At 44.6% G+C, this 142863-nt stretch overlaps 7 protein-coding genes and 1 long non-coding RNA gene across 16 annotated transcripts; 6 read left to right on the top strand and 2 right to left on the bottom strand.

The window, feature by feature from the left end:
• The first annotated feature begins 18707 nt into the window (after positions 1-18707).
• LOC105020980 lies at positions 18708-22038 on the top strand. Of its 2 annotated transcripts, none has more exons than XR_002196136.2 (3): positions 18708-18810; positions 19560-19657; positions 19855-22038. It is a non-coding gene; the product is annotated as an uncharacterized LOC105020980 (long non-coding RNA). The 2 variants fall into 2 exon arrangements; XR_002196137.2 differs by lacking the exon at positions 18708-18810 and adding an exon at positions 19041-19293.
• A 22977-nt stretch (positions 22039-45015) lies between these two features.
• On the top strand, positions 45016-62321 carry psip1a (PC4 and SFRS1 interacting protein 1a). Of its 5 annotated transcripts, none has more exons than XM_020043986.3 (18): positions 45016-45530; positions 52691-52793; positions 53160-53236; positions 53374-53512; positions 53841-53936; positions 54424-54561; positions 55745-55762; positions 55835-55891; positions 55988-56051; positions 56253-56358; positions 56613-56805; positions 57140-57240; positions 57509-57564; positions 57666-57736; positions 58527-58628; positions 60260-60461; positions 61160-61253; positions 61700-62321. In XM_020043986.3, the coding sequence occupies exons 1-18, from the start codon at positions 45514-45516 to the stop codon at positions 61746-61748; spliced, it is 1683 nt and encodes a 560-aa protein (XP_019899545.3). In that variant the 5' UTR covers positions 45016-45513; the 3' UTR covers positions 61749-62321. The 5 variants fall into 5 exon arrangements, with proteins under 5 accessions (XP_019899545.3, XP_019899546.3, XP_019899548.1 ...); XM_020043988.3 differs by having other exon boundaries at positions 45515-45534; XM_010888389.5 differs by lacking the exon at positions 45016-45530 and adding an exon at positions 52064-52170.
• A 1273-nt stretch (positions 62322-63594) lies between these two features.
• On the bottom strand, positions 63595-70996 carry snapc3 (small nuclear RNA activating complex, polypeptide 3). 2 transcript variants are annotated; one of them, XM_010888393.5, is made up of 9 exons: positions 70637-70996; positions 70227-70310; positions 70019-70100; positions 67340-67444; positions 66995-67144; positions 66122-66204; positions 64915-65073; positions 64045-64152; positions 63595-63846 (listed from the first exon to the last, which is right to left on the bottom strand). In XM_010888393.5, the coding sequence occupies exons 1-9, from the start codon at positions 70864-70866 to the stop codon at positions 63699-63701; spliced, it is 1149 nt and encodes a 382-aa protein (XP_010886695.1). In that variant the 5' UTR covers positions 70867-70996; the 3' UTR covers positions 63595-63698. The 2 variants fall into 2 exon arrangements, with proteins under 2 accessions (XP_010886695.1, XP_010886696.1); XM_010888394.4 differs by having other exon boundaries at positions 70227-70375; positions 70637-70724.
• Positions 70997-71165: 169 nt separating this feature from the next.
• Positions 71166-80670, top strand: LOC105020983 (tetratricopeptide repeat protein 39B). Of its 2 annotated transcripts, none has more exons than XM_010888395.5 (18): positions 71166-71900; positions 72594-72634; positions 73317-73421; positions 73716-73847; positions 74413-74489; positions 74875-75004; positions 75313-75418; positions 75643-75708; positions 76016-76124; positions 76461-76528; positions 76603-76662; positions 77186-77347; positions 77522-77613; positions 77998-78118; positions 78207-78318; positions 78846-78963; positions 79420-79536; positions 79624-80670. In XM_010888395.5, the coding sequence occupies exons 1-18, from the start codon at positions 71868-71870 to the stop codon at positions 79736-79738; spliced, it is 1764 nt and encodes a 587-aa protein (XP_010886697.2). In that variant the 5' UTR covers positions 71166-71867; the 3' UTR covers positions 79739-80670. The 2 variants fall into 2 exon arrangements, with proteins under 2 accessions (XP_010886697.2, XP_010886698.2); XM_010888396.5 differs by lacking the exon at positions 71166-71900 and adding an exon at positions 72337-72400.
• Positions 80671-81448: 778 nt separating this feature from the next.
• dnajb14 (DnaJ heat shock protein family (Hsp40) member B14) lies at positions 81449-91362 on the top strand. 2 transcript variants are annotated; one of them, XM_010888397.4, is made up of 8 exons: positions 81449-81581; positions 85513-85696; positions 88082-88227; positions 88417-88605; positions 88867-88952; positions 89314-89423; positions 89948-90120; positions 90360-91362. In XM_010888397.4, the coding sequence occupies exons 1-8, from the start codon at positions 81449-81451 to the stop codon at positions 90482-90484; spliced, it is 1146 nt and encodes a 381-aa protein (XP_010886699.1). In that variant the 3' UTR covers positions 90485-91362. The 2 variants fall into 2 exon arrangements, with proteins under 2 accessions (XP_010886699.1, XP_034147134.1); XM_034291243.1 differs by lacking the exon at positions 81449-81581 and adding an exon at positions 81655-81962 and having other exon boundaries at positions 90360-90484.
• A 799-nt stretch (positions 91363-92161) lies between these two features.
• Positions 92162-94498, top strand: pla2g12a (phospholipase A2, group XIIA). The gene is made up of 4 exons (XM_010888398.5): positions 92162-92594; positions 92858-92934; positions 93144-93309; positions 93677-94498. Exons 1-4 carry the CDS (start codon positions 92318-92320, stop codon positions 93793-93795), a joined length of 639 nt encoding a protein of 212 aa, XP_010886700.2. The 5' UTR covers positions 92162-92317; the 3' UTR covers positions 93796-94498.
• Positions 94499-98197: 3699 nt separating this feature from the next.
• Positions 98198-104449, top strand: LOC105020987 (caspase-6). The gene is made up of 8 exons (XM_010888399.3): positions 98198-98304; positions 98716-98751; positions 99377-99416; positions 100369-100521; positions 101051-101127; positions 101206-101381; positions 101536-101686; positions 102096-104449. The coding sequence occupies exons 1-8, from the start codon at positions 98274-98276 to the stop codon at positions 102332-102334; spliced, it is 903 nt and encodes a 300-aa protein (XP_010886701.1). The 5' UTR covers positions 98198-98273; the 3' UTR covers positions 102335-104449.
• Positions 104450-104583: 134 nt separating this feature from the next.
• Positions 104584-131971, bottom strand: LOC105020988 (mitochondrial calcium uniporter dominant negative subunit beta). Its single transcript, XM_029118380.2, has 8 exons — positions 131590-131971; positions 110327-110399; positions 109903-110073; positions 108483-108587; positions 106651-106808; positions 106217-106420; positions 105069-105185; positions 104584-104869 (listed from the first exon to the last, which is right to left on the bottom strand). The coding sequence occupies exons 1-8, from the start codon at positions 131683-131685 to the stop codon at positions 104792-104794; spliced, it is 1002 nt and encodes a 333-aa protein (XP_028974213.2). The 5' UTR covers positions 131686-131971; the 3' UTR covers positions 104584-104791.
• Positions 131972-142863: the final 10892 nt, after the last annotated feature.

Below are 142863 nucleotides of genomic sequence, written 5' to 3'. Positions count from 1 at the left end.
ATTCCAACTGAAACACATATAAATCTGTTGAGTTCCCGTCCAAGTCCCGGGCTCGGAGCCCTTTCCAGACCCAGACCGCTGCTCCCTCCGGGCAGGGGCCAAACGGTACAGCGCGGTGTAATGTGAACACACCGGGGACAGCAGGAGCCGGGACCCTCGTCTATATTAGCCCGGGCTGGTCCATAGTAGAGAGAGTGAGGGAGTACAACCAGTAGGCTCTGTGGTTGCAATGGGACCGGGGCCTGCCGGGCGAGGTGTCAGAGCTCCGCTCGGCTGGGTTTTCCACGGTGCCCGAGAACACTGAGTTCTCCGCGACTAGCGTTGCCTCTACGCGGTCACTTCAAATAGTTTTAGAGCATTATAGGCATTTCGCCTACTCTGCAATGGGGTCATTTCTAAAAAGAGCGAACGGCGGAGGTCTCCAAGCACTTTACGGCCTGGTTTCACACGCTGGTTTATACACGGACGACCGTGCCACTTGCCAGGCAATCCCTCGGTTATTGTTTAGGCCTGCACTAACAAAGTGCATTCCAAACCACAACGTGATTTGTTTTTAGTTTGCGTTCTGTTCACACAGCCTGGGTTCTCTCTCCATTTTTCATCTCGTTATTCTGTGTAAGCAAGAGGACGGGTGTGTGTGGACTGGTCGGTTCTGTTTGTTTGTGTCGGTGAACCGCATGTTGGAAAGCTAAGCAGGAACCGGCCATTGTATATAAACACCTAAGAAACACTTGAGTCTGAGGGGAGAGGAGAACCAACGAGAGAGAACGGGGTCGGAGAGAAAAGGGAAGAGGAGAACGGTTCTCCTGTATCTCCTGTCAGAACGGTACGGCCTCCCATTTCCCACCCGGAGCTCAACGACATTAATCAAACGCAGGCGCTAAATTCTGAACAGGCCCAGCGGGGTGAGGGAAGGGGTGAGGGAAGACTGCCACCGCAGAAGGAAACACCCCCCCCCCCCTCTTCATGTTAAAGCCTAGTTTGTTTGCCACCTTACATTAAAATCTTCGCCTGGAGCCTCTCCCTTTCTCACACCGCCAAACACAACTGGGCCAGCACCTAAGCTCTCACAGCCTCCCGGGCCGCCCCAGACGAAGGCTGGGCCTGACCTGTCCCCACGCGGTGGCCTCTGGCCCCACGCCCCCCCTACCTCCCCTCCTGATTAAATCAAGCTGGACATTTTTGTGGAGGTGGGAAGGGCTGAGGGACCCATTCCTAAACAAGGGAGCAGCGACGACACACTGTTCCAGTCACACGAACGCGTCGCACCTCCTCTTCAGTGCAAAGAAACATTTTATTATGTAAGCCGAGTATCATCAGCGGAGCTGTGGGAGGTGGGAGGTGGGAGGAGCGGAAGGCACACTGGTGGAGGAAAAGACAACTCTAAAGTAGGCCAAAAAGACACGGCGAGAGGATCCTGGGCCTGCTGACACGTCAACGCTCACCTTGGCACTGCCGGGCACCGGGACTGTGACACGCCAACCGCCAACCGCCTACACGTTGCCACGGTAACAAATCTTGTTCCACTGACAAACGAACCAGAAACAAACCCAACCCGACAAATCCACTGACGTTATGACAACGCTGTCCAAGCGTTGGGGCGGCAACGTTTCCACATCTCACAGGTTTTTCAGGACTTTTGTTACTGGGTCTTCTGATAAACCTGGGCTTCTGAACTTGGCAGACCTACAAGAGCATCTATTGATTTAGGCTAGGTGAAAAACAATACCACGCAAATGTGGATTGCTTGTGATAAATATATACCGCCGCCTACATGGTTTCACAAACCTAAAACTGAAATGACCATCTATGGATGTAACCACACAATCAACAAAAACAACCCGACTGGCTACGCCACAACATAACCAGGAAATAACTAGCAGACTACACATAATGAGCGGTGAAGATACAGTGAGACGGATAGAGACAACAAGATATAAACCCAGAGAAACAGACAAAGAGACAACAGAGACTAAGAGAGACAAAGAGACAGAGCCATGTTCAGCAGTGGTGGCTGGAGTGCGGGGACATTTCGGAAAAAGCAACATACTCTGCGTCCCGACCAGAGTCAGCAGAGGAGAGGAGGGGCAATAATTCAAACCAATCAAGAGGCCAATCTCTGAGCAGTACTGTGATTATTATTACAGGGAGTTGATCGTCTAACCCACCTTCTGACTAACATAGAGACCCAACCGCGCTTGGGAACAAACAGCTGGGAAACAGATTTAACCAACAAATACACATACAAACACGCAAACACAAATATGCATGGGCAATTGTGCTTACACACACACACACACACACACACACACACACAGTATAATGTCTTCTGATACACTGCCCATAAAGGCATACGTCCAAAATATATAGTCAGATGCAAACAAACGGATACTGTTTTCAAATAAACACTGTGAACGCACACACTCACACGCCGTTTTTCTCTTTCCAGACAGTGACCTCCTGTACATCGTGCTGTCCAAGTGCCTGTGTTAAAGAGCAGACCAGTGGGAGATAGCTAAACAGGTCCCATTGTCTGGCCCTCAGGAGGCCTTAAACCAATTTGCACACCAACTCCTTCCACCTCCTCACCCAGTCCATGATGTTTAAATTAAAGAGGGCGGGGGTTGGAGAGAGAGAGAGGGATGTAGAGAGAGGGATGGGGAGGGCGGTGGCAGTGGGGGGGGGGGGGGGTTTCCTGAACATAGTAGAAAATTATTTTCTCTGGACAGCTTTAAGAGTCTACATCCTGTGCTGGAGTTCTCTAATCATCACCAGTGCAATTTACAATCAGAACACACAGCGAGACAGCCAGTTCAGACCAGCTCATCTGTTGACTCTGGCCCCAGTCCCTGGTCCGTCTCGCTGGGCTGCGCCGGTCTGCGGTGCAGCTGCCATTTGAGACAGGGTGACCCGGCAGAGGGCCCCCGACGAGGGCCGGGCCCCCGCCTTTCTGAGGCGACCACATGCTCGTGATCGAAGCCTGCGCAAACACGCCTGGCAGAGTGGAGCACACGCGAGGATCGGCGCGGACATGCATGCGGCCATGCGTACAGTACGCAATGGCGCGGTTGATGAACACGCACGCACGCGCACACACAAACGCACGCACGCAAAGTGTTAGACACTGGGGTCACACACTGAGGGCTGGTTGCCCTACAATATGGCCTGTGTGTGTGCGTGTGTGTTACAGTCAGGATGCTCTCCCACCCACAGTTCCCTGCTGGCCTCCACCCCAGTGCTGCTGCACGGAAAGGCCAAACACAGCTCTGTGTGCGCGCGCGTCTGCCCCTTTGCAGCCCCAGACTGTCCCGACCAATGTGCTTCTGATTAGGTGGCTTAATTACAGCTGTAAAAACAATGTTGATATAAGCCTCAAAATTGCACAGTGTGTCAGATACTATTAGCCAACCTTGGACAGCAGCCATTGTTATCCAAGTCTTCCAACTAACGCCCCCTCCCCCAAACACGCCTCCACCCAGGCACCCTCCTCCCCCTCATCTCCTTCCCCTCGCAAGTCGCAAGATGCTGGACAGATTTATTTTAAGAGGCCAAATATCCCACAAATAAACCGTGTAGGCATGCAGTGAGAAAAAACTAAAAGATTTAAAAGAAAAGGTATTTGGGCGATGGGGCGGGGGGGGTCATCTCTATCTCGCCTGGTGGCACTTTCGTATGGCAGAGATGAGGATGAGGGGTGGATTGAAAGTGGGGCAGTGGAAGAAGGACCAACCCCCCCCCCCCCCCCCCCCCCCACCCGCACACAGACACAAAAACGCAGAGCAGGTGTGAATTACACTTCATTAGGCAACATGGCTGTTTGCATGTCTTTCTTTGTGGGGCCGGTGGCGGGGCGGGTGGGAAGCTGATACTCTATTAGCAAACACACAGAGAGAGGAGAGAGTTCCAGGTCTGGAAACCTGGGAGGTCAGGCTGTGTGTGTGTGTGGGCGGCACCACCAGCCAGGGGCCTTTGTGAGTCAGTGACAGTGACTTAAGTGTGGAGGGGAAGGTGTGCCAGAGGTCTATTCATCGACAAACCCAAAAGGCCAATGCGGCGGTTCAAAAGGAGAAGGAAAAAGAACCACTGAAAACCTCAGGCACGCCAATCCTGGGTGGTCCCTAGTACTGACGGTCCCGTCCAAAAAAGTACCGGTCCCCTCCCCCCACCCGCTCCCCCCCCCCGGTATCCTTGAGGTTACTGCAGCCCCCGTATTTCAGGGGAACCAGGTGTCACGGGTGAACGGGGACATTCATCAAGCTCACTTACAGCTCGTCAGCCCGGCTCAAACGACCAACGGGGCCCGCTGGAAAGAGCGAGGGAGACAAACAGAGAGGGCGGATTTCAATTTTGAAAAAGCCGAGCTGGGACTGGGACGCATTCGGGCACGTTTCCAAAGCTCTGCCGGGCCTACACGGTGGCCTCCGCAGACCCGGCAAAACGCCTCCGCTCAGGGCCCTCCGAGGCCTCTGCTCATGGCTGCCACAGTCCCACGCAAAGACGGGGCCCCCCCACAACCAATCATATGGAGGGAGAAAGAGAAAAAGTGACAAGAAAGGAAAGAAAGAGCGAGAAAGGGAGAAACAGAGTGGGAAACAGACAGTCTCTCCGCCCGTATCGATTCCTGAGGCCTAGTCAGACCGAGTCTCACTCACTCCACTTCTCCTTCTGAAAGCCCCTTTTGCAGTGTCTCGCTGAAGGTGGATGCAATATGCCATCGTTTGAATAATTGATGGCTGATTCAAGGCAATCAGGTCCTCACAAGACAATGCACTCCTCCCCTGGCGAGAGAGAGAGGAGGTAGAGCTTGGCCTCTTTTCGTCCCGGACAATGCCTTAAAGATACGGGTAAAAGCTTTTTACGGAGTCCGGGGAAGACACCGATGCAGCGCCAAGTGCAGCAACGGCTCTGGTGGAAGGGAAAGGCTCCCCTCGGACCTCTCGGTGCGTCTCGTTGCATAAGGGGCCTGTCAGATAGGCCTTCCAGTAAAGGGAGAGAGAGAAAGAAAGAGAGAGAGAGAGAGAAGCCTGTGGTGTTTGAAGCGTGTCAGAGAAAGACAGAGATTCTAGTATACGTGCGCACGTGCTCTGGAATGTGAGACCCCTTGTGCCAAACAGGAAGCGCGGACGGTTATTAGCATCACCAGCCTTTCCATTGGACAGCACGGCGTGGCAGCGGCCAAAAGAAAAATCATTCGGCGCTAGCGCTTCCCAACATTGGGGTGGTGGCCCTGGGTGGGGTCACCGGGTTTCCGAAAATGGAAATTGCCAGAGGAACTGGGTTAAAGCCGTTCCTGGTACACTGAACCAGGGTCAAACGGACAGAACCAGGCTGTAGATTAGACTGTGGGGGTTATAATCAAACTGCCTTCAACACGGAAGTTCCCTCCCTCCACCGGCCAGAGAAGACTTAGCTATACAGTTACATTATGGAGTTGCTGCAGGACGGCTGGGCTGTCAAGCGCGGAGCTTCTGTCAGCAGTGGAGGTCCTCGGAGACGAGGAACAAGCAGTACTGTTATCACTTCCTCAGTGGCCGCAGAGTGTGAGCTAAGGACCACCAACATGGTGTCTATGTCTGGAACGTGCAGACTGCACTCTACTACAAAGAGGTGGATGGCTGGCTGTCACACACACACACACACACACACACACACACACACGAGCCACCACTGTGCTTGCTAACTGAATCCATCATCACATCGGAATCTAACGACAGTTGAGACAAGAGGCGTAGGTCTGGGCCTTCAGCAAGTACGGGGTTGTTCAATGACAAAGAGAAGATTGAGGGAAAATAGGGCTTTGTCACTGTAATTTAAGCTTTTCTCAAATAAACAAAAAAACACAGGGAAAAAAAAGAAACAAGGTTTGACAAATCCCAAAGCCTTTCTGACGCTAAAGCCCTCACGGTAATTGAATTAGATTCAAAGTGCACTGAGATACGTACTGTGTAGCCTACTAGTGTTAGCAGAAGAGTGTTGGGCTAATCTCAATATCAAAGACACATGTTTAGTTAATTTGCATTATACAGGGTGGGGGGGGGGGGCCCGAAATGCATCAAACTGAAACCGGGTCTCGATCATGCTCAATCAAAATATAAATGCATTTTAACACATTCATATAAAGTGTACACACACACACACACACACACACACAAACAATCTTTGATACCATAAATGCTACCTAGATGAAAATAAATTGATCCAATTCATATTTCTTTCATTAAGTCTGAAAATAATAATCTGAATTATTTTAGTGACATAAAAGGTGATGAATGGTTTAACGTGTTGTGATATAACATGCTAGAAAAGCTGCCTGTTCCACTGGTTCATCCTAGAAGGGTTCAAATTAAACAACCATGAGATTCAAAAAGAAATATGCAAAAACTGGCAACATCACAAACCTAAGATGGCAAAATTGCTTATTTTCCTGTTCCGACGCATCAAGCCGCTTCTCTTTGTTCTGACGTTGCAGAGCGGTAGCTGGATAACCTTGCATATTCATGGCCCGCCTGTTCTGAGGGCTTGTCACTGAGATTGCCGTCTCCGACCCTACCTACCTAGCGCTCAGGACGGAGTCGGCGTCAAACGCTGCCTTCCGACTGAACACAACTCAACTGGCATAACGGAGCACTTAAACTGACAGCAAATGCAGTCCGCCCCTCAGCCGCCCGTGTATCAACGGGACACGACACGTCACAGACAGAGGTCACCGTCACCTTCTGAGAGAGCCTTAGTCGCTAGGAAGGAGCAGGCAACACACACTCCTTCACGTGTACACACGCACACGTGCACACACACACGCGCTCACATGCGCGCACACACGCACTCTCCTCACGTCCACCCTTCTGCTGGGTTAAATCCATGAAAACCCAAACGCCTGGCATTTGACCTGCCTCCCACCTCCATTGTTAAAGGGAGAACAGAGGGGGTGGAAGGGTGAGGAGGAGTTGGCAGAGGGAAGGGGGGGGCGAGTCAGGGAGCCCGGGCCACCCCTGTCTCAGGCAGTATGGATTTACGACTTAAACTCGGGTAGTTATGAGGTCGATGCGATACCGAAATGCATGGGAATAAGTCCCTTTTCACCACGGCCAGGTAGCCACGCCCACCAGAAGGATTAACAAAACAACTAGAGAAACTAGAGGTTCTTGCCGAGTCCGCCGCTCGGTGGCACCGAACCGGAGCTCCATGTCAGGCCGATAGACGCGGTCACAGCGCTGGCTGGAGGCACGGTCAGGGCTGGCGGAGGGCGGCGTCCTGTTTGTGGCAGTCATAAAGCCGCCCACATCACAACCTGAGCCGGGACGACGTGGCTCGTCCCACAGCCAGCCCAGTGTTCCGCAGGCGTCGGCTCGTCCTCCCCGTGGGACCCCCGGCGTCGGGAAGCTGAGTCGCCAACCACCGGGACCCTGATAAATGTTACATACATGCAATACAAACACAACCAAGAACAAAGCATGCTGGGGGAAAAGGAGGGGGGGGGTTTATGTAAGGAGGAAAAAAATCTAAACATTTGTAATATATCAGAGTCAGTCATATGGAATAATTACTCTGTATTGAAGGGAACAAAGAACCTGTTTGATAAGGATGTGACCAGAGAACATTATCTGCCCGGAACTTAAATCACGGATTCCAAAACACAGTACATCATATCAGTATATTCAGTATTAACTACTAAGTATTAACAATATAGCCTAATACTAAGTAATCCATGCCTTTTCTATGAACAAAGTACATGCCAGGTAATTATGTGCATAGGCACGAATATATATATATTTTTTTTTTAATGGACACTTAATACCTCAGTGTTTATTAAATGCTAAATCTTTGTTTTCACATTTGCGCCTCAAATAAACGGTGTTTGTGTCAATCTTGTGTTTGTGTGGGTGCTGGTAGTTCAGAGTGTTCAAGAGAGTGGGAGTACGCTGTAATCTACTAGAAACAAGAAGGTATCAGAAACCATGGAGATTCAGCGTGATGATAACGCCAGGGTCAGGCTTTCACACTGCCTTTTTCATGCAATAAATAAAGAAATACACAGAGAGATTTGGCTGTTTTCGGTGCAGTAAAGTGGCAGCAGAAATGTTAGTAAAGGGAATTATTTACTCAAATTTATTTTTCTGAATAAAAAAAAAAAATACAAATATTGGCTTGGCGGTTAATCGATTCTCCCCATCTATATTTAAGTTGTAGAAGAGTGAGGTCCCTGGTTACTTGAAAATAAACACTTTCTCTTAGATCTGGATTCAGACTGCCACGAACAGACAGCAGTCAATGAAAATGAAAATAAATGGACTGAAGTGAGTTTGTCTGTGTGTGTGTGTGTATGTGTGTGTTTACACAGAGAACACAGAGACACTAATGAGAGTGATTCCAGATGCTGAGAGACCAAACAGTCTAAAACAGAAAGAACGCTGTTCTCTCTGAATAGAGGAGCCTTTAAGAATATTATCTTTAAAGACAGAAAAAACAACACAGTCACAGTTAAGAATAATGAATTACCCTATATTACCTTTTAATTTAGAAAAACCCTAAACTACAGTGGATAAATCCCAATTTAGCTAATAGTGTTAAATTACAACCACTCTCCCTTTTCCTAAATAATTAGCCTATTTTTACTGTAAAGTAACAACACTATCGTTTCTCTTTATACCTTTTACAGATCATCATTTAACTGCGGTATATTAATAATTATAAATGATAGCAAGAAAAAGTACACGTAATTTTTTTTAAACAGATATTCATAATTAATTATTAGCAGGAATTAAGGACCGTAATTACAAAAAAACGAGGTGGGCGCTATAGTTACAACCAGTACAATAAATAGTATATATGGAACATCAGCGGTGTGTGTGTGTGTGTGTGTGTGTGTGTGTGTGTAATAGTTGAATACGTGGGCAGTCAGTGCAAACTATCTCAGAGGTGCAGACAGTCTCTAAGGTACAATCTTTTTTAAGGTGCAGGCCTGTGCAATACGCAGTCAGATATTGTCTATCTTATCTACAGTAGAGAATGTGTGATGAAAAGTCTGAGTAGGTTTTGAACGTTCCGTACAGTAAATTACACGGATGTTCACCATTTACTGTAGATAAGCGAGTGAGAGACACAGCGTGAGAGAGAAAACTCCTAGTTGGTCTACTTAAACTCTTACCCCGCAGGGTTGCGTATTTACAAGGAAACTGTTATCATTTGGTCTCTGTTGCGGATCAAGATGTCAAGCTCCACAGAGAATCCTCCCAGAGCTGCGAGGGGCAAAAGTGCATTTTAAGAGCCTCAGGATCTGAAGGGAAAAAATGATTTGCAAATGTCCAAATATCTCTAATTGACCTGGAATATAGCCTGCGTTCAGGAAATGTTTGAAATCGATAGCGAGCACGTTAATGCACATTTTATTTGAAGACAACACTTCAGAGGATCCCACCGAACAACAGAAAAACATCGTTATTGCAACGCACGGTTCGTCCGCTCAAAACAGAGGACAGAACAAGACCGAATCTCCTTTAAGTATCGTCTATAGCAACTGGGATCCTTTTTCTCCCTGTCAATCGGACAGGTGGTTTACAGTGTTACCGACTAGAGAGGAATCATGGCCGTATGGTGCAAACTGTTAGTCATGGTGCATGTCACAGAGAGAGCGTCCCCCAATAAATTAACAGCGGACTACCTCAGATTCAAGTGCATTTGTTTACTTGTGTGTTCAGTGAGATAAATCAATGCACCGTATTCCCATGGATGACCGGATTCACAATTAGCCCCGGCACAGCCAAGCCCCCCCCCCCCCCGTGTCCGTGGGCGGTGCGAGTGTGTGTCGGATAATGACTTACGGCCAAGCTGACACTCTTCCTGTCTCCGGCCCCTGCGGGTCCCTCTCCTGTCCAGGTGCCTTGTGGGTAACGGCGAACTAGGCGGCGCGGGCGTAGGATGGCCCCTCCCCGGTGGCGCTGGTGCGTGACAGCTCGACGCGCTCTTTGACCTGCAAGGAAGGGAAAACAACATCAATGGTAATTCCCCTTCAAACACATTAACTGGGATGAACCGGGCTCTACCGAGCCACTCAGGGTGGACTGGCATTGATCGCCCAGACTCCAGAAACCATGAATAAATTTACCACTAATAGATTTCTTTTTTTTTTTTCCTCAACTGAAAATAAATCTAACTAATTCTGAGCAGGGGCGATGATGGGAAAACTGGCTTTCCGTTACTTCAGGGCTAAATACCATTAAAAAATAATAATAATCTGGAAATTAGTGTCCAGGTGTCCAGGCCTCGAATTAGTTCATTTCTACTAGAGCTGATACCTGAGAGTTCGATCATATTGAGACTTGACAAGGGTCAATAGAAAGTCCACCTTGAGCTTCGGTTGCCAAGCAAACAAACAAAGAGAATTCATTGTATCGGGCTGCCGAGCAACAACCCCAGAAATTAACCCATTAGGTCCAAGGGATTTCAGCTACCTTTTAATTGCTTTCAGTGGGGATTGGAGTAATGGTTGGAAGGAAAACGGTGTCACATCTGCATTACAAGGGCTTTCCACCCCCTTGCCACAGCGAGTTGGAGTGATATTGTCAATATTGGAAGACGAAAACATTAAAAAAAGATCCCCAAGCTCTTGAGTGTATGATTTTATATTCTGGCACCAAAGGGGGAGTCGAGTATGTTCAGAATCTTCAGATGAAGTTTGGACTCCAGCAAAAAGTATGTTCAGACTTGATAAACAAGCCATTGATAAAGAGAGCAATGCGTTCTGTGACAATTGACTTCACAAACAAAAATCGCTGTCCTTTAATGTCACTTCTCAAGCGCGAGTTTGTATTACAACAACAAAAACTGACACTACAATTGTCGCTGAACTGAGGATTGCACTCCAAGAACAGAACAATAATAATAAATATAATGGTCCACAAACAGGGCAATAACATTCTACTGTAAATCAACTTTTGACATAATTTCTCTGCCTATTCTGAGGCTGTGAAATTAGGTCAAAGGTTGATTTACAGTATGTTCATTTGAGTATTTCCTGGTCCTAAGAAACTTTGACCCAGACAAATGAGGCACCTCCCCTTGGGCCAATAACTGTGATTTAACCACGGGGTCTCTACCCCAGGCCACCGCTCACATGCGTTTGGTCACAACAATGGCGGTAGTGCCCAGGTTGTCACATAGGTTAACGTGACTCTGACCAGGACAAACGAAGAGTATGCGGACCATAACAACGCCACTGTTTGGTCAATATGCATTAGGTACGTTAAAACACCTGGGGCAAAATGTTACAAAAGAAATATCTCAGACTGATTGTTAGAATAGATTCATTTGCCTGGCCTGGATTTATGAAGTATTTATTACTAATCTGAAAAATATTTAGTTGAGCGACCTTTGTCCATAAATGCTGCCTTCCAAGTTTTGCATAGATTTTCTTTTACGTTTTAAAAATATATATCAAAATGGCCAGAAATCAATTTTAGCGGGCGTAAAATGTTCTTGAGTCAAATTTGTTCCTTGTGAAGAGAAAAGACCTACGCACCAAAATGTAATGATTTCAGATCAAAGGTGAGGCGCGAGGGAAATATTAATCAGTTGTTGGAGCACCAACATCTCGCCAATAAATGTAGTTTCAACGCAAGATCAACAAGGTTTAGTCAAAATATGTGCAGCAGTGTCTGAGATCTCATGCAAGGTAGACACATGAAGGACTGAGAACCATCCACAGTCCTCAACATGATTTCATTGTGGCGGAGAACTAACCCTTCATAAAAACTGCTCCACCCTGATACAACAAGCCCTTTAATGCCTTGTTCCAAGACCCACAAATGTACACTAAAACAAGCATCAGTAAAAATGAATAACTAGAGTGAAGGACAACTTAAAAGAGGCTGAATGTTTAACGTGTTTAACACACATACCCTCTGAAAAAAAAAAAACACCCTTATTTATTCTGACCCATTTTGGTATTCAGTGGGTGAGGTGAACACCTTATACTTGATTGGGCCAGTGGAATATACAGTACTTAGCAATCAGAAAATCAAAGAGACTGCTTCTTGTAACAAACTGTTCTAGAGACAGTAGGACTAACGGAGATGAGCTGCAATACTTGCCGGATTTAGGTGTCATACTGCCACCTATTGGTGACGAGAAATATCGCTGGCATATCAAACATGGTCCTCTAAAGAGAAATATAGATATTTGGAATGTAGAAAATTATAGAAATAATATACAGAATGCTAAATATAATTGGGATACAGAAATGACTAAACTGAGAAAAGTTTTAGTGCCGGAGATTAAACTAGACAAACCACCATACAAATGTATTGCGGAAAATGGCATCCTCACTCAAAAGGAGTGCAGAGTGCCCTGGGTCCTTGTCCCACTTAATGAAACACACACATGCTTTCAAAATTGTTCCTTGTTCCATACATAATGCATGATCCATAGTGAAAAGTAGGGGGCTTTAACAGGGTACATGCCATTTTGCATGGGCAAATGTAGAAATTAGTGTGGTTGTGGTGTATCAAGCCAAGCAACCGCAAACACAGACCCAATCTGGTGTCTCGATATGAAGTACCCCCCCCCAAAAAAAACATCTCGCCATTCCTTCCTTTATGTGTGATGGATGAGTTGCGGATATAATGACCAGGAATTAGCTCCGTAAATAAACGGCTTCGACATCACAATGCCCCGACCGGTACTTGAACATCTGGGGGGAGCCTCGGGGACAGGATCAAAGGGCTTGACGAACGCGGCGCCCTCCCCACACGCGAGCAGCCGGACCTATCCGGCTGTGTCAAACACGCAGGGTGAGCTCATTCCCTTGAGCGGACGGCTAGCATAGAACGATCCAACTTCAGGTCATCGGGACATGTACATCATGCAAGTTTGTTAGTCATCGACTTTGCGATTCGCTGGGTTGGCAGTGCTACCACACTACGTTGTCCAACTGTTTGGGAGTTCAACATTCCAACACTTGAAGACACATTCCCTCACCCTTTGAGAGACACTTCAGTACACAGAGGCAGATGTCTGACATGTTGACTTTTCAAATCCCTGGCAGAAAATGGCTGGGATAGAAACAATAATAAGAAATAATAGTCGATGACTCTCGCAACTCTAAGATAACTCACAAATTAAGCTACAGCGATACAAGACGACATAACATGAGGGGAATATGTTTACAAAAAAAATTCACCTGTGAAATACAGTCACATTTCAACAAGAGCACATATTGAGCACGGTCTTTCCCGGGCGCTTTCTAACTGTCAAAAGCAACTGAAAAATCTGACCACATAGCAAGCTGACATTCATCTGTGCTGTAACAACGCGGGCCACAGCATCACACCATGTACAGCACATCACTCCGGGTTTGTTTAGCACAAGTCGGCCAACTCTACTAAAACTTAATCATTCAAGCTGTATTCACTCAAGTGATTGCAAAATGAGCATCTGCCACTCCGGCTGAAATCATTTCCTAGATGTAGTCCACGTTCGTACACGTCTGTACACTGGGAGGTTGGATAACATCAATAGTTCCCTAATGGAGAACAAATAAAGTCATTATCTGGAAAGTGACTGTAACTACACAACACTTCAATCTAGACATATACAAATGATACAAGCATCCTGCGACGGTAGAAATGTGTTTAATCTGTATTTCTTGGCAATTAAAGCAATAAATAATCTTTCAAAGATCCTTTCGGATCAAACATAAACAACATGCATTTACAAGTTGAGCACTCATAAATCACATTTTCATAGTTGGGGGGGGGGGGGATTTTGAATTACAGCAATTTAAACGTGCGGTGGGGGGGAGGACAGAATAAACCTTCTTCTGGGAGAAACCAGGCGCCGGTTGCCAGGTTCTTGAGTTTCATCGTGTTTGCCATCTCTAAATCTCCCCAAGGCTACGCATCTGCCGTTGGCCTGCTCCACACAAACCAGGCAAAAAAAAAAAAAAAAAGAAACAAAAAAAGAGGATGTCACTTCGCTGAACTAACCACGCGGGTGAGAAGGGGAAAACGACGGCATGGTCGGAGACGCGGCTTGCGTGGCGTGGCAAAGGAAGCCCGGGCTAATGAGGGGCAGGCTGGATGAGGGAGGGAGGGAGGGATGAGGGGAGTGCCCGCGTCGTGTTTCGGCAGATGGGTCTCAGTGTCACTCCGCATCCTGAGTCGAATGAATCACCCAACAGATGTTTAACTTCAAGGCCGGAGAGTCACGCCAGCCGAACACAGACAGACAGACAGACACACACACACACACACACACACACACACACCCTTAGAAGAATCCAGACAGCGGTGGAAACGGGTCGACACACAACAACGTATTTTGCCAGAGTGGGGCTCGGTAGGGGGGGGGCCAGGTTAGGTCAGGAAAACTAACCTTCGGGTGACCTTGACCTGGATATGAGGCAACTAACAGTGAGCATGCGGCGAACCTATCGACCACTCAAGGGAGGAGGGAGTTCTTGGGTAAGACGAGATACAGTAGCCAGCCTAACAAACAAACATCGGTCTGTCCGTGTCTGAGGCTTGGCTTGACTACAGAACCATTCAGACGGCTTATTATTAGCAAACATATCTGGAGCAGAGCAACAATGTAATCACAAGGAGAAAGTCTTCTTGATCTTTCGCTTGTACGGTGTCATCTTGGCAACAACAAAAAAAAAATAAATCAATATAACGGTCTTTGATAAACCCGCCCCCCCCCCCCCCCGCCCCAAAACAACTTTTAATAATCTTGCGTCTTTGGTCTCATCCTTTTTTCTTTTTCCGTTGTGGGACGTTTCATGTCAGGAGGCGTAATGATATTTCTGTCAATACCTATGGCCAACAAACTTCTGTAGCCTCTTTCCCCGTGTGATGTAATTTTTATCACCTCACCCGTGTGTTCTGTTCTGGGGTTGTTTTTATTGTTGAGGGCATTGCTTCGGCATTGCCACTGCTTCACAATTAGAAAAATACACCCAGAGAAAAGACGCTAGAGGGAGTGCACCATGGTAAGGTAAGGCACGAGCGTTTAAAAAGAGTTGCTGCGTGTCTGAGAGAACATTCTTGAGGCCCTTTGCCCCTTTTTGGAGAAACCCAGGCAGATAAAAGAAAACACTCGGGTGGATTAAAGTGCTCAGAATGTATCAACATCAAACCACCAGAGTTTTTGCCCTCTACATTTTTCAACCCCAGTCAATAGATCTAAATATTTCACTGTGCCCTGGCCGATTTATTGTTTGATGTTTTAAAAACTTGCGCGGAATGAAAGAAAATTCATTAAAGCGGAGGGGGCCCCCGAATGAGGCCCTATGCGATTGGCTTTGAAAGTCGAGTTTAACTGGGGATATTGATCATTCTCTTTCTTCTGTGACAAAGGCCACCAGGGAGGCCGCCAGTGTCAGAGGATGAAGGCAGCTCTTCCAATAACCGCCAGACAACAATGCGAACACAACGTGCAGGTGAGGCTGGGAATAACCAATCCCACCGCTGACCCCCAGACGCACAACGGGAGCCCAATACGAAGGGGGAGGCCCGGGGAGAAGAACTGACCAAATGCGCTGTGACACTCACACACGTCGGACTCTTGATTGTGTGTTCAAATCCAGATCCAGTACGCGTACTAGCTGAGATGCAGTCACGTACTCTGGGGTTGGTGTTTGAAACACACCTGAGGTGTGTTGAGACTTCCTCGTTACTTATTACACAGGTGCTGGAAGCTTCTATGCCAGAAAGAATGACATCTGGTGGATTGCATATTCAGTCTGTGTAATGTTTTGTCTTACATTACTATTACTGTTATTCTACAGGAATGTTTATTTAATTAACCCAACATAACTAACAAGATTTTTTATGTTACAAGCAGCTATTTTAATCTACTATCGCTGGGAATTATTTGTATCTCGAAAACCCCAAGTTTCTTGAAAACCCGAAGAAAGTCTCAAGCTATATTTTACATGTGGAATGAGACCTTATGACTAGAGATATGACATATTTACAGTCCACAAGAGATTCCATTCTTCAAAAGTAGATAACTAGAAATGTGTGTGTAAAGTAAACCGGACTCCTTTATGGACACGGTCATGGCTTAGCGTTCTTACAAGTCTCTAACACAAAGAAATTAATAACTGTTTTCATACATTCACAACCAACTTATATATTTTCTTGTATATATAGCACTATGATGAAACTGGCTCTCATGTGGTCCGCCACAGAAAAGGAAGACTCAGAGTTAACTCGGCTACAGAGGATAAGTTCATTCAAGCCTCAGAAATCAGCAAATAATTGCAACTCAGAATGCAGCCAAAATAAATGCATCACAGAGAAACAGACATCTCAACATATACTGTCCTGAGGAGAGAGCATGAATCAAGCCTTTATGGTCAAATTGCTGAAATGAAACTTCTACTGAAGCACACAAATAAGAAGAGACTTGCTTGGGCCAATGGACATTACACCAGCGGAAATCTGTTCTTTGGTCAGGTCAGGCCAAATTTGAGATATTCGGTTCAAACCGCCATTCCTTGTGAGACGCAGAGTGGGTGGATAGATAACCTCTGCATGTAAGGTAGCCCACCATGAAGCATGAGGGTGTGATAGTGTGGGGGTGCTTTGCTGGTGACACCGTCCGTGATTAAGAATTCAAAGCACAAGCAACCAGCACGGCTATCACAGCATTCTGAAGGCGAAACACCATCCCGACACCATCCCGGTTTGCACTTAGTGCAGCTATAATGTGTTTTGCTACAGGACAATGAATCAAAACGTTGGAATGTTGGGTAACAGAATCATGGAGAAATCGCCCTCTGTTTATTTTACATGACCAATCTGAATAAAAAAAAGACGTCTGCAGATATTGTCAGGGGTCAGCTATGAAGTGGCACATTTGGGTCTTATAAAATCGATTTTGGTTATTGAACTACAGTAAATTAAGTGAACCTACTCCCAGTAACAAAACTACTGCAACAGAATTATTGCACATCACGGGTCCGTGATCTACACAGAAAATTCTAATTATTGTTATTCTTGATGGTGATGAATACTAAATACGTGCAGAAAGACAGAAATATGGAGCTAGTAACATAATGAGGTCCACACCCAGACAAGAGTACATTTGATTGATCCAGACTCGTTCAAATCTGTACCAATCATTGACATGGATGTAATAGAAGTTAGCAGATAATGTTGCATTACAGGCATTTATTTATTTCATGACCGCAGACATTTTTTATTTCTCTTTCCCTCTTTTACACGATTCCATTACTCAATAATGCATAAACTAAATTGTTTTCAGTAAAAGCCTTTACTTCCTACTTCTGTGAATTTTCACTATCCTCCGCCCTCACAAGGAGGAAAAGATATAAAAGCCTTTTATGTTGACTTCAGGGGCAGCGCGTTATTTGGGATCAAACAAAGAACCAGATACATTCTACTAATGATAAATAATCAAACTATTAGAGTTACATTAAGTCCATTAGGGTTACACTGAATTTTCATGAGAAATACCATATAATCTATAATAAAAATGCACGAATAGCATGCCTGATTAATAATATTTCTTAAAAAACTGAATATGTACAATACCATAATTAAGGTATAAAGAGCTTTAATTGGCATTAACCAAAATAATTAGATTAATTTAAAGAAAAACTCAGTCATCTATTGTCAGTTATCCATTATTAGAGAGTAGGCTTATTCAGTCGATGGACTTCAAACATGCTGTTTGTTTCAAACTCCTATGCATTCCCCTATACACCCACTGACAATTGTCTTCCCATATTTAAAATATCAGCCTACATAAAGCATACCAGAAAAAACACCTACAATTTTAATTGTGATGTGGTGTTAAGAGTGTTCATCATGGTTTCTTTCGCTTAAAAAACATACACAAACATTTTCTTGTCATTGCATTGACCGAATTGGCCAAGGAGACAAAAGGACTAACCCTCTTCTAGTACTGAGTCAAAGACGCCTAACTTCTTGCTCCTTGGCAATACCTAATATGCCATCTACCCGGGCCAGACCTTATTACAACCACTGACTGCCTCAGCCGCCTGGCGACCAGCCCCTCGCGGCCTGGGGGGCTGATGGCCCACTTGATGGCTAGATTGGCCCGTCTCTGATCCACACACCAATTACCTCACCGGGCTCTAGCCCATATCTCTCTCTCTACTCTATCTATACATCCCCCCTCTCACTCTGCTCTCTTTCTTACCTGCCCGTCTCAGCTCCCACAAGGTTATCAAGGGGGGGGGGGGGGGATTACCATTCAGCAAGACTGACGATCGGTCACTCAGTCGGCAAGGATGAGGAACAGGGAGGAGGAACAGGGAGGAGGAGCCTCTAGCTGGCCAGAGGTGTGATGCACTTCCATCGATGGATGCCCAGACCAGCAGACCAGGCAGACCTGCTGGGCCACCAATTCCCCCATCCCAAATCAAACCTCCCACCATAGGCAGACTAGTGCTGGCTGGCTGGCTTCTTTTAGCTCGGCTACTGTCAGTTCATCCATGGCAGGTCTGGCGAGAACAGAGGAGTGGAATTAAAGAGGGCATGTGGGTGGATCCAGGTAGTGGAGTGTGGGCAAGCAGTGCTCCCAAGGCCATTCTAGTCTGCTCAGAAACGACCCACTGACTGCACACCTCTCTAGCTAGCAGCACATTGGTACCGTGTGCGAGGCAGACTACATGAAATGTAGTGTTGTGATTCACTAACGGAAGACCTATCAAAGTAAGTGGGTAGAGGTCTGGAGTGGGTCAGGGGTGGTGTCTAAGGCTACACATGAACAATCAATGCTAGAAAACATCGAGTCTTTATCCGGAATTGGATGGTTCAAGGCGTGAGTTAATCACGTTTCCTCTGCTTGGACCAGGGCAAATATAACATGCTATAGTCCATTGTAGCAAACATTTAATGTTTATAATAATACATATTAGCCAAACGTTTCAATGAAGACAAATGCGGCTGGCCGGTCAAGACACAGAAAGGGGTCAAATCAAAATGTGTGACATTGTAGAAAACTAGGCCTACTTGCGAAAAAAAGCTAATAGCTTGCTAGTAACTTTCGATGCCAGTTGATACTTCGTAAACATGTTTGTGTGAATAATTATTTGAGCCGCTTAAAACAATAACCATACAACAATAACATGGTTAATTTTTACCTAATTTCCACCGGAGGAGGCAGGACTTTGAAGTTTCTTGCTAGTGAGCTGTTTTTTGGTAACTTTCGAGATAAGTACAGCAGGCAAGTGTCATCAGCATTTACCGTTCCTGCCAACTGGCGCTAATCCAGATCAATCACTAGCTGCTTTGGGAAAAATATGTTAAGTATTATTAATGGGAAAATATATAATGTATTAGGTATTGCAGGCCCATCAAAAATGTTTAATTGATTATAATTTTGAAAGCATTTAATTTAAAATAGCATTTGTACTGCTGTTAATTTTATGTATGCCTCATTATATGAAATTGTTTATTTATTTTTCAGGTTTCACTTGGACCAGAAAAATAAATTAATGGAAATTGACATCATTGACAATGTAATGTAGTCTGAATTTTCAACACACCTTTTTTCCATGCTTGTTCCAGTGAGGCACAGTGACTGCATTCATATTCTCCCTATTTCCAAGACCCCTCCAACATGCATTCACCTCTCCTTTGAAAAGACAAACAGGACACAGCGGGAGGTAAGTTGAGTTGTGTTATTTCGTTATTGACCGACATGGCTGACGAGACGCCTGTCCTGGTCTCAGGCACAAAAGAGGGAGGAGAGAGAACATCTCAGCCGCTGAAGTGGCTCCCGGCTGGATGCGATGGGGGGGGGGATGATGCCACACCACCATGTCTGTCCTTCATAGATATTCTGAACGTGTCTTCACCCCAGGTTGCCCTGTCAAGGTCTCCGCTTCCACACTCCCCTCCAACGGCGGCTGTGAGACAGGGTCACGGATGACACCGATCGGCCCGCCTGCCAGACGTGACAGCACAGCTGGTCGCCTAATGACAGAGGGGCCCTGCCCGGCGCACACCTGCCCATCGTGGGCAGGGCAGGCGACCTTGTGAGCCGCGATGCAACGCTGGACGGGCAGATGTTCCGGCAGAGAGGAGGAGAACGAGACGGACTCACTACAGGGACCCCTGTCTCCGGTTCTCTCCTCAGCTGTAATTGAAAATCGTGTAAAAGGTCAGCTGTGTTCTGAGAACGCTCGGCTGTCCCTGCCTGGTCGTGCCTTTCAAGCGGAAACGCGACAACAAAAGCTCGGCGCGTGACAGCTTTTGCCTCAGCTACTGCGCGTTAAAAATATGTAAGAACATATGCCATAATGGCCATATAATGACAATATCTGTAAACATTTGCGCCAGCATAAATCTGCATAGTCAAGTGGGTGTGGCCCATCTGTCAGAGGCCTTGCCTAGGGGTCCCGGAGAAAGCCCTAATCATTGGGTCCATTACTGAGACATTGTTATGACATTGGGTCTCTGAGTTGAGGATGACTGCATGCGGTTGGGGCCTGGAAGTGATAAACGTTACGGGTGATTTAAAATGTGGGGGAATTCTGGACCAATACAATAGTAACCCTATCCATGCTGCTGCTGTGTAGTGGGAACCATTGCCTTGCTGTCCTGAATACTTTAGTCAGTCAGAGTGACCTTTGGGCCCAAGTCTCTCCCTGATGAGGGGTGGCTGAGTTCTAGGTTCTAACCCCCCCCCCCACACCCAAATACATTTTCTCTGTTCATGGTTCCTTTAAACGGAACCAGCATCGGACCTGTCAGACACCATCAGCTTCCCCGAGGAAGGAGAGACTGGCTGGGCCTTCAGTCGGAACAGGAAGATCCAAACAGACTATAAAATCGTCCTGGAATACCAAGTCTGGTGATCTGAGGTAAACATTTGATTGGAGGCCACTTCGTGGTCCATTCGAAATATGAACGTGTACTTTGAGAAATATAGGAATTCTGACAGTGCGTTCCAATAGGTTCTTTCTTTATTTCGCTCGGGTTAAAAGGTAATGTTTCTGGGGAGTTGGTTTTGCTGGGGGAAAAAAGTATCAGAGGAGATATGGTTTCGGGACAACGCAGTCAGAACTAAATTGAAGACATACACTGTCGACGGTGACATCTCATTTTGGTTTCATTTCAATAATGCATGAGGTTTGAAAAGACATTAGGCTAAATGAGGAACACATGACGCTAACACTCAGACATGTGGTTCGGGAGTGTGGGTGGGGGGGGGGTTTGTTCGTAATAAAAACAAGTGCTGTGACTCGAGCGCAGAGCGCAAACAGGAAGGAAACAATCCCGTCCATAAACTCTCCCCAAATGAGTCTGTTATCAATAACACTTGTGTCTAGTGGAGAAACAGAATGTTGCCGGATTTCACAATGTGTGTTTTTGGTTTGACTGCCGTAGACTTTGCCAATAACAATGTTACCCACAATCACTATCCAAACCACACAGCCTTGGCATCGTAGTCTGTCACAAATTATGTTTTGGTTCTGACCGAATGCAACAGCTTCCTGTCTCGTTCTGGTTTCTCTTACAGTCTCGGCCAAAGACAAAGCAAAGGACAGCAGGTTTTTTTTCACTGTAGCAGTGAAGGAAATGCACATTAGAAACAGTTGGAGTGATGACAATTGTGAAACGCAGGGTTATATATCTTTTTTCATGTTTTATAAAAATGTAAATAAAGCCATTGCCATATCTGACAATGGACATCCCGGGTTTATCATTACACATTGACCCAAGAACCACTAATGTACCAACCTTCTGATAAAAACTGGTGTTGTCTATGGCTATGGTATCACTTATGTTTGCTGGAGCCCTCTTTTACTGTGTTTGTGACTTCTTCTGTGTGTGGAGAAAGGCAGAGGGTTGGTACCCGCTGGTGAGTGTGTTCGCACGGCTCAGATTGCACATTACAAAGGGAAGACAGCTTCTGGGCTTGCTGAACTTTTGCTTGTTATCAGGAGCTGGGAGAGAGATGGAGAGAATTGATCTTTTGTCTGCTGGAGGTGCACTCCCCTGGGCCGGACCAGCCCCCCCCCCTCCCTCCTTCCCTCCCTCTCTGCCTCCCTCTTTCTCATTCTCTCCATCCTCCCTGCTCCCTCTTTTTCTCTTCTTCATTCTTCTCTTTTATTTTCTCCTCTTTCCATCCCTCTCTCCTTCCGCCCCACTCCTTCTATCTCATTCCCCCGCGCCCAGTCTCCGTCTCTCCATCCCTCCATCTTCTCTCTCCGCGTGGCGGCTACCTCCCCTCCGACTGACACTCGTCCTGCCGCTGCTGAGAGGAGAGACGTGCGCCGAGCGCCTGACACCGGGATTGATCTGATCTCGCTGTCTTCCCATAAGCTCCATCTCATCCCTTGCTCCCAAAGATACTATAGGAGAGCTGCAAATGGGGGATGAAAAAGGAAGGTGCAGTGCAGTTCTGGGCGAAGAGGAGAAGATATTGTCAACACCTATTCTCACGTGTCAAACAAGGAATGTACTGCGGCCAAATGGTGAGGACTCAGGAACTCTGGGAACTTAATGACATAAGAGAGGTTGCTCCATATAGCTCTCGGGACTGGGTATCGAGAGATGAGTGACCTTCAGACGACTCAAACCGATGATTACCAGGAAATCCTAAACATCAATTTAAATAAGTGTCTCGGCATCTTTAGTTTTTTTCCCCCCTAAAAGTTCCCTCCATCCATTCAGAAAGTATATTTTGCTTCTCCCAACCAGCATTCTGTTTCAGTTAGACAGTTGAGTGAACCGCAGACCTGTTTTATTCAAGTGAGCTGCAAATGGTATGTTAAAGCTAATGACTCTCATGGATACGGCTGCCCGCAGAAAAATAAAAAATCCCTGACATTTTCCTGCCTGGGCAAGAATACCAGCTATGTGTTTTTTTTTTTTTCTGGGAGAAAAACTCCACGTTACAGTGTGCTGGCCAGATGTTGGTGGGAGTCAGAATGTTATACCGAAGCCCACAAAATGTTCAAGCCCACACATACACAGAGAGAAATCAAATCAAGCCATCACTTCGGGCCAGAAAACGCACAAGTAAATGGTGTTCATCTGATAAACTTTTTTTTTTTCTTGGATTTGTATTGGAATCAACCTTATTTCTTTTGATGGAATAGAAAACACCAGGGAGACTGGTGGTGAGAAAAAAAAACCCCCACCTCTAAATAAATCTGAAATAATGTTGAAGGGCTGGATAGCTGAAGTGAGCGCGGGGCCAGGCTCCTGCCCAGTCTTATTATCACTGTTGTTCTGGGTCTTCTATCTTTGTCTGTGATTTCACTCGAGCACTCGCATATTTTTACTTATGATTAATCACACGGAACAGCTTTTTCAGGGCAGATTTAACGCAAGTACCACAAAGCCAACTTGACAAGTTCAGCCCTTTCTCTACCAGCATGCCATGTCCAGGGTTGGCAAAGTTTAGTGCGTGTTTCAAGCTTCCTCAGTAATCTCTCAACTACAAAATTAAATTTGAGAAGGGTGAAAACCTCATTCTGGCCCGCCTCCAGTTGTTATGTAGTTTATCATTAAACGTATGTATGTGTGGGGGTGTGGGTTATAATATTTGAGAGTTCCAGTACCTGGTTTATGTACTGTAATGTATGAGGTTTAAAAGAGTTACAGTGCCTGAATTATAAATACTATTTATGAAGTTCTACAGACTTTGAGTGGATTATATTTGCAATATATGAGGTTCTGTAGTTATTATCACTGGATTATATGCAGCCGCTGAGGTTGCAGTACTACAGAGTTACAGGACCTGGATTATATAGTGTTTGAGGTCCTAAAGAGTTACTGTACCTGGATTATATAGTGTTTGAGGTCCTAAAGAGTTACTGTACCTGGATTGCATTCAGTGCCCTCCAGATTTATTGGCACCCTAAGTAAACATGACCCAAAAAAAAGCCTGTGAAAACATGTCATTGTTGTTTATCAGCTTAATCTTACACTCAAAATAACATATGAATCTAATGAATTCAGAAACATGAGTTCCCACATAGTAAGGTATTTGAGACCATTCCATACAGAAACTCTCCACATCCTAAAGAGTCCTTGGGCTCCTCATCTGGATATTCCTCCGCTCACCCCACGAGTTTTCAGTGAGATTTAGATCAGGGGACTGTGTTTGGAAAAGCTTTGTTCTACGGTCGTGGAACTGTTTTCATGCGGATTTGGTGATATCCTTTGGATTGGAGTCCTGCTGTAAGATCCAAACGATGACCCAGTTGTAGCCACCTGGGAGAAGCAGACAGATTTTGGTCAAAATTTTGCCATGTATCTTAACAAGTTTCCAAGGGCCTTTGGAATCAGACCCAGAACATCACAGATCCACCACCATCCTTCACAGGGGTATTAGGTTCTATTCTGCATAACCATTTAACTACAAACCCACCTCTGGTGCCAAAATGTTATATTCTAGTCTCATTCGACTACAGTGCCTGTTTCCACTCACAGTTCCAGTTAATAAACTTTGGGTGCTTAGTTTGTGGTTTGGTGACGACAGTCGCTGGCAACTCTTCCAAATAACTTGCCGGCAAGGAGGTGGTATCTAACCATAGCTTAGTAAATTTGGTGACCCCAAGATGTAACCCACCTTTGTGAAGGGACATTTTTATTCTCACGTGTCCAAAGGGGCTCCGTTAGCTTAAGTTGAGGTAGTTTGGCAGCGACACTGAGAAGGTGTACACTACAAGTTGAAACAACCGGTGAGGAGGGTCATTGTGTCAGCAGACATGACGGAATGTTGCGTTGTGTTTCGCGAGGTGGTAATTTAGCGTTTCTTCCAGCATACAGTCACGGTATGGGGAGAAGCAGCAGGAGTTGTGTCTGCTGGGGCTTCAGTTGGTCTGACTGCGCGTCTCTCCGAGGTTTGTGACTGTTTCTGGCATTGGGAGAACGGGGTGGGGGGGGGGCGGGGGTGCTGTTGAGGGATGTGTTGACGGCTATTTAACCGACAGGCAGCTACTGCAAACGTGATAATTTGTGGGTTAGCCAATTTCGAGAAGTTGAGATGGCCGGATACCCTCCACAAACGTCCGGGGGGGGTGGTGGGATGGATGAATCCAGTTTAATAACAAAGGGATCTAATTGTTCCCACTACCCCTCCCTTTCCCCCAACATAACTCTCATTACTACCTGAGCTCCGTGCACTGTCACACAATATTAAGTCGCCGAAGAGCGGGGGCCTGGATAATCGATAAACACTTTACTTGCAACAGGGAGGGGGGGGGGGTGATGAAGAAGTGCGCGGCCCCTCCCTCCGCACATTTACCCCCACCGTAACAGTGGGAACCGGCAGCACCCAAAGCCCTCCTCCGTCCATGTGAATGCCGGCGGGACAGCCCGGGGAATGATTGCCGAGCAATAATCCAGAGCGTGAGCTCCCGGGGCCCGGCCAAGGGCCCCCCCCCCAGGGGCCCGCGGAGCGTCAGCGTGTCTGAGAGGGAAAGGTGAACCCGGTCACTCTAATTACAGGGCCCTCACGCACGCGCGCTCACTCCACCGGCATAAGAAAAGACAGGCCAATTAGGGGGAGAGGAAGATAAGGGGAGGTTTTATTTGTATACTAATTAAGACCCAGATGAAATTCAGATGGGGGAGGAGGTTGAGGAGGGGAACAAGCGGTCGGGTAATAAAGGTGCCTTTAGGTGTAGTTATCTGAGAAGCACAGCCTTGAGATAGTCCCCCCTAATCCCGCGCTAGAGCCCCTGTGTTACATTGCAAGGTCTCTGCTAATTTGATCCAGGTCCTTATGAAATTGCTGGGCTTCGACAGTGGGATCATCGACAGTGTTTATTGTCTATTTGGTCCTTGTTAGCGAGTGTGTGTATTGTGGGTGGGGGGGTGGGTTTGGGGGGAGTTTAAAAAGAAAATACCTGCCGGTGTGAATGAACAAACCGGAGTCTCAAGACAATGTTAGCTACTAAATGTCCCCTATTATCGAAACTAGCCCCTAAAAGCTGACATACTGTGTTATTATTAATCATAATCAAGTAAGGCGCTTGTACACGTGTAATCCGCATCAAAGGTGTGACCATTAAAGTGCCATTCCACTGTATTCGGTGAGTGTCATGACTGAGAGATGTGTAGGGCAGTGAGATTAGTTTCACACATAACTGGCCAGGAGGAGCACGGGAGTGGCTTGCCAAACAGCACACAGTAATATGTCACAGTGTGGTATGACGGGCGAGCAAGATCTGAATGATTAGAGTAGTCATGTTTTGATTTTGTGAAAGCCTCCACGTTGTAAAGATTGTGCTACAAGACAAGTTTGTTTTAAGTCAGTGGTTGTCCATTGACGTAGCCATTGAATGTCTGTCAGCAATGTAATTATTAGCAGACCACCCCCCCCAGCAGGTATTCTAAACATCATCCCAGTAGACAACACGACAATGACATCACGACGACATCACAATCGCTAGGACTGCAGTGGTAGAGAGGGACTGTGTGTCACTGAAACGATGCAACGGTGATGACAATCAAGGAGTTGTTTTGGCAAACTCTCTGGGTCAGTTTCACGGACACAGATTAATATTTACCCTGAAAATGTGAAAGCCCTATGTATTCCAACCCTCATTCAAAGGATGTATGTTCAAAGAGGGTTGAAAAGCAGTAGAAGGGCAATGTATGTAAATTGCCTAAGAAGTAGCCCCGGTAGATGTATCATCAGCGGGGCAATGGTATTGTTAAACTCCCCCCATGGTAGCAAGTAGCCCCTCAGATCAGAAAGCAAAGAGTCCTCGTTATCATTACCCGCTACTTACTCCAACACTCCTCCATCTTAAAAGGTTTCTTTTTTTTCCCCTGCTAAAGTTCAACCTGGTCGGCTCTCAAGCCTCATCAAGAAGCATTTCATCCCTTATTAGAGATTAGACTCACAGAGACCCCCTGCGTCGCTTTGTCACTGCAAGACGTGTTGCCCTGGAATCAAAGCCGGAGCCCCACAGAGCATCAGTAACGCTCCATTTTATCGGCCGACTAAAGAAGACCACATGTGGCAGGATCTTCAAAAAGTCAAGTAATCTGGACGATTTGACAGCTCGCAGCGGGGGGGGGGGGGGGGGGGGGGGGGGGGTGGGGGGGTTGGGAGGGACTCTCGTGGCATCGTTGCTGAGACTGGTTCTCGACACTCCCGGAGAACGGCTTCACATTGAATTCACCAGTGAGACGAAAATATTGATGATGTAATAATGCATTGCAAGCAAAGCCAGAAATTAGTATGAGAGAAGAAAGTGTGTGATGTTGAAGTAACGCGGGGAATACAAGATGGGTCCTCATCAAGAGGGATAAAACATCCACTGACGTAGCTACAGATTCTTGGATCTCAGAACAACTTTGTAGAATTGCATCATGGCAGGTTCAACACAGCATTATTTTTCTGGGGAATTTACGCTTGCATGCTTGTCCCTGCAGTGGATACAAATGTTGAACCAGATACAGTCTGAAACTTTGAAATGGCAAATAATAATAATTTGCTCGTGATTGCCCTCGTGGAATGAAACATTGCACATTTTATATTTCTAAACCGTAGCCCGTAGGTTATATTTCAAATGCAAAAGTCCAACTGTTTTTAACAGGTGGACTGAAAATTGTGCAATAATGCTGGTTAAACTAAATCTGATTTAAAAAGAGAACGGTGGTTTGGACACTGCCTCGCAGGTCATCTGATGCATTGAGGCCGGCAGTTCAAATTCTGGTTGTAGTATAACGACAGGGCCTGGAGGTCCTCTAGAGAGTGCAGGAAATCTGTCTCACCTACATCCGGATTGGGCCAACACCTCGTGGTAAGTTGGGCATCTGCAAGCTCAATCATTCTTGTTGGCTTAAGAATTTGCTCTCCTCAAAGAATACCCGTTGGAGCAAGCCGCATATCGTAACAGCTTGGCAAGATGTGTATTAGAGTACAAATGTCCTGATCTTTGACTCTCCCGAACCTGCTGAGTGCTGTGAGTCAAGGCCGTAATTGCAAATTGGAAATCACACTGGAAATAATTAAACTACATTAAACATCACTGTGAGTCATTACTCTCAGCCATGATGTGTTTATCTTGTGAAATATCTTGACTAGAGACGAATTAGGCATTTGAATTATGTATTTTCTGTAAGCCCATTAACAATATCTACTCTATAAACACTATTTGATGTTACAGAAAGCCTATCATCTAGGAGTATCTGGCCCTTTCGTCTCTTTCCCCTCAAGCGACAAAGATCAACTGGACTTGGCTGTATTTCTTCAGAAGGAACCATAGACACTAGAGAGGTGGATGATACGGAGGAGCAGGTATCAGTTCAAAGTGTTCAAATGCTGATTTTATCTGCCTGGCACTGTGAAGCGGTTTTCTTGATGTACCAATAGGTTTAATGCAACTGCTTCCCACCAGCTGTCTGCACACTATAAACATTTTCTTAGGTTTTGGACCGTATTTAGTTTGTTGGTGCTAGTTTTATAGAATATGCGTGAGATGTGTTCTTCCAAACTGATTGGTCGTAGGTAAAAAAACAAAAAACAAACAGTGTTTGATGAGGCAGTGCACAAAGAAATGATCATTCTTCTTTCACTTTTGCCAAATACGAATAAACATTTAATTATGTCTCCATCACATTTGGTTTTACTCTGTCAATGGTTTTGCTACAAAACTGTGTGTCAAATAACGAATGTGCCAGCTAATCTTTGCAATTAAGTGCAAGCCAAACACCTCATGAAAACAGTGTCCATTGGCTAGCCTGTATGATGAGATTATTATGGATTATTTGACGGGGAACATTTATATTTGTCAAACAGCATCAAAACATCGATCATTATGTAACCAGAACATTCACCAACCTGGGAAGTCCACCACAGCCTAATCTGGAGACCAAAAAACAACACGCTGTCCGAGGAGAACAACACAACATATGTAATTTCGCGTGACACCAAGCTTTGTTGGATATAATGCTTTCATCTATCAATATTCGCATATAAAGTTGCTTCCACCATTCTCACATAATGACAATTATTGACACTTTAAAATGCCTCCACGTCGAATAAACAAGGTTGGTCGTGTTTTGACAAGACAAAGCTGTAAATGCAAATGGTTAGGGTTAACAACTAGGCAATAACAGATTGCAGAACACAACTGAATAGTTCTGTCTGTCGTTATGTGTCTGTATCACTAGAATATCAGCATCATAATCAAATATTTTGTGCCAATGTCTGACCAACAAATATGACTTTTAATTAATCCATGGTAATGACTTAATGGAAAATCACGTGATTATACCCCTGGACTGTGAGGATTGAGGATTTATTTAAATGTTTTCGTCTTTTTCCATTTCATTGATCAATGTAAAATTAATTGTGTTTACTTGTTTTCTGCTAACACATCAGTCCAATCTCGATCTGTCTGATGTCTCTCCACGTAAATGTTCTCGGCAAATATTTTGTGGGGATGTGATGCAAGCCATCGCAACGGCGTGAAGGGTCAGTCAGGGCTTTGCCGTCTCTGTAGAGAAATGCACAAATCAACGGAACCTTCTGCTGTACTCCTGGTGAGAACTAAACGCACGCATGTCAAAACTGGAATGGACAGTAATTCTGCACAACAGCCTCGCATGTAATGGATTTCAAAGAAGAAGAAAAATGCTTCTTTCTGTCAGTCTGTCCCTTGACGTGAACAACTATTAAAGCCTGTTGGTTTTCGCTTGTCTGGCCTGCAACCACCACAGAGTGACTGAGATGTGAAGACATAGGGAGAGAGAGAGAGAGAGAGAGAGAGAAAGAGATCCACCCTGGGGGGTCTTGCTGATCTGATCGTCTTCCCCAGGGATGGTGCCGGCTGGGGCCAGCTTCCACCGCTCCTGGGCCCGTCTGTCTGGGTGGAAGGAAGAATCTAGTCCACATTCAACCGTGGACCTCCAGGCCCAGACAAACCCCCAACCTGCCGCTAGCCCCCTCCATAAAGCAGCCATTTCCCACGTGTCAGGCAAACCGCAGGGGCTCAGGGGGGATAATTGTGTGTGTAAATAATGGTGTTCCTTCTGCCATTCTACTGTAAAGCCCCTTGCCATTTACCACTCATTCGTTGTAAATAAGAATGTGCTTATGTACTCGCCTGGTGAAATCAAAAATCAAATAAAGCAATCCGAGCCTGGATCCCTGTTTGAGGGCCCTGCCAGGTGTGGGGCAGGGGAGGGGCTACGGAACCACACCGACAGGGGTGAACAGTGCTGAGCCGACCGCGGTGACCTCCGCGGCGACTCCTTCGCGTCTTATTAGCCCGGGGCTCCCGGGGGAACCGGGCTTTGGAGGACTCCCCACGCTAACACCGCGCTAACACCGCGCTAACACCGCGCTAACACCGCGCTAACACCGCGCTAACACCGCGCTAACACCGCGACACGCGGACAGGATAACGGCCTGGGACAATAAGGCCTAATTAGCTTCGGCAGTCCCTCACACAACGTTACATCGCTCCTGTCCTACACCCTCCCTACTCCCCTCTTATCACTCCTTCTATCCATTTACCAATCTACGGACCAACGTGTGCAGGGGGAGTCCACTTGCAGGAGAACAGCAGTGTTTTTCCATCCTCTTGCCGGCCTCCACAGCCTGAGTGTTGAGGAGTTGGGGGAGGGGGGGTATATTGTCTAAGGGGGTCCTTTAGCAACAACCCTGTGCCACTTATGTCTAGAAACAAGGTGCCGTAATTTAGAATGTGTTTCAGGGCAATTAAAATGTAACAGGCACAATTACTTACTTTTCCACCGGGGACACACTAATCAGCCAGTGTGTGTGTGTGTGTGTGTGTGTGTGTGTGTAATGGGCTTACGGCCTTGACACTGTGGAGACACAGACATGTCTTCCGTATCGCCGGGGCAGGGGTTTTCTCCAAGACTTACGGACCTGATGCTGTTAATTGTGGCTAAAGTTTATAAATAAAAATCAGCTGCTTGCTCCTAAATGCTAATTAGTGCTAAAGATCAAATTTACGATTTCATAAGCGCATATTTCTCCAAAGGCTCAGGTCGTGTGCCCCCTACACATCACTCGGTCATACGCAGTCTTGTAGGTAATCTCTCTGTGGGGAAGGGAGAGGGGCTGAGCTGGGAGCGTGAAGGAACACAGGCATAAATACTAATAGTACTTAGTGGGTACTTAGGGACTTGGAGTTCGTGCAATTTATTGAGCTAGCTGGGCTTCTGGAGCAAGCGTACCGTGTACGCAGTCTCTTACATGCTAAAGTGAAGGGGCTGAGACACCTCAGAGGCTAGTGTGTGGAAGGAGACATCACAGACTAGCACTATCATTTAAATCAAGATGCTAGCAACATGATCCTTTTTTTAGTTTAATTTTTTTGTACTTATTTTGTGCTGAGGACCATCTCAATTCTCCCTTTCTCTAGGGGCCGTGCTGGTAGAATTTTTTTTATTGACCGTTGCTTTTTTATGGAAAAAAACTGAAATGTTTCTTCTGTGATATCTCTTAATATAGCAATAGTGTGGTCCATCAAGACACATTCTGGGAATTGGAAAAACAACTATGTTTAGAATTTGGCCTATAAACTCAGCTAAATAACAAACAAAAAATCTGCATATAAAAAGTCTACACACCCCTGTTAAAATGCCAGGTTTTTGTGATGTAAAAGAATGAGACAAAGATAAATCATGTCACAACTTTTTCCACTTTTAATGTGACCTAGAATGTGAACAATTCAATTGAAAAACAAACTGAAATCTTCAAGGGGGAAAAATGAAAAATAAAAACCTAACAATAACCTGGTTGCATAAGTGTGCACACCCTCTTATAACTGGGGATGTAGCTGTGTTCAGAATTAACCAATCACATTCATGTTAAATAGAAGTCATTACACACCTGCCATCATTTAAAGTGACTCTAATTAATCACAAACAGAGTTCAGCTGTTCTAATAGGATTTTCCTGACATTTTCTTAGTTGCATCTCAGAGCAGAAGTCATGGTCTGCAGAGAGCTTCCAAAGCATCAGAGGGATCTCATTGTTGAAAGATATCAGTCAGAAGAAGGGTACAAAAGAATTTCCAAGGCATTAGATATATCATGGAACACAGTGAAGACAGTCATCATCAAGTGGAGAAAATATGGCACAACAGAGACATTACCAAGAACTGGACGTCCCTCCAAAATTGATGAAAAGACAAGAAGAAAACTGGTCAGGGAGGCTTCCAAGAGGCCTACAGCAACATTAAAGGAACTGCAGGAATTTCTGGCGAGTACTGGCTGTGTGCTACATGTGACAACAATCTCCCGTATTCTTCATATGAATGGGCTATGGGGTAGGGTGGCAAGACAGAAGCCTTTTCTTACAAAGAAAAACATCCAAGCCCGGATGAAGTTTGCAAAAAAAAACATGAAGTCTCCCAAAAGCATGTGGGAAAATGTGTTATGGTCTGATGAATCCAAGGTTGAACTTTTTGGCCATAATTCCAAAAGGTATGTTTGGCACAAAAACAACAGGAAGTTCACATTTCAGCACGACAACGACCCAAAGCACACATCCAAATCCACAAAATCATGGCTTCACCAGAAGAAGGTTAACGTTTTGGAATGGCCCAGCCAGAGCCCAGACCTGAATCCAATTGAAAATCTGTGGGGTGATCTGAAGAGGGCTGTGCACAGGAGATGTCTTAGCAATCTGACAGATTTTTAGGGCTTTTGCAAAGAAGAGTGGGCAAATATTGCCATGTCAAGATGTGCCATGCTAATAGAATCCTACCCAAAAAGACTGAGTGCTGTAATAAAATCAAAAGGTGCTTCAATAAAGTATTAGTTTAAGGGTGTGCACACTTATGCAACCAGGTTATTGTGAGTTTTTAATGTTTTATTCTTCCCCCCTCAAAGATTTCATTTTGTTTTTCAATTGAATTGTTCACGTTATAGGTCACATTAAAGGTGGGAAATGTTGTGACATGATACATTTTTGTCTCATTCTTTTACATCACAAGAACCTAGCATTTTAACAGGGGTGTGTAGACTTTTAATATCCACTGTATATTATTACATACATTTTAGTACCCACACATATTTTCGATTCATTCTAGCAACGGGGGAGGAGAAACTGGGAAAGATTAGGTGACCACAGTGGCTGGAGGGCAATGTTGCCAGAACACCGGGGTTAGCTAATCTGACGATAGGTCCCATAACATCTCTAGTAACCTCACGCAGAACCGGTCTTAACCAAAAGACAGGTCTGTTAAAGCAACTCCATTGTCAATAGTAAGTAGAGCTCCGACAGGAACTCTCTTCCTCTTGTAAACTCTGAGCCTCAGGTTTTTTTGGTTGTTGTTTTTTTTTTTACATCACAGCCTTGCGTTGCCACCGGGCTCCAAGCTCGACTATTGATCCAAGTCACGACATCAAGGCACGGTTTAGACGGCGGAGACCGTGTTGAGATCCGCGACGGGACCAGCCTGAAAGGGAAGAGAACGCCTCGGCTCCAGCCTCTAGGCCACGCCCGGAAGAGTGACAACTGCCGAGACCACTTCAATGGACCTCAGTGTGCCCCCAGCACTTTCTAGTCCCCACTTCAAAGACAAGCCAAGCCTCTGGCAGTTCCCTCTCTCTTTTCCCCCATCTATCCCTCACTATTTCTTTCTCCGGTCCTTTGGGGTGGCTGGCCCTCCTCGCCTCCTCCTCGCCTCCTCCTGGCTTCCTCCTCTCCCCCTCCCAGACCTGTCAATGTCAAAGCCGGAGTGAGTCCAGTCAAAGCCAGCCATTTCTCTCTCTCTCTCTCTCTCCGATGCGCTGGTCTCTTCTCCTCTGCATGGCTGGCCCTCTCTGACAAGTGGAAATCACAGAGATCCGAGCGGAGAAGACTTCTGAGTGCCTACCCTACAGCAATCAGTGTCCCGAACCTTAAAGATGACACAGAGTGCATGCATCTCCCTATACTTCAGAAACCACTCGCAGATTTTGAGTTTCACACACGTTTTGAAAGGGGGCAAGGAATACATAAAACCGGGGGGGGGACGTGGGTCTGCTGTTCTGCACGGTGATGTTTTTTGACTTTCTAGGATAAATAGAGAGGAAGGAGAGAAACTTGACTTGCCAAAAGGGACCTTGGGTTTTGCCCTGTGGGCATGGCTGCTTTCATTTTCCTCTTCCTCCATCGCTATTCCCCCCCGGTTTCCCGGAGTTATGATTGAGTTTCACATATTGGAGTTATATCTGGCAACACGGCTTGTTTATCTGCCGGGCTTGATAACTGTACTTGTCCGGGTTCGAGAAAAGGAGGGGGTGGCGTCGAAGGGGGGGGGGGGGACTAGGACTCATAACTTCTCATCTTTCTCTCTGTCTGCATTGATTGAGCCAGAGTTTATTAGTTACACTATCCAGCCATTTCTTCCTCTTATCTCTAACTCCAGACAGGACCAAAGCTGGGCTCCACCGAACCCCCAAGACCTGACGGCCTGAGCCTGGCGATGGAACTGGGCTTTCCTTTCCCTGGATGGGACGGACATGATGGGTTTGCCCACTGGTAATACCGTTATGTGAGAAAGTAGGTTCACCCTGTGGAAAGTTTTTTTCATAGCTAAATTCCAGCCGCCCTCACTGACAACGATAACCTAATTTTAAAAAGATCACACAAACAATTTTGACTTGAAGCAGGCCATGCATTCGAAAAAGACTTTGTCACGGTTGAAGCAATACTGTAAAGAAGAGTGGGCAGCTTGTCCCCCCAGTCAACGTAAGAGACTGATAGACGGTTCCAAGAAGTGATTTCAGCCAAAGGGTCCAACAGCAGCTTTTGAACACTTTTGTCCTCACTATGAAATGACACTTCTGTTGATTTTTGAGAATTATCAGATTTTTTTAGTATTATCTTCAAATCATTTGTTTAAGTTAGGCCACTTAAATCTGTCAGTAGAGTTAAAGTGAAGATTGCATATCCATGTGTCCAAATATGTTTAAAAATAAAAACACAACTCTTGAGGGGGTGTACTTACTTTTTCACATGAGTGTAACTCGTTTGATTGTTTGTGTGTTTGTTTCTTTCAATTAAAGTCAAGCCCCAAAGTTACTCCCTTGATGTCCGCTGTGGGACTGGGTCGGGCGTGCTCTGCTTCAACCTTTTGGCTTTTATAAAGAAAACTCCATCCATTTTTTATAGGACTCTTTTTTTTTTAATCAATACAAACACTATGAATGATATTCCACCCAGGTCTCAGACCAGTACAGAAGGGGGTGGGGAGGGTTATTGGGCAGAGGTGTGTTGAATTAGACAGAGGTGGTGGAGAGTAGAAAGAATCACGGAACGCCCCGCTCTGCAATAACTCCACCAAAATGCAAGTCTCTGAGGTGCCTCTGATTGTCTCTCTCGCGCAGGAGGGGTTGAGTCCAGCCAGACCGTAGAGGAAGGAGAAAGGCAGAACCCGGGTTGGAGAGATAGGCAGAGAGCGAACAAGGGAGAGAGCGGTTGAGGCGCAGAGACGAGTGGTAGGAGCGCTGTTTGCTGGACCCTGGCTGTTTTGCAGCGAGGCCTCAATTATTCATGGTGCGGTGAACATGTCAGGAGGCCGACCAGACAAGCGCAAGCGGCAAGGCCGAGCACGGGCGGCCGGCGTATCAAACAGTGCGTCCACGGGCAACCCGGACCCACAATGCAGCTGGAGCAGACCCCAACGCTGTTCTCTGGATAAACAGACAACAAGGCTGCCTGACTACTGGCTCATTCTCCGGATTCTTCTCTGGAGCTAGGACTGCAGGCACAGTTGCCAGCGTTGTTGTTGGGATGCAGGACCCAGTGGGTTCATATTTTTCTGGCTTTACTCTTTATTCTAGACTTCTGTTTTCTAAGTCCTCTTCCTCTCTCTCTTCCTGTCTCCCTCTGTCTGCCTCTCTCTTCCTCTCTCTCTCTCTCTCTCTGCCTCTGTCTTCCTCTCTTTCTCTCTTCCTCTCCCTCTCTGGCCCTCTCTTTCTCTTTTGATCTCTCTTTTGATCTCTCCCTGAGTGTATTTGCAGAACCCCAAAATGTCCACACTAGCTGGGGTTCTAGTTCGGAGTGACTGGGTCGTGATGGTCCCAGACTTTGAGTCTTGTCAGTTTTACCATCGACTGCAGTTTCTTTACTGACTCCCTTTTTACTTTATTTACTTCCTGTTCCTGCACTTTCTCAAACCCACTACAGGCTCGACTACAGACCACTGTGGGTACCACTAACAGAAAACCTGCTCAACATTCCCTTGAAAAGTTTCTTTAAAATATTTCTAACTAGGAAATACAATTAACCCTTAACGGGGTGGAATGTTTGCTATAAAAGAAAATGTTTTAAATGGCTTGCATATTTATTCTCCCCATGTTTTGGCTTCACAACCTCATAAGCCTGATCCTCTGCCACAATACAGCACAGGGTCAGCCAGTGACGAGCTCTCTGATTGGTTCCCTGCTGACACTGACAGGGAGCACGGAGAGGTCAATCTGGGCCTGCCCTGAGCACAGAGGATTCCGGGACGGCTGCCCAGAGCCCTGGGATGCCCACGGTTGCCATGGTGCCAGCAGTCCATCATTCTGCCACCCGTGAGTGGAGAGGAAAGTGTTCGTTAGCTGATGCAGAGACGTGGCTGAGTGTGGAAGGTTTAACGTGTCACTGTGCGATTGAAGACACAGGCCGGCCAAATCAACTTCCTGCATTTTATATCAAAAATGTAGTGGAAGCACTGAGGGATTCCACTGAATCACACGCTGAATTCACGGCGCACAGCAGGTGGCAGCATACAACTAAAGTTTGTTTTGGCCAACCAAAAAAAAAAAACATAGAAGAAGAGAAGCAGTTGGCCAGCAATCATTGTTCGGAATACGGTATTATTTTTTATTTATCAGCAGATAAATATGTCAAAAAGCTGGGGCGGGCTTTTAAGGGCCTCTTTTGGCTACAGTAATACAGACATAGAATTATGGGCGCTAAGAGGCAAACCCAGGTGCAGTCTGTTTTTACTTTTGTTCTTTTCTCTTAAGATTTTAGAGACACAGAACATGTATTAGGAACCTTCCAAAAAGAATTGTCCTGGACCCTTCCACGTGTGATTTCATACTGCAGAGCTTTTTGATATACACTTCTTTATTTTTCCCTGGTGTTTTGTACTTGTGTGAGCGGTGATCTGTTTTGGGGTATTGGTAAACTGGCATGATATCAGCTTCAGGAGACACCATGAGGTAGATGGGGGAGACAGAGACAGGGGGGTAGAGATGGGGGGGAGGAGACAGAGAGAATGAAACAGGGAGAGAGACAGAGTGGGGAGAGAGACAGAACCCCTCTGTTTTTTGAGTGGTCTTGAGGACAGGCAGCTCTCAACACAGCTTGACAATACATCATTGGACGTTCCCTTGGCCCACTTATATGCTCTTATTCCATTTCACCAGCCCGACAAAAAGCCCCGAAATGTGTACGGTGCCGGAATTGGATAGGCCTTCTGATGTGTTCAAGTCGAGCAGCAGCATTGCATAATGTCCCTTGGATGAGAAAAAACAAAATACATTGGTCGTTTTATCAGTCAGTGAATCGCTTTTCTCTCCCTGTCTTTCCTTCTCTTTTCGTCTTGGGGTTCTGACCTACAGAAATGTTACATGTTTCTGTTGGAGCAGAACTCCTCAACAACAATCTAAAATTAATTTGCAGGGGAAAGGTTTGTGTTGTCCACTACGTGTCTCTTGAGAAGTTGCTCTCCAATTCCCAGCTCTGTTCGCTGCCTCGTGCAACATTTATTCCATTTTGAGAAGTGAAATAGGCTTTTGTTTCAAAGGATAGACTGTCAAGCTGCTAAAGGACAGTTGATGGGACACTGTAAGGATTCATTTTAGCCTCTGATAAGCAGATGGCACATTTAGCCTTCACTGATCGTCATCTTTGTACATACATATAGAGCCCTCCAGAGATTTTTTTTATTGTTGCTTATCAGCTTGATCTTACTGTACACTTAAAATATTGTGTGAATCTGACCTTTGATTGACTGAAAATGTTCAAAGGAAAAAATACAGACATGGAAGACATTACAGGAGAATTATCAGATTTTTTTGTATTATCCTCTAATCGTTTGTTTAAGTTAGGCTACTTAAATCTATCAGTAGAGTTTTTTTGGCATTAAGAGGGTGCCAATAACCTCCTATTTATTCATAGATGACCACTTAAGAGTTCCCAAAGACTGAGATGAACTAAGAATATAGATAAAATACCAGAATCTCAGAATATAGATCAATCCAATTTCATTCGTAAGATTTTGCTAGGGGCGCAAATGTGTCACATGTATTTTAGGACAACATGATATGATAGGTCAATGATAGAGTCATTCGATTTTTTTGAGTTTAAGATAACATTTCTTCACTGTCATGTTCCTATTCACCTAGGGTAACAATAATTTTGGAGGGCACTGTATATTGTCCTGATGGCATGAGGAATCTGAATAACAACACTATAAGTGCCTACGTTAGTGTCAACAAGGTTCAGCGCAGCCAGCCGCCAGTCTGAAGTGTGACGCCATTGTTTAATCAAACAGTTTTGTTCAAGTCAAACATCTGCGGGCTGAGTTATTCAAGGTCTCCATAGAAACTGGAACGGAAAAGATGAGTGAGTAACGAGTGTGTGAGAGGCATGCTTTGGAGTGTGTGTGTGTGTTCCTGTTTTACCTACGGAAAGTTCTCACTGTGATATTAAAACAAGGAAATTCATCCAAAGCGAGAACATTTAGCCGGCCCCTCACTTTATCAAGACGCTTCATCTGGCTTGGGGTTAAGGTTAGAATAAGGGTTAGGCTTAAGTTTAGGCATTATGTGTTCGGTTTAGGAGTTAGGGTTAGGTATAAAGGTTAGGGTTGAGGTTAAGGGTTATGTAAAATAGTTAACAGCACTAAATTGCCGGTCATCCTTTTGACTGTATAACCTACGAGTGTGTTTATATGTGTATGTGGTAAGATGCTGTGGCCACTGTTCACTTTTCTCTGCAAAAATTCAAACCTTTTCCTCTCTTTTCCTTTCACTCCCTCTCCCCCTTTCATCGCTCCTCTCTCTCACTCCCTCTCTCTCCCTTTCATATTCCCTCTTCTCTACCTGCCTCTCACCTCTGACAGATGACAAGGATCAAGAGAAAACTACAGACAGGACTCTTTTCCTCACAGAAAAGACTGTTATGATAACGCACAAACAAGTCGCTTCCCACACCATTGTCAGATGTTGTCCTTTACCCAGAGATCAGTGGCTCTCTTTCTCTCCTGACACATATATTTCCACTGGAACCCAGGGAGCTTAACCCGTCTAGAGAGACCAGAAATAAATTACAACATTACCTTGTCTAGTTACAACATTACCTTGTCTGTTACTCGTCATTTCAGTGACCAAATTATATCAAAATATTATGATATGACCACATTTTATCCACTTATATTGATGCATTCAAAACTGTGAAAAATCATCACGGAATCCCACAAAAAAAAACCTCCAGGCCTCGCTCACGCCCACGGCGTCGATCCACTACAGCCTCTTCACGCGCGCGCGCGTGCGTGTGTGTGCGCAACAGAAGTTTCCCCGTTACTCCCGGGTTCAGCCATGCCGACTCAGCGTCCAACCTGATGCCTGCAATGGATGACGCCAACACAGGCTCCACACAGAACGCTCGGCAAAGCCTCTGCAAGGCAATGCTGCCAGGCTAGCACAGCGTTCCGCTGGGTGCGGGTTAACGTCCAGTGTATCACAGAACACTGTAGGCGTGATCGAAGAGTCCGGGTCAAGCGCGGACGGAGAGGGGCAAAGAGTGTAGCACACGTTTGCTGAATGTGCACTAGGCTTTCTCAAAGCCGTGTGCACACTTCTCGAAACTCACACCGTATTAATCGACCCCAGAAATCCCACACAGAATAAAAGAACATACTCAAAACTATATTGTTTCTTACAAACACACACACACACACATGAGGATGTAACCAACACCGTGCACTAAGAGCAAAATGGACACACACACACACAGACACACCTCCCATCTCCAAATTCCTGCCAGGGATGAGAACAAATATACACACCTGGAACACGCGCACACACACACACACACACACACAATAATGCTCTCCTACACACTGCTAGGTTGTGTGGACATCGCAGAGGCAGCTGTGTGCCCTGAGATGGCACCAGTGACTGCTTCATCAGCATCCCATAATTTATGTTGTGGTAATTAGGTCCCTGTGGCTGGCCCTGGCTGCCAGCGGTGGCTTGGTTCTCCTGTGGACAGGATGGCGTGTGTGAGAGAGAGAAATTGAGTGTGCGAGAGATGGAGAGAGACCTAAAGAGAGAGTGAAGGAGAGGGATGGAGAGAGACCTAAAGAGAGAGTGAAGGAGAGGGATGGAGAGAGACCTAAAGAGAGAGTGAAAGAGAGGAATGGAGAGAGAGTGAAAGAAAAAGAGACTCCTCTCAGACATCAGTCACATTAACATGAACATGCCCTCAGCTATGGCATCAACCCTAGATACACACCAGTCATAATTAATGCTGGTGAATAATTAATGGAACAAGAGTCCTCACTGTGTGTTGTGTGTGTGTGTGTGTAGGTGTGTTTTTCTACTCCACCGCAGTGCTTCAGTTGGAGAAAGTTTCGCTCTCTCTCACACACACACACACACACACACACGCGCGCACGCACGCATGCACACCTTCCCTGATGAGGACGAATGTCATCGCCCGGAAACCAAGATACAAAGCCCCGGCGCCCTGCCCCACCGCAGCCCGGCCCGGCTCATTAGCCACAGCCAGGGTGAAAGGTCGCCTCCGCCAGGGGCCGGCCCGGTGGAGCGGGTAGGAACAGGGGGCCATAGACACGCCGGCATCCCAGCAGGAGCACCAGGAACTGGAGGAGGCCCTGGGAGAAAGATGTAGACCCACGTACGTCACACACCTGACGTAGACACACACATACATATCATACGTGCACACACCTACACACACACACACACACCTACACACACAAAGGCAAAGACATTCACTAAGGGATAAGATGGACACCCTCAGATGCATAAAATAGCATTCTGTAAGCTCCGAAAGAAAGCCGACAGACGGTACATACTGTTGGCAAAAGAACACAGTAACCAGCTGAATGACTACTGTACATGTGAAATATTCGGTGTACTGTTCAGCAGGATTCAATGCAAAATACTGACAGACTCAGTTGACTCATATTCCATTTATGGTCACACCCGACCAATGCGTTTTTGGAGTAAATATTATCCTTGTCTGGTGTTTTCAACTGTATAGCCTTGCTTTATGAAACAATTGCTCAGGGGATGTTAATATACAAGCTGACTCAAAGGGGGATTGTAGAGTTATATTTTTCTCTGGCAAAAACATACTAATATTTTAACGTCAAATCTTTACTCAGTACATTATACTTTCTGAAACTACAGCAACTGAGAGTAAGTATATATATATATATATAAAGTACATTTCACTGATTGATCGAAAATATTTGCTGCGTGAATGAGCTCTAACACCAGAGGTGAGGAAAATTCTCATACAACATCCCTAATCAACAAGCCATTTTCGCCCACAGGACTGCTTCTGACCGAATGTATTTTATTTTGCGGCTCCATTCCAGGTAAACCCCGGACACTGCCAGGAATGGAAAGCCCGGGAGGCGGCTTTTTAAAATACTGGAACCGATAGGTCTGGAAATGATGATCATACCACAGTCAAGGTAACCCCTTTAACCCCCTCCTGACATTCCAGTGAACAGTAACTGAATGTCTGGATGCCCGTCTGCTTCCTTTATATAGCGAGCCACGGTCAGATGTCTAACTGTCTGATGTAGCGATACATTTGAGAACGGGGTTATATTTAATATGTTGTTTTTTCAATGCCTTTGCTTCACAGCAATAGCCATCTGATTTCCAGACGTCTGATTTCGAAGTATTGTATTAGTCCTACAGTACGCCTTGAAACTCAACAATTATGGGCTTTTTGGTATTTCCTGTGAGAGCTGACAAAATGGAGGCCTTAAGACTGTACGCTCTAAAAATGAAGCAGGATCTTTAAGGGGCTCTTCAAATTGAAACTGCAGGGAACTCCTAAAAGTTCTCAGTAGAACCCTTTCAAGTGGATCTTTATAGAAGACTTTCAAGAACACTCTTAAGAACACTATGGGTTGGAATGTTGAAGGGGGTTCATCAACTAAAGGTTCTTCGAGGAACCATTAAAAATAGTTATTTGAAATATCTGTTTACGTTTTCCCCTTAAAGACTTGGGATTTCTTCAAGGGTAAAATGATCTTTCACCTCGTCAGCTTGAGGATTCAAACCAGAGACCATTTGGTTGTAGGCCCAACTTTATTTGCCAACTCAGAACAGTATCAAATGCAAAATTTAGCTCAAGGCAAAGCATGACTCAAACTCAATCTTTGTTGGGGGCCACATTCTAGCAAATAAGAAAACAGCTTATAAAACTTCACACAGTTAATTGCAATATAAAAAAATGTGCCAGCTCAAAAAGTGTGAAACAGAGATTATTGAGCACAAGTCACAGATATGGAGGCTGCATCTCTGATGTGCTATGTAGCCTATGTCTTACCTATGTCTTACCTATGTTTTACCTATGTCTTACCTATGTCTTACCTATGTTTTACCTATGTCTTACCTATGTCTTACCTATGTCTTACCTATGTCTTACCTATGTCTTACCTATGTTTTACCTATGTCTTACCTATGTTTTACCTATGTTTTACCTATGTCTTACCTATGTCTTACCTATGTCTTACCTATGTTTTACCTATGTCTTACCTATGTCTTACCTATGTCTTATGATTTCAGAAGAGAAACGTTTACTTTCTAAAGTCTCTGTCTTTATTTCTGTGTGCAACACGTGTCTACGGTTGTTATTTACACATAACTATAAATTTGCCGGCACGCAGGCGTTTGTGGTGTATTCTTTGGCCATAAACACAACCCCATGGAGCATGTTTCCCTGCTCTCTTTGCATCAGACGGATACAATGGTAAAAATAAAAGGCACGGTTTGTCTCTTCCCTGGACTTTTACAGGTTACAGGGTCAAGAAGTGACGCTAGACATACCTAAGTGTCTGGGCTGGGTTTGTCTGGGGAGGAACTCCTGGGCGTCTCTTTCTGGGTGGGGGTGGTATGGAGTAAGGAGGGTGAAGAGGAATGTGCGTGGGGGGAGGGGTGCGTGCAGAGCTTAGGACATACGGGCCAAAAGAAGGACTGTCTGAAAATGTGCCCGGCCTCTCAGCTGCAACCTTCAGCGCTCCCGCCTTCCCAGCCACCGAGTCCCGCCAGCATCTCAGTTGGCCAGCCAGTCATCCAACCAGTCATCCAACCAGTCATCCAGACAGTCATCCAGCCAGTCATCCAGCGGCAGTGAGGCACCGGAAAACCACCGTAGCAATAACAAGCCTCAAGATGTCGGAAAGAGGAAAAAAAAAAACTAATAAAATCTACTTTATCCACAAAAATCTAGAATCAACACAGAGAATGTCAATGTTTGCTCTAAGGGAGGGGGGGGACGTTTAAATATACATTTATTCAGAGCCCGGGTTGAGATCAAACAGCAAAATTGATCGGCTCTTCTCTCGATCCTTCACCCCCTCTTCTCCCCTCCTTCCCTCCATCATTCTTCCTCTTCACTGGGAGTGTCGACATTCTGCACGGGCCATCGCCATGACTCTGCCCGCGGTCACCTCTCTTAAGGGCAGAGCTTGAAGTATTATGGGATAGGGTTCGTCCTGCGGCCTTGGGCAGAGATCGATCGTGTTGAGTGAGGAGGCTAAGAACTCACACACACACACACATACTCCAGCCAAACATACACCCGAGCAACCACAAACACACACACACACGCTCACCTTTCTACTGGGCCCTCTCGTCTTACCAGCAGGCACAAATTGAGTTCCCCAAAACCAGACCGACCACAAAACAAGTTTCTAATCAAGACAAGGACGGGCTGATGGATTTCTGCCCGACCCTGAACCCCCTTTATACATCTCCCCAGTGTCCCTCTCAAACCCTCTCCGCATTGACCCAAAAGGAAATCCGATTAAGTCACTCTGGCCTATCAAGTGTAATTAGTCAGTTCTCCGATATTGCTTAATTGCAAGCCCCAGTCTCTTTACAATACAGGATTGTCAGTGGCGATCAAATATACCGTTTAAATGTATTTAAAAGGTGGGATACAGTTTTAAATTAAAAGTGGCCTCTTGTCTCCTGTTAAGAAATAACTGTCTGATTGTGGGTTTCAGAATGCTGACCGATCCAGACAATCTGATGATGATGGTCCTGAACTGCCATGAACTCCAGACCACAGCCAGTCAGATGTGCCAGATCGTATTCAGCTGGCAGGAAGCGGTTCACTATAAATGGACGTTTCACTTGTCACTTATTGTTTTTGACCAACTTTCTTAAAGCCTCAATTCAAATGTATAGTAAAACTGATGGATATGGGTGCAGATTTTGTGTAATGGAATTTGGGAAATGGACCGGAGCAGTAGTTTTTCCATTATTTGTTGTGAACTATGGGCATCGCATTGTGTTCTTCCAATGCTTCTGAAAGACTTCAAATGAGGTAGATGGCAAAATCAGGGGGAGGAGGTTGTGATAAAAACTTAGGATGGGGGGTGGGCGCAAGACAGATTCTTACGCACGCTCTTGTTAAATAGGGTCATAAGAATTTGCATTGGAAATGGATCGATAAGACCAGATCAGAGCAGATACAGAGAGAGTGAATGGCGCTCCATGCAGTGTCACACACACAGTATATTGCATAAGGCCTGGTACTGATTCATGATGAAACACCACGGAAAGAAGTAGAAGAAAGATACAGCTGACCATATCTTGACAATATGGACCGTTGGGTTAGTCTTTGCTTCCTGAACCACCATCCTCACTGTGCGCATCCTCCACAGGTGTGCATTGTAGTTCGGTCTGTGTCCACTGGAGGCAGCAGCCCACTGGACCACCCCGGCTGCTCCGCAATGCATTCTGGGATTTTGCAATGAGCAAAATAATGATTTTCGACTCCCCTTCTGGGCTGGATGTGTAATATGTTGTTTATATGCATGCTCTTAAGCCATTTAAACCTTCAGCCATGAAACATTTTGAAAGGGAGCAGTTTTGATGACATGGGACACGAATCGGCATATACACGTCCTTGTATGTAATTTCCGGGGAACCTTATCGGTTTGGCAGCACCACTTTTAAAACCGGCGGCCTCCCACGCAAGCATTAACTTATGTTTTATTAATCCTCTCCGACATAACTGAGAGAGAAACTCCCCTATCCGGAATAAGTGCCGAAAGAAATTTTGTTAACCAGATCGAGTGCAGTAAAGCGGCCTCTTTTGTAAAACGGTCTTGCCTCTAAACAAGATCCGAAACGAACACCATACAATGCCTCACTCCCAATGACAGGACGCAAAGCAGATGTGCCACTCGGGACTGAAGGGGATTCATCCGACTGAAATGTGAGCGTATCAATCACCATCATCGTTGACGCACGGTGCCTCTGCTGCTGGCCAAGCCTGTCAACGGTGACTGATATGGATGCATCTAAATATACAGTATGTACGTATTCACATGGAGGCTCCACATGCCCGACCAATAGTTTATAACGACAACGTATCATGGACGAGTTGCTTTGCGAACGTTTCGTAACCCCAGATAAACTGTTAATGATGATTGATATTGTTATTTAGTACACTTCAACGTCTGCTTTCATGTCTGCTTCCCGCAGGCATCAATGTTAATATAAAGTTTAAAAGCCCCAGAAACAAGGGCTTTTAAATACAGCACAAAATCGAGAAGAGTGCAGTTCTTCTAAACTTGGTGCTCCTCCTGTGGTTCTGCCCGGACCAACGACATGCTTTAAGTGTCCCCTCTGCTCCCCTTCGGTCCAGTTCTGTCCATCAGCCCCGACCCGTCTGGCCTGTGTCTGCTGGGGACAGTGCACGAGGTCTGGCTGACCGGTTGGTGGCCCAGTGGGACCCAGTCTCAGGGTCACGGGGTCACTGTTCCAACGAGGGTGCCCCGTCACGGGTCGCCTGGCGCCGCCTCGCCGCCTCGTTATTTATCTCAGCCTGACAGACCATTCCTCTTCCTGCCATCGCCCTCCACCCCCTCTCTTCACTCCTCCGCTCCTCTCCACTCCTCCGCTCCTCTCCACTGAGGTTGGCACTCCTCCACCACTCCCCCCCTCTCTGGATGTAGAGCCAAGCTCCCCGGGCCAAGACCCGCTGTGTCCACCCCTCCGCGCCTCCCTCCGCGCCTCCCTCCATCCACCCACCATCCAGCAGTCCCCTTCCCCCACCCTTCGTCCTGTAGGGTCATGTGACATCCCGGTTTCACAGGGCAGCCAACTAACGATGGTGGACCCAGAGCTCTGTGTCTTCTCTTTATAACGTGAAGACCCCCAGTCTAGCGACATCATGAGTACCTGGTTCCTCTGTGGCCCAGCGGTGGGGGTAATTATTTCCCGGGTCTTGAACTGGACTGCTCGTTCCTGGCCGGCTCCCCCAGGAGGGTCCGGGACACGGCCCCCTTTTTTCTGTTCTTTCATGAGGAAAGGAACAGGTAACGAAGGGAGCCGGACAGGGCCGAGGCCCATGTTTTGGCCGGTGATGAATCGGTTGGCCTTGCAGGCTAGAGGTTGAGCGGGAGGGGGATGACACGCAGAGGACAGGAGGTGAGGAGGAAGAAGTCACAGATGACAGGAGGCGAGTGAATTACCAGCAGATATCTAGTTCACAGAGAGACAGAAGACAGTCACCAGAGAAGTGCCCATCCAAGCTTAAGTGTCTGTATATTCTGGTCCCTCAAAATTACGAGTCTATTCTGGGGTTATATTTGCAAGGGACCACCGGTCTGAACATCAAGGAGGCCCCAAAGTGCGAACCAGGGGTGGGCATTAACATCAATTGAACGCGCAGTAATGACAGGAAAATAATTGCTATCATCTTCACGAGTGTTCTGGTTAGGGTGGAGGAATCCTCCAAAGCCATTTTCGGCAGTTTTGTACCTTCCAATTACTTCAAAGCGGCACACAGGCAGTTTAAAGTGACACGGCGGTGAGAGGGAAAGAGAAGAAAAAAAAACGAGGGAGCGAAAAAATGTAATTAGCGAAGGGGTTTCATGTGAGCGGCTCTTTGATTTATAATTCAGTAGCGCAGCGGCCTTGCTAACCCAGGGCTTATGCTCCACTGAATTAGCCCAGACCTGTGTGACTGCGAGAGCCGAGGTGAGGAGAGAAGGGCCGGAGAGAGTGGGGAGATGAGCCAGCCGACCCACACGGCGGGTAATGTTTGAGGTGGATTTATAGAGGGCGGGAAGGGGGGGGGGGGGGGGGGGGGGGGGGGACGTGAGATCCATGCCTGGGCCTGTCCGTCTCAAACATCCACCTGGCGGCCGTCAGATCACAGGAAGGGAGTCAGGGAGGTCTCCATGGAAGGGAGGGGATCCTCAGAAATCCAGCCTGATGAAAGGGATGAACGTGGGCGGGAAGGTAGGGACTGGAAGACCTCCCTCAAACCACACGTAGGACCGCCACTTCACCATAGAACAAATCATCAGAATACTTAATGTAAGTCATTTGATAGGGTGTGGACAGCCTATACGCATCGATGTGCTGTCATTTAGGAGTGTGAGACTACCCCAGTAGTGACGGTGAATGACCTTCATAGAAGAACCGCCAGAATCACCAAGACGAGGCCGAGCAGGCCCGTAGAATTGTTCCTAGTGAGACCGCGGCTTTGATGCAGCGGCGTTTTCAGGCTGCAGTGACCCGGTTTCTTCGCGAAACACAGCCAGGCTCCCACTCCCGCAGTCCGTCTCCTCCCGGGTCCGATGATCCCTCACGATCATCTACTCTGACGCCCTCATGAAGCTAATGTGCTGATTTGACGTTTTCAACCTGCAGTGATCCCCCCACAATCCCCCCTGTTCCCTCTGTTCTCCGCTCTCGCATCCCGAGTGGGGATCTGCCTCCTTTGATCGCACGCAGACGGTCCCCTGTTAACAGGTTTAAAACGTCTCAATTCCTTGACGATGTTGTGCCTCGGCGGTTTAGTTAGAGTGTTTCCTCATCGCCGCGCCCGTGTCCAAATTCACAGCTCCTAAACGAAGAGGAACCCCCTCTCTCCCAGATTCCCATCACCAGAGCTGCTTTCAAGTTTCAAGTCCCCCCCCCCAACAGTGTGCCGCAGATGTAAGCCCTAGATTTTGTCTCGCCCCATCTTTGTCAAGCCTGTTTGCCAAATACTCAAAAGGGCCAATAAGCTGGGTCTTCATCACTGCTCTCCAAGTAATCCTCGGCTCTGACTTTCTTAATCAATGCAAAGGGTGAGGGGAGGTGAACTTGGGGTTGGGAAGCAGGAAAGCGGTGAAACCTGAAGCACGGCCCGTTTTATTTGGTTAATACTACGATTGGTTGACGTGACACCAAAAGATATTCACGTATCATTTAGCTGTGCACATCTGATTCATTGTTGGGTCAATGTGTCCTTCAGCCCAGGCTAAGCCACACCGCACACCGTGAATCAAAGTTCAGTAGTTTAGCTGTTCTTCAAAACCCTTATCCTTCGTGACATGTTGCCATCTAATAGCATCCATCCTGGTCCATATGTAAACTACTCTTCCACAAAGACTTATCAGTAGATGTCTGACGTGTGTGTGTGTGTATTTGTGCGTGTGTGAGCACGTCTGTGATGTTTCGCGGTGAAGAAATAGGCTAGACCTGGGCCGGCGCTGGGAACTGCCAGCCACCTTGGGTAATTTCAACCTGATGGAGGCTCGGCCCAGTGGGGTGGGATGTTCCACTACAACCCTGGGCCTCGGGTCTGGCGCCATAATTAATATGTTGTTCTATCAAAGTTGAAGCATTTGCCTCCGACATGTCCTGCGCGCCGCTCCCCTTATTGAAGACCTGACCTCCAAGCGGCTGAAGGTTGCTCTGGAACTTGGCTCGCCCACGAGAGAAAACATCTGCTCCCCTCGCAGGGCAGACCGGCACGGTGGACGCCGCATCTCAGCTGGCTCCTCTAAGCCCAGCAAGAGAGCCCTTCCCCTGTCCTCGCGCGCTGACCCCTGCATTTATAACCCCGCCAGCGGCCCCCACACCTCCACCCGGGGCCCCCCGTCCCCAGTGCCGGCCCTCTCCATCACCCTGCCCGAAGCGCGTGCGCCGGGGGGGTCACCGCACCGCTGCGGGGACTGCTCCTGTCTTGTCACCCCCAACCCCCACCCCATCGCAGACTGTCGGGAGGAGGGGAAAGAGGGATGGAGAAAGGGAGAAAGGGAGGCGGGGAGGGGATAGGGGAGGGCGGAAGGCATCTGCAGCACTCCCACAAAGCGGCGACTGTTGGAAAGCTGACAGAAGCATCTGTCACCCCCCCGGCTTCATTCAGCTGCTGTCCAAGAGTCTGACTCGCTCAACTCGCTCCCTCCTTCTCCCTTCCTGTCTTACTCTCGCTCTGTCCCTCCCTCCCATCCTCTTTTCTTCCTGTCTTTCTCTCCTCATTCTTTCCCTCCCTCACTCATTCCCTCCCTCCATCCTTCCTATCTTGATTGCCACAGAGCTGAAAATAGACCCTTCTAAGCCCCCCCCCCCCACAGAAGAATTCTAACATCGCCCAGGGTGGGTAGGCGTATATACATTTTAAATCACAGGCGTGGCCAATATCCGCTTATTGTACCCCCGATTGTGTTCTGGAGCGTTACATTAGCTACGTTTACTGTGAATACATGACCTATGCCACTCGGTCCCAAATGCTGTTTCAGGCACAGTGGTGTGGGCGAACATACCTGCCTGGCGATTACTTTATCATTCCCCAATCACATTGCACCACCCCCACCCTGGAGCTGACAACGTGCCAGCAACGGCAAGGGGAAGGATGCCAGTCCATGGCACGACTGACACACACACTCAAGGACACCATTCCTCACTGACCTCTGGGAAGGTGCCCTTCAGAAGAAGCCACTTAACAGGCCTGGAGAACACTAAACCCTAAACCCTACTTACTAAACCCTTCACCTTACATGAACAGGCCCAGAGAACACTAAACCCTACATACTAAACCCCCCACCTTACCTGAACTGGCCTGGAGAACACTAAAACCTATACACTAAACCTTACACCCTCTGGCCTAGAGCCTTAAACCTTATTCACTAAACCCTACACCCTCTGGCCTAGAGCCCTAAACCTTATTCACTAAACCCTACACCCTCTAGCCTAGAGCCCTAAACCGTATTCACTAAACCCTACACCCTCTGGCCTAGAGCCCTAAACCTTATTCACTAAACCCTACACCCTCTGGCCTAGAACCCTAAACCTTATTCACTAAACCCTACACCCTCTGGCCTAGAGCCCTAAACCTTATTCACTAAACCCTACACCCTCTGGCCTAAAGCCCTAAACCTTATTCACTAAACCCTACACCCTCTGGCCTAGAGCCCTAAATCCAACACCCTGCACACACAGCCCTAAACACTACAATATGCATACAGGGATTAGTTATTCATCTTAAGGGTATGTTATTATTATTTTTGATTGTGTCATTAAAATATTTAATGGGTAGCAACAAATAAAACATAGATCACACGGAGTGCACAATATATAAAAGCCTTCCACTCAAACCGCAATAGATTTTAGAGACACAAGAAGCATCACGAGCATCAGCCGGTTAATGAGAACAGCAGGGCCTCACGGACCCCTGGAGCAGAGTGGGACGGGACACTGTGCCGACACCTCGTCTGCCAGGGTGAAGGGTAGACAGACACTCTACCACCATCCCTCCATCCATCCCTATATCTCTCTATCTCTCTACCCCCCCCCACCGCTAGACCCAGTGTCTGAACAGGAACCCCCATTGAGCTGGCCTGGGTCCAACACCAAGGTCTCTCACCCCGCAGGCTGGTCAGGGGTCCCCCTGGCTGCTCTCGTGTGCTATTCCTGGGGCCTACCCTGTTTCCCCTCCCCTACACTCTCCCTCTCCACTACTTGTGCCTCTCACTTCTCCCGAATCCCCTTCTCTGGGGTGACGTGCCTGTCCTTCATTCATCAGTATCTCCTTTGCTCTCATTGTCTTTACACACACACACACACACACACAGACATGCGCACACACCCACTCCTCTGTCCACATAGGTCACCTTCATTCACTCCCGCCTGCTGAGTTCCTTGGCTGGTAGAAAGGTTAAGGTAGATGTGACGGCACCGGTGGTGATGCTGTGTGGGGGAAAGCAGTTACAGGCCCACTGTTACTGGTGGAATGGCATTGCCAATGTCAACTTAGATAGTCATGTGGAGAGGTAAATGTTCACTCTTTCAATCATACCCTACGAGCACGGTCAACCTAGATTTATTTCCATCTCCGTCACTTTGCGTAACAAAGCGAATATGTTCCTGGTCAAGCATGACAGTTTGAAGAGAAAAAGGGAATATAATGAAATGTCCTACTACATGTTTCATCTTCACAATGTCTCATTTTATGTATAGGAATGTCAGGGATGCCTTAGATGTTTAGAAAGGAGGATCTCTGGTGATGCTTAGGTACTCACCACTGGATGGCAGTGAAACCAAGAAGTGTGATTTCCAGTGGGTGCAAGGCTAGAGTTATCCACTAGATGTCAGCCTGCTGTAAGATAGGAAAGATGTGACGACCACGTTAACGTTTTACATTAATTTTCAAATTACATTTATGTTGTCATAGGCCTACAGGCCAAACGCTTTAGAAAATACTATTTCATTAAAAATGAGGTATGTTTATGTACCGCTCTGTGATAAAATTGTCATATTTCAGACTGAGACAACTTGAGGAAAAGGGGAAGTATAGTTTATCGTAGCTGTCAAAATCCTAACGTTGACTTAGTTGACAACTACCAGTGCAGCATCAGCACCAAGTGCATTTGCGCAGTAATTTTAAACGTACTTCTTATAATAGGGGTGTACCAGAGCCAATTTCATCGCCTTTAAAGGATTACATTGTACACACACAAGTGTCCCAATCAGAAGCACAAATAACTGTACTTCAATCAGTCCGTTCACATAGCTACAAATAGTAATATGCTCTTCGCAATAAGTATATTGCTAGGGTGAATATGATCGTCCCCCTACTTGGCGCTGTTATGGTAGAATCCATTACCGTGGCGCGCGGGAGGAGCAGGAAAACGTGTGCAGGGAAGGCTACTTACGAAACTAGCAGTACTTTGGTAAGCGTTTTAAATGTTATGTTGTTCTGATAAACATTTTCCTGAATGTTTGTGAATACGATACTAACATAAATAATAATGTTCTCATTTCCCATAAGAATTGTTTCGTTTTGAGCTGCGGTCAAAGCGACTAAGGACAGCTAGCCCCGCATGTTCATGTTGTCACCAGAAAGCACTAGAAATATCGAAAGTAAACATTGTGACGTTTGCTGAACCACTTTTCCTTCTTGGAAGAAGTACCTAAGAAATGCTCCCCATGATTTTCATGAAAAATGGTCCGTAAACGTTAGTATTTTTGTGCATGAGTGGAGTGGCTACTGCATGTGTGGATGTTTGGTGCATTTGCTACACACCCACATTTTGGCGTTACGCTGAATGCACTGATCTAATTATGCGCGGTCTGACTGACACTTTTCCAAGTCATCAGACAGTCTGGGGTTTCGATTAGATCGAGCTTTGAGTTGTGTAATTATTACCTTGTCCTTTAAAATGTAAATGCGTATTTTATGTTTCTAACTAGTGTCAACAGTGTGCCAAGAAGTAGTAAGAAGATGGCTCAGGAGTTTAAGCCTGGTGACCTGATTTTCGCCAAGATGAAGGGTTATCCTCATTGGCCTGCCAGGGTAAGCCAAAACATACAGTCACGAATACATAAATCAGGCAAATTAAGAAAAAATGTCGTAAAGGCCCTGTGCCCCTTTTCCTTCCAGTCGTAATAACCATATGCCCATTGAAGACGTAGACAAAGGGCAGTAAACGATTAGAAATATAAAAATCTGTTGATTTATGACAGTCAAAAGAAATTTGAATTCCAAAATCTGTGATTAAAAAAAACACTTTCTACACAACTTTTGTATTCCAGACATTTATTACACATTTTGTGTGTTTGCAGACACCTGTCACATCTAGTTTATCACACAAGTCATTCCTTCAAAGAAGTGATTTGTCTGCCAAATCCATTGAATGTAATGTATTCTTTTTTTGACCAGATCAATGATTACTCTGATGGTGCCGTGAAGCCGTCCAACATGAAGTTTCCCATCTTTTTCTTCGGTACCCACGAAACGTAAGACGTTAGCCAGCTCCCTCCGTTCTCACCAAGACCCTCTCTAAGCAGCACCCCAATAACGCCATATCGCCATTGTATGCGACATACAGTCAGCGTCCTCTTGAGCACCACAAAAGTGTTGACTTCTGTTGCAGCGCCTTCCTGGGTCCAAAAGATATATACCCTTACCTGGCCAATAAGGAAAAGTATGCCAAACCTAACAAGAGGAAGGGCTTCAACGAAGGCCTGTGGGAGGTTGAGAACAATCCTAAGGTGGAGCTGAGCGGAGAAAAGGTGAGTCCATCACCCCCTAAAGAAGGAGTAATCAAATCTGTCCCTCCAAGCCAGTGCCACTCCATTTTTTCATTGCAACCCTCTAATCAGGGACTTATTTAGACCAGGGACACCAGGTGGGTGCGGTTAATGATGTGGTAGAACAGAAAGCGGAGGCCCTGAACAGGGGGTTGCAGTGGAAATGTGGAATGGAACTGTCTTTGAGGGCCAGACGTGAACACCGCTGCCCTACATGGCTATTGTTTGAATTTGGTGTCGGGGTTGTGGGTTCTTAGGTCAGGGCTTGGGATCTCTATTTCATCGACGCGTTTTGCTTTTCTTCCATCAGCAAATGATGCCGTCAGATAATGTGACGGATAAGGACTCGGACAGTAACCCGGAGGGGGACGAGGAGGTCGACGCCGACAAGAGAAAGTCTTCCAAAGTATGTCTCTCACCACGCGAATGGAATCAGTTAGCGCGCGGTTTGTTCTGTTTTTAGTGGCTTCTACCTTTTTGTTGATGTGCCCTCCAGACTGTGCTTGCTCACTCTGTGCCTGTGTAACGTCGAATGGTGCTCTCTGTTTAACCTGTGTGTCTATCGTTCTTCTGCTGATGTACTTTTCTCAGTTGTCCCCGGCTTCGTGTCCGACTCCGCGACAGACTGACCAGTGCCAATACATTGACAATACATTTTTATATTTGAGTATATATGTTTCTTTTTATGGGTGCTTGTTACTTGGTCGAGAGCGGTTTGTCCAGACTGGAGCCCAATGGGAGCGAGGACCGCGATCAAGGGAGAGACGTTGCACAACCTCGCTAACTATTTTCTATTTCCAAAGGCCCTCTAAAGAGAGGTGTGAACTGGCCCCACTACCTAACCTAACCCTCCCCCATGCCCTGGGTCCTGTGTGTTTGGTGTTGTCACCCAGGTGTCGGGGACTGGGAGTAAGGATGGACAGGAGGAGGAGGAGGAGGAGGAGGAGGATGGTGATGATGAGGAGGAGGAGGAGGAGGAGGAGGAAGGGGGCATGGAGGTCTCTGAACAGGGACAGCCCCAGGGCCAGGATGTACGTACTGTTGCATGATGGGATAGGTGACCCCTCCCCCCCCCCCACTTAGGGAAAGCATGATGATGTGGCACTTGGGGATTTCCGTCTTAAAGTTGGTGTTTCCTGTTCCTATTGCTAGGCAACTGTGTTCCATTTGACTGGCACAACGGTACATTGCAAAGCCACGTGGTGATGGGTTAGCGCCCTACCATGTCTTCCTTTCTTAGCCATCCTCAGTTTTCCTATTGGTATCGGCAGAATTTGGGAACCGTGTGACGAATTAACTGTAGCGGTTTCCAGGTGTAACTGGACGGTGAGCCGTGAGGGGGAAACCGTAAGTTCAGGACACCCTGTGTGTGCGGTTCTGGGATGGTGGCTGTGATAGAACCACTCTACTTCCTGTTGCGCCACCCTGGGCTTTCATTGTGGGGATTGTGCTAACGGCACGCTAACTAAGAGTGATCACTGACCAAAGGAAACGTGTAGGTACAGTTTTGCCGCTGTTGTGTAAATCGTGTGTGTGCCAAATGTAAATCCCCTAACTGAACGCATGCTTCCTGCTATTCCACCTGACATCTGTACAGACACGTACCACTGGTTCAACGTGGGCACGCCAGGGTGGTCCGTTGGCCCACCGCATCCTGTCTAAAGCGTAAACACAACTGAAAACGCGTATTGATGAAACAAATTGACCCGCTGGCATGCCCACACCTGCTTTGTTGATCAGTGGGGTGTGTTTTGTACACCGCCTCCTTGTGTGATCAAGCTTCTCGTGGTGTGCTGAACTAAAGCATTTCCTGTCATTTAAATTGCTGTGATGTTTTATTTTACACCACCCTGTGTTCGTGTCTGGAATGGTAAGGGTTTCTCTTGTGCCAATGCCTGACCATTCACATTCATAGGGGAATCATTTCCAGAGCTCCAAAACAGTTTTGGGCCCACTGCCTATGAACATGGTAGGTGTAGTAGCTCAGCAAGCCACTAGATGGGGCTGAAAGACTAAAGACTAAATGTTCTATTTGTTCAATGGTTAAAGGATAGTAATGTGAGTTTTTAAACCCCTTGCATAATTTACTGTACTTCTCAAATATGTTGGGAAATTAAGATTTTTTTTATTTTTGTGTGTGTCATTTATATTCAATCACATTCCATTGGAGGTGATTCATATTTTTTACTGTGTAATTTATCACCCCTGTTTTAGGTAGCAGGCATCCACAGGGTAAGCACCGACATTTTAATGCGAAAGAAGCACCATTGACATATGTCACATGTATATGTCTGCTGTGTCTAGGACCCCACACCAAAGGACCCGGACGCTCCCAAACCAAAACGAGGACGGAAGAAAAAGGTAGCCTGTCTGTGCCTGCGTGGCTTTGCGGTTGAACTTGACTTAGTACAGTAGACCCACGTTCAGACTGAATCTGTGCTCCCTGTGTCTGGTCAGAGTGACGCGGAGCCCGACTCGGAGAAAGAGGACGCCGCCAACAGCCCCACGTCCAGCCCTCGAGGTATTGAGTTTGTCTGGACAACCCACACACAGCATTGACCTGGACTAGTGTGGCGGCAGAAAGGGGTGTGCACGTGTCTTTGTGAGCTGGATGGCAGACCCGCCCCCAACCTTTCCTTTTGTGTTGTCAAGGGGATAAGAAATGTAAACTATATGAATAACATGTTGATCGTGTGTGTGTGTGTGTGTGTGGGGGGTCCAGGCGGAGAGGGCGTTACTCCTAAGCGACGGGGCAGAAAGACTAAAGCCGAAAAGATGCTCCTCCTTCAGCTGCAGCAGAAGGATCGCCCGGGCTCTGGCAGTGACATGTAAGGACCCTTAACCTGGCCCACATGTCTGCCCCAGCTGGCGTAGTCCCGCTCACACAGGCTGTCACAGTCAGCATTCCTCTGATCTTATCTGGGAAAGGCACACACACACAAGCACCGTACACATGTCTTCCATCATGAATCGACCATGATACATATTAAGATGGTCCGGTGATGTCAGAAGCTCACCACTTGCTACGGTCAAACCCCACCGTCGCTGTGACTCTCCTAATCGAAAGTGTTCGTCCAATCAGGGACACCGCCGAGTCGGACAGGAAGAGAAAGAGGACGCCGGAGGACAAGAGAGAGGAGGAGGAGAAGAGGCCGGACGGCAGGAGAAAGAAAGAGGATAACAAAGCCAAGGAGGCCGATGGGAAGAGGGAGCCGGAGACCAAGAGGAGGAGAAAGGTCAAGGGGGAAAGTTCCTCGGATTCTGACAGCGAGGAGGTGGGTTCTCCCTCTGCCTCCCAAATGTAACCACAAACCCTATGTAGGGCACTAGTTTTGACTAGAGCCCTGGGCGTGCTGTTCTCTATGTAGTATACTAATATAAATGGGGGGCAGAGAGAGTGGACGCTGGCTGTGGGCCCAGTCAGCTCCCCCAGTAGCCATTGAGTTAAAGGTGTTGAAGACTTGCTCCGGTCAGGCTTTTGAAACGCCCCCACAGCAGTCCGGCTGGTGACGTGATGCCGTGACCCGGGGGTTCCAGCCCCAGCTGGGCCACGCTGTCCGCAGGTAATGGCTGTAAGTCTCTCCCCTCACCCCTGTAACCCGTGTGTAGAGCAAGGCCGCCGCGGGGGGGCGCAAGAGGCAGCAGGCCGCGCCGATGGAGACGCCGGACAAAGACGACCGCCAGCGGCGCAGACAAGACGAGCAGAAAGAGTAAGTCCATCCACGTCCAACCGTCTGCTTGCCAGGGGTTTTGAGTTTAGCCCCAAAGGGACGTGCCGCCCAAGGCACGTGACTTATTCTCATTGGTGACTGACCGGAGGATCTCTATGACAACGGGGCTCGGCGTGACAGGTGGTTACGTAGAACCATGTCCGTCAGAGGTTGCTGTGACGACTTGTCTTGGATGGGGTGTTTTAAAATGTAATGGACGTGTGTTGGATTCAGTACGCTAATGGTTGTTTGCCTTTCTGTCTTTCAGACAAAACCGAGAGGATGGAAACAAAATGGAGGACAGGAAGGGGGACAAGAAAAAAGGTGAGTTTGTGCTTCGATGCCAGACATTGTGAGGAGCACCTTTGCCGGTGAAGACAATATCTAAATTGATAGCGTGTTTTTTTTGGTTTCTCTCATGGCAGAGATATCAACAGAATCAAGGCTACAGAGATTACATGGAGAAATCAAAATCTCCCTCAAGATTGACAACCCTGTAAGTTGAATAATGACCGTACTTTTTCAGAGAGATCTTGCCACCCACCGACAATCATTTATTTCCCTAAATAGTCATTTGAAGTTGAAAGGTTTTAGAAAACATAATATTGTCTGAAATTAGAGATTTACAGATTTTAAATATGTGGAGAGACCGGCACACAGGTGTGTTAAGAGTTGTGTTGGGGATTGAACCCGGGTCTCCAGGATTGCATACACGCGCTGATAGCACCAGCCCATCGTGGTCTGTTTTATTTGACATGATACAATGACTATGGACTGTCAGCTTTAATTTGTAGAGGAAAAACATTGAATGGACTTTTTTATTAAAGCAGATCAATGTAAAGACTACAAGTTGTGTGCTATAATTTATGTACTGTATAATTAAGCAATAAGGCAAGGGGGAGTGTGATATGTGGTCAATACATCACAGTCAAGAGCTGGTCATAGTCACGACAGATCAGAGTGCCTGGAGACAAACCCTAACACCACAAACCCCCCCCACCCCCCCCCAAGCTAACCTGCTGGTGTTATAAACCGTTTACCAATGGAATTTGAGCAGTAAGCTAGTTACATGATGTCATACCAGTGGTATACGGTCTCTTATTAACCGGGTGGTATTAATCCTGAATGCTGACTGGCTGATCAACGTCAAATTTGAGAAGCGTATACAGGCATTTATGGCTACTCAACTCTTACGCTGTGTGGGCTGAAATACATTAATGACAATACTAGTAAGGGAGTCAATTCCAGTGAATTGTAAATTAATGTTTGTGTGTGTGTGTGTATAGGATGTGAAGAAGTGCCTGGTTGCTTTGGATGAGTTGGGCACGCTTCACGTCACCACCCTGCATCTGAAGAAACACTCCGAGCTCATAGCCACATTAAAAAAGGTAAGGGCCTGATCTGCAACGAGACGAGTAGCATTCATACACACACTCAACATTTCACCCACACTTTCTCCGTTGCTTTGTTCACAGTAACTTGTTGATAACTTGTGTCACAGGGATTCACCTTGAACCTGTTTTCAACCCCCAGTGAGCTACAAGTTGATCAGTCATTAGAGTAGTGTCTAATGTCCCAGAATGCACGTCATGACCCTCGAGTGCTGGGATCTCTTGTTCAGACGGCTCTTAAAACACACCTTTTTAGATTTTCCCATGGTGCCTTTCACACTAGTGTTTGAGCTTACACTAAAGTTAGTTTCCAGCCATTACACAAAACAATTATTAATGAAACAATCAAAACAATATCCTTCACTATTCTACAAATGATTAGTAAAACCACATGCAGACTGTAGAACTAGGCTACAACGCCAAGACGTAGGAAACGGCACATCCCACACTTCCTGTTCCCCAGACACAGCCTCTTCCGCCCAGCAGGGAGACCGTATCTAGTCAGCAGGTACACCGTATCTAGTCAGCAGGTACACCGTATCTAGTCAGCAGGTACACCGTATCTAGTCAGCAGGTACACCGTATCTAGTCAGCAGGTACACCGTATCTAGTCAGCAGGTACACCGTATCTAGTCAGCAGGTACACCGTATCTAGTCAGCAGGTACACATGGAAAAACCCCAATGGAAACTGTGCAGCGCCACCGTTTTGCTCGCCGGTCTGGCTCACAAACCCCATGAGCTGTGTGCTGACTGTCGGCCAGAAACGCAAAAAGAAAACACGAGATTCATGATTCATGCGTGTCCAATACCATCAACAAGTGACTTTTTTTAAATATTTTTTTTCCTGGATATATTTAAATAGTTGACGTTATGTAGGCTACTGTTAATCATTCTTCAAAATCGTTTACAAGCGAAACATGCACTTAGGCATATCATTGACAACTTGTTTTACTTTGTTCTTTTAGTTTCGGAGTAACTGGACTCATTGAATCATTGAATGATACACTTTAATGTTTTGGGTTGAAGAGAAGTGTTGCCATGTATCCCAGCCCATGCCTTTGTAGAACATAATGTAGCCCATTTTACCTCCTCCTTCATCAAAATAAGATCAAAACAAATCCATTAGAATTTTGTATTTATCTGTAAATAATTTAACTGTGGTCAATTTCTCACTTCATAGATCTTTAGAGCATATTAAACTAATGAAAATGCTATAGCCTGTGTTCTTAGAAATAATCTAGTTTAATTTAGAAATAATCGAGACGTTCAATACAAATCAATCAAATTCTCCAAGTTATTCTTTCTATTTTAGATAATTTTATTTAGGTTGATAGCAACACAGCTGATGCTGTGGCTGTCTTGTGATGCTGTGTAGGAGAAGGTACATGCTAATAGGGACATATAGTGTGCTAATGATGGTAAATGGTGTAAGTTCTAGCGGATACTGGGGGTCTGACAGGCCTGGCGTTTCTAGTATTGAAGTGCTCAGTTCTTTTAGCTTATTATATTGTATTTGAGTAGTTCGAAACTTGACTATGACTCTTCAATGTTTTTATGTGTGATCCTGTAAAGAAAAGGTTCCCTGCTACCAGTTGAAACTGTCTGTAACATATTTGCGTGTTGCCAGATTCGGCGGTTCAAGGCCAGCCAGGACGTCATGGACAAGGCCACGATGCTCTACAACAAGTTCAAGAGCATGTTCCTGGTGGGTGAGGGCGACCAGCTCCTCAGCCAGGTCCTCAACAAGTCCATGGCTGAGCAGAGGCAGCATGAGGAGGCCAAGAAGGAGGCCCAGAAGAGGGCGGAGCGGGCCAGAGAGAACGACACCGGTACTGAGTCAGGCCGCAGCGTTGTGCTAAACATCATCTTAGGATTTCAGCCTGTGTAATTAAATCGAGCCTGCTGTTTTACAACACGGTCCGAGTCCTAAATGGAGAAACCAGTGACTTTCACATTATTATTATTATTATTAATGGGAGATTTATTTACATGCAAGTTAGTTTTAGCATTTTGCCCTGTATGAAAAAAGTTTGTCTACTGGCCACAGTGAGCTGATCTTTCCAACCGGCTTGGCCTTGTGAGTAGACTGTGGAAGATGTCCCTCACCATCGGAGACATCTGTTCCCAGGTTCCCAGAACGAGTTAGACCATGACCTGTCTGTGCTCGGACTTGTCAGTCACCACATTGCCCTTTCATGACTGCCTCCGTATTAACGAGATCCGGTGGTGGTGGGGGGGCTGGAGTGGTCTTGGGTTATGGTCAGGACCACATCCGGACCGTTTTAGTCAGTTGGGCCTATTTCAGACAAGTGTCTCTATGACACAGGAGGTTTGACAGAGACATTTCCCTATTGGTAGAAAACTGATTCTGCTTTGTCAGGTCCTGGTTTAGGAAGGGGTTCGTCACATGCTTTCTCCTTGACTCCCATCTTTCATTTGTGAATGTTGCTGTGTATGTTTGTCTTATTTAATCTGTGTGGATTATACAGGCAGAAACAAGTGTGTGCGTGTCCCTGTCTTCCTCCAGATAAGATGACTAATGGCGACTCCAGTCCTGAGGAAAGGCATGATTCTGACAAGGAGAAGCCCACAGAACAGGCCTCTCCTGGAGAGAACGGCAGGTAAGACAGACATGGGTTGCTCATGACAATATGCAGTTAAATGTTTTAAGGTGGTAGAAACTAGAAATGTTTTGAAATATTAGGGGAAATCCATTGTTTTCTGTTAAACATACTCCCAACTACACAAATCCCTTATTTCAAATGGTTTCTTCAGAGCTACACGGTAAACCATTACAAATCAAAACATTATAGGTGCTCCTTTATTTTTGAAACGTAAGAAAACAAGATCCAAAACATCTTCCAAAATCATGGTAACAGGGGTTCCATTTCAGTGACTCGGGAGTGTTGATCAGAGGTGTTGGGGTTTGGTGGACCCTGGTCAACTTCACATTCCTGAACACACCATCAGTGTTCCAAACGCTCCTTCATTTTGTTCTCTGGTTCCTCAAATGTTCCTGCCTGTTAGTGCCGTGGCATTTACTAACCCCGTGTTCCTTAACCTGTAGTGCAGCTAAGGACCCAGAGGAATCTGCCTTAACGACAAACTACACCTGACTGACTGAAATGGATGCTTCCTGCTGCTGACCCGAGCTCACCCCACCCCCAAGTCCTGTCTGATCACCTGTGCCCACCACCTGTGCCCACCTGTCGTCACCTGCACAAGAGTCTAGCACTTGACAATCTTAGCATTTGACTGAGAACGTGGCGCTCCGAGGTCTTTCAGCTCAACCCTACCAAGTATAGGAGAACAAGGTAGATGTACTTGAGGAGTATATGGTAGGGAGACTACATATACGCTAGTTACTGGTAGAGACAAGTCTTTGTATAACTTGGTAGTTTAGCACCTTTACTGAAATACTGACCTTTATTGCTCCTAGAGTAAGTGTATATATTTGTTTTAACTACTTTGATTTCATGAGTTCTTGCACAGAAAGGTTAATACTACTTGATAGCGTGCCAAAGTTTATTTTGCAGAGAAAGTGCTTATTTTCACACACCTACTCCACGTTTTAAATGTCTCGTTTTTAAATCGTCCGTTTCGCTGACATTTGTAAATAAGAGTATTTTTGTGGCTGTCTAAAAACCTGTTTTGCCTCTTCTTAATAAAGCAGTGGTTCAATTACTTTCCTTACTTTCTTTTTGAACTTATTTACCTCAATCGGAAAAGGGTGGCTTGCCCACTTCAGGTTGGTGGAGAGTGCCTGCCTCAAGTGGAGGAGTTTAAGTATCTAGGGGTTAGGGTTAGGGTTCACGAGTGAGGGAAGGATGGAACGGGAGATTGACAGACAGATCGGTGCAGCTTCTGCAGTAATGCAGCCGATGTATCGGTCTGTCGTGGTGAAGAAAGAGCTGAGCCGCAAGGCAAAGCTCTCGATTTACCGGTCAATCTACGTTCCTACTCTCACCAATGGTCATGACCGAAAGGACAAGATCCCGGATACAGGCGGCCAAAATGAGCTTTCTCCGCAGGGTGGCCGGGCGATCCCTTAGGGTAAAAAGCTCACTCACCCGGGAAGAGCTCAGAGTAGAGCCACTGCTCCTCCACATCGAGAGGGGTCAGCTGAGGTGGCTTGGGCATCTGTTTCGGATGCCTCCGGAATGCCTTCCTGGGAAGGCGTTCCGGTCCCGTCCCACCGGTAGGAGACCCCGGGGAAGACCTAGGACACGCTGGAGGGACTATGTCTCCCGGCTGGCCTGGGAACGCCTCGGTGTCCCCCCGGAAGAGCTGGAGGAAGTGTCTGGGGAGAGGGATGTCTGGGTATCTCTGCGTAGACTGCTGCCCCCGCGACCCGGCCCCGGATAAGCGGAAGATGACATGACATTCACTTCAACAGATTACATACCTTCAAGAGTCAGGTGAGTACAAATAAAAAGGGGACGGGCTTGTAAACATTCTATGAGCATAATCCAGTGATAATCCCATTTTGTGGAAGAAAGCTGAATTACAGCAACTGAGCATTGACTTTTGGTCAACCAAAGGATTCCCCTGTGGGAATCAACTCTGCTTCCTATCTAGAAAGCGTCATTTTCTGGTCAGATGCTTTAACCGCTAGGCTACGCTGCCACCCCAAGGCAAAATATTGTAATTATATAAACCCAAACCTACAAAGATGCACTTTCATGTGAGGTTCATGACTTCATAATGTAGCTTACAGTAACCCCAACTCAAACAGAAAATTCTCCTAAAGATCTGTTTTGGTTGAGATAAGAGCATCATGACACATCAGAGGCATAACATTGATTTGGCAAAATAAATTCACATCATTCAAGACATTCAATCTAAGATCATCAATATGAACTTCAATTCTAGACGACTAAAGCAACACTTGACAAGGCAAATGCACAAAAAAAAAATGCTTTATTAACAAAAGGGCCTGGAATCTCAGTCCGACGCCACAAACCTTGTGTAAAGTGCATTTATTCCAACAGAAATAGCCCCCCCCCCCATCAATACTGCACAGCAGTTGCCTGGGTAACCCTGATGTTTACATGGACAGGCAGGTTTCAGTTGAAGGCACCGGGGTCCACATACGGGTAGGCCATGAAATGTCCAAGTTTGTTGCCTGCCTGGTCATAATGCAGCATGCGGAAGCACCGCTCACAGAACAGGCACGGATCATTTGGTGCAAATGGGTCATTTGTGGTTAACCACCTGGAGGGGGAGGAGGGGGGAGAGTGACAACTAATAAACGGAATTGTAAGAGCTTTGAATCAGAGTAGCAAAATATTCACACTGAAAGTTGTAATGTACAGTCATCTATCTGGCACTATTTCCTGGGCGGGTAAAATGAACGGAGAGAAACAAATGGCCCCGTGATAACCTATTGTGGTGCAGTCGCTCTCCACACACCTGCCGATGTAGACGTGACAGACGGCGCACTTCCTGGTCAGGACCCGGTGCTTGTGGGTAAGGAGAGGATACAGTTTCCTGTCCAGGCAGTCATCCCTGTGGGCCAGTCTGGCGAGTGAGAAACAGGAAGTGCATGAGCATAATTGACGGAACCGTTTCTGAAAAGACGGGCCGAGGCCGCAGTTTTGTTTCGGGTGTGAAGGGTGCCGACTCGCTAGCAGCACTGATTCAGAGACTCTGGAGACTTGTCACACTGCAAAACCGGCGTCCTTTCACGGTTAGCACTCACGGCAAATGGAAGTAGTCAGAAGGCTTTACCAGATCGAATCGCTCTGGGAAACGTAGAAACGGCTGATCCGCATCACAGAGGAACGAGAAAACCCCCAGGCACCTTAGAATCGATCAATGGAGGGAATTCATCCAGTCCGTCCAGAGCCCTAATTTCCCCTGTCCCACTGCGTCATCAGAAATTAGGCCGACTCGGTAATAGTGACTACAGACATGTGCTCACCGGCCACGCTGATCCTTACACCGGCTTGCTAACATAAAACCGCCGAATGGTTGTTGTTCCACCGGGCGTCAAAACGGGGAAAGCACCTGATCTGAGCGACTAGGTCGCGATGTGATTGTCGTCGTCGGCTGCGGTGGTCCCAGCATCTCAAGAAGGGCATCGCCCGAAACACACAACGCATCGAAACCATTCAAGATGGTGGCAAATACTAGATAGATACCCGACACTACATAAGTGTAACTAATAAAAGGGCCAGTGAGTATACAAGAGTGATAATAGTTGGGTGACAGTGATTCATAGATACGTGACTACGGTTTCACTTGGTCAAAATGGAACAACGTGTTTTAAGAGGCTCTGACCTGATGTCGGTGACTATGACGACGTGCTCGCAGTCTCCCTGGTGACAGAACAGGTAAGGGTAACCGACCTTCAGTGTCAGATCGTAGAAACAGGTGTCCTCCATTTTCGCCTTGGCAAACGGGGGAAAGTCTCTGGTCTTCGCCCACTCGATGCTGGTCCTGAAATATACCATGAAATTTGCTGAGACGTTAACTACTGCACACAGAAATTCATATTCAATCATCCATGTGTCAGAATCAGAAAGGGCTTTATTGCCAAGCAAGTTTTACAACAAACAAGGAATTAGTTTTGGCCTATTAGTGCATACAATTTATACCAAAAAAATAAAAACAATAGACTGCGAGCAATACGTTAATAAATAACAAATATAGAGAACAATCCAAGAATTGTCACAGAACACTGATTTAACACACAAAATTAGACAAAAATGGTGCACCAAACAGCTGAGGCCACCATCTGCAGCGCCATAGAATGGCAATGGGAATATTTATTCAAGCACATGGCTCAGTGGACGGGAGGCCACATCCAATTGTTTTTCCTCATTTCCAATGGGACTTGGTCTGACATTGGACCAGATTAGATGTTGGTCGATGACAAATCGGATCCTTCTCGGGTTAACTCCAGTGCCGCCCTCTGCATGGTTCACCTATGATCTGTGACTTTGGTCACGGATCGGCGAAACGAATGCAATGAATCTCTTAATCTCCGGTCTAACGGCTGATTCTGAAGGTCAGAAAAAGAATGTGTATCCTGATGTAACCTGATCTGCCACTACCACTCACAGATTAGCATCGGTTCTGCAAAAGACAGGACTCGTTTTGACTAGTTTCTGATTCATCAGCATGAAAGGGAGACGTCACAGCCTTCGACAATTCGCTGGACCCCCGGGCACTGTAAGTATTCTGCAACCAAGATTCGAACACCTGGCCACAGTGACACACTGTGACGCACTGACCCACCTCACCACTCAGGAGTCTGAGATTATTCCCTTGTGACAGCGAGTAATTGTTTTGCACACTTTACACATTTTGGATGAAGTCTGAGTGCGTTTGATGGGGCAAAGTGCATTGGATGTCTTCGGGGTGAGGTGAAAGTTCAATACACAAGAGTGTGGATCGAGACGTGCTTTAGAAGATTTGGGTAGGTGGAGATGAGAGGAGCTACACAGACATGTCAGAAAGATAAAGAGAAAGAAAGAGGACTTACTCGCTTATGTCTTGACACTCAGGGTAACGCATGTCATTGTAGAAGACCCCTTCGAAGTAGAAGAAGGCCGATTTGAAGTGATCCTAAAACAAACATTGAATATTGACACTGAACAAAGAGTGTCGTTTTAAGAGGGTGATTTTAAAGGGGCTCCAGATTCTCTGTGAATACGTCTGTGTACAATTAGGTGAGGGATAGACAGAAGACCACATGAGGAAAAACCATAGAAGAAGAAAAAAAAAAAAAAGGAAGTAGGACATGTAGATTCAATTCGAGGCCCAGTCAACTATATGATGTGCATTACTCCTTCCTACAAAAAGGACTATCCTGAACAAACTGAAATACATGTAAAACCAGATACTTACAACCAAGCTAAATGCTCCTTTATACTCCAGCCTTTTTGACCTGAAGTAACCTAGCCAAATGCTGTGTTTTAATGCAGGGCTGAAACAAAATCTTGCAAGACCCTTCACAGTGCACACACCTTTGAACCTATTGAAAAACATCAGTCTGTTTCCAACTGCATGGCTCAACGATATTATTGTTTTATTAAACATTCCATTATGGTATCATATACTGATGAGCCAAAACATTATGACCATTCACAGATTAAGCCAATAATGTTGAGCATCTCCTAATGACAAGTAAATAAAAGGACATTGTCTTATGGGGACCTGTGGTGACCAAGGGACAGGTATACTGACCAACAAGTCCCAGGAGGATTACGTGGCAAATAGGCCTTTTTGACTCGTCATTGGTGCAAATCATCTGGTGTACAACATTCTTTCCATGAGACCGCGTGCCTTGAAGAGACACTATTTTATCAAACCATTTAGAACTTAATGATTTGATGTGTGCGCACGCGCGCATCACCTTGCTGAGGAAGTCCGGTGCCATGTCGGGTGTGTTGCTGAACTCTCCGAAGACCTGCAGGTCACTGATACAGCAGATGGCGTCCCTGAGGTCCACCAGGCTATGGGAGCCCAGCATGTGAAGAGTCATGTGAGGCCTCACATATTTAAACTGGGAGGACGGGGACAGCCATGGGTAAAAATATTAGACTATTTATATCAATTGGGAAAGAAAAGGTTGAGTATATTTCCCAAATGCATGTCTAGGGTCGCATGTAATCATGAAGGCTATTGTTCTGAAGTAATTTCGACTTCCGTTTTCTCTTCTCACAGAGTCTCGGCATGCAGGAACCAAAACATCACCTACTCTCTCGAATATCGCTGGATAGAGAACGTTGATGCTGAGAATGATCTCTCCTTCTGGCACCAAGTCACTGGGGTTATCAGGTCTTTTACCAACTGCCAGGCTCTCCTGAAAGATCAGAACAGACACGCCATCAATTTACTGTCCACATAGCCTCCTCTTCCCTTTACCTGGGTCGTCGTCAAAAGGCAATTATCCTGGGTGTGTATTTGAGGGGTACGCCTAATCCAACTGTGGTCCATATTTAATTGCAAGTGAGACTTTTCAAAGTTCCAGTAGGTCCTCTTCTACCCTGTTCCTAGAGAACTACCCTACGCTGTGTTCTCTACAACCCCAGCTACGACTAACCTGGTTTAGCTTTTTATCTAGATTTGAAGCGTCCGACAGTTGTTGGATAAAAAAAAATAAAAATGACAGTAGCTCTCCAGAAAAAATGGTTGGGTCTGTAGTAGCGCATAACACTTTGAGAAACGGTCACTAGCCACGGATGGTTGAGGCAGCTGTGTATCAAGGTAAGAGTGCTGGACCAGAAACCAAAACATACTCAAACGGACACAATCAGGTGAAGATAATGAAGATTTACATAGCTGCTTAGCTTAATTTAGCCAACATGACCAGTGGTTAACTTCAGACAGGTTACACAAGCCTGTCAGCGATTGAAAAGAGGGACAAATACATGAGCACTTGAAATTAAACCACATCAAGCAGCCACTTTGGTATTACAACTCTCATAAACATGGAGAAGCCCCTAAATTAGCTATTTTGGAAGCATGCGTTTCAGATATTAGGAAGTGGATGACAGAGAATTTCTTGCTCTTAAACTCAAATAAAACAGAAATGCTCCTTTTAGGACCCAAAAAACAAAGAGCGTTGTTAGCAGATCTCACTGTGAACCTCGACGGCTGCATGGTCGTATCCCAAAAAACTGTAAAAAACCTTGGCGTTACCCTTGACCCTGACCTCGCAAAAATTAGAAACTTTCTATCAAAAACTGATGCAGAAAAATTAATTCATGCTTTCGTTACTTCTAGATTAGATTACTGCAATGCTCTTCTCTCTGGTTATCCAGACAAATTAATAAATAAACTTCAATTAGTGCTGCACACAGCTGCTAGAATCCTAACTAGAACAAAAAAATTTGAACACATTACTCCTGTCCTAGCGTCCTTACACTGGCTGCCTGTTAGGGTTAGGGCTGATTTTAAGGTTTTACTGTTAACCTATAAATCAATACATGGACTTGCTCCTACTTACCTTGCTGAAATGATCCAGCCATACATACCTACACGTAACCTTAGATCGCAAGATGCAGGCCTTTTAATTGTACCTAGAATTTCTAAACAAACAGTTGGCGGCAGGGCCTTTTCTCATAGAGCTCCACTCCTGTGGAATGATCTGCCAATTAAGGTTAGAAATGCAAACTCAGTGCAAACTTTCAAGTGTCTACTAAAAACTCATCTCTACAGCACGGTTTATAATTAGGTGTAGCCTGGCCCGGGGGCGTGAAGGTGACCAGTAGGCTTGATACTGTCCACCCTTGCTGTCTTGCCAGGTGGGCTCTCGTCGCCACTGGGATGCCCTCCCTCCAATGCCCTTCGGGGGAAGAGTCACTGGCTTGTTGTTGACTCTCTATTGCGCACTTGTGCAGTTGGGCTGTACGCTGCTAGCAATACTCGGCCCTCATTCAGGGGGGTTGCGGTTGGTGGGTGTCCCTTTGGTTGATGCCTGGCAATGTGGTTGGATTGATTTCCTGCCTGTTGGGCCCTGTCCGGGGCCTCCCCCGGGTAGGGCCACAGTGTCACCGGACCCCCCTGTCTCAGTTTCCAAGGTGTTACGCTGCTATATTATTGTGCTGGGGGACATGAGGGATGTACTACTAACTTTTCTCAGTTTCCTCCAATTTTAAATTTTAGAAGGAGATGAGGTCCTGGTCCACACCTGTGGATTACCTGGTTTGGGGGGACCGTTGCTGTTCCTGTCCTTGTCCACCTGGTCATACTTCTGACCTAGTCTAAAATCGAATATACTCTGGATTTAGCCAAGAGAAATGTATTTATTATTCCAATTGGACTCTTAATATCTCACCCGGCACAGCCAGAAGAGGACTGGTCACCCCTCTGAGCCTGGGTCCTCTCTAGGTTTCTTCCTAAAATTCGACCTTCTTAGGGAGTTTTTCCTAGCCACTGAAATTCAACACTGCTGTTGTTTGCTCCTTGGGGTTTAAGGCCGGGTGTCTCTGTAAAGCACTTTGTGACAACTGCTGTTGTAAAAAGCGCTTTATAAATACATTTTTGATTTGATTGATTTGAAACGGTGCCATCTCTCCCTTTCAATGGTGTTTTGAAGGCGTCCAGAAACCTGTGAGGTTACATCATTTAGTAAAGCCTGTGGTTGGCAGTGCCAACTTGGCACTAAATAAAAACTGCATCAAGAAAACAGTCTTTACACGTTACACCAAATAAGGCACAACGCCGAAATGTTTGGGTCCGCATTTCTGATGCCTTGTTGAAAATGTATTACAACTGTCAACAGCACTATGTTTAAAGTCAGAGGAAATTCCAAATTTGTTACGATTTGAGACTGGATCCACACCACCAGTGAGCATGATAGGTTGTCACAATAGGCAGACGGTTGTCAGTCAAATCATAAGTCAACCAGCCACAAAAACAGGTCACAACACACCAATTCGTTTTGGTAGTGGTCAACCCTGCTGATCTTATCGATCCTCAGCGTGCCTTTGTAGTCCTGTTTCTTCTTCCTCTGTCTGTTGGAACAGAAGAAAATACACGTTAAAGACGTTCTGAAAGGAGAATCACTGATGCATATCCTGTAATCGTCAAGGACATTGTCTGAAAAAGGATAATGACAGTGAAGCAGAGTAATGTTTTACATGAGTGTTTGAAGAGTTGGGTCGGGGGGCACCAACTTGGTGTCAGGAGGCTCATCTTCTGGGTGACAGTGAAGAGCATTGATGCTGAAAGGGCCGGTGGCAGAAAACAGCACATTTGATTCATTTTTCATCCTGAGATGATTAAGAAACTGGCAAAAGGAACAACAAACTACTTTACCAGCCTCATCATCTTATTGGCATCTAATAGAATATCGTCAGGAAACAAGACGAATGTCGACTAGATTAGCCTCAACAACCAGGCTGTTACGTACATTTACATAATTTGATGGTTTTCTATGGCGGTCTTGTTTTCTGTTGTACAGTTACTGTAGTTGTCTCTACGTGTTACACAAACAAAGTAATTTTATGATTTCAAAAGGTAAAAAAGCCAGCTACAGTGCAGTACACACCTGCAGATACCTTTCAACTCATCTAACGTGTCTGCTGCGATTCCCATCTCGTTAACAAACTCGGCATCTCGAGTTTCTTCATCCTTTTCCTCGTAAGAATAGTCAACTGGCTGTAGTTTCTCCAGCCATGCGGTCCTAAATGATCCGACGTGGAATGGTTTGGTATTTATGTCGTTATATTCAAAAACGGGAATATTTTCGTCCGTGTTTGAGGTACTGTTCGCCGCCATCTTTTTTCATTTTAAGGACGTAAAATTGGACAGTGAACACTGGGAAATGTAGTGTTTCGAGAGCAACCCTCTCCTAAACCGAAGACTACCCCAGACAGCAATTTCCCACACGTGTGCTCACGGCCGCTTTAACATAATATTAATGTTTGTTCTCAAGATCAATAATATTTTTATGTACACCATTCTTATACAAAATTATAGATATTAATAATTTATCTTTTTAATTAAAATAATTATTGGTTTAAAACCAATGATTGAGATAAAAATATTATTATTTGACAATTATGGTACAACCGTTTCTCATATTTGGAATAGATTCAGGTGCAGCGATAGATCTCTTAAACCACTTAACTTTAAAACAATTGCTATTTACACCCAAAAAGTCTAAAATATGAAATCACCCGGCTGCTTTCTTCCATCACAACTATGCTGCATTGATTATGACGCTTTCTCTTCCAAAAGAAATTCACATAAATTGCACGTTTCATGCATGGACAAAAGAACAACATCTAGTTGTAGAACAAAATTAGAAGTTGATTCTTCGCCACGCATCGAAATCAACGAATTTTCTGATTTGGAATCCTGTTGGTGTTCCCAGCCAAAGAGGAGTGGAGTAGGACGTCTAAATTAATTGTTACTGTGATGTCGCTGTCATTAACCGCGTCACTTGAAAACCTAGTGTACGCAGATCATGTGACGGACGGATGGCTACAGTCCTAAATCCATATCACATAATTTTGTGGCGACTGCGGGCGGGTAGTGGGTGGTTCATGATTTCGAAACGCCAGCGGGCACTTTTCATTCTTTTTAAAAGCTGGCAAATGGGAATTATTTCTTGTTTCTGAAGAGACCAGAGTCCAACATATCTCTTTAAATTCAAAATTCTGAGACATTTGTTAACTTCGTGCTTTCTTCAAGTGGATTCCTTTGGACCTATTTATTGTATTTTAGATTTTCATTTTATTGCATTTTAGATTTTTTAATAATCCTATAGGTCTGACATGACTGAACTGGAGAATCTTAACATTCATAAGGTAAGGCTTTGACTTAATCATTTTTCTTAGTGTTGAAATGTCAGAACTGATTTAATGTTGAACATTAGCTTATTTTATTAAATCACAGTGTCATAACATAGTGCCCACTGCATGTCCAGAATTAATAAATAAGCGTGCTATAAGATGTTCACCATTTTGTAGGTCATTTTAAAGAATAATTCGAGTCCAAATACCCAGAGACAATAGCAAAGAACATTGGTTGGATTATTTCTCTATATGCATAGCTTTAAAGTACGTAATTAATTTGAAACTCTTAAAACATGTTTTGTAATGACAAACTTTTGTAACCTGTTACAAAACGAACGAACATTTTCACCCGGTGCATATCAAGCGTTTCCGGGGGCCAGTGCCTGGTAATAGAAGAATTATACGCCTTTAAGGAGGCCTAACACTCAATTGTCTAATGGGAATCCTAAATCGGTTGTCACACCTGTTGTTCTTGGCACACAAATGCATGTAATAGTTTTTTAACCAAAGAAGTGAGATTAATACATTTTTAACTCCTGTAGTGCATTGATTCTTTTATTCATTCTTCAAAATAGTTTGGGCTACTTTTAGGCTATGCACAATTATGCATGGATCTTTCTCAACAGATGTTGAGCTTTATTGTAATAATTCAGTATGATGACTTCATGTGTAGCTTTTAATAAACTGGATAACCCTGATTTTCAGATGGACCCAGAGGATCCCATTGTCCTGCAACCTGATGTGTTGTAAGTTATTTTGTTTTACTACGTATATTAAAATATTAAACTACACTGCTTAAGATGACCGCTATGTTAAATTGTATGTTGATAGTCCATTCCTGGCATTTCATCCCACTGTGTGTTCTTCATAATGCCATAGTTATCCATGATTAATGTGGCCCAGACTGACTGTCAGGCTGTTAGCAACACTTTTGAGCAAGTATATACTAGGGAGAATTAAAAAAAAAAGTGAGATGTTGTCTTTGAACAACAGAGATTTGATCCAAGAGAAGCAACCAATGACTTCCATTCAGAGAACGTTATTGGACAATTGCTGCACTGGACCCCTGACCTTTATGACCTGTAACATTATACACCATGGCGGCGCAACCAAGCAATTAGTAAAGTTGCCCCTAAACATTGGCATCACCCCCCCTCCACTCAGCTTAGCCCAGCCCTCGCCATGCACGTTCAGCGTGGCCCTCCCACTCATCCTGGCTCAGGATTCAGTCAGCTCAAGCTAAACTATGACACTAGTACATTATCTATTGTTTTGTTGATTTTCCATACGTCGGCGTCGTTGTTTGGTTGTGGTTGTTCTTTTTTTAATGGCGTCTTTAAAACTATAATTTAATATCTTGGAGCATCTGCGTTGCTGATCCCCAACCCTCGGCCTACCTCAAACGCTCTGATCACACTTCCTCCCCAGGAACTCCCAGGTCAGTTTAGAGGCGGCGCTGAGGGATGGCAACAAAGCTCTTGAGCTCTTCCTCAGCAACCGATTTGCAGATGCCTTGGAGCTCCTACGGCCTTGGTATGGTCTGTCGCCAGTCACTGTGATGCTAGCTTGTTTGAGCCTTGTAGTACCTAAACCTGGGGCCTCAGGTGACCGCTCAAGTCTGTCTGATAGTTACCGTTTGGGATGTCTTTCAGTAAGATGCAGCCTGCACTCAAATTGCCAACCCGTTGTCCTTAGTGGTGTCCAGAATCTGTTTACATTCTGTTTCAGACTGTACATTCATTGATGGGTTTTTGACCTTTGGTACATGCATCTCAAAATGCATCTAGTTTCCATCTAGATGGTTTTTGTTTTGTCCCCTTTTCTCAGGAGGAGCCAGAGTATGTATCATGCAATGGGCTACAGCAGTATATTGTTCATGCAGGCTGGCTTGACCTTTGACCCGAAGGACATGGACAAGGCAATGACTGCTCTGAAGGAGTCCCTGCACACGTGTCAAATGTACTGTATTGTTCTACCAGTAACTACATTTTGACTGTCTAGTTCAGGGAAGGGCTTGTTTTTTAACTTAATATTGGGTTAGAAAAGGAGACTGCAATCTTGAAAGTTGGGTAGCCATTGAACTGTGCATTAGCAGTGGCAGTGCACTCATTTAGCCCACGTTGGCCTAAAAAAAGAGCTGCTTGCATTGGACTGATTTGGCTCACTAAACCTCAAGACTGATTTGGCTCACAGCCCAATTGATTTTGTTTGTCACTGTTATCAGATGCCATTGGCCATTTCACTGTAGCTCAGCAGTTGAAGTGATCATCTCGTTGGCTCACAAAAAAAACCTTATTTTGCAATATTTAAACCTTGAGTATTCATGGCCCACATTGATTTTGTTAGGTAAAGTCAGTAGGACATTGAATTAAATTTGCTATATAACGGCACTAGCCATTTTCCATGTACTGCAGTTGTATGGATTTTAAATGACTATATTGCTAATGCACTGGAGAAGATTCAGCCTGTCAAACATAAGATTGACTGGGCCATGGCAGGATGTTAGTGTTTTCTACTCTCCCAGGTTCAGGAAGAAGCCCAGTGTGGTCCAGGCCTTCACTGAGTGGTTCTACAAGCAGCCGACTAATGACATGACTGAAGGTGAGACGGTAATATTGCAGAACATTGCTAGCAGTATGCGGACAAACGTACATCATTGCGTGTAGTTTAATGGTGGTGTTTAGACACTTTGAGGCAGCTATGAGATTACGGAGGTGGGAGAAACAAGTATGAGCAGGGAGTTGAACCTTGGGTCTTCAGTCGGGGGAGAGGGGAGGGGGGTTGTGAAAGTCAGGAGCTTTGCCGCTAGCCCACATGCTAGCCCACATGCTAGCCCACATGCTCTGCCCCGTTTGTACATACTGCACTTTCTCTCCGGTTGTAGATGTTTACGCATGACCTGGAGTTAGACAAATATTTCGCACAGGTTTGTTTCCGGTTCTTTGTGTCTTAATGGCATGTCTCGCATGTTCCTCGCCCCATGCAGAAGAGATGCACGCCGAGCTGTGCTATGCTGAGGTGCTGATGCAGAAGGCTGCGCTCACCCTTCTGGATGAGAGCGTGATCAGCTTCATCAAAGGAGGAATCAGGATCCGCAACAGTTTTATCATCTACAAGTGAGCAGTGGCTTTTCACACAACTTAGCCAACCGCAGCGTACTGAACTGGCCGGGTTAACGCGACTGGCTATGTGATAAGTGTCCGGTAGGTCAGGACTGCTGTACGAAAGGCAGAAATCAGGTTAGTCAGACTGAGGTTGTTGAGAACGTGCACGCCGATGGCCCTCCAGGAAACAGGGTTGGGGTTAGGACACAACATATTTACGAGTCAAATGTTTTCCAGGTTGACACTTTCAGTCTTCAGCTCGTCTGTCCAAATACCAATATTCCATTGACGACAGCGCTTGTTTTGACCCTGTCTGCTAGGGAGTGCGAAGCCATGTCAACCATGGCCAGGAACCAGGCTGGTCAGATGAGCACCCACGCTGACTTCCGGGGTGGAGTGAACATGGGAATCGGTTCCTTTAACTTAGTAAGAGCATGTTGAGATTTAGCATGTACACAACAAGGGTTCTGTGTGTCTTGGTTGAAGCATGGCGCTCGACATGCCGAGGATGTGGTTCCGCTTCCCAGTGGAAGCGAACGCACTACTGAAAGTCACTCAGGATGAGAGTAGATGCCTAAAAATGAAGACTATAAACTTTGGAATGTTGGAATTCTACTTCAATTTCATTTTTTTTCCCGTTTTTGTTTCAGTATTTGTCTCTTCTGCCAAGCAAGGTTCTCAGACTGTTGGAGTGGATTGGCTTCTCTGGGGACAGAGTAAGTGCGGCAGTCTCTCCACTTCCCTGGGTTCCTATTAAGGGCTTTAACTTCTGACCGGGTTCCATGAAGCTGTAGTGAAAACACGGGGGAACGGGGTACCATTTGAGATGCAGGCTTTGCCTCGCTAATCGCCTTGGGAGGGCCACATCAGAGTGGATGTTCATCACCTTGAACAGAACAAGCAAGGTGTTTTTGTAGTTCATGCCAAAGCCTTGGTCTCCACAGTGCAGTAAACGGCTCCACGAAACGAGTGTATGTTGTTGAGGCTGATTGCGGGGTACCCTGTCCCCCCCCTACCCTGCAGGAGAAGGGCCTGTCTCAGCTGAGGGAGGGGGCAGCCAGCAACAGTCTGCGGTCCATCCTCAGCACTATTTGCCTCCTCATGTACCAGCTCTACATCAGCGTCATACTGGGTAAGGTGTCGATCCACAGGGAGCGTTATTACCCTCTGGTGGGGAAAAGGCGGAACTGCACCGCTTCAAGTCAATAGTACTGTTGCCGTCCACATTGCACACTCGCTGTGGTGTACAAAGTCCCCTCTGTTTTTTTTTTTGTGAAGGGAGATTTGTTTCGTCCATTTGAATGGGGCTGTTAGACTGGCTTTACTTTGACTGAATTTGTGGCCCCGGGGCTGAGTGTACTTGTGTCTCTTGCCTCACGCTGCAGAAATGAGAGAGCTGCTTGGTTTCTGACTGCTTAACTTCCACAGACATTAGGGCTGATTGATGCCTTCACGTCTGTCTCCTTAGGTACTGGTGAAGGGAACCTGGTAGAGTCTGAAGCTCTTCTCGAGCCCTACATTAAAAAGTTCCCCAAAGTAAGTGGAGTCTCTCTTAGAGGTTCTTCACGCTTGGTCCTCTCTGCTGCTGACACACACGGTTTCTGCTTTAGGGGGCCCTGATTATCTTCTACCAAGCCAGGATTGCTGTGCTTAGGGGCAACTTTGAATTGGTAAGTACTCTCCCTAATACTCTCCATAATAGGTTTTGGGTCATATCAGTGATCTGTAATGACATGAAAATCGTTGTAATTCTTTTAAATAATAATCTTTCTCACATGCCGCTTTGATTTGCTCAAACCTGAAAATGTAGCCCATGTCTCTGGATCGTATTTCGCAACATCTGAGAACAAACGGCTGAGATCTTTGAGTCAACAATCCAAAAATAAACCACTAACACGGCCTAAGGAGCAAGGCAGGCTGTTCAAAATAGTGTCCTTAAATTCGTTTACGATATGACACTAGGTCGTACGTTTGATGGGGATTATCCACCCTGAGGAAAATCTTTTGGTAAGGAATACCAGAGTCCTCTAACCCGATGGGGTCCGCATAAATCCATATCTAAAATACATGCGAACCCTCCAGCCGACACTACCTGATTGTTTCTTCGGCTGTTTTTTGGCGCTGTTTTTTTTCTGGGGCAAGTACTAGCGGGAATGGAAGCCAAAAATGTAACGACGTGTATCCATCCGCCAGGCCCAGGAGTTGTTCCTGGAGTGCATAGCCACGCAGCAGGAGTGGCATCAGATCCACCATCTGTGTTACTGGGAGCTCATGTGGACCTACTGCTTCCAGCAGAACTGGCTGGAGGCCTACAAGTGTGCAGACCTCCTCTGTAAAGAGAGCAAGTGGTCCCAGGTAGAGACACGCCTCTTATTATTTCACCTGGTTAGGGCTGTTTCAACCTGGCTCAGATTACATCCTGTGAACCATCTGTCTTTTTACCCCATGTAACCAAACGGGATGTGGAACATTTTCCCCTCCTATTTGAAATGTCGACCCACTGGTATTTCTGACTTGGTCTTCTGGCAGGCCATGTACGTGTTCCAGAAAGCCTCCATCCTGAGCATGATGCCCGAGGAAGAGGTGGAGAAAACTGGGGAGAATGTGGAACAGCTGTTCATGTATGTTTTAGTTAAAGAGTCTTTATTTTTGTTACACCCCTAGGGCAGTGGTTCCCAACCAGGGGTACTAGGACCCTTGGGGGTACTTGGCCTCTCCACAGGGGGTACTTGAAAACACTCATGACACCATAGACGTACTAGTGAAATTTACTTGAGGGGGTAATTCAGGGGTACCCTGAGCTGAGCAACATCTTTTGGGGGGGGGGTACAGTAATTGAAAAAGTTTGGGGGCCACTGTCCTAGGGCACTATACAACAGGGGTAGCCTGGTCCTGGAGAACCTGTTTTAGTCAGAACTGAAGCCCTGCTCAGTTCTGATGTGAAAAGACACTGTCACACTTATGTAAAGGTGGCTTTGTTGCTGGGTTAAATCTGTGTCTTCTAGGCAAGTGGAGAGCTTGCGGCTGCGGATTGCAGGGAAGTCCATCCCGACAGAGAAGTTTGCCGCAAAGAAAGCTCAGCGGTACTCTGCCGCCGAACCAGTGAAGCTGGCGATTCCAGCATTGGTGGGAACACACACCCTTTTGACTTATTTTAAAGCAATTCACTTTAAGCATGACACCTTGGCGCTGACATGCACTGTCCGCATCGCAGGAAATGATATATGTGTGGAATGGCTTCACTGCAGTCGGGAAAAGACCTGAACTGACTCAAAGAATTCTGGTTACTATTGAGAAGGCAGAGGAGGAACTGAAGAATGGCCAGAGTGAGTGGAAACGTATATTCTAGCTCTTTCACTGTGTTAAAGGTGGAAAACGTATGTCAACTTATTTTTTGCAGATGTTTAACTGTGGCCTTCTGACTACAGTTTGGTGTATAGGATCATTTGTGTATCACTTTGTAGAAAATGCCCTGTTGTGTTTTGTCAGTGTATAAAATTCCCGGAAAAGACAGCCACAAACATCTGTAATTCTCTGACCATTTTGAGCTAAGTATAGTTTACATGGCCTGAAAGGGGAGTGCCTAGGGAACACTCTCTTCTTTGCAGTTTTTGGCTGAGACTTATGGCTGTTGGAGCTGTTTTTTTTTTTTTTAATGGCTCATCACAAATGAAAACGCCATCTGGTGGTCGGAGCTAGAAATGTATACACTACATGAATGCTACAATAGACTGTCTCTGGAACATGAGGGTGGTTTTGCTATACTATCCATCCAAAGGTAAGCTGAGTACTGTTGCTGAAAACATGAACATGTTTCTTTCTAGATGAGCACTGCAAAATATCTTTTTTCCAGACTCGTCAGAGTACCATGTGGATGACCAGTGCGTGGTCCAGATGCTAAAGGGGCTTTGTCTGAGACATCTGGGCCTTCTTGAAGACGCTGAACTCTGCTTTACACATGTCATCTCCAGGTTAGACCCTACAAATAGCAATAAATGTTAGGTTTTTTTTCTTGCAAAGTTGAGTAAACATTTTTAAAAGCAGATTTGATTCCCTTGTGAAGGCTAAAGAGTTAGTTTACCAATGATTAGTAATGCGTTCATCACTGTCCTGGAAGGCAATTTTGGCTTCAGTCATGGACCATTTTGAAGAGTACACCCTTTTTTCAAATTAAATGTTAAGGTGTGACCCAATCATCACTTGAGTGTTAGAGTTTAAAGGGGTGTTAATGATTTTGCTGATCATTAAGGAAAGTAGTTAGTGTTTCTCTTCGGGGGAGTCCATCGTTCTCAAAACGATGCATGGTGAAATAATGGGACATGATTGAATGTCTAATAAAACAAAATTGTCTAACAGTAAACCAACTTAAAAGAATAGATTCTCAAAGTGGCACTGTTGATTTCAAATGTATGATTTGTTTTTGCTAGCGAGAGCCATATCAAGCATGACCTCTACTTGGTGCCATATAGCATGTATGAACTGGGTCTTGTCTACAAGCAGCAAGGTGACTTGGGGAAGGCTACAACCACCATAGAAAATGCAAAGTGAGTGCCTCTTGAAACCCGCCCGACTATCTAGAAGGCACTGGATGAGGGGTTGTGTATTGAATACTAATATCTGGATGTTCACAGGCTCAACTACAAGGACTATAGCATGGAGTCGAGGCTACACTTCCGCATCCATGCCTCACTTAACAGTATGAGCGCCTCAATGGCCAAATGCTCAAACCACCGCACCTCAGCTTGATGACGTGGAGGCTGAAGAGGAACTTCGGACGGTCTTGCACCTGTTACCATGGTTACACGACCCTCCCATTCTGGCTTGTAGGACACTTTTGTAACAGTCATTAATGCACGTTTTAAGGTGTCGTCATCAACGTGCAGTTTACCAAACTAGTGAGCTGCATACTCATGTTAAATTTGGGCACCCCTTTTTTTTTTTTTTTATATAATCTTTGATTTGAGTGTCTACGAGTATCTGCACACTGTCCTCTGCATACTTGTTTACAAATAAGACTTATGAATTATACCCTGTTGTGGTTTTAGTCCTTCTGAAAGATGATATGGTGAAATACATTCTGCTAGTCAGGTGCAGTAATATTGCGACTCTTTCCATCTGTGATTGTACCATGTAATGGGTTGCTCTAAAGAACGTTTAACATTTCTGGAAATGAAAGGAAAGTGTTTCAATTGTCAACTGTCATTTAGTTAAAGTGAGATCCTACCACAGCCATGACAGTCACTCAGATCTCCAAGGTGTTGCCTTACAAACTGTACAATAAAGTTTGTTGGCTGAGCAAACAGCTATATAGACAGTATTTGATTTAGTAAATCCCTTATTACCACAACAAAGGTCCTGAATTATACTGGGTTTGTGGAATAGCTTTGTAACTGTAAGTATAGTTATATTTGAGTATCTGCTTTAAGATACTTTTGGCTTTCTATGAGTATTCAAACACACAGGCCAAAATGTACTTCAATTTTAACATCACTATTCAGGTACTAAGTTAGAAGTTGGTACACTTGTATTTTACAATCTTTCTGGAACACTTCATTGCCTTTCACTTTCTCAACAGATTTTATAGACAGAGTAAAAAATATTTTTGCTGTCAATCTACACAATAGCCCATAAAATGTATGACATTTTTGCCAATAAATAAATTGTGCCATTAAATAAAAACTGAAGTATTCAGTGCTTTGCCTTTGCCAGAGATCAGTTGAGTCTGTTTGGGCATTCCTCTACCACTTTTTCTCGCCTGGATTTTGTCACTTTCTTCCATTCTTTAGATATTCTTAAGCTCTGTCTGATTTTATGGGGAGCGTTGGTGAACTGCAATCTTCAGGTCTCACCTCAGATTTTCAATGGACTATAAATCTTACGATCAATCGTAAGATCACAGTTTCAACAGGATATGACAAATGGATCTAAAACGCTAAACTAAAACTGTGTTGTCTAAAAGGTAATTGATCCCTTGATGGGAGGATTAAACAAATTAAGAAACAATTTTTTTTTTAATTTAAAGTCTTCACAAGCGTTTAGGTTAAGTTTGGCTTTAACATCGTACGTATATTCTCCAGTAATTGTGAAGTCATTTAGAAATAGAATTTCAAAGTAAAAATATTTTCTGTAGCCCACTTGCATTTATGTATCAAATATTTGCTGAAAATACACATTCTTCATTTAAAAAAAAAAAAAACTACCTTGTCATAATCATGAAACGCTTGAACTGATTTTCAGGTGCGTTACAACTTAACTTAATTGGCTGGGGGTCCCTGAGGAGAGGATTAATATTAAGGAATAAAGAACAATTTCAAAGTATCCTTTCAGGCAACATACGAGGACCACTGACGAAAATGCTGTTTCGAACGCTTAGATGTGTTAAGTCAGTGTAGTGTTTTGCGGTGTGTGCACTGAGAAGTGTCAGCTGAGAGCCGGGGGGGAGGAAGAGGAAGAAAGATGGAAGGGAATAGAGACGAAGCAGAAAAATGTATAAATATAGCAACTAAAGCCCTTAACGCAGGAGAGAAGGACAAGGCGTTGAGATTCTTAAACAAAGCAGAAAAGCTCTATCCAACCCCCAAAGCGAAAGGTAATGTCTCAGATTTTGTTGATTAGCTACGCTAAGCGTTAGCATAGTACTGTAGTTGATAACGTTGCTGAAGCTAGCTAAAGTTAGCTACGTGCCAGACAGGTAGCCTACTGGCCAGTTACACTTTATAACAATGATGGAAAGCACGACACGTTGACTTGCTGTATTTTATTTTTGTAGGATGTTGTTGGAATACTGAGCTTAATTAATAAACGGTGAATTGGGTATCATAACGTATTAAACCGATAACGTAACGGCCGATGAAGTAGTGACGTCTCGTTAAATGGCTAACCAACGTTAGCTCATGCTATGTAGCGATGCTAGGTCGACGCTGCATTAACTACTTGGGACGGTGGTTACTAACCAATTTCTCAGCTTCCGGTAAGGTAGTTATGCAACTGTTGGTTATCGTTTAATTGTTAAATTTTACCTTGATAACATGTGGTCTACCTATTGTGCTGTATAATATACTCGCTGGTTTGTTTAAATATTGAATTGACAGCAATTTCAGTTTTGCAAGTGGGCAGTTCCCGACTAGTGTGGGGTGTAATAACTCTCTTGTGGTATTTTCTTTTGCAATAACAAGGCCAACTGACTAAGAAAAGGACGATCCTTACGCATCAGTAGCTATGTTAACCTTGATTGGCGCCAGTGACGTGATACCTGTCCCTTTATGAATGTATCTGTTTTTATCTAACTGCTGCTGTAATATTTTCTCATTCATTGCTTTCCGCCCAAATTGTTTCTTTTTTGTAATGAAATCCATGTTTGTGAGTGAATTGTGTGCTTAAACTACCTAGGACCACATGCATTGTCGTCACTAATCCAGCCGGAAAGATACAAATCATATTTATGAAATGTTCATCTGCGATTTGTAAAAGTCAGGGAGAATGTCTGTAGGTCTGCCAGGACTATTCTATTTGACTGAAACATCCTTCACGTAGAGGAAGGCATTGCGGGCTGAATTAATTGATGCAGTACAAATGAATGGCAAAAATACTGCTTGGAATTCAAATGCATAAGTATCATGTTGCAAATCAAATACCTTTACATTGTTTTCTGCCTGTGTGCATTCTATTATTTTTATTATTACATGTATGGTGAGTGTGGCACTTTATATGGCTGTGAAAATTCATTCACATTTTTCTGATATGTTCGGTTATTCCAACTGCGAAGACTGAACAAAGTCACATTTGTGAATGGATGTTTTCATCCTAATGTTGTGTGGTTTGGCTTATGTACAGTCATACACATAGTCAGCCTATGTGTATGACTGCTAAAAAGTGAAAGCCATACTGTGAAAGCCATACAGCTAGCTAGCATGGAAAAACGACAATGAACTTAAACTATACTTCTTTCAATCCTTTCTATGCCGACATTAGTATAATACTACACATCAGAGTACGACAGCTTCTTATTTCTGGTTTGAGATGTTTTCCCAGCCCCTTGCACGGTTTAAGAATAGGGCAGACACATCTAGATGGTATAAAACAAACTTGATTGAGTGAGACAATGACTGAGTCGTTTATTTCTGGCTAGCATTCTGTTGGCTAAACACTTGTCTGGTTGGCTTGGGCAGTGGTTGCCCTTACATGTTGACAGCAAGGATTTTGCCTTCTCATGTCATGCTGTGAAACATGATCTTTTCCATTCGCTGGACCTGTTTAGTTGCAGCAAATACTCAGGTTTTGCTTTAAGAAGGTTGTTCATTATGGCCACCAGAGAGCCAGCTATTTTCGCCTATTGACATTAGTCCCTCTGGAGAAGAGACCGGAGGTTTATGTGGCTTGAGTGAGAGGAGGTATCTATGTAACAGGGTTGCTCACCTCAATACCTTAATTGAATGATTCACCCAAAGCTGGGGGAAGAGTAGTAGTCGTCCATTAGCCAAGGCTAAGCTGGGGATGTGTGAATGGCTAATAGGGCTGGCGGGGGGGCATAGGGTCATAGTCCCATTTTTATTTCAGCTTTTCTGTGTATACATTATTTAATCAGTTCTGTTCGTGACAGAATTGTTGGATTCAAATAAGATTCCAGGAACTTTTTTTAGTTATCCATCAGGATTGGGCTGGGGATTAAATAAAAGATATCGAAAATGGAACATGAGTCCTCTTTCAAGTCAATGGTGTCTGTTCTATTATTTCTAGATATTTAATCACCAGCCCCAGAAGATTGCATCTTGAAGAAAAACAACCATGTGACTGCCCAGAAACACGACATGAAACTCGAGTCAATTTGAAATGCGATTTTCTTCTTCGTCATCTTTCTTTTTAAAGTGGTGGGGCAGTTCCACCTCTATGTAGTATTTGAATTGAATGGCCGTTTCTCCACCTGAAGTTTAGTTAAATTGAACCTACAATGTTTTCATGACAAGGCAGTTGCTTTTTTTTTGCTGTGATTAACATCAGTGGACTGAGTTCTGCAAACAGCCTGGCTACCTCAGATGAAGGGATCGGGTTTGAAAACGATTTTACAACGTTGCGAGCTAGCCTACATCATTGTTCGTAGCTGTGGCGGTCCTGGGAGAGCAAAGGGATTTTCTGTATTTAGACTGATAAGCAAAAGGAGGATTTTTAGCGTCTAGTTCCGTGCAACATGGGTCACTTCCAGAGATGCTTCCTTGTACATATTGACACCCATCAATCGATCAATCAAATGTTTTATAAGCCCTTTCTACATGAGCAGTTGTCATAGACTGCCTGTACAGGTGCCTAGTGTAAAGCCCGAAGAGCAAGCAACAACCAGGAAATTGATGCACAGTGGCTTGTAAGGACTCCCTAGTATAGTCAGAACCTTGGAAGAAAGCTCTCTTAGGGGTGTGCAGTCTTCTTCCAGCTGAGACTGGTGATGTCATTGAGTTTCGCCCAAAGAAGGATGCATTCCCATGCGTTGGTGTTGTCATCAGCTAGTGTTGGTGTACAGCGTCATCAGCTGTCCGATTGCTGTAACAGTGTAGTTAAACTTATGAAGGTGTCCTTAGATCTGTCAAACACCAGCGAAGTCTGAACAGAGCAACATGGCCTAGTTCTGACCTAAGTTACCAAATGGAGTTGCAGAGAGAGAGCGAGAGATACCGAGCAGTGTGGTTTTGCACACGTAATGGAATGCAATGTGTCGGCTGACATTTTTATTTATTTATTTTTGCCCCCGAAGCTCTTTCAGACCTGCTGGCTGAAAATGTACAAATGGAGCAGATAGCCTCTAAGAGGTGCGTCTTTCTTGACCCGTCCCTTCGGTGTGTCTGTCCAGTGTAGTGCTCCATTACCGCTCTGCCAGTGTGTATAGTAAATGAATGGAAGAGATGTTTCCCTGGGCATGAGTGCGCAGTCCAGGCGTCAGACAAGGACAGAACGACAGTGTGTTGACGGTCTGTCTGTGCTGACACGGAGGCTGCTTTGGTGCTGGTGGGTTGACACAGAGAACTCTCTTGTCTGGAGGAACCGCTCAGCAGAGTCTCTCTCGTGTTCATCGGAAGCAACCAAATAGGCCAATTTCTCAATAGATTATTTTTTGGGTTTTTTTGAGTGAAGGTTGCTCTTGTAGTGGTTTTTGCGCATCAGACTGAATGAATACACTGCTGGAGATACTTGCCCTCGGCTTTCCTAAAAGCAATCGCCGCTACAGTTCATCTGTGGAAGCCAACTGGATGCTGGGAACAGTGGAATTGTTATTTCTAATCTCTTTTGTTGGCTGGCAGCATTGTGGCCTCAGACTTTTAAGAGCCTAGTTTTTTAGCCTGCATGGCTGCGGCCTGTTTTCTGTCCTCTGTCTGTCTGCCTTTACAGTGGAGCAGAATGGTTTCAAAAGTTTTTTATTTTTTAGCCTGGTCCTCTATGGCTCTGAGGAAATCACCCCTGCCACTGGTCTTTGAATTGCCTAGCAGTCCCTCTGCTCAATCACTACTTTGCTTTCGTGTTCTCTTGTCTCCTAGCCTTGCTGGAGTCGTTGACGAAGAACGGCTCCTCTGCGGGGAATGGTGCATACTGCAGACAGCGTACGACAGACGGCTCCACCGAGGGCTCCCGGGCCCGGCCCGACGGGGAGGAGCAGGAGGCAGGAGGTGGAGAACCCAGCACCAAAGGCTTCACCAAGGACCAGGTGGACGGGGTACAGAGGTGAGTTAAGAGCCTGTTTCTTTACCCCCCCCCACCGTAAAAATCTTGTAATATTTTTACACTGCATGTGGGTATGTATGTCAGGTCCTCTCTTTTGCACCCCCCAGTCCCAGACAGCCATATGGTACAGTCCTCTGTCCCACACAGGGCGGTCTGCGTTTGGAGGTGTGAATGGGGGTCCACTTTCAGTGTGAAGTTTGTGGTATTGTGCAACCTGTGTTTTAGCAATGATCTGGAGTTTGGGAGGTTGCCCGAGTCTCGTTCATTTAGTTTGGTTATGTGCTTACGAGGGAAAGTGAAATGGATTTGTCTTACATTCCCCCACCCCTGCTGTACTTACTGGATTTTCTGTTGTGTTTAACCCATTCAAGTACACTGTGGAAAAGTATAAACCACGAGCCTACTGATTTCTTTTCTTCAGATTAGACAAAAGTTACAGTGTAAAATGAGTTAACAGGAGTTATTCTTTTTATTTCATTTACATTTTTTTCAGGAATCAAGTCTGGGTATTCATGTTGATCAGATCTTGGTAATTTTCTGTATGTTTGTTTTCTCAATCATATAACTGATCCACACTGTCCTACACCCAGCCCTAGATTATACTGTATATGCAAATGTTTATCCATTTTATTCTTTAATGTTAAACCTCTCAAAATAGTAGTAGTTGTATGGCGACAGGCTTCGCTGATGTCATAACACCCAACCCTATCTCCATTGTATTGACTTACACTACGTATATGTTTGGTGTATATGTAAGAGAAAGACCGTGTGTGTCTTTCTGTGTTTCCACAGATGCTTTTTATGTTATGGTAAAATCACTGTACTGTATATCCTAATAACTATTACGCTCTTATCATTTGAAGACTGTAGTATCCCAACAAAAACTTGCATAGTAGACAAACGCTTTAGCTGATTCTCCTCAGATTTCACCATTTTCATTACAGTTGTTAATTAGCATGCTTTATTGACAACAATGTATGCTTTTGAACAACGTGAATCCTGAAATGTAAATGAGAAACACATTTGTTAAAAGCAATTTTAATCCTCAGGACCACAACTTTTCAGTGACTCAGTCAATGGTTCAGTCAAGGGAGGGTAGTTAGTCCTTTCTGATAGCTAGTATCTGATAGCAGTCTAATCCCCTCATGTTAAGACCCCTGTCCTTTATGGACAGTCTCTGAGAGTCGCGTCCTCACAGATCCCTCTCCTAGCATGTGGCTTATACAGTGTCTAGGGATCCAGCAGATCGGCTGTGTCTAGATGATCCTCATGGTTCGGAGGGATCCCGGGTTTCCAGAATGATGTAACCCAGGCGCTGTAGTTCAGCACCTCCCTTGTGGTCACTGTCACATGCTGTCCCTGCGGGTCTCTGTGGGCTCCCAGCCTCCGGCGTCCCCTGATAAACAACAGGGTTGCTAATAATGGCTTATGTGTAGCCAGGGCTCGAAAAGCCAGTGATTGTAGTGGAGGATTCTGTCCGGTTCCAAGATCTTTTTCAGTGTTAATTAACCCTGCGGTTAAAGGGGAATGACCGTTCCCCGTCAGGGTAAACACACTTTTACGGCCTATACCATACACCCTTCTGTAGTGTCTAGCTCCAAAACTTTCTTGGCGTGTTGGTCTGGACTGTTAAATAGCAGCCTGCGCAGTGTTCTGCACACCCAGCTGTCGCCATGGGAACCTCTGGAACTTGGCGTGGTGCCCGTGATGCTTTTTGGGGGGGAGACTGGGGGGTGGGGGTTGTGAGACGGGCTGTGACACGTCTCGTTATGACTGCAATCACACAGGGCTTAGTAGGCCCCGATCTGATTCTGGTCCCACTTTAACAAGCATTTGAAAGTCACTGTGTTAGACTAGAAATGAACCTGCAGTTTGGGTTCAAACAGGTGTACAGACGGTGACTTAGGGCCTAAACTAGGACTGAAAGATAGGAGTAACTAATCGTTTATTTTTCTTTATATTCCGCCAGTGATAATTTTACACCTAGGTCTGTAGCTATGGTTCCCCCTGGGAGACTGAAGCCAATTTCTTCTTCAGGTCTTGCAATCCACTCAGTGTGTTGCGCTTGAACTCTCCCACAATGCACTTTCAACAGTGTTGATTTGACCCCTGGTGTTTTTAAAGGGTACTCCAGGAGCACAGCAAAGGATTCATGGTTCAGAACCAACCATGGTTGATTTACATTGAGGAATTATCCAGGAGCAAACAAACATTCAGTACTGTGCAAAGCCCTTAGGCACCTCAATAATAAATGGACTTAGTTTGACTTTCAGGTGCCTAAGACCTTTGCACAGTACTGTATTTATTTCAGGATCTTCTTTCCACTCTCTTTGGATAAAGATGTTTAATGAAGTCATGCTGAGTCACTCATCTCTGTTCTTCTAGGATAAAGCGGTGTAAGGATTACTATGAAGTACTGGGCACCAGTAAGGAAGCAAACGAAGAGGAGCTGAAGAGAGCCTATAGGAAACTAGCGCTGAAATTCCACCCTGACAAAAACCAGGCCCCCGGAGCCACAGACGCCTTCAAAAGTAAGCTGCTTGGCATGTGTTTTTTTGGGGGCTAATCTCTCTCTAGGTGGAGTGTAGACTCAATGCCTGCATTTAGACAGGCAGCCCGGTTCCGATCCACTAATTAGTCATGATGAGTCGACCCCCTGGTGTGATTTCTCGTTGTGGTGGGAGACGTACTGACTTGATGGCTGTTGTGGTTCCCGACAGAAATCGGTAACGCGTATGCTGTGCTTAGCAATCCGGACAAGAGGAGGCAGTATGACCTCACGGGAGGGGAGGAGCCTACCAGCCCTGGCCACGCCCACGGCCAAGGTTTCGACTTCCACCGAGGCTTCGAGGCAGACATCACCCCAGAAGACCTCTTTAACATGTTCTTTGGTGGAGGATTCCCATCTAGTAAGACACCTACGCGCAAGCACGCACACACCTGTTTCAGATTATGCTGTAATTGCCTGGAGTTCTGGTCACTCCCCCATGTGTAGTAAAACTAGCACCACACACACCACAGAGGTTCCGAGTCAATGTTTTCAAGAAAAATACTTGATTCATGACACACAGGAATACATTTGTATTGCTCAATCCTGGTCTCATCAGTCTTGCATCCCGAGTTGTTGCCAAGGCTGGCCGAGTCCCTGACTGGGTTTCTCCTCTTCACAGCGGCCGCCCACACGTTCACCAACGGGAGGGGACGCTACAGTCAGCAGACCGACCAACGGCAGGAGAGAGCGGAGGAAAGGGGAGAGGCATGTCTCTTTATTTTCACACCACCTGTCCGGCACTGCCTCATGGTATACGATCCAGCGAGTCCAGGACTCTTCGGGTTAGAGTGCCCTAGCCGACCCCCCACTACGAGCTTTGGGAGGCTCCACAGCATGTTGAGGGTTTTGATCCAGTGGAGGTCAAACCTCTTTCACACAGAGTTAATTTCTGCAAAGTCACTGTTCCCAAATTCCCAAATGGGTCTTTACATATCGAATTGCCACTTGCCAGTTAGCCGACTCTGAAGAGGCTTCGTCTTCCATGAACCTGTTCTACGGTTGAGAGTTCCCAAGAATCCAGAGGACACAGCGGCGTGTGTCTGACTTGTTATTTGTCGTTGTCCAGGGTGGCTTCTCCATGTTTATCCAGTTGATGCCCATCGTGGTCCTGATCCTGGTGTCAATCCTGAGCCAACTCATGGTGTCCACTCCCCCCTACAGCCTCTACTCCAGACCGTAAGAGGATTTCACTGTACATTCAAGATCCTATGCTCCTTGAGCTCAACCCAAACCTTTAAACCTGACTTATCTGTGTTTCTCATTTACTTATCTTTAAGTTCATACTGTTAGCCAGATCTTTTGCTACTGGAAAGATCAGTGTTCTTATTGTAAACATCATTGTAAAAATCTAGTTGGTACGACTCTACAAGTACTGTGAAATGGTGACACCTAGACCCATCTGTGAGGAGTTTGTCCAGCTATTAGGACAGCCGCTGTGTTAACACCCTTATTTTCCAAATGTTAATAAGTAATACTAGAGCACCTCTTAAAAATCGCTACGAAATGACCAGTTGTAAACAAGCATAACTTACAACAATCTACCAGTAAGGCCCTTCTCCATCTCATGTCTCTAAAAGTCGTACCCATAGCCTGATGTGAAGACACTGTATGCATGTGGAGAGCTTTGGTCTGGCTGTTCTCAGAACAGTCCAGTGTAACCCGGCTGGTCGTGACGGTGCCCTTGGTTCTGGCCCTTCCAGGTCCACAGGCCAGACGATAAGACGGCAGACGGAGAACCTGCATGTGGACTACTACGTCAGCAGGGACTTCAAGTCAGAGTACAAGGGCTCCAATCTGCAGAAGATAGAGAAGAATGTGGAGGAAGACTATGTGTCCAATGTCAGAAACAACTGCTGGAAAGAAAGGCAGACGAGTAAGTGTTGTGCCTTGAAAACACTTGGACACACACACACACCAAACCCCAATCCCGTAATAGCCTCTAAATAACTAACCTACATCAATTAAACTTAATTTATGAAATGGGATACAGTTCAAATATCCACACTCATTTCAGAAGTGTCAGCAAAGAGTCTTGTATTTGGTACAAAGACCATTCCTCTAAAACCGTGGGTGTAAATGGTTTACTTAAGGTGTTCTCTCTCCCGGTTTTAGAAACGGACCTGTTGTATGCTGCTAAGGTCTACAGGGACGACCGCCTGCGGAAGAAGGCGGAGCTAATGACCATGGATAACTGCAGGGAGCTGGAAAGACTAAATGACCTCTACAGAGGGGGATGAGGCCAGCCAATGCAGGCTCACACAGGACGCTTTTAGAAGATATATATATATCTATATATAAGAATAGATCTATGTATATGTAAATGTTTTTTTAAGGAAAATCCACAAAGACAGAAGGGGGGGGTGACAAATTCCCCAAAAAATCGTAGCCTTACCATGGATGTTCTGAGTTGTCCCTGGTCTCACCCCCTAACCTTCCCCGTCCCCGTGCTCCTCACCCCACCTAAACACTCGTCTCTCCCTGGGAACTGCCTTGCTGCATCTCAATGAACCAACGGAACGATAGGCTGACAAACCTCCCCAAAAACACGGCCTCTCTTTCTCTTAGCTTGTCTCTTTGTGTTTTCCAAAAATAGGAAGCCACTCTGGAAATGAACACTGACGGAGATATGTATGTTTGTCCTTGTTGATTAGTGGGGCATTAAGCATTCTGCAACAAGAAAATCACTATCTTCCATCTAGATTATAACTACTTCACCTGCTTGACTTAACTTTATGACTATGAAGAAGAAAATCATTCAGACTCCTCTGGAGTCGCTGTCCTCCTTCCTGTCCGCACATTAGCAGCGCTAGTTTCATGGAGAATCCGGAGAACGCTTCCTAGCTATTTACCACTGGTGAACCGTGTGGGACGTTTCAAGGACCTTCAAGTTCATTCCACAGAAGAAATTACCATGGTTCCCCTCAAAAACATTGCTGGTCAGAGAAAGATTGTTGTTGGGACCATGAATGAAATGGATGTCTTAACTGCTATTATTGTTCATCCAGTTGTACATTTTGAATGTTTTGAAGTTTATGGAGTTATTTAACTAAAAGAATCAAGGTTTTTCTTCATTGCTCGACTAATGATTTAAATAAACGTTAAATTATTACCAGAAGCAGTTGTTATTTGTTCCAAGCACAAGTTGTGCAATTGTGTACATAAAGCATTGTGTACATCAAGCATATTAAATGTTTGAAGTGTGTTTTGCCACACTTAACTGTTCAACGTATTGCTGCTTCGTTATGGTTTTGCAGACAACGATAAGCCTAGACTTGGACTAAAAAAACAAGCTCAATGGAGTTTTCTAATGAACTACAATTTTTAGTCTTACACTAGGCTTAATCTTTGTCTGCGAAACCGGCCTGTATGTTTAGGTCTTCTTCTCTGTCAGTGAAACTGGCCACGTGTGGCTAATTATATTGTTGCAGGTACAGAAGAGTGGACTGCACTGTGGGTAGGTAGGAAACTATAATCCATCCCTTGAATCTATTTAACATTCATCAGCAAACCAACATGAAATGAGTGCACAGGAATCACTGGGGTAAAATAGACTTATCTACTAATTAAACCCATAAATATCTAAAGAGTTATCTCTATCATAGCGTCTGTTCCAGCATTGACAGCACCACTGAAGCCATCTCCATGTTAAAATCATCAATTTCAGTGTAATTCTTACGTTAATAATGATCGTTTACATGGGTTTTGGTCTTAATTTAAGGTGGTGGTGGGAGAGATTAATTGTCCTTTGTATAGCGCATTTGATTTATGGGTTAGATTTAGCGGCTATAAATGCTAGTAGTAACGAGCTGTGACCACCGTTTACTCTGGAATCCGCGGAGGGTTACCTAACTGGTAATGGTCACATGTACCAAAGTATCTTGTCGCGAATTGGCTTATTAATGACACATGACTAGCTCCCAACACGGAAAAGGAATTGCGGTGTTTTTTGTCAATATTGTGGGCATCGAACTGCAGCTATTTGTGATGATCCAAACGTATTTTCTATATGTCTGTGCGAAAAATATTTTCTACCGACGTTTTATTGCAATAATTAACCATCTTGGATTCGTATGCTGACCAGTTTGAAACTTTCTAACTCTTGCATCAGGTGTATTGTCATCATGCAATCCAAATACTCAATCTCGGTATTCCAGGGTATACTTTATTCCTTTGGATTTCTGACCTGCGTATCAGCATGTAGTAAAGAAAGTGAACCTGAAACACCAGACTGGCGAATGACCTTAAAAACTATTCGCAACGGGATTCATAACATTGACAAATACCTCAACGTTGCTCTGGATTTGTTCGGAGGACAGGATGGAATGTGTCACTATAAATGCATTGATGGTAGGTTTAACAGTGACTCACTCACTTAAACTCAGCCAATACTAAATTGCTTATTTTATTAAGACCAACCATGTACACAGTTTGAATGTCGTTATCCACAGACGGAGCAGATTATGGACCACTGTTTAGCTGTATTTTGTGGTAAACCTTTAAATTGGTCCAGACTGACTAACAACACTTAGCAGTCTGCAACGAACTGGTTATCTTAACACGATAAAAGAATGAAAAGTCAGAATACCCTTACCTTTGCTGTTTCCTCGCAGGTTACAAACCAGAGCCCCGGCCAGGCTACAAACCACCCCCACCCAACGGCTGTGGCTCACCCCTGTTTGGATTCCAGGTGAGCCTGTGTCTTGTCTGACTTTGACCTACTGCAGTGGTGGGTGCAGTATATGCCGATTATAATTTATTTGTTCCAGCCCTGCACTAACTCAACTAATTCAGCAATCAGCAGTTGTTCATGGTAATGGTATTACCATATTGTGTTGCACTGAACACAGTTGTGTGTGAGCAGTGATCTGACAGTCGTCTACTTTGTCTACTGTACAGTTTGACATGGGAATCCCGTCCATGACCAAGTGCTGTAACCAACATGACCGTTGCTACGACACCTGTAACCGCGATAAACACGACTGTGACGACGAGTTCCAGGAATGCCTGGAGACCATCTGCAGGAAAATACAGAAGACCTTGGGACTGGCCCAAAGTGTCCTAGGTAAGATGGCATCTGGGTTATCTCTTTAAGAACACCCGGTAGCCAAGTAGGGTTTGTTATTGTGCGACTCCGTGTCGTTCTTCTCTGTTCGTCTTCTCAAACGTGACGATTGATGGACACAACCCTGATTCACTTATTGACATGTTTCCAGTGTTGAAAAGTGAGTACAGCTTTGCCGAAGTGTTCCATACCTTTATTCAATGCTGTGCTCCCCGCTGTCTAACATCTAATTTCACTGGAGAGAATCTGGTTTAACCAGGATAACCAGCCTTGTTGGAAAGAGCCTAACCCTACTAACCCTGATATTCTGTGTGTGGCAAAATCTAGTAGATGATACTACGGTTTCCATCTCTCTCTCTTTGTACAGCTTGTGAAAATACGGTGACACTGCTCTTTGAGGCTGTAATGCATTTGGGCTGCAAGCCCTACATGGACAGCCAGAGAGACTCCTGCATCTGCAAATATGAGGTCAAGACGGATCTCTGAGCTGACACAGAGGGGATTCTGGGATTTGGGGGCGGCAGATAGCCTAGCAGTTCGGGTGTTGGGTTAGTTACCCAGAGGTTGCTAGTTCAAATGTCCGGCCCCCGAAAAGTAGACAAATCCATTAATCCGCTGTTGAGCAAGGCACTTCGCCAAAATTTCTACAGGTTTGCCGCTAATAATGGGTTGGTTGATCCTCTGGCCGTGACCCCGCTCTATGAAGGTGTGTCAGGACGAGCTGGGATATGCAAAATAACATCATATATGTGTGATACACCAATGAACAGGTGTGAAATAGAGCAAATGTAATACTTCTCAGGGTTAAAGCTACTAAAGTTGCGATGAATGAATGTATGGTTATCTTTTTTTTTTTCTTCAAAGTAACTTTGTTGTAATTTTGCAAAACTGTTTCTATGCAAAAAAAAATTGTTGGTTACTGATGTGTAATTTGTTTATAAAAAACTATTTTATTTAGCACAACAAAATTCATAAAATCTAATAAGACACTGAAGGAGAAATGCATCATTATAAGCAAATAATGCTACATTGTAATGTGCAAGTGTAAGGTGCTACATTATGTAGTTCGTCTTAAGTGTTTGTTTGAATACATTGTAATTATTCAAGAGCAATTGACATGTTCTGTTTCTAAAGTGTGCCTTTATGTGTATAATAAGTTATTATTAAAATATCTAGAAGTTGAACTCCATTATTGTGATGTTGGAAACATTTAGGGTTTTGGCACGTGAAAGGTTCCCGTCCGAGGATGAAAAATGGAATACATAAAACTGAATACTTAACTTTGGCATACATGTACATGAGAGTTACAAACATTGTCTAAATATTTACCTAAGAAGGGATAGTTGTCTTTGAGATGCTGTTGTCTGCGCATTTGCAAAACACATACAGTGCAACTGAAATTAATGTTTGACAACATCACATTTTTCTCTAGCTCATTTCAGCTGGAGGGAACAGAGCCCTCCAGTTGTTCAGCAAGCAGTGTAATAAGAAGGACGAACAAGCTTACCCTCTTATCACACTGCTCTTTCAACCAGGAAGTAATTGTAATTTGTACGTGGAGGAGAGTGCCGTTCCGGCCAACATCACATTTTATCTGGCAGGTGCCCAACCCACAACAAATGGTCACTATAGCCTGAAACGAGTTAATCCTGTCATCCTGTCAGGAGAAGTTGTAAGGACCAAAAGAAGAGTTTTGAAATTAAACTTAGTTTGGGCAAACCCAGATTTGTGGCAACAAACCCTGATTAAACAGGACGCATATTGTCATTAGCTCTGTGAGTTATGTGAACCTGGTTCAGATTGGGAACAAAATGCTGCCTACTCCTCTGTCTCGCTGGCTATAGATTTACATGTTTACAGATACTGGATGAACAGATTGGATTACAGGTTGGTGGTTGCTGTCAAACACCAGATACAATGAATTTACCTACAACGTTACTTGAGAGAAACTTTGTTCATTTCATTTGAAAATGGTAGACCTGGTGAAGCACACAAGTCGTACGTACAGTCTACACACATACACACTACTCCTTTACCTGCAGTCTACTGGCATCATTAAGATACTGCCACATTTTTCAGGGAACAACAAGTTAATTATTTCCCTGACAAAGTTGGCAAGAGTGTTCAGTAGAGTTATGTTTCTAATAAAACTATTGGGACCAGTCAAACTTGTTGAACTTTGGTCATGGACACGGTCTGTGTTAACATTCTACGGGGACTACGCCTTCTTCTCTCTGTCTCCTCAGATACTCAACCATAACTGATGTTGGAGCTTCTACCATACTGGGCCTCAGATCTTGGTCAAATCTCAGACAGGGCATACACGCTGTGTAAACAATAACTCTGAGCTATGTTAGCTCACTGGTGTATTTGTTTGTCCCCAGAACTATTTTAGTCCACATATCTGTTTGGCCACTGATCTACTGTGTTGGTCCACCGATCAGTCTTAGTCCATTGTTATGTTATTTCACTGATCTATATTAGTGCAGTGATCTATGTTAGTCCACGGAGCTGTGTTAGGACATGTATTTAACTTATATTTTTCTGGGAAATAAACAGTCACATTTACACACTCACCCACCATCTCAGTAACACAGTATACCTTTGTATTAAAACCCATACAAAACAAAAATAACAAAGAACAGGTTCATACCCACACACACAACGTCTTAACACATTGGTTGTATGGGATTTTATTATGAACATGCAATGTCTCAATAACATTACAAGTTCATATTAAAACCCATACAAACAATGTCTCAATAACATTACAAGTTCATATTAAAACCCATACAAACAATGTCTTCATAACACATTAAATGTTCATATTAAAACCCAAACAAACAGCGTCTTCGTAACACATTAAATGTTCATATTAAAACCCATTCAAACAGCGTCTTCATTACACATTAAATGTTCATATTAAAACCCAAACAAACAGCGTCTTCGTAACACATTAAATGTTCATATTAAAACCCATACAAACAGCGTCTTCATTACACATTAATGGTTCATATTAAAACCCATTCAAACAGCGTCTTCATTACAGATTAAAGGTTCATATTAAAACCCATTCAAACAGCGTCTTCATTACACATTAAAGGTTCATTTTAAAACCCAATACACCCCCATACGACCCATAGTGAATATGTGTTAGACACTTTATTTTCAATAAGAAGTAATAATTCTTCAAATATTGACACACATGAGCATACACATTTATGGCCCTGTGACCTCTGGCATAAATGTGCTAGGAGCATATATGTACACATGGATGTTTATATATGTCCTTGTGAACTTTGATCTTTTAGGCATCAATCAAGTCTCTGAACTAGAAATATCAAAGACTGCCCTCTGGAATTGAACTAACAAGCTGGTATTGATTCCAACATGATATCCATTTATCTATGTATAATGTATTCTAAATCCAGTTCATGTATCTATACATTTTACAGCTGCAGCATCTTGAGTAAAAAACTTTTTGTGTTGTTGATTTTTGCATTCTATTGCATTCTATTGCTTTCACTAGATTTTTATATATAGTGAAACAATACAATAGTATTTCATCAATCTCAGTAAAAACCACATTATTCTTTTTTTTTTTTTGTGACGGGATGTGCACAGTTTTTCTTTTTATACAGACATTTCCAAAACTCAGAGGACTGAGGTTATAATGCTCTCCTGGTCCTGGACCTTTTAGTTATTTCCTTTTATTAGCTGTCTATTCAAACACAAGTGCCTCAGAGCCCTGAAGTATGGAGCCTATAACCTCAGGGCTGCCCATGCAATTCTGTCTGTGGTAAATAGAGGTGTTTGTACAGCTCTATGTTCTGAGCAACCAATTGAATACCTGGGTTCCTTTGTCTAGTTTAGGACCAAACATAAAATTTTGATTTGTGCATCCAGTCTCCAACATGAGTAACCCACCACATTGTTTTAATGTGTATGGTTGAACATTGGTGGCTAACTGTAAGAATGGCTAGAAACTTTGTGAGCCGCATTCCAACTGTGCACTTGTTATCATGATGCGTATGTTTATGTCCTATATAATATGCTGATACAAATATGTTTTTGTCTATTAAAAAATTGCACGAATCAAATTTAAAAATGAAAATAAAATGAAAATATCTGACCTTCAAATACACCTCAGAGTCTCCCCATTTTTGTCCTCTGACTCAAACCTGTCTTATTATCACTTAATGAAACCAAGTTTCTAATCAGAATATTACTATGTGCACATCAGTGTCAGTCAGTGCTTGACTTGGGCCGAAACGACGTTCTGGTACTTCTAATTTTAGGCAAACAGCGTTCCTGTTCCTTTTTTAGGCAAGCCTTATTAACACATTTTGTTGAAGTCTGATATGCGATTTTTCAGTTCCTGCACTTATTTTATCCCATGTCTAGCGCTGGGGTCAGTAAACCTTAAATAAGGGTGTTAGATGACAATTCCTTAATTTAAACGTTTTACTATAAACATTTTATCTGATGAAAACTGAGCCATTAAGGATTGTTGCTTCTAACTTTCTTTTGACAAAGTCACAGGCATCTTTCAACGCTGCTTTGTGTTCTGAATCCCTTTTTATATCACATGCCGAAACATGTTTCGTGATAGTTGTAAACAGTGTGGGTTAACCGTTTGCTATATATTTAATGCATATTCCCACAAAAACTGCCATTCTAACTAACACAAAACTTGGTTAAACTGCGTTTGCTTGCGTTTACTTCTCTCACACTACGGCACTAATAATTTTTTTAGCATTTTTGTTTTGTTACAAGGTGAAAATATACGGAAGTTGTTTATAGCAACGCTTGACTGGCATAGCCAGTTTGCCAATGGTATGCAGATTATCCGGAGATCAGCAAATCACATAAAGGGGCGGTACATGTCCTTTTCCGTCTTTCAGTCTTTGCTGATACATTATTCACTTGTGTACATCAAAAGAAAAGTAGGTTACGCCTCAACCATGTCGCTTTCAGGGGATATAGGCACAAACGGTAAGAAACGATCTTAATTACAAAATATTGTAAGCGGTGATAGCGTGTGTGTTTTTTGTAAAATAATTCATACAATGCCAAATAATAGGCTACTTTAGAAGGGAATGTAACTAATTAGGATGTTCCTGAGATGAGCAACGACAGGATACAAATTAATTCGTTATTGAATTGTGTCTGGATCAAAGATTTCACAATTCCACCCCATTTGTCTCGCTTTCTTACATAGTTCATAAGGTGTTTGTCCGCAGGCTATCTGTTGTTTTAGCTAAGGCTGTTTCCATGGTTTGCGAAATAAGAACAGATCACCGCAGGCTACAATTAACAAAACCTGATTTTGTATCCAGTATGTGGAACTGTTTAATATTTATCTTGCTAAATTATGTTGTGATTTCTGTCTCTACTCATTCACAGGGAGCGTTGAAAAAGACAGCAAACTAGCAGAGACAAGTGAGTAGCTTACTCATCGTCGACATTACTTCAATTAGGTCATTGTTCTTATGCAGTGTCTTTTGGACATTTTTGGGTGAAGTGCATATATTACCTATTTTGGTATTCCATCAGAAAAACTACTTTTTTAGCTTTCCCTAAACCCAATGGAAATGCACGCAAGAAGAACTGAACGTCACAACACATGGACATATAGATAAACCAAATGTTTATGTTTGGCTTTGCAATTTTTTTTTGTATGTGTTGCCATTTGGAATCCATGTGTGGTAGTACATTTGGTTATTCCCTGAGGATAGAAAAGTAATTTCAGAAGAATGGTGCTCTGCATAGAGACCCATCCAAATGGAAAGTAAGTTCGAGGTAGCCCAACTCCTCGGAGTATACGCAGTAGCTTACGTTAATGTTGCAATAATTGACCCGATCATTACAACATTTACAGAATGTAAATTGCCTGTTTGATGTTTACATTGACCAAGCATGCAGCAAAACTCGTACAGTCTTGTGCTAGTGTAAGTAGCACATAAGGAACATGAACTAATAAAACTGCTGGGGTTTTCCTTTTCATATGCAGTATGCCATAGACGAACATGCCTATTCATGTTTTGTTTCTTTCTCTCCTTTCAAGATCAAGGTGGCCTGACAGAAACAGATGGGTTTATCTACAGGTGACTATTACTAATAATGTGTTATTGTTATAAACGGGACACACTTCAATGTGTTTCAAACATGTCCGCTGCCAGTTCCCCTGAACAAATTGATTAGCTCCCTTGATAAAGATGAGGCAAAAAAAATATGTATAATACCTATACTATTCACACATGTCCAATATATTGTGTGCTTATTTTTAACCATACAAGGGCACCTTCCCTTGCATGGTTAACGGCACTGACCCATTTCCTTGTATATTTAAGATTTTTGAAGTTATTGTAAGGGATCTTTTACAATCTCATCATATAGAATCTAATCGGAGATCCTTATGTTTGTGTATATGGACTGCCCTCTTGAATAAAACAAAAAACAATGGGATTCCAACTGAGATAGTCATTGTAAAAGGCTGATTTTTGTGACACTTGGCAAACTCCCAGTCTGAAATGTGCAGATTGCTTTCTTTCTGGTAACCCTTCCAAGTAGATTATTGGCATGGGGGTGTCATGGAATTGTAGGTTTGGACCCCAAGATTCATCCGAGTTCTGGAACTCTAAGGGACAGTTCTCTGGGCACTAAAAATGACTCTTAGATTACCAGGATTTTTATACCCCACCAAAAGACAAGAAGTCGTGGAAAACCGCATAGTTCATTAAGATTTTATTCATCAGAATCTTTAGGGGACCCCATAAAAACATGTATTACTTCTTAATAACAAACATTTTCTCTTGGCAACTTATTGTATTAGTCTGTTTGCCCATACATTTGAGAACCATGTGTAGCTTATTGTCTGAGTTTTATGTTACACAAATATCTTTTGCTCATCTTTATCAAAGATGCCAGTCATTTCGGATGCCTGTAATTCTTAATTCCTCAGGTAACCGATAGTAATATTTGTAATACTGTCTGCTAAAACCCACAAGGACAACGCAGTAGAGGTGTTTACACTGAATAATGTTTTGTTTCTTTTAGCAATTCGTTCTCTATGGACCCAGCGGAGGAGTATAAGATGGACCACAAGCGTCGCGGCACGGCGCTCATTTTCAACCAGGAGACTTTTTACTGGCAGTTGGGGATGCATCCCCGCAGTGGGACCACTGCGGACCGCTACAACCTAGTCAAAAGGTAGAACTTCAGATACAGACCTTCTTTAAAAATAATAGATTTTGCTGGTTAAGCAGGTTTTGATGAACATAGTTTAAAGGCCTGGTGTTGATGCCCCCCCCTCCCATAATTTCCGGGTAATAATTAAGTACCTAGCTATGAATCTTTTCAGTGAAAATGGCCATGAAGGTTAATATCTTTTATCATTTCCTCAAACAAGAATTTCTGCTAGGATTGTGGTGGTGTGAGTTGGGAAGTGAAAGCTTTTAATATCAAGCTGTGATTTGCATTAAGGTTTTGGTACTTTCATTGTTATTGGTTTGTTAACCACTGTGCCATCTTTTGATGTCACCTGATCAGGTGGAAATCCAATACTTTCAAACCTATTACACAAAAAATGTGTATTCATTTTCTGTATTTCATTTTGTAGAAATATCTGCAAGAAAACCAACTTTTCTTGACTGCACTGGGACTTTATAACATTGAGACAGTGCTAGTTACATCTGTCTGCCTATATGCCTAATTTTGTCAATTGTTTTTCCTGTTTCAGATTACAGGACTTGAACTTTGATGTTCAGGCTTATGATGATCTGAAGGTGGAAGAAGTTCTGGATAAAATCAGTGATGGTAAGTAGGATGAATTGATACCATTTTAAATCATCAGTTTATGTAGATGTACTGTATCACAAATGTCTGGTGTCCTAGCTGCGGAGGCCAACCATTCAGATGCCGACTGCTTCGTCTGTGTGTTTCTGAGCCATGGAGAGAATGACCACGTCTATGCTTACAATGGAAAGATCTACATCCAGGAAATTGCTGCCTTGTTCAAAGGAGACAAGTGTAGGAGCCTTGTGGGCAAGCCTAAGATCTTCATCCTACAGGTACAGTCGCCACTTTAAATGGAATAGAGCCATGTCTTACAGGTTAAGGTAAACGTTTATGTTGTCACACCCCCCCCCCCCAAAAAAAAATTAAAATAAAGGCCTTTCTGATGTCGACATTGTAGTGACTGTGTGATTTGATTGACGGCGACAGGCATGCCGTGGGGACAAGCACGACGACCCGGTGGTCCCCATGGATGTGGTGGACAGCGAGGTGAAGACCAACGAGGTGGTGGTGGACGCCGGCGTCGTCCATACCCTCCCCGCTGGGGCCGACTTCCTCATGTGCTACTCTGTGGCCGAAGGTGGGCAAGATGTGACCCTTAAATGTTTTCTTGTGAATTTGGATGACCACAGAGAGCAGGGCAAAATCAACTATGGTCCCGGGGGGCCGAATCAATCAGTTACACTCGCCTGGTGTCCCGAGTCTGAATCACTCCCTTATTAGATAGAGAAGGGGGAGAAAAACAGAAGTGTTTTGGCCCTCCAGGAATGGATTTGACTAGCCCGGGTATATGTCACTGATTAGAGAATAAGACGTAAATGTATTGAATTCAATATTGAAATTCGTCATCACAGTTACTATATGGAAAGTTATTTTTTTCTTCACAGTATCCAAAATACTTCTCCTACTTATGTTCAGTTGTGTAATCATTTTGTTATCCTTGGCTTCTCACCAGATTTGAAAGAGATATATTATATTGTTCTGTGCAGGTTACTATTCGCACCGCGAAACAATCAATGGATCCTGGTACATCCAGGATCTGTGTGAGGCCTTCCGGAAGTTCGGAGATTCTCTGGAGTTCACCGAGCTCCTAACGCTTGTCAACAGGAAGGTTTCCATGAGAAGCGTTGGGAACTGTAAGGATCGAAATGCCATCGGGAAGAAACAGGTCCCCTGCTTCGCCTCCATGCTGACCAAGAAGCTTTACTTCCGACCCAAGAAGCAGTAGTGACTCCATCCACTCAACATCAAATATGTAAGCCCTGTTTTTTCCCCTGAATCATGTGATTTCAAAAGGGTGGTCCTTGACTATTATTGTCTCTGAATGCTTGCAATTTTATTTCTTTGTTTAACTTAAGTCTATATATAGATTTTTAATGGCTTATCATGACAACCAGGCAATGCACAAATCAAGCTGTCTGTCCCTTTAAAAGTAGATTGTACTGTGTTGATTTTTTTATGCAATGTTATTTTTAACACGCATTCTGTTCTGGTAAACTTTATTTAAAGCATTTACCAAACTAGTGAAACCTGCTTGACTTCAGGGCTATACAGGGCATTGTCCCGTAGGTGCTGAAAACAAAAGGTGTTGAGTGTTATGACAATGGTTTTTCAAGTGATAGTTTGATCTAGGGTACATGTGTGTGAAATTCCGCTTACCCTGAGTTGTTCTTGAAGACTCATGGAGTCATTTCTCACAAGCCATTTTTCACCTCAGTCCCAGCCTGGAATTAGCATTGTTAGCATCGTCCAAAAGCACAAGTTGGAACTGTGCGAAGGGGATTCTGTCAGTAATACGATTTACAACGCTAGTGCCTATAGGCCTGTTCTGTTACACTACTGCTATTTCTTAACATCGACTAAGGTTCGCTGGGCTTGACCCATGAAGATAATGGTGAATTGTGTGAAGGCGGTTTGGTTCAGGGGTTTACTTTTTGCCTTGCCACCAACGGGTTGTTGGTTTAGTCCTCAAATGTTGTGCTTTTGTCTGCGTTATGAAGGAGGTAGTGTCTCTGGGGTTAACATCCCCGCCTTAGGAGTTAAATCCCCAGAAGAGGTTCCGAGTTCAGCCCAGAAAGGCATCTTTAAGGTGGGGACAAAACCCCTGTTTCACTTTCTCACCTGGTGTCTACAGAACAGGCAACCACAACTGCCTGTCCTTTCATTATGTAGACAATCACCTTTCTCCAGCTAAATGTGGATTTCTACAGGTTACATCCATATGCTGTTGCCTCTTTACATGGACTCTGCTTGATCAGTCATAAAGGGAATGTCTCGATCTGTATTTCGACATGCTTAGCTGTGTACATTTGAAATGTAGCATTGCGTGTTTATATATATATATTTTTTAAAAGCAACGTTCGAACAACCACTCCATTAATTGGACCTCAGGGACTGAAGTGTGCAATGTTTCGAAGACATTAAGAGAACCTGTTGTCACATGATCTTTTGTACGACCCAGGAAGACCAAACCAAAGTCAGAGTTCATTGGCCCCTTCGTAGTAGTGCCTTTGTCTAGCGACTTCAAATAAATTGTCTAAAATTAAAGTAAAAACATGATCACTAATTAACATTATCCTTTTAGGTCAATCGACTGCCCTTTTTCCAACAAATCCTTTAGTAGTTGTTCTTACACTGCAGGCATATTCATTGGACAAGAGGTAGGCTTTAAGTGCTTTTTATATCAGACAATGCCTATCAACTGACAATAGGCACTTGGAAATGACTAGATCCATGGCAACGAATGAGGTACTGCCAATTTGTATGCAAACCTGATTGGTGGACACATTTGTATTCGAGATGTATTATCAAATAGGGGTGAATGTAAGGAACCACTGCTTTGTAGGGAACTCTTTCTACTTCTGTTCAACCAGGGACCTTTTTTTGTTGCCGTTTACGTTAGAAATACGGTGGCTACATTCAGCAGGCATTACGTACCAGTGACTACACTACATTATTGAAATTAGTTTTAAGCGCATGATGAAACTCTACAAACCAACTCATTACTTCAGTGTCATTCTGGATAAGGTCTCAGAGCATCCATGTTTGCATTGTGCCATTGTAAACAGAATATAATTTGCATGCGCACATGGATGTAATTGGTTTGGATTGTTTTTAACGCGCCTGGGGCGCATTTTCAATGCTTTGTATTCTTTGCACGGGCCCCTGACGGTCCCAAGCAATTTTCTCTGTAACAAAAAATATCATTTAGGTTTTTTCCTATTTTCATGTGGAAATAGATCTTCCAACCACACAATTCCAGTTGTGAATTTGTAGAAATGTTCAGGTATTTGATGACTTAAATGAACTTTTGTATTGAGGTGTAATAAAATATTTAAATGTTGTCCATGTTCAGTGTCAGTTCTCTATCTTTTTAAAAAGTTAACAAAATTCTCCATTTTAAATATGTTGTTAATCCTAGGAATTACTATAGTAGGCCTTATGTTACATTGAAATCCAACAAATCAGTATTCAGTAAAATGCTTCTAATTATATTTATTTATATATTTGTTATTCCACACTACTCCTGTAGTGTCACTTCAGAGATTGCGAACAATCTGAACAAATGCAAAGGATCTGCGGGATTAGTAAGAAAAAGGCACCATTATCAAAACAAAAGGGAAGAAATTATGTGCGGATGTCCACCAGTCCTCTAGATTGACACTGATTAAAGGGTTGCGTAACACTATGGCTTGGGCTGGATCTGTTCTACAGGGAGCTGAAGTTGGGTTGGATTCCTCAGACGTCTCAAATCTTCCTCAACCTAAAGTAAAAATGACAGAGACGCACAGACAGACACCATCAGGGCCAGTTTTTAGGAGCTCTCGTCCTGCATTGTGATAGGCAAAATCTGGTAGATAAGTCAGTAACTGGGCCTATTTTTAAGAGTTACAAGTTTAATAAGCAGTAACCTTTAAATTCTGCAGAGCATTGAACAAGTAAATACATGTAATGTCACCTACCAAAGCCAACTCCTCTCTCAGATCATTGTATTTCTGCACATCAAAGCGCTCCCTCTTGGCACCTTTGTGGAAGTAATGCAGGAACTGTCTGTCTTTGGCATCGGGATAGATGTAGTCCTACATGACAAAACAAGAACACAAAGGTGTAGTCCCTAACTGGGGTGTATCACTTCAGCTTAGAATGACTGAGGTTTGAATAACTATATGCAAATCATCTACGTGGTGAACTCCATGGTTTTTGTCGGCTCTGTAATTATACAATGACTACAGATGTGGTAAAAGTTCAGACTGCTAGCTTGAATTTGAGGATACGCTTATCTGTATGGGACCAACCATTTGGATGTAGCACACTTTATACATATTACAAAAAGCGCGAGTGCATGAGAGCTGTCAATGTCTAGTCTTGATTGTAATGTTTGTCAGTCAGACAGTTTACCTAAAATACATTGCGGTTTTCCAGTGAAACACAGCCAATCTCTCATGCATTCTGAAGCCACCAGAGGGTGCCTTGTCCATAGGGTGCAATACTATACACCATGCAGCCACAAGAGGGTAAACACATTAACATTTTTCTATTAAGGATACATCACCTGCATTTTTATTAAATGCAGTGCATTGTGGTTCGTTATAGTTTAAAGAGGCATAAAGTCATCTACATTCACATAATGGCTCTGACTGCTCCGGTAGTTAAGTCGGGGGTCCTAATCCAATTTAGGGCTTCAAAGAATCATGGGGGTCGATTATATTTTTGATAGCGATCTACAACAACAAATCTGCAACAATTTAGGCTAGATAACATGCTGTAAAAAGCCAGGGAAGGATGGCACTAAAATGAAGGGTGGTCTAGAGGTTTTAATTACCACGCTAACAAAAACCCAGTTTCCCTTCTGTTAAAAGGAAAGTTGACTTTAATTGTTCCCAGGTTGTCAGTGTGAAAAAGGGGCAGCAGTGTGGCTTAGTGGTCTAGATGGTTGGGCCAGTGAACAACATGCTTCAGGTTCTAATCCCCAAGCAGGCAAGGGAAAAACCCTGTTGTCTGTCGTAAACAAGAATGTTCTTAGCAACCTTGTGAATTGGGGGCACCTAAACCAATGCTCTTCTTCCAGTGTCTCAAACACTAGCGCTGATACCAACGACTTCTCCAGTACCTGTTTGGTCAGGACGTAGTAAGCAAAGACCCCAATGCTGGTGGAGTAGGTAAGGAAGTATGTAACCGGCTCCATGACGTCCCAGGAATACACCCACCAGGTGAGCCAGGCCAGGGCCCCTCCCTGCACAGACAACAGGGCCAGACCGGTCCACAGGGTCCTGGAGGAGTGGAACTCCGCGCTGCGCACCAGCTGGCCCTTCATCTGCATCGGGTATGAAACAGAGGTTGGTGACGGTACACGTTCACCTTGGATATTAAGTGTGACAGCTTCAGGTTGAGGAAAAAACTGAAGTGAAATGAATACCTCTAATTGAAATGCATTAAGAGAAGTGGAGAAGGAGATGTTCAGACCCACAAAATCTCTTCTCTGACCGTCTATCTTTCCACGGCGTCGCGTGTCTATGACCAGGCTCCGTTCGATCCTAATCTCACCTGTTCCAGAGGTGAGAGCTCCTGTTTGAGGCAGTCCATTCTCTCCAGCAGCTCTCTCTCCTTCTGCAGGTGGTGTTCTGGCAGGTGTAGGGCAGTGTGGAGCAGATGTACCATGTTCTTCATATCCTCCACGTTAATCACATGATCACCAGTCGCCTCTGGAATGGACACAAAACACAGGTGGACTTCAGTCGAATCGGCAGTTCATTAAAAAACGATGTAACTTTGGAAACGCATCACTTGTCTGCCGATTTCACCCCAGACTTGAGCCTGACATTGCTAAGGTTTTTAATGATTATACAGTGGGGAGAACAAGTATTTGATACACTGCTAATTTTGCAGGTTTTCCCCACTTACAAAGCATGTAGAAGTCTGTCATTTCTATCATAGGTACACTTCAACTGTGAGTGATCCAGAAAATCACATTGTATGATTTTTAAGTAATTAATTTGCATTTTATTGCATGACATAAGTATTTGATACATCAGAAAAGCAGAACTTAATATTTGGTACAGAAACCTTTTTTTGCAATAACAGAGATCATACGTTTCCTGTTGTTCTTGACCAGGTTTGCACACACTGCAGCAGGGATTTTTACCCACTCCTCCAAACAAACCCTCTCCAGATCCTTCAGGTTTCGGGGCTGTCGCTGGGCAATACAGACTTTCAGCTCCCTCCAAAGATTTTCAATTGGGTTCAGGTCTGGAGACTGGCTAGGCCACTTCAGGACCTTGAGATGCTTCTTACGGAGCCACTCCTTAGTTGCCCTGGCTGTGTGTTTCTGGTCGTTGTCATACTGGAAGACTCAGCCACGACCCATCTTCAATGCTCTTACTGAGCGATACATGGCCCCATCCATCCTCCCCTCAATACAGTGCACTCGTCCTGTCCCCTTTGCAGAAAAGCATCCCCAAAGTATGATGTTTCCACCTCCATGCTTCACAGTTGGGATGGTGCATCCTTCTTCCTCCAAACACGGCGAGTGGAGTTGAGACCAAAAAGCTCTATTTTTGTCTCATCAGACCACATGACCTTCTCCCATTCCTCCTCTGGATCATCCAGATGGTCATTGGCAAACTTCAGGCGGGCCTAGACATGCGTTGGCTTGAGCAGGGGGACCTTGCGTGCGCTGCAGGATTTTAATCCATGACGGTGTAGTGTGTTACTAATGGTTTTCTTTGAGACTGTGGTCCCAGCTCTCTTCAGGTCATTGACCAGGTCCTGCCTGTAGTTCTGGGCTGATCCCTCACCTTCCTCATGATCATTGATGCCCCACGAGGTGAGATCTTGCATGGAGCCCCAGGCCGAGAGAGATTGACCGTCATCTTGAACTTCTTCCATTTTCTAATAATTTTTGCCAACAGTTGTTGCCTTCTCACCAAGCTGCTTGCCTATTGTCCTGTAGCCCATCCCAACCTTGTGCAGGTCTACAATTTTATCCCTGATGTCCTTACACATCTCTCTGGTCTTGGCCATTGTGGAGAGGTTGGAGTCTGTTTGATTGAGTGTGTGGACAGGGGTCTTTTATACAGGTAACGAGTTCAAACAGGTGCAGTTAATACAGGTAATGAGTCGAGAACAGGAGGGCTTCTTAAAGAAAAACTAACAGGTCTGTGGGAGCCGGAATTCTTACTGGTTGGTAGGTGATCAAATACTTATATCATGCAATAAAATGCAAATTAATTATTTAAAAATCAAACAATGTGATTTCTGGATTTCTTTTCAAGTGTACCTATGAAAAGAAAAACAGCAAAATCAGAAAACCTGCAGAATCGGCAGTGTATCAAATACTTGTTCTCCCCACTATATATATAATGTTTTTATTACATTACCTTTTTCAGGGGAGTGAATGGTGTAGACAGCACTATTGATGAGGAGCTGGAAGTCTTTGTGCAGTAGAGTATCTATGGAGGTGCTGTGGGCTATCCGTGCTCCTTCTGTAAAGGGGAGAGAGGACATTCATACACAATGTGCCAGTGACCTCCTCTGATGCAGTTGGCAGGAACACCTGTGTGGTCCTGAAGGTTTCAGTCAGACCTGAGCTAAATCACTCTGAGTGTCAGACAGACGCAGAGTGACCTCAGACTGCAGGGGAAACTCACTGTTCTGGACTGACCTCAGACTGCAGGGGAAACTCACTGTTCTGGACTGACCTCAGACTGCAGGGGAAACTCACTGTTCTGGACTGACCTCAGACTGCAGGGGAAACTCACTGTTCTGGACTGACCTCAGACTGCAGGGGAAACTCACTGTTCTGGACTGACCTCAGACTGGCCATTAGTTTTCTAAAATGCCTAATAAGCAGAGGGATACTGCGGATCTGGGTCAAAGCCACAGGGAGGTGGGCAAGAGGGAGGTCTTAATTTTGGAAACAGGCTCCTCCTTTGATTGCTACATGGACCAGGCTTTTTCCAAATTACATTCTTAAGAAACAGCCCCTCTATATGAAGTATTTAGTGTGCATTGTATGTTCAAGCACATTTTGTGTGTAATATCATTTATTAGAGGCTACAAAATAAACAGTTGCAAAAGTAAACAGGAGCCTCATTCTTAACAAACATGACAGAATAAAGGCTGAAGAAAAGTACAGTCCCTAGAGAAAATACTGAGAAAACTCTGTATCCCACGCTCCACTTCTGAGAGACTCACCAAGCCCCTGCACACTCATCACTCAGAATATATTCAATTACATTGAAAAGTGGCCCCACTCCGGCCCTGTATTTTCCGATTCACTGAAGCAACTTAGTTGAGGAAAGTTGTCTCTTTTCAAAAGCTTCCTAAAAGCTTTCCAAATATTCCAGGCCAGAAGAGTGTGTTCGTGTTGTCTGTGTGTGTGTGTCTGTGTGTTTGTGTGGGTTAGGTCTTACTGAACTCATGGGGACTAAATGTCTCAATGAGTATAGTAAAACCAGAAACAATTTGACTCATTGGGACCTTTTGCCGGTCCCCGTGAGGCAAAAGTCAATTTCCGGCTCAGGGTTTAGGGTCAAACTTACAATTGATTTTATAGTTAGAATTGGGGTTTCTTTAAGGTCCAGGCATTGTAGGTTAAGTTTAAGGTTAGGCATTACATCTAGGTAAAGTTTAGGCATAAATGTTACTTTATTGAGGTTAAGGTTAGGGTTAGGTTTAGGGTTAGATTAGGGTTAGGGTAAGAGTTAGGGATAAGATTAGGGCTAGGGAGAATTTGTATTTTATGGTCCCCATGAGGGTAGCTGTACAAACGTGTGTGTGTGTGTGTGTATTCCCTACCGGTGGTAAGCACAGAGGCAGAGGTGACTCCAGGGTCTTCCCTCTGTAGGTCATGAAGGAGGTCCCCTACAGTCATTAACATAGGGCGAAGGAAGAACAGACAGTTCTCCTGCCTGGAAGGTAGTGGAACAGCCAGAACCGGTCGGCCATGTTTATACTGCAACCACACATCTGTACCACAAACACAGAACAAAAACACGGATGAGAGGAAGCTGTTGTCCTTGTACTAAAACATTGCTTGTACAAATATCTACATTTATACAGGTCTAAGGATTTATTAATAGTGATATAAAAAGTCCAGTAAAACCTCAAATTTTAAAGCCAGGCATCACAGGCTTGCTTAAGATCATATAAAACCATGCCAGTGTGTTAGCCAAAGCAGGCCAGAGCTTCAGAAAGGTGTGCTGTAATGAAGACATCGTACCATTGGGGGGTGCTAGAGTGCTGCAGAAGACCACTTGGGGGAGACAGCTCCACTCTACATGACTTGCTGGGTTCTGAAATGAGAGAACCAGTTACAGAGGAGAATGTACAAATGAAATTAATCTGTAGGAATAACAGAGCCCCTCCCTAGGCAAACTTTCATACTGCCAAAGAGAGAAAGACAAACATTTGAAGTTCTTTCTGATCCACATTTCTTATGTCAGCATGCTGTCAGTTTGTATTTGCCATCTCTTTACTTTGCCAGGGCACCTCAGCCTAATGCTGGCTCTATTATAATATGAAATGAAGCCGGTCATTGCAAAAGTCCATTGTGTCAGATTGCATTGGGATAAAGTTTGAGACACAAAGACAGGTTTCCTGTCACTAACTTCTACAATATTACATTACAGCCATCCCGTGATGCACCACAGCCAACAGACAATTCTGCTAACAATACCATGTCAAATGTTCAACATTTATAAGCGAATTATAGAACTTCACACAGGCAACTCTTGCAACTTTGAATAGAAAAACACCATCCATTTTCCAACGGGCCACACAAAAACGACCCACCAAATCAATAAAAGGGATGAAATGAAAATCAAACAATTTCATTTGTCACATTCTTAATTAACACCAGATCTAGACTTATGACATGTTTACTTATGGGCTCTCATCATTCTTAACAAAAGTGGCCACTATATGTAAATGCTAATATCCTACAGATAGAAGTTAGTACAAACTAAAAGACAGAAAACTGTATTAACTAGACTTAAGGGCGGTGGAGCTGATTTAATGTTTTTAGGGGCTTGAAGTCCCAGGCCAAATCTTTTCAGACCCGTAACAGGGAAGAGCTGTCTTCACAATCACCTGGTTGTGTGAACCATTTATTGACGGGGACACATTAACTAACTACCCAATGGGACTTTTACCAGAAAAAATATCAAACCGGTGCCGAAAGCCTCTTGGGTTGTCTTCTCAAGGTCCCTAGTATGGTTTCACCTGATTCGTCCACTAATCTGATGCCGAGCAGTAGTGCATTTTGGGTTTTTCCGTTTAATGGTTGGAGATGCTTAACTGGCACTGTCCCAGGAAGCATTAAAGGGAGCAGAAAAGGAATGTAGAAACTGATGTGTGTAACTGAGGTAGTTTGTATAGCACTTCAATTAAACTCCCAAGAGTTAGTGTTCCATCAGACGTACAGTATATTCCAAAGCATCCATTCACACAAAGACATCTGCCCCACGCATCACATTTTGAGCCCAAGGAGGGTGAAGATAAATGGGTTTCATTTTCATGTAAGTAGAGAATCAGGGCATGGGTCTGCTGAATGAATAATGTGCAGTCTACAGAACAATACCCACTCTAATACATTATCATAGAAATGACCCTGTGTGGTTAGAAGAGAATCTTTAAAGGTTTTGCAAACCCTGCCGACAGAAAACGTTCACACTATTTTCAAATTGCCCTTTTCTTTCTTAACCCGTTTTTCTCCCCAATTTTACACTAACACAATTAAGGTTTAAGACACTGACAGAGAACTCGGGATGGTTGATGACGAGATGCGCGTCTCCTGAAGCACATCTGATGCTGTTCTTATCACATTGGTCTCACGACCAAGAAGTTTAGACCGGATGTCCCAACAAGGATTTGAACTCCTGGTCACAGTGTTGCAACTGTACCACGTTGATACTAGTTTTCTTTCTTTTACCCCTTGTACACACAAAGCTTAAAGCAAGGCAGTGACCTAGAAGTGTTTGAATGGATTCCTGTTCATGTAGAATATCAAATCATTGAAGGGTCTTGGTTCGGTGGGTCTGAGACAACAGAAGTGACATTCTTAAACCCTCCAGCCTGCTGCCTGGGCTGCCAGCCAATCAATATCACATTAAAAGAGGCCTGGAGTCATCCACGTCCACAGGCTCTTGGTCCAAGGCCCGACACAGAAAAGGACATGGGATGTCAGCGGTCCGGAAAGAAAAGGGGATAACAAATGTGGTTTCATCCGGAGGGCGAAACAGTGCTGGGACCTTACAACTGAGTAATAACCACAAGAAGTGACACGTCACTACTGTAACCCGTAGGGATTTCAAATTAATAATACGTCTTGACTGTGAAGGACACAGAGTTTTTCCCCTACAGCCCCAATTACATCCTGGTGAAATGGCTCTTACTGCGGTGCTGATTGCCCGAGTCCAGAAGACATATTTAATTACACCGCTTCTGTGAAACTAGCTGACTCGGGGCAAGCATCTCTGGACTGTTTTCGAGCCTGTGCTTCCCCTCAGATGTTAGAAGCAGACAGGAAGACAGCCAGGCCTAGAGTTGGGCAGGGTCCATTAACCGGAAGGCATGCGTAAGCATAAAGGACAGAATTCAAAACAGTGAAGGGATGTTTCGGAGGAGGGGCATACCAATTGAATTACTGGATTAATAAGAACACTCTGGCCACTTAAATTGGTCTCCGTGAACTATTGGAGTTAAATTCGCCAAAGCCGTATCGACCACAGTCAATAAACAGCATAAACAGACTGCCAATCCCTCAAGATGGATTTAAGAGCATCGGCTTACTCACCGCTTGATTAAAGTGCATTAAGCCAAGCACTCACTTCCATAGAAAAATATTGCTGTTATGGCTTTCATCAGGAAAATGCTTTGTGTGCATTGTTGGAGACGGGAACTGCAAACACATTTGGGCACTGTAAAGGTGTGTGTGTGTGTTATTTATACAACACGCTGACACTGCTAATATAGAGGGCGCAATGATAAGGTTCTGAGCGTCAGTCGGGAGTCTGAAGCATTTTATCTTCATTCATTTATCTGTAAGTCCTACGGTATACTTCAGCATCTAAGCCAGAATGGGGGTGTGGATTATGGCTAAAGGCTGTTCTTAGGCACGATACAACACAGAAACACTTCAGATACTCCTAAAAAGAAAGGTTTCAAGCCGGAAATCTCATATTCTGGCTAGAAGGAGAAGCTGCTTTCACTATGTGGGACAGGAAAGTCAAGAGACCAAAGGTTACAGGACAAAGGGCTCGGGGAAATAATGTACTGTTGGAGCGCTGCCCTCAAGGTAGGGAGGGGCTCAGTGACAGGACAGCACGTGCTTTGCGATGTGGTGCATTATCCTGCAGTAAGTGTGATGAAGACTTTAACACAGGCATGAAGGGATGCAGCAATGCCCCTGACGCTACTCGGCAGCAGAGGGATCCTGTTCCTTCATGTTGGATAATCAGAAACAGCGAATCAAACCAAAGGCTTGTTTCACCGCCACGTCAGAACAGCAGAGACTCCTTCAGCCGTCAATACAATACGGGCCAAATTAATTTAAAAAAACGAATGACCTCTCCACAATCATCAGCTGTGCTTCATCGGATATGAGCTGACACTTCCCTGTGTCTTGGTGCCTCAGGTGATGTACTCAATATGACTGGTCTGTGCGGTGGCAATTACAGCCACAGAGCCCCGGCCTCTGCTGACCTTAACACAATTGGACTCCATAAAAATCTCATCTCAAAACCGAAAATAACATGGGACACGTTCTACCCCACAGCGGATTGGGGTGGGCACTGCAAAATGCTGAGAAGCGATCACTCCTGAACTCATTACTTGCATACGGTTCCCAGTAGGATAAGCTCCACTTCAACAAGGCATCAGTCTGAAATCCCAGGCTAAATATACAGTTTGCAGTGAGTCGGTGCACTGCGGCGTACTGGCAAATGCTCCTCTCCTCCTTGGCCAAAACGGGCCAGCGTTGATCAGGGGATATCACAGGGAACTGGGTGACAGTCAGACAGGCAGGCTTGTTCAGTTCTCCAGTGGCAGCTGTCTATCCACCAGTCAGGCAAGACTGAACCCAGGCAGTTCGGCTTCTGTTACAGGCTGAGCTCCTTGAGGCGTGCACTGGAGCTCTCAGTTTTAATAAGCCTCGGTACTGAGTTTTAATAACCCACTTCCATCAACATCCCAAGACATACAGCTACTCCCTTCCCAGGCCCTCATGTAGACCTGAAATGCATGTTTGTAAGGTAGCCAGACAGTTAATGACAAGGCATGGTTAAGGCCATTGGCGTGCTGCTCCAACCCACCTAGAGAGTTTCAGATTTTAAATGGACAGCTTGGTGTTCTGTGTGGGCTAGGGTTTTATTGACTTGATCTTGAATTCAGTGCTTACACACCAATAGCATGGACCAACATGAGTGTCTCTTTGCATCCACTCAGCCCTCTGCCAAATCCATAGAAACCCTTTTTAAAATCTACAGGTTTTATATATAAGTATTATTTTTTAATGTCGACAAACAGAAAGAATATACATGGGTATGATCTGCTCACAGTTTTTATGGATTTTATCCTCTTGGATAAGTAACCTTTTGGAAAACCGGTCCCAGGAGTGCCTAGGTCGTTGAATTGCTTTGTAGTTAAGCACCAAACAAACAAAAGCCCCGACTGACCTGTGGCAGAGTGACAGTGGATGAGTTAGGTTAATGGGGGCAGCGGGACACGAACCTGGAGGGAAACCTGATAAACGATTCCTGTGTAATGAACAGTTCCCCCGGGACGAGGCAGGAAGAATAAAAAAAACACGGAGGGATGCCGGGACGGAGAAACCAGGTTACTGGCTCATGACTGAACTCCAGCTGCACTCTACCATGAATGTGATTTAGATCCAGGCATTTGTCATGCCTCTTCCCTTCTACAACACTCTACCATGCACGTGATTTAGATCCAGGCATTTGTCATGCCTCTTCCCTTCTACAACACTCTCCATCCTTAAGCGGCAAGGGTGTGGGGGTGGGGGGAGGAAGGGAAGGGGTGAGTGAGGGGGAGGGGGAGAGAGACACTGAGAACATGAAGAATAATGAAGGCAGAGGAAAAGAGTTATAGAGGGTGGCGATGACAAGTGGAACGGAAGCAGAGGGAGAACGAGAAAGAAGCTTAGACGGGTGGGGTTGGAACGGGAGAGGGAGTGATAGAGGGAGAGAGGCAGAATGAGAGGGGGAGGGAAACGGGAGGCGATGGGGGACAGGTAGAGAGAAAGTTAAGGTGAGAGAAGAAATAAATACATTGATAGATAGATAGATAGATAGATAGAGAGGGAGAAAGAAAGAAAGAGAGGGAATGAGAGATGGAGCCGAAACACAAACAAGAGGAAATATGTGAAGACAGGATGGAGGAGAGCACGCAGAGATAGGGAGGGAAGAGAAGCCCATGTAAAGGGCTTGTCAAGGCCGCCCCCTGACAGCTCTCCCAAGGGTTCTGCATGCTTCAGGGGACAAAGAGGGAAAGCGAAAAACTGGAGCATGCACAGTTAAAATGCTAATACCAACAGATTATACTGGTCTGAATTATTGCATATGTACTTTATATAATTAATGCACCACAACCCTTGTGAATCGCATACATACATGCGCACACACCTTTTCTGTTTGGACCAGTTAACTGTTCTGAATAATTCTTTAATGCGGTTGCTTCCCAACACAAGACACTGCAGCATCTGGAGGCAAGCTGCATCATGGAAGTCTTAGTTGAAATTCAGAGTGAATCAGCAGTATGGGAATACTGGACACCAGGTAGGCGTAAGATATTTGGCTAGGATGGACCGAGTGAACCGAGTTTCCTAACACCATTTATAAATATAAATATATATATGTATGTATGTATGTATGTATGTATGTATGTATGTATGTATGTATGTATGTATGTATATATATATGTATGTATGTATGTATGTATGTATGTATGTAACTACATATTGGGTTCCTGGCGGCCTGCCCGTCACAATGACAGAAACAGACAGAAGATGACAAGCACTTATCTCGCACGTTGGCTTCCTTCCTTCCTTGAGTAATAGGAGGCGTATTCTAACTGTCGGACAATGGGTAGCGCTGCAGAAAAGCGCACGGCGTAAAAATGTGTGTCACGGGAAGATGTGAACATTTGTCATTTTTTTTTAATTTTGCCCGCTCTCCATGATCTCCAATGTCAACGTTTTTGCAGACCAATTCATCGAAGTATCTGCAATATGGCAGCATGGTTCACAAAGGCTTGCAGGAAAACGGTCCATTCCTAACAGAGACACACCCAACGTGACTTTTTGACTCCCCGGTAATAGAAATAGCGGAGTCTGTCTTTTATCTACTAAATGAAGTTAAAAGACCACGAGCGCCAGACGTGCTCTATAAGACAGCAAAAAGTTCAGGTTATTATAAAAGAAACTGCTAGGCCCATAAATAATGATCAGAGCCGTAGAGTAGACTCAGTCAGTTTGTCGTTTTTGGAGCATAATTAATACGTTTACGTGGTCAGGGGGTGGACTGATATTAGGTCAGCATTCCTACGATTACTGTGATGCTTTATTAATTAAGGCCCTGCGGCTCCTTGACATTTCACAGAGCATTCATTTACCTCCTCGGATCTTTCCTGTAGCCGGTAACGGTGTCTCAGTGCGTTTCACACAGCTGATGTTTGGCCAATCATCTGGATGGAGATGACAGGTCACACGGCTATGATGGCGTAATTGAAACAATCGATCATCGACCAATAACAAGTGTCACATTTGTAATTATATTTATTTTCTTAAGTGATAGGTATACTATTGTTGGTCATAGTTACCAAAGTGCATAATAAAGAAAAAATAATATATATAAAAGTTAAAGCCCTGAGTAGGAAGGCCATTTGAAAAGGCTGAACTATAATATGGCGGTGTTTCTTCATGTTTATATAATGGATCACACTCCTCTGGGAAGAGCTGCCCACCAAGCAGCATTTCTTTACAGTGGCAGTGGGTCAATATAGGCTGTGGGTCGACCAACATTTTAAAAGTTGTGTGAGCGTTGGGTCAGGGACTTAACATCCACTTCAGGACATTTTAGCCTCCCGTCAGAGGCAACCAGGTTTTTGGCCAAAGAAGCCGAATACTGGGTAAATAATCCCATTGACACACACACATACACACACACACACACACACACACACACACACACACACACACACACACACACACACACACAAGTTTGTACAGCTACCCTCATGGGGACCAGAAAATAGAAATTGCATGTTCCCTTGCCCTAAACTTAACCCTAAACCTAACCCTAACCCTAACCCTTACCCTAACCCTTACCCTAACCTTAACCTAACCTTAACCTAACCCTAAACCTAACCTTAACCTCAATAAAGTAACATTTATGCCTAAACTTTACCTAGATGTAATGCCTTACCTTAACCCTAAACTTAACCAACAACGCCTGGACCTTAAAGAAACCCCAATTCTAACTATAAAATCAATTGTAAGTTTGACCCTAAACCTAAACCCTGAGCCGGAAATTGACTTTTGCCTCACGGGGACCGGCAAAAGGTCCTAATGAGGTAAATTTTTTCTGGTTTTACTATACTCATTGGGACATTTGGTCCCCATTCGTTCAGTAAGACCTAACCCACACACACACACACACACACACACACACACAGCTAACGGTATCGTCATTTAAAACCCCAAAAGACTCTAAGGACCTCTTTCCACCTGTTCTTTAAAAACATCCTGCCCCCTCCCCATCTCAGTCTATTTCTATAATGTAATGGAGAAGGAGACCAGGGACCAAGGCTGGTCATCTCTACCATCTGTCACACCAGGAACACAGTGATGACTGAGGAGACTGTTTCCCCTGGATCATAATGACACAGGCCAGGCAGGATGCTAGCTATCCTGCAGACAGACAGGACATGAGGCAGGATGCTAGCTATCCTGCAGATAGACAGGACATGAGGCAGGATGCTAGCTATCCTGCAGACAGACAGGACATGAGGCAGGATGCTAGCTATCCTGCAGACAGACAGGACATGAGGCAGGATGCTAGCTATCCTGCAGATAGACAGGACATGAGGCAGGATGCTAGCTATCCTGCAGATAGACAGGACATGAGGCAGGATGCTAGCTAACCTACTGATAGACAGGACATGAGGCAGGATGCTAGCTAATCGACTGATAGACAGGACACAAGGCAGGATGCTAGCTAATCGACTGATAAACCGGACACGAGGCAGAACAGGAGGTATAATGCTAGCTGGCTTACTGACTGAGAGAAACACAGGATGTGATGCAGCAGATTTAGCCAGAGCGCCAACCAACCATTCAACTAAGTGTCAGAAGATCAGTATAAACTGTATCTGACAGTTGTGACTTAAGGGCATTCAGGGTGACAGTTTTAACACCTCTGAAGAGGGGGTTACACTCCACTAACACAGGCTGTAATGTGTTAAGTGGCATTTAATTCACGTCTGCTCACAATATGCAGGCCTAAACCGAACTAATTCCAAATTCATTTTTCTGCCAATTTCCTCACTGTACAATTTTTCAGAAAGAAATATTTGAAACATTAACTTGAAACATTTACTGTAGAAAAGCCGTGCCTTGAGATTTGTGCCTTGAGCAATGCCTTGAGAGTGGTGGTATTTTATGCTTGTATTAATGATACCAGTGCAGTAAGAATCGTACATATGGCCCCTTTAAATCTTCCCCGCATGTTTATTTGTCTGCCCGTCTGTATAATTGGCCCTGAATACTCCATAATTAGAGCTTCCTGCCCTTGCCCGCCCGCTGCCATGCCTCGCTTTCTTTCTGCAATCTGACAATTTAAATCTGCAGTGTGTCAGCAACCCGTGTAAGGGGTGACCATTTGTGTCCCAGTTATCCTCAAATGGCGTGAAATTCTCCATGTATTGTCATAATCGGCCAACTCGAATGTACCCAGGGCCCACTTTGTGACCCAACCCATAGTTGGTCCCCTGGGGCTCTGGGTCAAAATCAAGGACAGAAGCAACCTTTTGTTTACATCCGTGACATTACTAGCCAACTGTATAAATAGGCCAAAATAATAATAAAAACAGGTTGTTTGTACAGTACATTAAAAGTTATTGATTACAATCCCCGCATTCTCCAGGTGATAAATTCCATTAGATTTATCAATGCGAATCTACTGTTCCTCAGCCCAGCGGGTAATTCCTAAACATTATGTCCTTGAAGACAACATCTCCCTGTCCTACTGTACTAGTCATTTTTCATTAGGTTTTCAGCAGTTTAGGTTTGGGAAAAGACCAAATTTTTTTTTAATGTTGTTTGGACTTGCTAACTGTATTGGAAAGGTCTTCGAGTGGAAGGGCCTTTTGCCTGAGAGGAAGAGTAGCTTTGCGATGAGTCAGTGAGGGAACTAAGGAACGCAAGAAGAGTTTGGAGATCATGGAACAAGGTCAAGTGGGCGCTTTGTCAAGTGGCTAGACATTACTGACTGCCGCAGAAGGAATGGTACAGATTTTCTTTTTGTTTAGCCAAGCTGCAAGCAGCCCTGTTCCACGCACACCAACTGAGCCTCACGTCCGGTAGGCAGGGAGTGGAGATACAGTGGATATGAAAAGTCTACACACCCCTGTTAAAATTGCAGGTTCTTGTGATGTAAAAGAATGAGACAAAGATAAATCATGACGGAACTTTTTCCACCTTTAATGTGACCTATAACGTGAACAATTCAATTGAAAAACAAACTGAAATCTTTGAGGGGGAAAATTTAAAAAAAAAATCACAATAACCTGGTTAGGCCATAAGCCATTCTTTGGGTGATGTGGGTGGATGAGTCTGGCAAAGAAAAGGGAGAGGATTGCCTTTATATGAACGTCATGTGACAGTCTCCGCTCTCTTCAGTACGAAGGCCGTGTGGCTGACCCTGGACCTGCCAAGCACGACCGCCTTCAATGATCCTTCCAAGAAAGACACAGCCACAGGCCACAAGCCTGATTTATAGTTTGTGTACTTTGATCCCTGCAGGCATTTCCCTTCACCACCATTAACCATCTACTGCGGTCATCCGTGGGAATATCTGCTGGGTCGTTCCTTAACTACATGTCATTATATTCCCCCGATTAGTGGCACTGTGAATATTCAAATACCCCGACATGGTCCCCGCCGCACCATGTCTCCCTGTTGGCCACAGAGGAAGAGGAAGTTAGGCTTTCAAAGTCACATGTCGGACTAACACCACGAAGCATCTGGTTGGGGTGATATTGTAGCGAACGCAGGACTGTCCTGGGGTGAGGTGGGGGGCGGCATTGGCCCAAAGAGACAATCTGATAGAAACGTCATCTGGTTGTCATGGTAAATGCATCGTCACCACCCCAACACACACACACACACACACACACACACAGTCTGCTCCTGACAGGACGCAGAAAAAGAGCTGTTGTCCATCTACACCAGTGATTGGAGGGAATTACAGGAGTCACTCCCCCAATGTCTAGACCCTGAAGGGTTGCCCTCTGTCAAGGTCTTGTTAAATAGGGAACTACGACAGAATACACAAGCCCAGGCTCACTGCTTTTTCGAACATTAGACACCTACTGAACACGACCCCTAACGCGCACGTTCCTGGTCTAACACTGCAAAGGCCAGAGTTAGAGTCCAAATCAGGAACGAAGTTTTAAAGAGGATTTTAGAGGATAACGTCCTGATGTGGAAAGGAAAATAGTCCATGAAGCCGCGTTGTCTCCTGCGACACAGACGTTTCTGCATTGAGTGTTTGTAAACGGCAACCCCCTGGTTATTTATGCCTCGTGTGTCATTGTGACTCATGCGTCATTGTGGTGTGTGTGATTGCAGCCTCTCAAGGCTGTTTTCCATCTGACGTTGTGAGACCAGAGAGACTTTGGTTCAACCCAGATAAGGGCACAGCTCCCATGTGGCTCAGTTGGTTAAGCACGGGGGTTGAAAACCCGTCTTTGGGGGTTCAAACCTTTGTATGATGTACAGTGGGGTGAACAAGTATTTGACACACTGCCGACTTTGCAGTGTTTCCTAGTGTTACAAAGCATGTAGAGGTCTGTACATTTTATCATAGGTACTCTTCAACTGTGGGAAGGAGGGAAGGAGGGAATGCTTGTTAGCATTTTTTCAAGGAACACAAAACAATGCGAATTTAACATGCCAACAGCTGGAGGTTTGGTACTTGGGCCTGTTTGGCTTCTCTGTCAGGCTCGCTCTCTCTCTGCCCCGGGTCCAACGCTAACTTACTTTCTCACTGGCCCTCACAGGCAACTTGGTCTAAAATACTGCGGCCCGGACTGTAATTTTAGTGGCCCGAACTGAAATTAAAAACTAAACAATACAATTGTATTGTACAGAAATATTGTATGTAAATATGAAATAATCAGATTATTGATTTATACCACAGTTTTGCATCTGATGTGAGACATGAGAGCTGATACAAGCAATTGCTGTTTACTAAAATATGATGCAATCATCATTACTTTTTAATAAATAGTTAGCAAAATATTACTACACATGTCATCATCTTTTCATGGAGATACTTGCTTATATGTTACATAAAAACATGATAATAAAATAATTGATTAATATATTTATGGCTACATAAATATGGCGCTATACAGTACTAGCACCAGTTGGTTGACTGGCACCTTGTGTGAGCTTGTGTAAGCTTGTAGGCATTTGTAGTTAATATGACTCTTACTGTCCACAATCCATGTCCGTATTGTTCCGCTATCCCACGATTTCCCAATCCTTGTTCTGGGAACCCAAAGGGGTGCACGTTTTTGTTTTTGCCAAACACTCACACACCTGTTTCAAATGTTGCCCTACCACTCACACAATTGATTGACATAATCAACCTGCCATCACGTCTTTAATTTGAATAAGGTGTGTGAGTGCTAGGGATTGGGAAACAGAGCTCTATCCGTATTGACGGACGAAGTCATGGACGAAGTCCGTGAATGGTTCCTCCCTCATGACAACATGGTAGGCGGCCATGATGACTTTTTCCAAGTTGGCTACGCGCCACCTCATTCATTCGGAGCCGGGAGATGTTCATGATCATCAGCCGCAGGGCTGGCAAAAGCCAGTTCGGCCACAATACACATGACATACCGTTTTCAGGTAGTTGTTTGTTCCTTTGAAACATGACTCCGTCTTATCGTCTTTTGTCGGGAACGCACGACGTCACAGGCAGTACCATGAGTCTCTTGCCATTGTTGTTTTCAACAAATGGAACCTGTTCTTTCAACGTAAACCATATTGATCGCGTTTGCTTTGCCTCATACGATGCCATGTTTGGGTCCTGCTGCAGAATGCACTATGACCTGTGATTGGTCAAAACAGAGGAGCCATTGAATATTATTGGTCAAAAAGACGACACCGGTACTGTCCCACACCGGGTGACGGGGAGGATACATTTAAATGCGAGAAAAAGCAAAAATGTAAACGGGAAGAGTGACAGAGATGACAAGCAAATGTTTTAACACGATACTATGAACTTCAAGCACTGGCCAACACGGAGGCAGTCAGTCTATTGGCCCAACGTTAGGTCTTATTGGCCCTGGCCCTGTGGGCCATCATTAAGGTGGAACCCCGGACTCTGCCTCTGTCAGGCTCTCTCTCCCTGCCTCTGTCAGGCTCTCTCTCCCTGCCTCTGTCAGGCTCTCTCTCCCTGCCTCTGTCAGGCTCTCTCTCCCTGCCTCTGTCAGGCTCTCTCTCTCTGCCTCTGTCAGGCTCTCTCTCTCTGCCTCTGTCAGGCTCTCTCTCTCTGCCTCTGTCAGGCTCTCTCTCTGCCTCTGTCAGGCTCTCTCTCTCTGCCTCTGTCAGGCTCTCTCTCTCTGCCTCTGTCAGGCTCTCTCTCCCTGCCTCTGTCAGGCTCTCTCTCCCTGCCTCTGTCAGGCTCTCTCTCTCTGCCTCTGTCAGGCTCTCTCTCCCTGCCTCTGTCAGGCTCTCTCTCCCTGCCTCTGTCAGGCTCTCTCTCCCTGCCTCTGTCAGGCTCTCTCCCTCTGCCTCTGTCAGGCTCTCTCTCCCTGCCTCTGTCAGGCTCTCTCTCTCTGCCTCTGTCAGGCTCTCTCTCTCTGCCTCTGTCAGGCTCTCTCTCCCTGCCTCTGTCAGGCTCTCTCTCCCTGCCTCTGTCAGGCTCTCTCCCTCTGCCTCTGTCAGGCTCTCTCTCTCTGCCTCTGTCAGGCTCTCTCGTCTGTCTGTCGCTCTTTGCCTCTCTTTCTGTTGGTCTCTCTCTGCCTCTCTTGGTTCGTCTCTGTTTCTGTCTCTCCCTCCCATCTGTCCTTCCTTTCTGTCTCTCCCTCAGTCTCTTTCTTCCCGTCCCTCTCGCTGTCTTTCTTTGTCTCCATCCCTCAATTTCAAGTGCTTTTTTTTTTTTGGACATGAAATGCGTCCTGTCGGTATTGTTATGCCATCCTCGCTTACGCCTAACCCCCCCCCCCCCCCCCCATCTTCCCATCTGTCAGCACATCCCCCACCCAACACTACAGCGTGGTGTCTTCAGTGACACGGTTCATATTTCACTACAGTTGTAGATTAACAGGCCGACTGGGGAGCCACGCTAACAATAGCTCTCTGCCGCTACGCATCCGTCGCTATTCTACCCATGCGTATTGCCTGTGTGCAGGGCTTAGGCCTGAGGGCTGAATCTCTACTCAGTCCTTTGTCATGGCCTCAGCCGGATAAAAGTAGCCATTATATAAGCAGTCATTTGAAAGTGTTTGCATATTGCATATCACTGCAGGCCCACATTTCTGCTCCCTGACCACAGCCTATTGTTCACCCTGAGGCAATGGGAAGATGTGGTTTGGGGGGGAGGAACTTGTTGAATCACCTTTTTAGCGTTGTTTGTCCAGTGGAGTAAGATTGAGAACACATTGTCATTTGTGGCAACGACCTGGGTTAACTGTCCCGGTCAGGGAGGTCAGGGACAACCGGTTGACTCTCCTTTCACGCCAGCTGACAGACAGTGGACAGTATGCTTGGCCAACACAAAAAACTAATATTTAAAGCTGGGAGTTTTTTTTTTTTGCAAAAGCAATAAATGGCACTTTAATGTAGTTTTACTTTATTATAAGACGTGAAATACAACAGCAATTTTAAGCGCCAGGAACCTGCATTAAGGACATTTTAGATAAATATAATGGGCAAGCATATCTTCTGCTAGCTTTCCAATGACACGCAATTTCTGCAAGCTTTTATTACAAACATTACATTTTCTGATCCCATTTGGGCTTTATATATTGAAACTAAAACCCAACTGGTGGTGGCATTTGTTCCAATTTAGCTGGAAAAAACATCTTCTGGCAACATTTCTAGTTGAAACTGTGCGCTAACAACCAATTCAGGCTGTTGTCAAGCATTATTTGGAAGGAGCACACTGGTCTTTCCAGTGAATGAACAGCTGCTGGAACAAACCAGCCTAACATCACAGATTCACGTCCCAATAAACCTGTCAGAACTCATCAGTTGTAGCATCCAACCTTTTTCTACACTGCTACCATTTTTTATTTCTTCAGTACTACACCAGCAACGTGTCTGGCCACTATTCGCTCAATCCGACCACTGTTGTTTTGTTCACTTCTGCACCACCAACCGCAATACCTTCGGCCGGTACAGGCCTTGGAGAACTTCAGCCTTTGACAAATGGCTTCCTGAACAGCCCCCAAGTAACAGAACTGGGAATGGAAACCAGAAAATGAACTAGGCCTGATTCATCCCAACCTGGCCTTCACAGTCCATAGGGAACTAATTCAGCAAATGACATGTCAGTGTCATCCATACATATTCCCATCCGGCAACTCCTTTATTAAAGGCCTTCATCCCAAATGGCCCGCTCACCCATTTAGGGCACCGCTTATGGTCAAAGGTAGGACACCAAATAGGGAATAGGATGTGATTCAGAACGCAGCCCAGGAGAACAGAATAGGAATAGTGAGAGGCAGCCAGCGTCATCTACTGTGTGTGAATAGACTTATCCACTAATACCTAGAGCCTGGGATGGGATGTGACAGTAAAATCTACAATTCATAGGGTTTTAGTGCTGAGGGATTGGTGGGATTTTGTAGATCGGTTGCTGCCGACGCTCATTTACCTCCAGACAAATGGTGTGAAAGACCTGTACCTCAGGGTGGGGTTGCACGATACTGGAAATAACTGACAATGCGATGTTTTGTTTTTCTGCGATGTATATTACGATATGAAAAAATACAGGATGTCTTCACCAGATTACTTGAGAAGCTCTATTTGAGAATAATTAATTATTCTAGAATGATCAGTGGCATTTTTATATGTAACAAAATTGGTGGGGCGCAAACCATTTCAAAATATAGGATACATACCAGTAAAGCTACAAAACTCCCTCTTGCTACTGATGTGTTTATTTAACAACAAACAGCGTGGCTCCACAAAACACATTACGACAGAGTAGCTTGCTTCTACCAGGTGTTGTAGTACACATACTGGGGAGAGAGAGACCTTCTTGTGTAATTGCTCTCCTTCTCTCTCACACACATGTAAAATTATCACATTTACAAACCTAAATTAGGAATGCAACCAAGTTCAGAACGGGTGAGTGCGCCGCTAATCCCAGGTGCATCGATTATCAGTTTTTGCAGAGTGTTGTATAAAACAAACTTCTAGCATAAGGAAGAAGAAAAAAATCCAGTAGCTGCAGAAAGGCTCTGTCCCAGAGTTTTTCTGATAGGCCGTATGCCTCACTTATGGTGGCCTCATCCCATCCTGGTTGTGTGCGTATGTCCTCCATACACAGGAGCATCGCAGCACGGTTTTCCCAAACTTATTGACAGTTCTACTTTTAAAGCTCCATCGTACAGCAGGAGGCCTTGGAATGTGTCTCTGTGTGCCGCAAGTGCCACAACACGCTTTGGAGCGCCAGAGAAAAAGGTGGCAAAAGCCATTAAATCTGCAAAAAACACCTTCAGGATGCTCATCCTTGCTGAACAAAGTTGCTGCAAGGTCAGGTTCAGCTGGTGAGCATAGCAGTGAACAAACTGAGCATGTGGCTCTCTCTTTCACTAGTGTCTGTTCCCCTCGGACGTTACCACTCATTACAGCTTTTCTCCCAACTTCAGTGGTTCCAGCACACCATTGATGCAATTAGAGAGGCCGAGTCCAGTTTTATCTTTGACTTCCACAAACTCCAAAAACCTCTCTGTCACTGTATTGTCAGGCAACATGTATCGCAACACAACCACCATTTGTGATTTACAGGAAACATCAGTTGTCTCATCTGCCTGTACGGCAACAAATTATGTCTTCCACTTGCTTGGCTATCCCCTCCCTGTACACTTCATACATACAGTCTAACAGTTTGTTTTGTACAGTGCTAGATGTCCCTTTGAAGATGGGCTGTGCGTCATAGTGCCTCTGAAGTCTCGAATCGCCCTCACACAGTCTTGAAAATGCATCTGAATATTCCAGGATTCAGGGAGTCAACTTGGGCTGTGACATTTACCCTTCCAAGTAAGCCCTGTTTCACAGCATTGTCCAGATGACACCCACTGCTCTCATGTTTTGCAATCCTCTCAGAAAGATGTTTCAAATCTTTGAACCCGTCCTCGACCAAATACCATCTCCACCAAATAGCAGACATGGAAAACAGAAGAGTGCCTTCTTTTGTATGCTAACTGTTATCCACTTTTTCTTCAAAAACCACTCCATGTTAAACCCACGGTTACTTTTACTAGCAGTTTGAGTGATGATAATATCCCTTGGCTGATGGGCACCAAGTCGCTTGACTTTAAGGAAATTAAGGATTTCCAACCACGTGCTCAAGTTATCTAGCGTTTGTGAAGCTAACAAGCTAGCTAAGACAATCTACCCTCCTCGCTCTTCTTACCTACTAATGTTGGCACCAGACAGCCAATCAGGTCTGAAATACAAAATTACGCTGTAGTGGGGCTACCGGCTGTCAGCCCCACTTGGCATCAAATCTGTGTGATCTACATTGATCACACTAACATTCTGAGCATGCATGTTCATATTTTCACACATACAATGTACATTGCATTGTGAGAGAGGGGCTAGCCCCACATTCACGCTTAGTCTATGGCCTACTACTGCAAACTTGAATCGGCAGAACGCAGTCTGAAGCAGCAAGGCAGGGTCCAATGAACAGGAAATAAAATCCTAACACAAATGATATGCAATATATATACACATTTATACACCAATCCTGAGTGGTTTACAAAAACAAAATAGTGTTTATAAAACAAATAATAAAAGCAAAACCTAACTAATAAATACCAATGAACTTAACATGAATAACAAATATCAACACAGCAACAGTGCCAAAGGAAAACAGTGTTGATCATCATGCCAGATTAAATTAAACCTTTCAACTGTATAAAATCTGGTTTCTTTCTAAACAGGGTACCTAGTAAAATAAATACATTTCTTTCTCACTATTGTAGAATAATATAGTAAATCATATTCAAATATAATAACTTGACTTTAAGCATGTATACATTGTTCACTCAAACTTGAGCATGTGGGGCTTGGGGGCACTCTGTAATACCATGATTCTCATATGTTTAGGAGAATTTCTGGTTTCAAGGTCTTTTTGTTATGTTTTGATTTCCTCTCCTTTGATTGGACATCCTGACTACTAGTGGCATTTGGCATTTTTAAATAGCAAAACATTTCTCTGGTTAGAGCATGCAGTGAGATGCTTCCTGTGCCCTGCTTGGCCCCCTGAAACGCTGCTCGCAGCTTGAATTCTCGTTGATGTAGTGTAGTGTAGTACTTCTCAGTTTTCAAGGTCTTGGTCAAGTCTGTGTCTCCCTCTTGTATTAGCAGCATTGAAGTGTTGAAGAGGTGAAAAACTGTCTTCACATATGAGACACTAACATAGTCTTCTCCTGAGAGTGCCATCTGTGAACTCTAGCAGTGGGCCCAGTGGCAGATTCCAAGACATCCATATCTTGCCAGGTTAGAATTAGATGCCGTGTCTTCCTGTCCTCAGACAGGACCTGAGTTATAGCCTTCTGCTGCTCTAGTATCCTGCTGATCATCTTCTGTCTGGAACCCCATCTTGTTTGGCATTCTGATATGAGTCCACTTGCCAAACAATCTGGTCCACTTGTTCAGGGCGGCAGCCTTCACCATGTTCATGGCATTGTCTGTTGTTATACAGACTAGACAACTCATCTAGGCCCCAATCAGCTAAAGCTTCTCTCATCCCTGTTGCAATGTTCTCACTCGTATATCCTCAGGGAAAAATTCAGTTTTTTCCCCAGAAAAGTCACAAACAGCGACTTTTCAGGTGGAAGTCATCTCATCTCTCTCTCTCATCTTCATCCGCTTATCCGTATCGGGTCGCGGGGGCAGCAGCTCCAGCAGGGGACCCCAAACTTCCCTTTCCCGAGCCACATTTGCCAGCTCTGACTGGGGGATCCCGAGGCGTTCCCAGGCCAGTGTCGAAATATAATCTCTCCACCTAGTCCTGGGCCTACCCCGAGGTCTCCTCCCAGCTGGACGTGCCTGGAACACCTCCCTAGGGAGACGTCCTGGGGGCATCCTTACCAGATGCCCGAACCACCTCAACTGGCTCCTTTTGACGCAAAGGAGCAGCGGCTCTACTCCGAGTTCCTCACGGATGGCTGAGCTTCTCACCCTATCCCTAAGGGAGAAGCCAGCCACCCTTCTGAGAAAACCCATTTCAGCCGCTTGTACTCGCGATCTTGTTCTTTCGGTCATGACCCAGCCTTCATGACCATAGGTGAGGGTAAGAAGGACAATTGACCGGTATATCGAGAGCTTTGCCTTCCGGCTCAGCTCTCTTTTCGTCACAACGGTGCAGTAAAGCGCATGCAATTCCGCCCCTGCTGCTCCGATTCTCCGGCCAGGTGGAAGTCCTCCTTAATAAAGTGTACTTTATTAGACTTTATCAGACTTTTTAGACTTATGTCCGTTGTCTGGCTGGACCACAAGTCTGTTGTTGCTGTATAATATTCCACTTGTGACTCTGTTTCAACCTGTGCCTTGCATTTTTCGTACAGCTCTGGGATGGCAACAAGAGAAAATTAGTTGCGTGTTGGCATTACATACTGCTTGTCAAGCAAACAGATCATGTTTTTAAAACCCTCTTTGGTAACCATGTTAATTGGTACCATATCTTTGGCGACGTGAAATGTTATTGAATCCGTGATTTCTCTCTGTTGTTTGGAACCTTTCTCGTATGGTGTAAGACTGACAAATTCATCCGAAATATAATATTTCTTTGGAGGGCATTGAGATGCTTTGCACTCGTCATACAAAGATTTGTGGTGCTGCCTTAAATGATTGAACAAATTGGTCGTGTTGCCTCGTGTTGTGGCAACAATTGCAAGGCACTCTCGACAAACTACCTGTTTTTGGTCAACATCATCCTGTCTGTAGCCGAAATATTTCCATATAATGGACAATGCATTTCTTTTTGCAACCAAAGTCTTTTTTGCCTGTTCCTCGCTCATCATTTCGTCACGCGCAAACAGAGCCTGCATGTCAACTACGTGCAGCAACGAACCGTGTTTAAAATAATAATAAACTTTAACCCAATAACCCCGTAGGGCTGCACGATATATCGTTTCAGCATCGACATTGCAATAGTCACATCGCAGAACGTGCGATTTAATAAGGTAAACATATCAGTCGACAATATATATTTTATTTTTATGTTAAACTAGCATTATATCTGCCTGATATAACGTCATTTACTACGATTTATGGGTTACTGGATACACATTTTATTATTATTATTAAAACACTGGCAGAGTACAACCTTCCCTCGCGCAGGAAGTGGCACGGGTTCAGACGCTCAACATATCCTTTCAGGACTACTGCCACTCTCTGCTAGCCTGGCCCTGTGCACGTGTCACAGGGGTCCTGCGGGTTCTACAGAACGCTGTAGTCTGCCTGGTGTTCTCCCATGTTACCTAGCGTCTCCACAATTCACTGGCTTCTAGCTGAAATGCCCAATCAACTTCCAAGAATGTGGGGTTTGCCTACCGAGCATCCTACCTCCAGGCCGTGCCCAACCCCTACCGTGACCAAAAACAAAACAATGGTGCGCTCGTTTTTCTTTAATAGCACAGACTTAGCCTAAATCTTCTTTGTTGAGAACTGGTTGTTACGCCCTCCGGATAACAGCATCAGCTGAATTTCTGAAATGATAAAATATCTACTAGCCAGTTGGGAACGTGGGCGTTAGGAATCTCGAACTCTGAAAATAAAATCTCAGTGAAAATCCAATCTTTCCTAACCCTAAACCTAACCTGAACCCTAAACCTTACCATTAACCCGGCTGTAAATGCTTGTCTAAATTTAATCCCTGAGCTGGAAATAAAAATGTTGCTATTGGGGACTGGTGAAAATGTACGGTCCTCACCACTTCAGTGAAACGTGAACGCACACGAGCACACAAACAAACACTTTTTCAGTAATGCATCTCCATTAATCTTCTCACACACAGTATTTGTTGAGTAGCTCACGCTCACGCTTATATTAATCCCACACATGGATGAGGTTGCACATAATTCACACTGCCATTTAATTAACCATAGATGAATTTCATTATTGCCCCAACACCTACAGTAGATATAGGGGCTGCAAAATGCACATGAATCATTAGTTGTGATCGTGCCATAACTCTTTGTGCTTTTGACATTCTAGTTAAGATAATCATATAAATCAGACGGAGTTATTACAGCACTGTGCCTTTATTTTTATTATGCATGGGATCCACCATACAACGTGCCAGAGAAGGTAAAGGGTCCCACGAGGGTGGAAATCGAGAGATTACAACATAGTCTAGTCATGTTGATCTGGTGCAAATGGCTAGGCCATGTTGTAATCTCTGTCTTTATGCTACGTAGAATAAACATGTCACTCCTGACATGTCGAATTAAACAGCATGTCTACTCCATGCGTGGAATTTGTAACGTTTTGCTGCTGAACATGGCCCCGCAGTGTCAGCTAGCCAATCAAGCAGTGCAAGTTAAGGAAATGACAGAAACAGTTTTTGGAAACCTATTGGTCCGTTCTGTCTCTCTAAAGCTTCGTTGGTACAGAATTAAAAGGTACACACATGACGCCCTGGACATCCCATGCGTGAGAAATAATGATGTAGACTTCACTAACAATTTCCCCAGTTTAAAGTTGACTATAACTCTAGATCCTGTTTGACAGAGTACTTGTTTAGCACGTGTAAAGCAGAATAATGTATACCCACCTACATTGAAAACATGGTAAAGAAAAATACAAAACATTATTGAATACGCACTATAAATCTGCTTCCTGCTATCCACAGTACATTCATCTAGCTTCAGGGATCTAGAGTTTGTTCGGATATTTACATAAACGGCTCGGCCGTCCCATCTAGAAAGTATTGCAACAAAATAACACTCGTACTATCTTTATGATAAACAAACAAAGTAGTTTCACTTTACCTTCTGCACTAATGTAATCCGGGGCCAGATTGTTTTGTGGGCGAAACATCCAAAAACTCCAGCCCGGAGTTTGGCGACCATTCGCAACGAAGCCATCGTCGCCGAATTACTCCATGCGCTTTGGCATAATGTGCAGTGGAATGTTCTTGTAGAAAAGTAATGTACGACCTGGATCTTCGTATCGTATTCCAATCAAAAACGGCTTGTTTTGCGTGTAAACAAACCCAGGGCTGATGCGATGGTAAGATTTGCGGAGTGGGCACAAACCGACAGAGAGCAGGGTTCCATTTCCTTCGTGTGCAATCAGTAGCAACCAAAGGGAGGGCGCGCCCGCCTGCCAGACTTCATTCTGTTTCTATTGGTGGATGATTGAACAGCTTGGGTTTGGATATGCATTGCACAAGAAAAATAGGAAGAATGTATCACATTTTCAATTCTCAGAGCGCGCAGCCGGAAGGTGTGTGTGTGTCTCTGTCTGTCTATGTGTGTATATATATATATATATATATATATATATATATATATATATATATATATATATATATATATATATATTATATACACCATCGTAATAGGCTAATACCGAATCGCATGAACATGGGATTGTTATCATCTGATAGTAACATCTTCCTTTAGTAACATTTCAGGCACGTAGGCCTATTAGAGGTTTAGATAAATCAGTATTTAGAGACGCCTGCTGTAAAAGCTTTTTTTAAAAAGGCTTTATTCAACACACTGTTCCATAGCTGCTTATAGCACAGGTTACATTTTAAGCGTATCCATTATTCAATTAAAGGTTACTGAACTAGGTCTGGTAAAATTACTTATTTTGTGTCTCAAACCCACTGAAAAAACATTACTATACCACTAGCATTTTTGACAGGTTTGCACATGGATACAGCCAATTTTCTGCTTAGAGGTTATGTTTTGGGTAAAACTTACAATTGGGTTTGCTGTTAGGTTTGGAGTTAGTTTTAGGTTTAGACATCAGTGTTCAAACCTAAAAAAGTTTTAGCATAGCATTTAGGTTATTGCGGTTATGACTGGGTTAAGATTAGGGTTAGGGGATGGAGAAAAAAGTTCTTCATTTTTCCACAAGGATAGAAAGACAACCCAATGCAACAAGCTGCTCAAATTTAACCCACAGCAATTTTCTATAGCTCTGATGTGGCCAACTTGTGCTTTCTGGTATAGTATTTTCTTTGTCTAGAAGGAGATGTTAACAGAAGCGGGAGCCTTGAACAAAAATCGATGACATGGTGGGCAGTGGTGGGCAGTGTCTTAGTATAACTTAACAGGGCTTCCTTCCCTGCTGCTGAACAGGTCGTCCATCCACCGTCTCCCCGGTCGGTGGCCCAAAAGGCCCGTCTGGCGCTAGCATCGAGCTAGCAGCCCCCGCTGTCGATCCAGACACTGCAGGTGCTTCATGAATATTTTAACATCACAGTGAGTGTGTGGTGTCATTTATTAGACAGCAGACGTTGACCTTCAGGGCCGGCAAAACCTGACGCTATGGTGAATTACATGTGTTGAAAGACTAAGACATGACTGAAATGTTAACATAAGAGCAGTTGGTCAGGCAGCAGGACTCATAACACCCCCCCCCCCTTCCCATTCGGTCAGCAGTAAATGGTCAGGAACAACCCCAGATATGTAGGATTCTCTCTCTTAGATTGTAAACCGGGAAAACGATTGGAAGGCGGCAAAAGGGACAAACATGAAATCTCAAGGCATGGAAAGAAGTCCTATTAGATTACCATGGGGAATGAATTGGTCCCCTAGAAGGTCACCAGCACAAAGAAAGAACTACTAGTCATTGAACAGGCATTGTATGAACCTTTCCCTATGGGCTTGATTATCTTCTTTGCCACACCTCCATCCTCTTCCTCACTGACCTGAGCGGACACATTGGGTTAACGGTTAGAAGTTAACATCACTCATGAGAGAAGACTGCAGAAGAGAGGGTAATGAGATAAACAGTCAATATCCAATTCCTGAAGCTACACCATAATCCACTCTATCAGCCTGCGTCCCATCTCAGTGTATCGACTAAAACCATTCCAGAAGGCTTATTAAATTACACCACCTGTTGGTTAACGGTAATACATAGTTTATCTTCCGAATTTCTCAAAACAACGTTTAGATTCCCAGCATATGCTGTCGGCCAGGATGTGATGAAGCCAGGCAAGGGATTTCAAATTCAATTTTAATGGCTGTTTCGGCTTTAAACCATCATTTATTACCTTGCCCAAATATCACCCTTACATATTGTACTTCTACTACAGTGCTGCGGTTAAAAAGCAGTTCTCTACATAGGGAATATGGTGTAGTTTGTGACACAATGTCATGTTAAGTCCTGATACCCAGACCAGACCAACATGAATCAGTAGGTTTTATTAAACACAGTCTGCCAGCTGTTTCAATGGCCAGACATACAGTGTAAGGGAGTAAAAAGTATTTACCCCCTTGGACTTTTTTTTGTGTTACTACTGAAAAATGGATTTAATAAGCCTTTTTTGCAACCTATCAACACAGAAATTATCAATGTGAAAACTAAAATCTCCAAATGAATTGCAAATATAAGAGAGGCAATAATTGATTGCATAATTTTTTACCCTTTCTTTCTATGACACAACCAAGCACCTTTAGAAGTCACATAATTTGTTGAATAGAGTCCAGCTGTGTGCAGTTAAGATATTTCACATGATTTCAGGTAAAATACATCTGTCTCTAGGAGGTCCAATTCTCTAAGTATAATTCCTAACAAAAACTACTTCATGAAGACAAAGGAAAATGTAAAGCAAATCCATAATAATGTTTCTTTAAAAGCACCAATTAGGGTTAGGGTATAAAAAAATCCATGTCACTGAATATCCCCTGGAGCACAATAAAAATGGACAGAATAAAAGATTGACAGAATAATGGAACAAATGTGAATCTGTCTAGAACAGGCCCATCCATCCATCTTCTTCCGCTTATCCGGGGCCGGGTCGCGGTGGCAGCAGTCTAAGCAGGGCTAGAACTGGAATCCTAATGAACTGAGTATGTGGCCTAGAGGGGCACTAAACAAGGAGTCTACCAAAAGGCTTACAACAACAACTATATACTGCAACATTAGCCAGGTGTTTCACAAAAGTGGCCTTTATGGGAGTGACAAAAAGAAAGACATTTCCTAAAGAAACTCATATCAAGTCTCAGCTAGTTGGCCAGAAGGCATGTGGAAGACTCCTAGATCAAGTGAAAGAAGATTTGATGGTTACAATGCTAAGCGTTTGTTTGGCACAAGCTTAAGACCACACATCATCCTGAGAACACTACGCCTACCTTGAAGCATAGTGGTGGCAGCATCATGCTATGGGGATGCTTCTCTGCCTCAGGGCCTGGAAAGCTTGAGAAGAGAGGAAAGATTTATGCAGCAAAGTACAGAGAAATCCTGGTTGAAAACCCGTGGAAGCAGACCTGGGATTTGGGAGAAAACTAGCAGGACAATGACCCGAAACATACAAACAAAGCCACACTGGTGTGGCTTGAAAACAAAAAGGTTAATGTCCTGGAGTCGCCCAGTCAAAGGCCGGACCTTAATCCAATTGAAAATATGTGGAAAGAATTGTAAATTGCTGTTCACCAAAGGTCCCTATCCAATTCGACTGAGCTTGAAAAGTTTTGCAAAGAAGAACTGGCAGATTTGCAAGGCTGGTAGAATTAATGCCAAAGGTGCCTCCACCAAACGTTGACTAAAGGGAGTGAATACTTCCTTTATAAATTTGTAATTTACTTAGAACGATCTGTAGACTTAATATTTCAGTTTGACATTATGGACAATTTGGTGTTGATCAGTGGCAAAAACTAATTTAATCCATTTTGTTTCCCCGTCGTAACACAAAGAAATGCGTAAAAGTCCAAGGGGTTGAATAATCCTGAGAGACACTGTATACTTCCTGGTTCGTTAAGAGTGGGCAGAGAGTCACATTCACCTCTGACCCTCAGCAAAGAGTCAGATCGTGTTTTCCGTTGCCACTGTGTATTAACTGTTGTCGCTTGGTCTTTGGGGCTTCAGGCTATGTATCTGTAAAAACACTATGACAACTACTGATGTAAAAGGGGATTTAGAAAATACATTTGATTGATTGATCGGTGCGTTATGGTAAGGAAGTGATGACTGGCGCGACCCTGAATGGTGTCTTCTGTATTCCGCTCATACTACATCTAAGGCAAGACGTGACTGATTTGATCTATGTGATAAGTTATTTTATGCAGCGTCCCAACTTTTTTGGACACAGGGATGTAATAATAACCTAACCACACATTCATTGCCCATCAGACATATTCAGTGTTACAAAAAGTCCCTTTGATGACATGAATAACACATGACCAGTTATATGATGATGCTTGAAATTAGCCATGATACTTAAAATACCTTAGAGATGATTCAGTTATGCCGTTTTAGCATGCATACATTTAAACCTACAGCATCCTCTTGTGGACACCGATGAGCATTACAACAGTATCATATATTATTTATAAAGCTACTTACAAGTGTATATTTAGCGCCATGTAGTGGTCCCCTCTGCTCATTGCTCGCAATGGAATTGTGTGAAATCTTTGTCGAATGTCTTGTTAGAACTGTGTAACAAGGTAGGGAAGTAATTATTGACTTATTTTCCTTGTCACCACACCAGTAACAGGGTCATTAAAGGGGTTAAATTCTCTTAGTTTTGATATCTTTGACAAAACTAATTAAACAACGTATTTCAGTGTAGAATTAATATGTTTAAAAGTGGTGGTGAAATATCATTACGGCTGTTACTTCACAGCAAACATGCAATTAAAATCAAACGAGTGGGCTCACAGTAAGGTTGAAATCAGTTGTGTGCACGCGCGCGCGCGCACACATGCAAATGTACACGAAAGCAAAAACACACACACAAATGTCTAATTACACTGTATCTGGTAACTGGCTGAGGTAGTACATCAAAGGCTGGTGGAATATCATAGAGGAGCTATGATAAGTCAAATTCTTATTAATTAGTCTGAGAGAGAGAGAGAGACCAAATCAATCGGCAGTGGGAGAGACGCATAGAAAAAAAAGAGTCAGGAAAAGGAGGAGTAGAAAATGGTGAGATGTCAGAGCCGAGGCGTCAGTGCCAGCCACGATAGAGCTGTGAGATCATGGGACGAGCTTTTGTTTGAAGTCGGGGGCGGCTGAGAGAAACCGACAGAGAGAGGGAGCGCGGCAGAGGTAATTGTGTCTGACGGGCGGCGGTGGTAATGATGAGACGCACAGAGGCGCTCCACAGATCAGTGCTGAAGATCCCAGCGCTCTGCTTCTAATGCGCTGCGCCCCCCGCTGCTCGCGCTCACTCTGCTCCTCGCCTAATTGACCGGCCGCGTCTCCCCAGAGCCCTTTGTTATTATTTATTAATAATTCACAGCTAAATAATTCACACCACGCAAAGGCAGGGAGAAAGAGTGTGTGTGTGTGTGTGTGTGTGTGTGTGAAGCTGCAGACTTTCAGCTGTTAATTGAGCTAGGGTGGGTAGATTATGAACTTGAAGGGGTGGCGGAAGGAACGCTAGGATTTTGTGTTGTTTTATCCCTTTTGTCTTGTGTTCTTTTGTTTAGTTGGGAATGTAGGGAAGAAGGTAGGCTAGGTTATTGCTGAGAAAGTGTTATTAAGGTACATTTTACATTTTAGTAATTTAGCCGCCCTTATTCAGAGCAACTTGCAGTTAGTTCATTTTAAGTTTTTACATTTTTACATTTTCATTACGTCATTTAGCAGACACTCTCATCCAGTGCGACTTAACTGCATAGGTGAAAAGATCTAGGTGAAACAACTACACAGTTTAGTAGTGAGAGCATTCCAATCAGTAAACTAGTTATCGGCAAAGGTCAGTGACGGAAAAAAGATTGTACAAAAAAGAAACATATACACATAAAAAAGTTTACAAAAACACGACAGAAGTGGTGACAGTGGAACTATTTTAAGTTCCCAACAAAAACACAACTCAGTAAAAGTAAGTAAACCTTACTCAATGTAACTGTCAGCAGGAAAGCAGAGTTTACCATTACAGTGGCTGGGCAGTGATGGGGTTTTGATTGGTCTGAGTGGCAGCTGCCCTCCCGTGTGGCTAAGACCAAGTAACCACAGGTGTCAGAAAGGTTTGTTAGGAATGTAGGCTGATATGGGAGAAGTATGGGAATTTGGAACACCAGGCAAACTGCAGCATTCTGGATTTGACGGCACATGTGTGGAGACCTACCAACAATTAGCTGCAGTATTCCAGACATGAGATGACAGGTGCCTGGATTAGAATGTGCGTCGCTTCCTGTGTCAGGTAGGCTTGGAACTCTGGGAATTTTGTAAAGCATTAATCTGCAAGAGAGATTTACTGCTGTCGTGGGATAGGGACGCTGTGGAGTTGTGAACCGAACCGAATCGACGGCAGAGGCTGGATTTAGTAGGATGAGAACAGAGAGAGATAGTCAAATTGGTCAGTGAAGCCTTTTTAACACATGGGAGAGCAGTCTCAGTTGAGTGACCCGTCCTGAAGCCATACATGGTTCTAGTCGAAGAGATCATTGGTCAGACAATTGTCTCAAGTGTTTTGGAAAGGAAAGACAAGAAGGGATTTATTGATGTCACAGGGGTCAAGTGTTGGTTTCATCAGAAGATGGTTGACTCTGTCCATCTACCAGAACACACTGTAACTGGACTCCCATGAAGTGGACTGCTTTGTGTCCTTGGCCCTGCCCTATAGCTCAAAACCCAACTCTGGACCTCCAGAACAGTTCTGGAGTGCTTCATTTTTTCATTGTTCCCCTCTAACCAGGGACTGATTTAAACCTGAGACACCAGGTGGGTGACATTAATTATGAGGTAGAACAGAAAACCAGCAGGCTCAGGACCTTGTAGGGTAAGAATGGAATACCCCAGCTATTCCAGAATATGTGTCATCGATGTACCCTACAGCAGAATATCCAATGCCCGTTTATATACAATACCAGAGCTATCCACTAGAGGCCGGTAATAGACCAGAATCTCTTCTAATAGGTTAACTGTTGTGCAGTTATTTCTGAATGACATGCTTTGTTTATGCTGAATTATTAATGCAACCTTTCATTAACACCCTAAACAAATACAAAATGCAGAGAATTTAGGGAATCTGAGCAGTACCACTTGCTGCCAGCCAGTGCAATCCCACGTTTCTACAACTGTCCACGTCTAGTCAGACTATAGCAACCTGCTTTGGTCAATCATATCTGTAATAATATTAGTTTGTAAGTATAGGAAAACCAGTACATTTTTAGAAGGGAGACGTTTCAACAAGCAAATTGTTTTTGCAACGAATCTCTCGACACGCATCTGGCCAATTAAGCTAAAACTTTAGTTCTTTAACCAAGATTAAACTTCCAAATAAACATAGAGTGGATACCGGCCTTGGTAGGCATGGGTGAAGGAGATTTCCTGTAAACATTTTTGGAGAAATGAGAAATGTGAAAGAATAAAACATGTGTTTTTATCACATACTGTACAGTAGCGACTCACAACAGGTCTTCACTGAATCCTAAAAACATTGGTACTGCAGAGTTTATACGGTTTTGCTCCTCTGAGCTTTGGCTAGTTCATGAATAACATTGCCCATGTAAACTCCGAGCCGTAGCATCTCTTAAAGTTTAGTTAGTTCTGTCGGGGTACATTTCTGCGGTTAGAAAAAGATCTCTCCCACAAGGCCATCTCCGGTTTGTCTTTTCTCCGGGGACTGGTTGATCAGAAGTAGTCAACAAGGTCCGGATTGGTCTCCAGCTACCACGGAGCGCAAACACGGCGCAGACGTTCTTTCATGCTTCACGCGCGTGGGACCATAGACCGAGGACCCGCAGAGAGAGACAGTGGAGTTGTGATCAGTGTATATCCAGTATATATTTCTGTAGATATCGCTGTAGAGTTTCCTTAATCTAAGAGCAGATCAAAGCATCTGCCGGCTCCATCTTCAGCTAAACTCTTCTCTGGTCCTTATTACCAAAGTGTTCATAAACGCCATTGGGGAATTGCAAAAATAAAAAATACAACTAAAACCAAACATGTTTGCTTTTATCTCTCAAATAACTAGTAATGCCGCTACAAATGAGCATTACGAGGCACCACATGATTGTGTTGGAGCAGGGAAGGGGGTGACATTTACATCTTTCCACGGAAAATCTGTTGTTCACCTACATTACAAAGGTGTCCTCTTTACACAGACAGACTTCAAAAGACGTGGCGTTTAAGGCGCACCTGGAGGCCGTGAGACGGCCGAAAGCTAGAGAGCAGCACCGTGTCCGCGAACGCACCAATAACAAATGACCGAGCTCCAATATAGGATTTTGATACATTTTTGATGGGTCCACAGTTGTGTACCCCAGTGGGCCGGGCCGGGCCGTAAACAGAGCGAGTACGCGGTGATTCAGAGGAACCCGCGGAGATCCGGGAGAGCTGTGAGTCCCGAGATGGTGAATAATAGAACAAAGTGAGGACTGAGCTTTCAGAGGTTCCACTGCTCTTCCTCAACCCTCCATCTACGCAAAGTGGAGGGGAAGAGAGAGAGTTAGATGGAGAGAGCAATCTGACTCTATCTGAAAAGAGGAGAGACACAGAACGTAGAGAGACTGAGAGCTAGAGCGAAACTTAATCACCCATCATATAGAAGACAAATCTTTTTTTTAAAGGTTAAAAGTGAAATAGTGAAGAATCGCGTTTCTTTTTGTCTTAGTGCTGAGGTATGGTTTCAACGAGATAGCCTCAAAAGATACAACAAAAACTTCACATGAAGACGCTGCATAGCAAATTGGCACAGTGGCAGCTATATTGTACAATGGCTGCTGTTGGGGGACTGCATCCAAAACCTATTCCCACGGGGCCCAAGGTCCCTTTCAGCTCCTTCTGTCTCATCTTTTGGCTTATGAAAAATTCACCACAGGCCCCTCTCTCCCGGTCTCATCCCCAGTCTCTTCTGTAAGTACGTCTCCTACACTGAGAACTGGCTCATGGTAAACGAAGGAATATTCAAAGACGGTCTGTAGCTGGGGCCCTGCCTCGCGTCGGTCTCCCAGGAGGACCCCCCCACCACCGCCACCGCCACCGCGATGAAGATGAAATGAAAAACTCTCTGGACGTCACACGGGTCGATTGATGTAGCTTCAGCCACCCGACCATGGGGCTGTACGAGTCTAACCAGCGGTAGCACGCATCATTAGTGCTGTCAGTCAGCGCCCTGGCGATGGGACAGCGCCGCGGGGTCGCCCTCAGGGCCCAATCAGTGAAGGGTCCCCTGGAACGGGCCATCAAACAGCCCAACCAGGATACGCCCGGTACCCTCACCCCTTTGCAGCCAGGCCGTCAGCTTCCGACGCTTCGCAACACGCTCACTTTTGCTCTCCGATTGAGCACAGGTTTGTGGGTCGGTTTCTCAGGCACAGATTAGGCCTAGTCTAGGACAAAAAACAATCTCGGTCTTGTCTTTTTTTGTTTATTTTTTTAGTCCTAGACTAGGCCTAATCAGTGTCTGTAGAGTCCGGGGTCCGGAGTCAGCCTTTTCCAGGCTTCTCAGCTCTTCCAGTGAGATGCCTGAATCTACAGTCATCACAGTACAGTCGCTTTAAAATGAGTGTGTCACACAAAATGTGTACAGTAGCATACTATGCAGGGTGTGGGGTGACATGTGGGAAATTATACAGTAGTTGTTCTTTTTTTTTTGCGTCATTTCAGTTTCTTCCCAGCATCTTGGAAACACAATGAATCACATGATCTATAGAAAACAAATGAGCCAATGGGGCGCTCGGTTGTCCAAAAACACCAAACTCTCCTGGAACAATAAGATATCCACAAAATCCTAGTTCTACATTTCAAATACAGGGGAAAAACAAACCCAGAAACAAAACAAAGAAAAGGAGCTTTGAAGAAAATGGTCAGGTTCCTTTCAACAATATACACACCGCAATATTCTCAGTACCGGTATGTTATTCAGAGCGTTTGTCCAAATATTTGGAGAGAACGCGGAGAGATGAAGCGGAGATTGAACAATAGGACTGTGGTGGTGTTATGGCGTTCGTGCGTCTCGTCTCGTTCGCCCTTTGTGTAGCGGGATCCCTGGCGGTCCCTTCCTTGTTCTGGCTTGGTCCAGGTGGGGTCTGGTTTACACACACACACACACACACACACAAACACACACATTACACACCTACAAGAACACACATGCTAACATACGCACTCACAAGCACACACACACAGATCAACACAAGCAGCTGCTTCACCCACACGCACTGGTTTCCGCTAAACGCCTGAATGCACACACGCCTCACTCGCAGGCCTGAGCCCTTGCATCCCCGCGGTAAACATGCCCCGGCCAGGTCTTCGGCTTCAGGTTGGGTCGGTGAATAGCGTGGTGTCGGGCCATTGTTTGTTACTTGGACAATGTTAATGTGTAATGTTACTTTTTGTGAAACACACATACAGACCCAGCACCCGAGATTACTCTGATGATGATTCGACAAGATAAGCATTTTTTTTTTCTCGTGGCTATTCTGTGATTGAAGTTCTCAGTTCGAAGTTGAGTCTCTTTCGATCCGGAGGTACTAGATAGAACTAATGGAACTCGCCCAAAAATGGCCGAAAGCAGCTTATTTCAAATTCAAGAGATACAGAATCTCCCAATTTCATCAAATCATTTCAATTAGATAAGACAGTAGCTTTATCTCAACTGCGTAAAACACGCGTCATCTCCTCGCCCCCACCGCTCTTCAAGTGCACTGAAACAGGTGACAGGTGAGGGCATGTATGACAGAGGTTTAACTCCCTTTAACCTGGTCAGTTCGGAAGCACTGAAGACATATTTTTAGACGACTGCTTACTCCTCCTTTTCTTCTCTCTCCCAGGTCATGTCCCTCTCTTCCTCTCCACCTCTCTCTGTAGCTGTGGGTCTTGTTGTACCAAGCACGGCCACTAGAGGCCATATCGTGGTGAACTGAGGAAGCTGTTGAGCTTTAGAACAAAGAGAAACCCAGTAATGACTTGTCTGTCAGGTTTTTGTCTTCTGGTGCCAGTTGCTCCTAGCGTGTTATGTAATGGCAGATCACTGGGGATGAAGAGAAACGTAAGAAACCTGCTAACAAACATCGATAACAACAACAGACTCTGACCCATTTATATATGCATGCACACACACACACACACTTTTGTTTTTCTATCCTCGTGGGGACCTGAGACATAACCCTGACCAGGAAATCCATGCTCCT

The sequence above is a fragment of the Esox lucius genome, chromosome 25 (assembly GCF_011004845.1).
Source record: "Esox lucius isolate fEsoLuc1 chromosome 25, fEsoLuc1.pri, whole genome shotgun sequence".
In the NCBI taxonomy this organism is placed as follows: Eukaryota; Metazoa; Chordata; class Actinopteri; order Esociformes; family Esocidae; genus Esox; species Esox lucius.
Note: the sequence above shows the minus strand (reverse complement) of the source record. Positions and strands in the feature narration are given on the sequence as shown.

Excerpts from the sequence above, each read along its gene's own strand:
- psip1a (XM_020043986.3), top strand. Across the intron at positions 56,806-57,139 it reads CGGATTCTGACAGCGAGGAG|AGCAAGGCCGCCGCGGGGGG; the intron begins GTGGGTTCTCCC and ends ACCCGTGTGTAG. Across the intron at positions 57,565-57,665 it reads GAAGGGGGACAAGAAAAAAG|AGATATCAACAGAATCAAGG; the intron begins GTGAGTTTGTGC and ends CTCTCATGGCAG.
- snapc3 (XM_010888393.5), bottom strand. The coding sequence starts at position 70,866 with ATGGCGGCGAACAGTACCTCAAACACGGACGAAAATATTCCCGTTTTT. Across the intron at positions 70,311-70,636 it reads GAGTTGAAAGGTATCTGCAG|CATCAATGCTCTTCACTGTC; the intron begins GTGTGTACTGCA and ends CGGCCCTTTCAG. Across the intron at positions 65,074-66,121 it reads GAGTGTCAAGACATAAGCGA|GACCAGCATCGAGTGGGCGA; the intron begins GTAAGTCCTCTT and ends GGTATATTTCAG.
- LOC105020983 (XM_010888395.5), top strand. The coding sequence starts at position 71,868 with ATGACTGAACTGGAGAATCTTAACATTCATAAG. Across the intron at positions 76,663-77,185 it reads TTAGGGGCAACTTTGAATTG|GCCCAGGAGTTGTTCCTGGA; the intron begins GTAAGTACTCTC and ends TCCATCCGCCAG. Across the intron at positions 77,614-77,997 it reads AATGTGGAACAGCTGTTCAT|GCAAGTGGAGAGCTTGCGGC; the intron begins GTATGTTTTAGT and ends TGTGTCTTCTAG.
- dnajb14 (XM_010888397.4), top strand. The coding sequence starts at position 81,449 with ATGGAAGGGAATAGAGACGAAGCAGAAAAATGTATAAATATAGCAACT. Across the intron at positions 81,582-85,512 it reads TCCAACCCCCAAAGCGAAAG|CCTTGCTGGAGTCGTTGACG; the intron begins GTAATGTCTCAG and ends CTTGTCTCCTAG. Across the intron at positions 88,953-89,313 it reads GAGCGGAGGAAAGGGGAGAG|GGTGGCTTCTCCATGTTTAT; the intron begins GCATGTCTCTTT and ends GTCGTTGTCCAG.
- pla2g12a (XM_010888398.5), top strand. The coding sequence starts at position 92,318 with ATGCTGACCAGTTTGAAACTTTCTAACTCTTGCATCAGGTGTATTGTC. Across the intron at positions 92,595-92,857 it reads TCACTATAAATGCATTGATG|GTTACAAACCAGAGCCCCGG; the intron begins GTAGGTTTAACA and ends GTTTCCTCGCAG. Across the intron at positions 93,310-93,676 it reads ACTGGCCCAAAGTGTCCTAG|CTTGTGAAAATACGGTGACA; the intron begins GTAAGATGGCAT and ends CTCTTTGTACAG.
- LOC105020987 (XM_010888399.3), top strand. The coding sequence starts at position 98,274 with ATGTCGCTTTCAGGGGATATAGGCACAAACG. Across the intron at positions 98,752-99,376 it reads CAGCAAACTAGCAGAGACAA|ATCAAGGTGGCCTGACAGAA; the intron begins GTGAGTAGCTTA and ends TCTCCTTTCAAG. Across the intron at positions 99,417-100,368 it reads ACAGATGGGTTTATCTACAG|CAATTCGTTCTCTATGGACC; the intron begins GTGACTATTACT and ends TGTTTCTTTTAG.
- LOC105020988 (XM_029118380.2), bottom strand. The coding sequence starts at position 131,685 with ATGGCTTCGTTGCGAATGGTCGCCAAACTCCGGGCTGGAGTTTTTGGA. Across the intron at positions 110,074-110,326 it reads CACTCTAGCACCCCCCAATG|ATGTGTGGTTGCAGTATAAA; the intron begins GTACGATGTCTT and ends TTTGTGGTACAG. Across the intron at positions 106,421-106,650 it reads AGCTCTCACCTCTGGAACAG|ATGAAGGGCCAGCTGGTGCG; the intron begins GTGAGATTAGGA and ends TACCCGATGCAG.